The sequence below is a fragment of the Pinus tabuliformis genome, chromosome 2_2 (assembly GCF_031772625.1).
Source record: "Pinus tabuliformis cultivar Carrire ecotype Pingquan chromosome 2_2, CPIR1, whole genome shotgun sequence".
NCBI classification, from domain to species: Eukaryota; Viridiplantae; Streptophyta; class Pinopsida; order Pinales; family Pinaceae; genus Pinus; species Pinus tabuliformis.
Genome location: NC_142300.1, coordinates 1,050,058,211 through 1,050,202,389, shown reverse-complemented (window position 1 = coordinate 1,050,202,389; position 144,179 = coordinate 1,050,058,211). Strand labels below are relative to the sequence as shown.

Here is a 144,179-nt window from a genome sequence, read left to right as displayed (position 1 = left end):
TGGCTGAGTTCAAGCCCTGCGCGATATGATCTTATGTGGTTACATTTCTCAATCACATGTGTAAGAGTAATTAATTTACTAATGCAGCCTTTGACGTAGTGGTATTTTTTGTTTGTGAAAAAATAAAAAGAAATTTGAAAATAATTTACAATTGTCAATTGAATTGCCTTTTTTTTATGCTTTTAATTATAGAAGTGCGACCTAGATGTGTGCCCTTCTAAATGAAATTAAGATCTGCCCTTCAAATTTGATCACTGGAAAGATATATCTTTCACTGCTATAATGTCTAAATAAATATTTCTCTGACAGCGAGCACCACTTCCTGTTTTAAAGTTCCAGCTATACGAGCAGGCCTGGAATTTCAAATTCTTTAAAATTTGACGACGTTTTTGTATTTTTTTTACCTTTCATTTTACGTTTTAACTAGATATGTGAGTGTCACGGAAAACTCTATTTTAATAATTTTTGTAAATTTATTCTACAACACACAATAAGTCATCAAATGGGGGCGGATAATGACTGTTATTTATAATGATTCTTGTTAGATTGAAATTGCAGATTTGTACTCTATCTGGCCTGCATACTGAGCTTCCCTGTTTGTTCTGGTGGGCCGAATTTGACGACGTTTTTGTATTTTTTTTTACCTTTCATTTTACGTTTTAACTAGATATGTGAGTGTCACGGAAAACTCTATTTTAATAATTTTTGTAAATTTATTCTACAACACACAATAAGTCATCAAATGGAGGCGGATAATCACTGTTATTTATAATGATTCTTGTTAGATTGAAATTGCAGATTTGTACTCTATCTGGCCTGCATATTGAGCTTCCCTGTTTGTTCTGGTGGGCCGTCATCTAGTTGTAGACCTGCAGGATTTTAAACTAGGCTGTGGTCTACTAACAGATCTGTGAATGTTTAACACAACTCCTGGGCTGTGGTGTAGCACTAGATCAGGGAAATTGTAACACAATTAATGGTTAGGAATGATAAGCAGTATATCAGCGCATTCTTGTCAAAGGGAGCAGGATGACTAGCCCACAGAATGCATCATTTTTCATGAGGCCTTGCTGCAACTGGACAAGTCAAATTCAGTGCAAATAGCTTGAAAGGTGATTGATATAGGCTGTAGAAGCCCAACACACATGAAAGGAGTTAAATTAGGTGTTATAGATTGATGTAGAAGGCATTGAAAACTCAGCAGTAGGTAATCTCAACAATGAATTTCACCATCCCAGTTATGAAAAATCCAGTTGTATTCCAAAAAAATTGAAAACAAGAAACAGGGGAGAAAGTGCATTCCGTTAGCTTTATCACTGCTTTCATTGGATTTTGCACTGTATCATGTTCAGAATTGGGTTTTTTTCAGGAAAAAAACACTGAGCTTTAACTGTCATATCATCTCCTCTCATTCCGACTTGCAATATTTTAGGGAACCAAGAAACGCTTGAAAACATTTTTTTAAAAAGAAAAAAGTCTCATCCAAAATCATCTGAGTGTGGAATCAACGTAATGTATTTATAGCTCAATTAATATAGGCACTTAAATGCTGTAATGCATTTATAGCTGAATTAATATAGGCACTTCAACGCTGTTATAGCTCGTCAACATCCAGAACACCTGTTTCTATGCTGTTGAATGTAAATTATGTGGTAGATCACTAATCCAGTTCCCATAGTCGAGTGCTGTCAGAAATCACAATCAGTAGAGGTTAAACCTTAGTGCAATTTTTATTTTGTTTAATGCGATTTTACTGTTCACTGCACCTCATATTGACTTGGAGAGTCTGCTACACAGTCACATTAAGGTGCATAAATTTTGACTAATTAAAACAATTTCCAAAAATTATATCCCTGAAAGCTGACACCTAAGTGGCTGGTTTCTCCTAAAGTTCCTGAACTGGTAAACAAGCTTTAACTACCATGGAAAATGCTACTACTAAATTATATAGGTAGGTTCCTTCTTAATAACATGTAATGCTAAAATTGGGTTCAGGAAATGAGCTTAACTATGATGGAAAACAATGCAATTAAATTGTATAGGTGGGTTCCTTCTTAATCATAAAATTTTCAGATCCACCTAATGCTAAAACTGGATACAGAAATTCTTTTTAATTTCTTCGACAGATACAAGAATCTGGATCAATAGAGGTATACGCTTATGAAGAGTCACAGTGCACTGTTCAGGAGAGCCTCTGTCCTTAAACTGTCAAACAATCTTAAACTATCAAATCCACCATAATGACATGGGTGGCTGGCCGAGTGCCGCTGCTCAGAAATGAAGAAAATTACCAAAGTATCCAGTGCAGAGAGATCATACTTGTTAAATACTACACCATCACAACAGCAAAGGCAAAAACAGCCCTTGCAGGTCCACGAAAAGTTCCCCTGACGAAATCTAAACTGCGAGCACTGTTGTGTGATATAGAAAGGATTAATTAATTATGAACAGGGTGAATTCCCTCCAGACACCAGACCATAACAACCTTCAAGTGAGGAAGAAAAACAATGGCAGAGAAAGTACTCAATATCCGGATGCATGTGAGCGTCGTTGAGTGGTCCAGAAATGGATAGTAAAAATACAGCATGAAATATAGATGCATATAACAGTAAGCACCAGAATATGGACAATCTCAGACCACAAAAACCACTCACAGAATTTAAGGAACATTTCCAAAACAAGGCATAAAAACAGTATAGTTGTTAAACAATCGGCAAAACAATTGCTTCCTAGACAAATAAGCAACAACCTTCAAGGGACCTGTGACGTTCGAACATACCACTACCAATAAAAAAAGCCAGTAAATAATTGACATACCTGCAGATAGTGACCGGTAGCAGCTTCTGGGTCGCGTCCAAACAGTAACTATATCGAAACAGCTCATCTAAAATAATAACAACAGAGTAAGGAGCATCAACGCAGTAAGGAGCATCCACAGACCAGTATAATATAGTGTGGGGAAGTTCAAAAACAAACACAAAAATACCATCTGCTGGAAGACATATACCAGTATGGCCGCGGCCCGCAAGTTACAACCCAAACGCAAACCAAGCAATGAAAGTAATGAAAAATTAAAAACATTTTCGAATTTGAGAACACTGTAGATAAGATTAACTCTCACGGCACAACGAAATTAAAGGAATATCTCACAACGTACCCTTGACTTGAAAAGAAATGCAGAATTTTACAGTGATGAAACCTGAGGCACTTAATTTCAGTAAACGTGGCCGAATCGAGGATAAAAGCTGAACGGCGAAAAGAAAAAACAATTGATTTGGAGAACACATCGTATACTCCAGGCTGGTATGCACACAAGGAATTAATTAAGCCATAGGCCGGTATGACTCAACCTAGTACTCACTGACAGTAGTGACAGACTTCAAGAGATAGGCTCAGAGTCATAATACTTATTACAGATATTATAGATTTTTACGTTTTTTTAATGAAATTAAACGTCAAAACGACGGGTTGGGAAGGTATACCACGCGTCTAACCTGACGTGAAAGATTTTCTCCATGCCGTCAAATACGTTCTAAAATCAAAAATACGTCCTGTGGGACGTCAAATTCTAGGCCTGGGGGGGAATGTTAGATGATCCAAAAATACAATTTTATCACACACTAACCTATTAGAATTGTATTTTTGGATTATCTAACATTTTCTTCATAATTTTTTCACACACTAATCTATTAATTTTCATCAAAACTAAAATAATAGCCTCAAAGTCCCAATGCATACAAAATTAAGTTTAAAAAATGGCATGTTCTTCTCAATGTTGTTAAAGGCGCGAGCGGGATTAAATCGGCACCGGGAATAAAGCGGAAAAAAGCGGCAAAAGCGGGAAAAAAGCGTTTGGCACAAAAATATTCATTTTTTTTCATTTTGTTTTCAATTTTTTTAATATCTAAACCATCTACAAGATAAAATAAATACATTGACACATAAATATGATAAAAAAACTAATATATAAGATGTTTAATATCATTTCTAGCGCTAAAATCACACATAACATTGAATCATGTCGTGAATAGTAAGTCCTGAGTCCCAACTCAGCCTCAAAATATCAACAAAAAATATGATAATGTATCTCATCATGTCATAATGTCATATACAATAAAATGAAAGTCTAATCCTATTGATTTCCTCTGCCCCTCTTGCGAGAAAATGTCACAGCTTTCTCTTTCCCTCTAGATGTAGATGCTGGTGCCTGTGCTGGTGGAAATGGCAGTGGAGTCTGACGTGCTCTAGAAGTTGAAGAACTAGTAGTAGCAGCTACAGGAGGTAGACGGAGACCACGTCCTCTACTGGTGGTAGTGGTAGCCCGGGTAGGCGGTGTCACCTCCTCCTCCTGCTCCTCCTCCTCCACCTGCTCCTCCTGCTCCTGCTCCTCCTGCTCCTCCTCCTCCCCCTCATCCTGCACTAACCAATCATCAGTGGGATCCATGAGAGGCCTCTCGGTCTCAACCCTCCATTCAGCAGTGGTGTCAATCCCATCCAATGAGATGGCATCCATAGCAGGTGTCCTCTCTAGTTGCCTCACCCACAATCCAAGATTGTAGTAGACATCGACCATGTCATTAAGTCTATGGGACTCCAACCTGTACAAAGTTCATGAAATAATAATTAATAATTAATATTATAAAAAAAAATTTGTTTAATGAATTCAAAAATTTATTTGGAAATTTGCAATATTTTAAATGTTTAAGTGTTAACCTATTGCGCTTCTTGTTGTGTATTTTTTCAAATACACTCCAATTGCGCTCACATCCTGAGGAGCTGCATGTTTGGCTGAGGATGCGTACGACAAGCTTTTGCAAAAGGGGTACTCTGCCACCATACATCTTCCACCATGCGTCGACAACAAAATTACAAATAAAATTTTAAATAAACATAAGAAAAAAATGGAATTTGAAGAGACAATGAAATTTGAAACAAAGTTACAAAGTACAAATTAAAAAATGCTTGGCATTTTAATCGCCTATCAGTGACAGCCATCTCAAAGCCAAATGTGCCACCTGCCATCTTATATGTCTCAATTTGTTTAGAGATCTCTATACGTTGTTCTGGAGATCTCACCATCTTCTGGACACAGGATAATAATCCATCCATGATCTCAGCATCAAAATCAAACCCACATGCATAAGAAAATGCAGGGTTCAGGAAAAGCCCAGCAGCATGAATGGGATGATGGAGTGTGTTGTTCCATCGCTCATCAATCACTTTCCATAGAAGGAGTTGTTTCTGAAACCCATCATCTCCCTTATCATCATAGTAGGACCGAATGGCTTCTTTGGCTCTGTCCATTGTTTCATACAAATAGCCCATTGCGCGCTTCTCACCATCAACCAATCGAAGAACCTTTACCAAAGGTTCAGTGACGGCGCACACCTCCTGCACTCCCGCCTAGAAGTCTTCCTGGTATGAAACTAGTCTGCATACGGCCTCTCCTTCTGGTTTGCGGCTCATTGACGAAGCACGCCACTCCTCTGAAAGAAACATTCTCTTCAAATCCCACATAGAATTCAAGAGGGATTGAAGAGATATGAAACTCGTCGCAAACCGTGTAATGGCGGGGTGCACCAACTCTTTGTTGTTGGTGCATTTTGTCATCAAGCTAAGCACAGATGTATGATTGTAAATAAATTTTGTGATGTTTTTTGATGAGTCAACAATATCTTTGACAAAGGGAATTTTCCCTATGTCCTATAACATCAAATCAATACAATGGGCAGCACAAGGTTTCCAAAATAAAGTAGGATGCCTGTCCATAAGCATTCTACCAGCAGCAACATAATTTGCAGCATTGCCAGTTATGACTTGGACAACATTTTCTGCACCCACCTCCAAAATAAACACATCCAGCAAATCACATAAAGTTCTTGCATCTTTGATTTGATGAGTTGCATCAATAGATTTGATAAACATAGTCCCCTTGGGACAACTAACCAAGAATTTTATCAGGGTTCTCCCCTTTTGGTCAGTCCAACCATCTGACATAACAGTGCATCCTGTTTGTGCCCATGATGCCCTAAAATCCTCCAATCTTTGGGTGCAGTCACGCTTTTCATCTTAAAGAATCCGGCCTCTGAAATCATGATAAGAAGGGATTTTGTACACCGGGCCAACATTGACAATAACATTAACAACAGGTTGGAAAAATGGATTATTCCTTACAATGCTGAAAGGAATATCACTCCAGAGGAGAAATTTTGCCATCAACCTATCAGCTTGTTCTTTTTCAGTTCTTTTTAGCATTGAACAGATAGTTGGTTGTGAACCAGGTGTGGTTCGAGAAACAAAAAATGATGATGCAGCTACCGGATTGACTGACGCTGCAGTAGAACCAGTGCCACTTGGCCCACTTCCTTCAGCTGACCTTTTTAGTTGCCTTTTGAGTTCTTCTTTGGCCTCTCTAGCGTGCTCTAATTCTCCCAATGCTCTCATGGCTCTTTGGATAAGTTCAAGATTTGTATTTATACAGGGCCCCACATCATGTCGAGGGATTTGTGCAAGGTGATACTTCAACCTGTACACGACCCCGCGTATCTCCTTTCCACACAACTTGCAATACAAGTTTTGTCTATCATTCGGAGCTTTAGGTTCACCATATTCCCAGAAAGGATCCAATTTCCTTGGCATGTTTGTTTTTGAATTTTGAATTTGCAAACCTATGGAAAAATAAGGATTAGGAAATAGGAATTTAGGATTACAAATTACAATTTAGCATTTACAAAATTGCAAAATACAAATTTCCAAAATCCAAAGTTCCAAACCCAAGTTACCCAACCAAATGGCAAATGCCAAAAAACAATGAAAAAACATAAACAATGTTTAAAAAAAAAAAAAAAACTGGTTCCCATACTCATACCAAGTTACCCATCCCAAATCAATGAAAAAATACAAAAAATTTTTTAAAAACAATGAAAACAAAAGGAAAATGGTGCCCATATGAAGTTTCCCAACCAAAAACAATGAAAAACAAAGTTTTTAAACAAGGAAAACAAAAAAAAAATAATCTACATACCGTTTTTATGGAGAAATTGGTGATCTCCTCTTGAAATTCTCCAACAAGCACTTGGATTTGCTCCCAAACCTTTCAGCTCCTCTCTCCAACACTTCTCCTCCTCCAACGCGCGGCCACAGTCAGAAATGACAAAAAAAAAAACGCAATTCGTTGTTATAAACCCGCTGCCGCCGCCCTCGCCGCTTTTTTCCATAAAAATCGCGCTTTTTAAAAAAAACATGCTTTTTTCGGAAAAAAGCGGTATAAAAATGCCACTTTTTACCTATAAAAAGCGGGTTTAAATCGGCGTATGGAAAAAATCGCGCTTTTTTGAAAAAAGCGTGATTTAAACGCGCTTTTAACAACACTGGAAGAACTCATGGATTTTGACATTATGCAACACTCTAGAGATTAGAAAACATATTTCTTTCTTGTCATATTGGCTTCATATGAGCTTAGTCGTGAAAAATAATTGGGAAAAGGAGAGAAAAAAATATCAAGGAAGGAGGAACAAAAAAATGAGGGAATGCGAAATTAGGGGAAAAGTGGTAGCATTTAACCATGAGAATGTTTAGTGTTTCATATTGTAGTCAAGAATGGAAGTATACTAATCACATATCCCAAAACATAATTAAATTTAATAATTTTGAATGCTAAGAGAAAAATCATCAAGTGAGGTAGATAATGGTAATAGGTGAGTGATTTTCCAAAGAGAGGAAAATTTCTAAGTTTGATAGTCAGTAAGCACAATTATCAGCTTTGGAAGATAAGAAACACTCCATGATGGTTGATTTGAATTTTGAGGGTGAACCACTAACATCAAGTAGCAAGAAGATTGACTCAATGGCGTTGATGTAGTACTAGATTACCCAACCAACCATTTACCTTTTATTAGGGAAAATATAAGAAAATAGTAAAGTTTGTAATGTGCATATACTCCTATATGAGCCATAATTCCAACTTTATACAGATTGTATATTTCAAAGTTATTTCAACTTAGCTCATAGTTTCCATAAATTAACAACTTTTATACCATTAATTATACAAATTTCACTTTTCTAGAGGCTCTTACAACTAGATTCTATACTTTAATACCTCAATTTAACATTGTGGTCACTCTACTAGGTATAATTCCTTCATTAGGGTACCCTCGATACCATAATGATTCCATATAATGCAATATGATACATACTATCATTATATTAAACACATAAAATAACAATAGCAACAATATCAACATGCATAAGCACATATAAACCACACACACACAGAAGATGTAACACAACATTAAGCACATGGAACCATATTTCTAACACTTACCTTGTGCAAATGACACTAATTAGCTACCTTCGACATTCCATCTATCCATAAACCTTGTTACTCTAGCTGTATCAATAGTAGGTCACCTGAGAGTTCGGACTATGATAAATGACTATCTAATCCAATCGAGTCTCATAGTCAGTACAATAATGTCTAGGATAAGGTATGAAACTCTAATAACAATTCCAACCACACTCTCATTCCAATCAAACTACATAACTCAAGGAATTGTACACACTTCTCTACTTCAAAGTCCCTCAATTTGTCCAACTTCACATCTAGGGATCTAACATAGACCAACTAAGATGTCTTAGAGTTGTGGTTCTAGGAACTATAACTAGAATAATGGACTCTTAGGTTCCCTCCAAGCCTCACATTTTGGTTGTTCGTATTGACCCAATTCCCCCTCTAGTGATCCAACCTTACCCTAATAAATGGAAGGAGTATTGGCAATAGAAAGCCACCTATGATTCACAAGTTTCATAGGGGAATAGGGCCTCATTCATTTATAAGATACGGCACACCATACCTAGACTATAAAGGAAAAGAATAACAATGAAAATGAATGTATTTTTCACTATTTCCATGCTTTAAATATGTATCTCTCTATTGGAAAGCTCTCATCAAGGATCATATGCCTGTGACTTGGGAACTCATTCATATACTTATGAAATTACGAAATAATATATGAATTATGACACATTTTGGTTATTTGTATTGACCCAATTCCCCCTCGAGTGCTCCAACCTTCCCCTAATAAATGGAAGGAGTATTGGCAATAGGACGTGTCAGGTTATTTCTATCTTAATCTATTTTGAAAAATCAAGATAAATGGTATATGTATTTATTATAATATAGTTTTATAAATAATACAGTTTTATACAAGGTGGGAAAATTTATCATAATTTAGTTGTCAAATCAAAAGCCAAGATAGCTAGGTCTAGCTGCAATTCTCAAAGGACTCATCACAGTTATTTAAGGAAAACCACGCCACCTAAAATAACCCGCTGGGTGTAGGCTTTCACCCTTGCCAGATGCCTCTCGGTCTGGGGTCATTAACCTCTATCCTTAGGTCCAAAGAAAACGAGTTCTTACTCAAACAGGAGCAGTTAACCTCTTTCCTTGCGTCCGAAGAAGACCAGTTCCTACTCAAACAGGAGCAGTTTTACAGCGTACTCCAGACTCATTATTCATCATATTTACTCTTAATTTCTAATTTATTTATTTTTATTTTGGTTCAAGGAGTATTTTAAAATTGGATAAATAAGAAAGAGGTCAATTTATTGTTAGTTTCTTTATTTATGGACAAGAAAAAAAAATCAATAATTTGATTGGTTTTCTAAAAAACTATAATTTAAATAAAAATAACCATTTATTAATAACTTTAACATGTATAATTAAACCTTTTGCCAGCAAAATGTATTTTTCAAAATTACAAATGGTAAAGATAAATAAAATTGTAAAAATAAATAGGATATACATGTGTTGTGCAAACATTATTCCTTATTCCTTTTATATGTACTAGTGGTCTAAAAGCACACAATTATAAGATTGATATACCTAGATAGGAAATTAGAAAAAGTTGGACTAAAGAGATATTAGATTTAAAAAATAAAAATGGTTTATATTTATAAAGATTTGTTCCGAATTTTACGTGAATTTTTTTTAATGGAATGTTACAAATATGTTATTAATATATATTTCTATGTTATTAATATATAATTAATAAAAAATATAAGTTAGAATAAAAATATGTAAATGAGACTAAATGTTTTGTTTAATTTTAGTTTTATTAAATATTGGTTATAAATTAATTATTTTAAAAAATTACAGAGGTTTTTTTTAATTTTGTGAATTTTTTATTTATTTATTTTTTATATGAATATTTGTTATATTATAGAATTAGCTTAATGCCTAATAATATATTGGTGATAATTTTGGACTAAGTTAAGATGAATCTATGATATAATTTTGGACTAGGTTAAGATGAATCTATGATATATTTTTAATGTATTCAAGAGATTTTTTTTATTATTGTAATATTGACATTAAAGGTAGATGAATTTTTTTTGTTTTTCAAGGAAAGTTATAGGGGCCAATGTTTCCAAGTGAGCTAATTTTCCATTGTTTTCTAAAAAAAAAATTACCAATTTTCGTTTATTCTAAAAATGGTTCACCTAAATTTTATACTAATTTAGAGACTATAAAATAATTAAAAATTTTAGTATTCTTACAAGAATATTGCTAAACATTTTTTAGCTTAATATTGAGGATTAGAGACTATAAAATAATTAAAAATTTTAGTATTCTTACAAGAATATTTCTAAACATTTTTTAGCTTAATATTGAGGATTAATAAGATTTTCTAACATTTTTAAACTTGGAAATTATTTTCCATCCTTCAAATTTTCCATGTTCAATTTGAAGAAAATTTTCCATCTTTAAAATTTCCATACTCATTTTAATTTAGACACATAATTCATACATTTAGTTAAAATTCAATTTAAATGCAAAAACACCTCATTCTCCTAGTTGCAATTAAGCTTAATTTATTCAATTTATAAGAATTAATAATAATTTCAAATGAGTGGCCATTAATTTTGCTCATACATTTGTGTTGACTATGAATGTATGCTCCAAAACATAATATCCCAAAATCTAATTGGTGAACGGGGACCAAAGCGATACATCGATTGATTTAATAATAGCGCAATATAAGAGATTTAAAGGGACCAAACATTGAAAGATTATCAATTTCATTAACATTGTATCCCAAATGAATTATGTATCCCAAACTCTAATTCATGAAGCTAGACCAAAGTGATACATAGATTGATTTAATAATAGCACAATATAAAATATTTAAGGGGAACAAAAATTGAAAGATTATCAATTTCATTGCCAATAAAGTTAAGGGTAAAGTGATTTACAATCAATTGTCTCTCATAATAACTTATTTTGAAGATAAAAGTTTAGTTAATGAAATGAACATAGAAGAATAATGAGTAGAAAGAGAATAATAAGATGTAAGTGGAAAGGATTTAACAACAATTTTTTTTGTTTTTTTATTTTTCAATGTCAATCATCTTTTTTACTAAATGTAATATGGATTTCAATTTTATAAATCAAGAAGCAAGAAAATAAATTTTTTTATATCTTTTTAAATTAAACAAAGAAATTTAAAATGCTATATTTTAGAGTAGAAACACAAGTTTTTGGTCATGATATACTCATATGCAGTTTCCGAACTATGATTTTGTCCCTATAGTTGGCAATTGTGGCTGAGTTCAAGCCCTGTGCGATATGATCTTATGTGGTTACATTTCTCAATCACATGTGTAAGAGTAATTAATTTACTAATGCAGCCTTTGACGTAGTGGTATTTTTTGTTTGTGAAAAAATAAAAAGAAATTTGAAAATAATTTACAATTGTCAATTGAATTGCCTTTTTTTTATGCTTTTAATTATAGAAGTGCGACCTAGATGTGTGCCCTTCTAAATGAAATTAAGATCTGCCCTTCAAATTTGATCACTGGAAAGATATATATTTCACTGCTATAATGTCTAAATAAATATTTCTCTGACAGCGAGCACCACTTCCTGTTTTAAAGTTCCAGCTATACGAGCAGGCCTGGAATTTCAAATTCTTTAAAATTTGACGACGTTTTTGTATTTTTTTTACCTTTCATTTTACGTTTTAACTAGATATGTGAGTGTCACGGAAAACTCTATTTTAATAATTTTTGTAAATTTATTCTACAACACACAATAAGTCATCAAATGGGGGCGGATAATGACTGTTATTTATAATGATTCTTGTTAGATTGAAATTGCAGATTTGTACTCTATCTGGCCTGCATACTGAGCTTCCCTGTTTGTTCTGGTGGGCCGAATTTGACGACGTTTTTGTATTTTTTTTACCTTTCATTTTACGTTTTAACTAGATGTGTGAGTGTCACGGAAAACTCTATTTTAATAATTTTTGTAAATTTATTCTACAACACACAATAAGTCATCAAATGGAGGCGGATAATCACTGTTATTTATAATGATTCTTGTTAGATTGAAATTGCAGATTTGTACTCTATCTGGCCTGCATATTGAGCTTCCCTGTTTGTTCTGGTGGGCCGTCATCTAGTTGTAGACCTGCAGGATTTTAAACTAGGCTGTGGTCTACTAACAGATCTGTGAATGTTTAATACAACTCCTGGGCTGTGGTGTAGCACTAGATCAGGGAAATTGTAACACAATTAATGGTTAGGAATGATAAGCAGTATATCAGCGCATTCCTGTCAAAGGGAGCAGGATGACTAGCCCACAGAATGCATCATTTTTCATGAGGCCTTGCTGCAACTGGACAAGTCAAATTCAGTGCAAATAGCTTGAAAGGTGATTGATATAGGCTGTAGAAGCCCAACACACATGAAAGGAGTTAAATTAGGTGTTATAGATTGATGTAGAAGGCATTGAAAACTCAGCAGTAGGTAATCTCAACAATGAATTTCACCATCCCAGTTATGAAAAATCCAGTTGTATTCCAAAAAAATTGAAAACAAGAAACAGGGGAGAAAGTGCATTCCGTTAGCTTTATCACTGCTTTCATTGGATTTTGCACTGTATCATGTTCAGAATTGGGTTTTTTTCAGGAAAAAAACACTGAGCTTTAACTGTCATATCATCTCCTCTCATTCCGACTTGCAATATTTTAGGGAACCAAGAAACGCTTGAAAACATTTTTTTAAAAAGAAAAAAGTCTCATCCAAAATCATCTGAGTGTGGAATCAACGTAATGTATTTATAGCTCAATTAATATAGGCACTTAAATGCTGTAATGCATTTATAGCTGAATTAATATAGGCACTTCAACGCTGTTATAGCTCGTCAACATCCAGAACACCTGTTTCTATGCTGTTGAATGTAAATTATGTGGTAGATCACTAATCCAGTTCCCATAGTCGAGTGCTGTCAGAAATCACAATCAGTAGAGGTTAAACCTTAGTGCAATTTTTATTTTGTTTAATGCGATTTTACTGTTCACTGCACCTCATATTGACTTGGAGAGTCTGCTACACAGTCACATTAAGGTGCATAAATTTTGACTAATTAAAACAATTTCCAAAAATTATATCCCTGAAAGCTGACACCTAAGTGGCTGGTTTCTCCTAAAGTTCCTGAACTGGTAAACAAGCTTTAACTACCATGGAAAATGCTACTACTAAATTATATAGGTAGGTTCCTTCTTAATAACATGTAATGCTAAAATTGGGTTCAGGAAATGAGCTTAACTATGATGGAAAACAATGCAATTAAATTGTATAGGTGGGTTCCTTCTTAATCATAAAATTTTCAGATCCACCTAATGCTAAAACTGGATACAGAAATTCTTTTTAATTTCTTCGACAGATACAAGAATCTGGATCAATAGAGGTATACGCTTATGAAGAGTCACAGTGCACTGTTCAGGAGAGCCTCTGTCCTTAAACTGTCAAACAATCTTAAACTATCAAATCCACCATAATGACATGGGTGGCTGGCCGAGTGCCGCTGCTCAGAAATGAAGAAAATTACCAAAGTATCCAGTGCAGAGAGATCATACTTGTTAAATACTACACCATCACAACAGCAAAGGCAAAAACAGCCCTTGCAGGTCCACGAAAAGTTCCCCTGACGAAATCTAAACTGCGAGCACTGTTGTGTGATATAGAAAGGATTAATTAATTATGAACAGGGTGAATTCCCTCCAGACACCAGACCATAACAACCTTCAAGTGAGGAAGAAAAACAATGGCAGAGAAAGTACTCAATATCCGGATGCATGTGAGCGTCGTTGAGTGGTCCAGAAATGGATAGTAAAAATACAGCATGAAATATAGATGCATATAACAGTAAGCACCAGAATATGGACAATCTCAGACCACAAAAACCACTCACAGAATTTAAGGAACATTTCCAAAACAAGGCATAAAAACAGTATAGTTGTTAAACAATCGGCAAAACAATTGCTTCCTAGACAAATAAGCAACAACCTTCAAGGGACCTGTGACGTTCGAACATACCACTACCAATAAAAAAAGCCAGTAAATAATTGACATACCTGCAGATAGTGACCGGTAGCAGCTTCTGGGTCGCGTCCAAACAGTAACTATATCGAAACAGCTCATCTAAAATAATAACAACAGAGTAAGGAGCATCAACGCAGTAAGGAGCATCCACAGATCAGTATAATATAGTGTGGGGAAGTTCAAAAACAAACACAAAAATACCATCTGCTGGAAGACATATACCAGTATGGCCGCGGCCCGCAAGTTACAACCCAAACGCAAACCAAGCAATGAAAGTAATGAAAAATTAAAAACATTTTCGAATTTGAGAACACTGTAGATAAGATTAACTCTCACGGCACAACGAAATTAAAGGAATATCTCACAACGTACCCTTGACTTGAAAAGAAATGCAGAATTTTACAGTGATGAAACCTGAGGCACTTAATTTCAGTAAACGTGGCCGAATCGAGGATAAAAGCTGAACGGCGAAAAGAAAAAACAATTGATTTGGAGAACACATCGTATACTCCAGGCTGGTATGCACACAAGGAATTAATTAAGCCATAGGCCGGTATGACTCAACCTAGTACTCACTGACAGTAGTGACAGACTTCAAGAGATAGGCTCAGAGTCATAATACTTATTACAGATATTATAGATTTTTACGTTTTTTTAATGAAATTAAACGTCAAAACGACGGGTTGGGAAGGTATACCACGCGTCTAACCTTACGTGAAAGATTTTCTCCATGCCGTCAAATACGTTCTAAAATCAAAAATACGTCCTGTGGGACGTCAAATTCTAGGCCTGGGGGGGAATGTTAGATGATCCAAAAATACAATTTTATCACACACTAACCTATTAGAATTGTATTTTTGGATTATCTAACATTTTCTTCATAATTTTTTCACACACTAATCTATTAATTTTCATCAAAACTAAAATAATAGCCTCAAAGTCCCAATGCATACAAAATTAAGTTTAAAAAATGGCATGTTCTTCTCAATGTTGTTAAAGGCGCGAGCGGGATTAAATCGGCACCGGGAATAAAGCGGAAAAAATCGGCAAAAGCGGGAAAAAAGCGTTTGGCACAAAAATATTCATTTTTTTTCATTTTTTTTCAATTTTTTTAATATCTAAACCATCTACAAGATAAAATAAATACATTGACACATAAATATGATAAAAAAACTAATATATAAGATGTTTAATATCATTTCTAGCGCTAAAATCACACATAACATTGAATCATGTCGTGAATAGTAAGTCCTGAGTCCCAACTCAGCCTCAAAATATCAACAAAAAATATGATAATGTATCTCATCATGTCATAATGTCATATACAATAAAATGAAAGTCTAATCCTATTGATTTCCTCTGCCCCTCTTGCGAGAAAATGTCACAGCTTTCTCTTTCCCTCTAGATGTAGATGCTGGTGCCTGTGCTGGTGGAAATGGCAGTGGAGTCTGACGTGCTCTAGAAGTTGAAGAACTAGTAGTAGCAGCTACAGGAGGTAGACGGAGACCACGTCCTCTACTGGTGGTAGTGGTAGCCCGGGTAGGCGGTGTCACCTCCTCCTCCTGCTCCTCCTCCTCCACCTGCTCCTCCTCCTGCTCCTGCTCCTCCTGCTCCTCCTCCTCCCCCTCATCCTGCACTAACCAATCATCAGTGGGATCCATGAGAGGCCTCTCGGTCTCAACCCTCCATTCAGCAGTGGTGTCAATCCCATCCAATGAGATGGCATCCATAGCAGGTGTCCTCTCTAGTTGCCTCACCCACAATCCAAGATTGTAGTAGACATCGACCATGTCATTAAGTCTATGGGACTCCAACCTGTACAAAGTTCATGAAATAATAATTAATAATTAATATTATAAAAAAAAAATTGTTTAATGAATTCAAAAATTTATTTGGAAATTTGCAATATTTTAAATGTTTAAGTGTTAACCTATTGCGCTTCTTGTTGTGTATTTTTTCAAATACACTCCAATTGCGCTCACATCCTGAGGAGCTGCATGTTTGGCTGAGGATGCGTACGACAAGCTTTTGCAAAAGGGGTACTCTGCCACCATACATCTTCCACCATGCGTCGACAACAAAATTACAAATAAAATTTTAAATAAACATAAGAAAAAAATGGAATTTGAAGATACAATGAAATTTGAAACAAAGTTACAAAGTACAAATTAAAAAATACTTGGCATTTTAATCGCCTATCAGTGACAGCCATCTCAAAGCCAAATGTGCCACCTGCCATCTTATATGTCTCAATTTGTTTAGAGATCTCTATACGTTGTTCTGGAGATCTCACCATCTTCTGGACACAGGATAATAATCCATCCATGATCTCAGCATCAAAATCAAACCCACATGCATAAGAAAATGCAGGGTTCAGGAAAAGCCCAGCAGCATGAATGGGATGATGGAGTGTGTTGTTCCATCGCTCATCAATCACTTTCCATAGAAGGAGTTGTTTCTGAAACCCATCATCTCCCTTATCATCATAGTAGGACCGAATGGCTTCTTTGGCTCTGTCCATGGTTTCATACAAATAGCCCATTGCGGGCTTCTCACCATCAACCAACCGAAGAACCTTTACCAAAGGTTCAGTGACGGCGCACACCTCCTGCACTCCCGCCCAGAAGTCTTCCTGGTATGAAACTAGTCTGCATACGGCCTCTCCTTCTGGTTTGCGGCTCATTGACGAAGCACGCCACTCCTCTGAAAGAAACATTCTCTTCAAATCCCACATAGAATTCAAGAGGGATTGAAGAGATATGAAACTCGTCGCAAACCGTGTAATGGCGGGGTGCACCAACTCTTTGTTGTTGGTGCATTTTGTCATCAAGCTAAGCACAGATGTATGATTGTAAATAAATTTTGTGATGTTTTTTGATGAGTCAACAATATCTTTGACAAAGGGAATTTTCCCTATGTCCTATAACATCAAATCAATACAATGGGCAGCACAAGGTTTCCAAAATAAAGTAGGATGCCTGTCCATAAGCATTCTACCAGCAGCAACATAATTTGCAGCATTGCCAGTTATGACTTGGACAACATTTTCTGCACCCACCTCCAAAATAAACACATCCAGCAAATCACATAAAGTTCTTGCATCTTTGATTTGATGAGTTGCATCAATAGATTTGATAAACATAGTCCCCTTGGGACAACTAACCAATAATTTTATCAGGGTTCTCCCCTTTTGGTCAGTCCAACCATCTGACATAACAGTGCATCCTGTTTGTGCCCATGATGCCCTAAAATCCTCCAATCTTTGGGTGCAGTCACGCTTTTCATCTTAAAGAATCCGGCCTCTGAAATCATGATAAGAAGGGATTTTGTACACCGGGCCAACACTGACAATAACATTAACAACAGGTTGGAAAAATGGATTATTCCTTACAATGCTGAAAGGAATATCACTCCAGAGGAGAAATTTTGCCATCAACCTATCAGCTTGTTCTTTTTCAGTTCTTTTTAGCATTGAACCGATAGTTGGTTGTGAACCAGGTGTGGTTCGAGAAACAAAAAATGATGATGCAGCTACCGGATTGACTGACGCTGCAGTAGAACCAGTGCCACTTGGCCCACTTCCTTCAGCTGACCTTTTTAGTTGCCTTTTGAGTTCTTCTTTGGCCTCTCTAGCGTGCTCTAATTCTCCCAATGCTCTCATGGCTCTTTGGATAAGTTCAAGATTTGTATTTATACAGGGCCCCACATCATGTCGAGGGATTTGTGCAAGGTGATACTTCAACATGTACACGACCCCGCGTATCTCCTTTCCACACAACTTGCAATACAAGTTTTGTCTATCATTCGGAGCTTTAGGTTCACCATATTCCCAGAAAGGATCCAATTTCCTTGGCATGTTTGTTTTTGAATTTTGAATTTGCAAACCTATGGAAAAATAAGGATTAGGAAATAGGAATTTAGGATTACAAATTACAATTTAGCATTTACAAAATTGCAAAATACAAATTTCCAAAATCCAAAGTTCCAAACCCAAGTTACCCAACCAAATGGCAAATGCCAAAAAACAATGAAAAAACATAAACAATGTTTAAAAAAAAATGAAAAAAAAAAAAAAAAAAAAAAACTGGTTCCCATACTCATACCAAGTTACCCATCCCAAATCAATGAAAAAATACAAAAAATTCTTTAAAAACAATGAAAACAAAAGGAAAATGGTGCCCATATGAAGTTTCCCAACCAAAAACAATGAAAAACAAAGTTTTTAAACAAGGAAAACAAAAAAAAAATAATCTACATACCGTTTTTATGGAGAAATTGGTGATCTCCTCTTGAAATTCTCCAACAAGCACTTGGATTTGCTCCCAAACCTTTCAGCTCCTCTCTCCAACACTTCTCCTCCTCCAACGCGCGGCCACAGTCAGAAATGACAAAAAAAAAAAACGCAATTCGTTGTTATAAACCCGCTGCCGCCGCCCTCGCCGCTTTTTTCCATAAAAATCGCGCTTTTTAAAAAAAAACATGCTTTTTTCGGAAAAAAGCGGTATAAAAATGCCACTTTTTACCTATAAAAAGCGGGTTTAAATCGGCGTATGGAAAAAATCGCGCTTTTTTGAAAAAAGCGTGATTTAAACGCGCTTTTAACAACACTGGAAGAACTCATGGATTTTGACATTATGCAACACTCTAGAGATTAGAAAACATATTTCTTTCTTGTCATATTGGCTTCATATGAGCTTAGTCGTGAAAAATAATTGGGAAAAGGAGAGAAAAAAATATCAAGGAAGGAGGAACAAAAAAATGAGGGAATGCGAAATTAGGGGAAAAGTGGTAGCATTTAACCATGAGAATGTTTAGTGTTTCATATTGTAGTCAAGAATGGAAGTATACTAAGCACATATCCCAAAACATAATTAAATTTAATAATTTTGAATGCTAAGAGAAAAATCATCAAGTGAGGTAGATAATGGTAATAGGTGAGTGATTTTCCAAAGAGAGGAAAATTTCTAAGTTTGATAGTCAGTAAGCACAATTATCAGCTTTGGAAGATAAGAAACACTCCATGATGGTTGATTTGAATTTTGAGGGTGAACCACTAACATCAAGTAGCAAGAAGATTGACTCAATGGCATTGATGTAGTACTAGATTACCCAACCAACCATTTACCTTTTATTAGGGAAAATATAAGAAAATAGTAAAGTTTGTAATGTGCATATACTCCTATATGAGCCATAATTCCAACTTTATACAGATTGTATATTTCAAAATTATTTCAACTTAGCTCATAGTTTCCATAAATTAACAACTTTTATACCATTAATTATACAAATTTCACTTTTCTAGAGGCTCTTACAACTAGATTCTATACTTTAATACCTCAATTTCACATTGTGGTCACTCTACTAGGTATAATTCCTTCATTAGGGTACCCTCGATACCATAATGATTCCCTATAATGCAATATGATATATACTATCATTATATTAAACACATAAAATAACAAGAGCAACAATATCAACATGCATAAGCACATATAAACCACACACACACAGAAGATGTAACACAACATTAAGCACATGGAACCATATTTCTAACACTTATCTTGTGCAAATGACACTAATTAGCTATAGACCTTCGACATTCCATCTATCCATAAACCTTGTTACTCTAGCTCTATCAATAGTAGGTCACCTGAGAGTTGGGACTATGATTCCATAATGGAAATGGCTATCTAATCCAACCGAGTCTCATAGTCAGTACAAGTAATGTCTAGGATAAGGTATAAAACTCTAATAACAATTCCAACCACACTCTCATTCCAATCAAACTACATAACTCAAGGAATTGTACCCACTTCTCTACTTCAAAGTCCCTCAATTTGTCCAACTTCACATCTAGGGATCTAACATAGACCAACTAAGATGTCTTAGAGTTGTGGCTCTAGGAACTATAACTAGAATAATGGACTCTTTAGGTTCCCTCCAAGCCTCACATTTTGGTTATTCGTATTGACCCAATTCCCCCTCCAGTGCTCCAACCTTCCCCTAATAAATGGAAGGAGTATTGGCAATAGAATCCCACCTATGATTCACAAGTTTCATAGGGGAATAGGGCCTCATTCATTTATAAGATAAGGCACACCATACCTAGACTATAAAGGAAAAGAATAACAATGAAAATGAATGTATTTTTCACTATTTCCATGCTTTAAATATGTATCTCTCTATTGGAAAGCTCTCATCAAGGATCATATGCCTGTGACTTGGGAACTCATTCATATACTTATGAAATTACGAAATAATATATGAATTATGACACATTTTGGTTATTCGTATTGACCCAATTCCCCCTCGAGTGCTCCAACCTTCCCCTAATAAATGGAAGGAGTATTGGCAATAGAATCCTACCTATGATTCACAAGTTTCATAGGGAAGTAGGGCCTTATTCCTTTATAAGATAAGGCACACCATACCTAGACTATAAAGGAAAAGAATAACAATGAAAATGAATTTATTTTTCACTATTTCCATGCTTTAAATATGTATCTCTCTATTGGAAAGTTGTCATCAAGGATCATATGCCCGTGACTTGGGAACTCATTCCTACACTTGTGAACTTAGGAAATAATATATGAATTATGACATAAGACTTGGGGATATTATATTATTTCTTTTTGTTAGTGATTTCTATTAAAACCTTATCCCCCTTTTTCTCTTGTGGTGTCCTACTACCTTTTCCATACTCTCTATTCTAACTTGATTTGCAACCAAGATGCATTTTATTAATAGAAAATTATGTAAAATTACATAATTAGGCTATTCAACATTTTATTAGTGTAGGATTTTTGGCCCAAAATATTATGGACACTCTATCCCAACATCAAGCTAGGTCACTATCCTATAATTGATATGCACATGAACATATTACAACTTGAGAATCAAGTTTTGGGTAGTACATTCCACTTTCATTATTCTTGAATTGTCCTTGGTACACTATATACAAATATACATAAACTATATGTAAAAACAACTCAACAATTTCATAGTTTAATGACCCTTGTAACAATTCCAACCATTAATCTCTCATTCTCATTAAGTTATAAACCATCTCCTAGTGTTCTTATTTCTGGGTACTCAATTCATTTCTTTATTCTTCATATATTCTCTGGGTACTCAATTCATTACTTTATTCTTCATATATTCTCAAATATGAAATTAATCATGTATTCGAAAATAAATTTGCAATCATAGTGCAACACTTATCTATATGGATTTTCTTTGCTTCACAAAGATTCTATAGGAAATAATTCATCCTTTGGCAAACCCTAATGATTCCAGCCAAGTAAAATGACCTCCTTTGGTCGATATCACCAACTTGATGTATAATATCGGTCCTTTCATTCGAGTCGGTCAGTTGGTTGGTCCAACTTTTGATCACGGGGGCTTCACTGGGGATATAGATTGAGGAAAGAATGACATAATATATTGGCAGATATATACGGGGTAAAGGGCTTTTATACTGGCAAATATAAAAAATGGAGCTTAAAGTTAATGAAAAAAATATAAAGGGGTATAAAAAATGCCAATGGAAAAATGGATACTTACAATCTCTAGGGAAATAGGGGTTTTTTAAATTGGGAAGCTATATTGGGTTCATATTGGTAGGGGGTTAAATAATGTGATTTTTAGATGGATTTTCCAATATGTAATCAAATTGAGGGTATTGTCTAATATGCCACGAATGCACGTGATATGTCAAAGGTTCCCTAAGTGAAACCCCTGTGCTTCTGATTTTTGCTTTATTCGGTCTAGTCTAGTCAATTTCTCTGTAATGATGTTCTCTGAATTCCCTGCAACATTCTTCTCTTCCTTTATGATGATGTCAGTTCCTTTGTTGTGCCTCCTTGTTTAGATAATTTATCAAATATGATCCTTGCCCCATTTCCTTAACAACCTTTTGTTTTGATGGTACAAATATTTTTTTCCCAAGATTTTGTAATAGTATTTCTACTAACTTACTAACTTAATCCATTAAATGACAATATTAAATAGAAATATACTAATATACATTTAAAATGTTAGCTTAGCCTACCAATGTGTTTTTTAGACTAGCCCATGTGACTAGTGCCTCATAGAGGTTTTCACCAGCCACATGCCAATACTTATCAAGAGATATATTTTTTGAGTTGGAAACCATCGAAAAGTGATTTAAATAAGTGCCCTTGTAATTTCTTTTACTGTACAACCCTTGAAGAACACATATCTTCAATAACAAAGGGTCCAAACCATGCAATTTCTAACTTTCTAGGCTCTTCCTTCACCCAACTATCATAAAACATAGCTAAGTCTATGAATTTTAAGTTCTTGGCCTGCAGATTTCTATCATGCCATGTTTTTTGCTGACCCTTGATAACTTGTTGCTAGTGAGTTGCATAGAGTCTATCTTCTTCTAAGCGTTGTATTTAACGAGTTCATCCCTTTTTTGCTTTTTTATTATATTTTAGGATAGTTTACACACTTGCAACATTTGAGGTATAGTGGAGTGGTACATCTGCCTCTTTCCCATAAACAATTTTGAATGATGCAAACCCAGTCGATTGCTTATATGTTGTGCGATATTCCCACAAGACAACTGAGAATTTATCATCCCAATCATCTATATCGAGGTTCCATATCTTGGTTAGCCCTCTATGCAATGTTTTATTAAATGATATTACAATGCCATTTGCCTGGGGATGTTGAGCAATGGTTTTTATGTGACCAATCATGAAAATTTGAATCAAAGTTTGGATTGTAACATTGATAAAATAAGTTCCCCTATCATTGATTATTATTAGGGGATAGCCAAATAGTGTTACTCTATTCTCATAAATGAATTTAGCTATTACTTATTTCGTACATGATTTGACTAGATCTACTTTTACCCACTTCATCATTAGAGAAATTTTGAGGTCTAAAATGGGCCTCCTAAAGAATATTATAAAATAATAGTGGAAAATATAAAATAAATTATATTACAACTTTCTAGCCTATATTTGTTACTGTTTTAAGAGATGCGCTAGGCACTCTTTATTTCGCTATTTGTGCTTTTTTTTTACTCTCCAGTTGCATAGAGTCTATACTTTTCTCTAGTCATGACTGTACATTAAAACAACTTTATTGTCTTTTAGTACAGTTAAGCTTAATGACCACTTAATGTATCACCTTTCAATTGTTTTTGTAGGTCCATTATGAGACCACTGGACCTGAAATTTTGGAAGACACAAAGGGGAAGGTTGGCATTTTGGTCGCTGGGATAGGAACTGGAGGGACAGTTACTGATGTTGGTCAATATTTAAAAGGCAAAGATCCAAATATCAAGGTCTGTTTAGTCCTAAAAACTCCAATTTTATAGAAGTATTTTTTTCCCAAGATCACTGTATTTGATATTTCAGAGTTTGAAATCAAAATATACATTCAGCTGTCTTGTTCAGACTCAAGAGACGTAGCCTCAGAACTAGCATTTCACTGTCTGTACAGTGTAAACGCAGTCCTATGATTACATAAGTACAGTCTTCTTAGTTTCCACAAGGACACCTTGGCAAGCCACTAAACAAAATCAGGACTCAATGACCCTATATTATCACCAGCTAAAACAAAAACAAGGTCTAATTGACACATCCAGCCTTTTCTGTCAGCAACTAAGGATTAATACAACTGTCTTTCTGAGACTGAAAGGAGAGTCTCCTCTCTGAATTCATCTTCAGTTAAGGCACCCTCCTGCAAGAGTAAATCTTCTTAAGACAATTAATTGGCATTAGTATTAAACTCTCTTTATACATGTGAGAAAGAAATGATATCCAAAGTACTTATCACCTCCTGTACCCTGTTCTTAATTGGCATTAGACATAAATTTTCAATTATGCATAACTGATTTGCCCAATCTATCCAGAGTTTGGAGTCTCCAAGTCAGTTTTATAGAAATTACTTCATATTTTGTTTTAATATTTATGAATACACAGAGTGCTGTGATAGGGGTTTATTTCCTCTGTATTTAATATCTATGAATACCTATCCACAGTGCTGTTATAAGGGTTTATTTTAACAGTTAGGCAGATTTTGTTCATTCGACTGATTTACCAATCACACGTATGTCCTAATATAATTGTTACACTTATCTGATATCTTTGGTTTAATTATTTATGAACTAATAAATTGGATTTCTTGCAACCGTACAATTTTCTTATGCAGCTATGGTTCTGAATGACTTAGCACATTTCTATTGCGTAATACTGCAATAACCTCATTGAAGAAATTAATTACCTACAAACAAGTTTGTATGGTGATTGCATTGATTCAGGTCAAATCAATGTTCCACCAAGACTCTGGGACAGGGAGATGCGAGTGTGGGGAGACACACAGGGAGGATGTGGTGGGATACCCTGACATATATATATATATATATATATATATATATATATATATATATATATATATATATATACCCTGACATCTCCCCGTCCCCCCTAAGTTTCCTATACATATTTAAAATATATATTCAATAATGAAAGCATAAATATATTGATCCATACATAATTGAATTAAATAATGAAATACACTGATCCATCTTCATTGTTCATATTGGTACATACATCATTCATCCATACACCACGAGATTCAATGATGAAATAAATTGATCCATATTCATCATTCATCATTCTAGAATCTAATTAGTACTAAGCAAAATAGACCATAGTAGATGCCAATGTTATCAAAACCAAACTGGTGATTAAACTGGAAAACCATCTGAACTGAGAAGTTGAGAACTGATTCGAACTAGACTGGAACTGGTAAAAATACCAGACCAAAAAACTAGTTGACCAAAAACACCTAAAATATTCAAATTTCAAATATATAGATTCATGTGCATCCATATAAATCCAAACCATTTATACATAAATAAGCAAAAGTTTTCATTTATATAGCATGTAAGGGTGCACATAACCAAAATAGCACTGAGTGCAATCCATCTCTGAACCGAAAATACATCAACAAACAGGCTCTAGATGACCTCTAGCATCCAAAAAAATCATGCTACAACAACTACCTACATATCATCAATATCATTACCTATATTGGGATCTTCGTCATCAATATCACCCTCTAAGCATTAAAAATAAGATAGAAAAAACGTAGCATGTCAAGTCAAGATTTTGTTTGAGTGATGGGTACAATTTTAGTAGGGTCATGATAGAGGAGTTCGACAACCAATGCCACTAACATCAATTTACACAAAGGGCTTGGTGCTCTTTATTAAATACTAGTTCTATACCCTCGTACATGACAAAAGCCAAATGGAAATGTTGCAATCCCCCTGATCCTAAAATCCCGAAAAAATGTTAAGTTTGCTGGATTTTGAGTGAAATCTAAAATTAAACTTTCTCCATATGAAATCCAATGAGGTCGAAACCACTCTCAAACATCCCGAGTCATTTCATGGTAATGTTAAAAATTTAAGTAGAAGGACGCACTTTTACTTTAAGAATTTAACATTTCCATGAATTGCATAGCAATAATAGGGCCACAAGCTTAAATATTAGGCTTCCCGATACAAAAATTCTTGAAATTCAAAAGGGGTGCTTGTGGGTGTCCCCCTTTTGAGGGGGGTGCACCCAAAAGCACCTCTTTTGGGGAGATGCGTCCCCTACATTGGGGAAACGTTTCCCTCTGTGTCTTCCCACGAGTGGTCCAAGAATGTGAAGTCGGTTCCAGTATTTGAAAATAAACAACTAAGGTAAGACTGGAAGAATTGTCAGTGGCAGAGAATTGTGAAGTCACAAAAAGTTACAAAAAGTCACAGAAATGCAGTTGCAGATCCAGACAGAAAGGGGCAGGAAAACTTTGTCGCAATATTGAGAGCAGGAAAGAACATTTAAACATTGTGGTAAGGGCATGCCAGAAGCATAACGCAAGCAAAATTGTAGACATAAGTCAGACATATGTGATGAATGTGGACCTATATGCAATGATCAATTGTTACATCATCAAATTTTGTAGTCTGGAGTTGTATTTCTCCATATTTTTTTGTTTTTATTTTTATTTTTATTTTGGTTGGAAGTTGCTTCCAATGATACACCCAAAGGGGCTACCTTGCATAATAAGTCCTTTCAGCTTAGATGCTAAGTCTAAGGGGTCGCTGTTCTATCATATTCACCTGGGAACTACACCCAACCTCATCCCTTTTTTAAAGTGACATTTGGGTTGGTTAGACCACAAGAAGAACAAAACCTTAAGGCATAGTTTTCAGAAGTAGAACTGGAACTGAACTAGTAGAGTAGAAAACCATTAACCAGACCAGAATCAGGAAAAAATTCAGCCAACCAAAATATACATAAATTATTTAAATTTTGATATAAGAAATTCTATTTATGTACATGAATGCAGATCCAAACCATTATAGACAACGAATGCAATTTTTCTCATATATGTAGAATGAAGGTTGTATATAGAAAAATGGCACCAATTGCAATACAATATAAGCTAAAATACATAAACATTGAGGCTCTAAATCACCTCTAGAGTCCAGAGAACTTCATACTAGAGTCTGCAATCAAAGCATACTATGTAAACAAACAATTCTAAATCCTCTTCCTTTACAATCTCTATATAGGTTTGCCATTAGTTGATCTCTAAATCACTAGTTGATGCCCTTGAACGTCCAACACCAATGTTTAGATTCTGTGGCAGTGGAAGTGCCTTGAAGTCCATCTACGGTAAGTCATTGATTGCAAATGCTGTTGGTTGACTGTCCGCAACCCATTTTTAGGAGGGATTAATACCCTATAAGACTTTGGTTTCTAAATTAGGGGTATTTCAAGAATGGGTTGCATCTCGATCAAAGGTTGTATTGAACAAAGACCAAATTATGCAACCATTTTCTGTTCTGAACAAGTTCTCTTCCTAGCTTGTAATATGTGCAATGATACTCTAGTTGCATTCACACCCAGAGGCATTATATGTGTGACTCAAAATTCAAATTGCAAACTTTTGCAATTTAGGGTGCAGACCACCAAATTTTTTCCACCAATAAGCTGCAATAAGAGTCAAGACAAATAAAATTCATGAATTGAGTTTCAAGCTTTCACTAGAATTTGTTTTGAAAAAATGCCTCATATTTGTATTAAGATACAAGAAATTGTTGAAATGATGGTACACTTCACTTGTGGTCATTTATGGCAAAGTGTGCACATTATTGTATCTCTTGGTTATTGCTTAAGATTTGGTCTGGTTGTTAAGTTTAGGTATGTTCTATGCTTAGAGCAATTTATTTCAATTTTCACAGTTAGCTCAATATCTTTTCCAGATTAGCAATCACATCAGGATTAAAGTAAACTGCAGATAGAACATAAACATAAATCATAGAAGACAAGCCAAGACAAGAGGATACAAGATGTGGCACTAGCCAGGGACAAACTCCAATGTGGGGAAACCCTTGATCAATTCTTCTTATATGTTCTTCAATAGTTCAGCACAGAGAGAGAGAGAGAGAGATAGTACATTTACAGCAGAAGTCAACACTTTGACTTATCTAGATAAGAGCATAGATCATCTCTAAAAAGATGATACATGAGATTAGTTGAAGACATGCTGCTTCAGTTGATTCTCCAAGATGACTCCTTCATCCATCATCGTGCTGGATCTCGTCATCATGCTGCACCTCACCGTGCTGCACCATATTGCACCCATCATCACACTGCTGGACCTCATGACTGCTGCACTGTTGTCCCATGTACCATTGTTGAACCATGTTGTCATACAACATGTCTCATGTGCTTGCAGCACCATGCTTGCCACAACTATCCATGTTGTCCACGCTTGCCATGTTGCACGATGCTTGCCATGCTGCCATGCTGCACCATGGTTGCCACAACTATTCATGTTGTGCACGCTTTCCATGCTTGTCATGCTTGCCACGCTGTCCATGCTTGCCACGCTGCACCATGCTTTTGCTGCTGTCATGTCACAGCTGCTGTCCGACTTTGCTGCCATGTCATAGCTGTTGTCATGTCACAGCTGCTGTCCCACTTTGCTGCCATGTCATAGCTGCTGTCCCACTCTGCAGCTACTGCACAATGCCACAGCTGTCCTATGTCATAGGGCTGTCCCATCATAGTTGCTGTCCATAATGACATTGTTGCCCCATCATTGTGCTGTCCCAACATTCTGGGCAGCACCATGTAGCCCAACTGTCCCATATATATTAGCACTGTTCTACTAGTTGCCTTGTTGTCCCATGCATCTATCCACCAGTCCACAAACAACCCTCAATTCTTCTGCATGCTACTGCTGATTTCTGCCTAGGGTTCTGTGCATGTACTAGTCTGGTTAGGGCACACCAAATAGCCTAACGTATAGGGAAAGTACCCCTATTTGCCTTGCTATCATTATAGGTGATTGCGGCTTGGTTAGGAGGTCCATTCTAGGTCTCTCGGCCATCCAAGTTTCATCTCCCAATTGCTGTTAGCAGTTCCTCATTGTGGCCCTATAAATGTGTCACTAAAATTGCCCACAAATCAGTCCTATGACTGCGGCTGCCCTTCCAACAGTCCTTTATTGCTGTGGCATGATAACAAGGGAACTCAACCCCTTCTCCAACACTTCAGACCCCTCCAAACAGGGGCTAAGACTCCTGCTTAATATGCTGTCCACACAGCCCTTCCACACTGTCTAGGGCAGCCTCCTAATGCTGCGGCTAGGGCATGGTAATGTCCTCCTTCACTGCGTTTTGGTAGGGACCAACATATAGGGTTGCAGGCTTCCTTCTAGATAGCATTAGCGCTTCTCTTTCATCACTGCGTCCTCTAGATTAGGGCAGTGTATTCCTTCTTCTTGACTGTGGCTAGGGCGGCCTCTTTTATTCCAGTTTCTAGGGCTTCCACACCTAGATTTCTCTTCCACTAAAACCCAAGACAAGTGGAGGGAAATCAAGATAGAAGTGTGTGTGGAATGACTCTCAAGTCATCTCTTTTTATACTAAAATGTTGAGCACATGTGGGGTTTATTTGGTTGCAGGCCGACCTTGACAAATTGTCTTATAACACAAATAAATTCACAACTCCATGAATGCTTATCGGAATCAGATGATCTTTAGATCAATCCTACAGCTCTCGATGAGAGGGATCCAAGAAAAATATCAGTTGCCATAAGATGACCCACATGGAATTTGGCCCTAGTTGCCAATTTTAACACTGGTCAACTCTATTTTATATCTTTCTGGGATGCTAAGGTTGACATTTATAAATGTGGTGCAATAACCCCCTCATGGGGGAAGGCACTTCACCTTATGAATTGTGTATGCATAGACAATTCATGCCCCATTTGTAAACATATTATTTCATTCGTTGTTCAAGTAATTTTTTTGTGATTGTAGGCAACTTTAACTTTGTTGATGAATGCAAGTGTACTAAACCAATATTTGGGTCAACATGTCTCCATCAATGCTCCCTAGCTTGCCAAGATGCTAAGATGGATATTAATAAAGGTACTAGATCAAAGATCATTAAGGCTTGCTTGGAAGCCACATGGATTGAACTAGAAGGGCCCTGTTGTCACCCAAATTGTACAGGTAGATGTGACAATGACTCAGGACAGGGGTTGTCACTCTGATCCCCGCCCTCTCCTTTCTAGCTATCTCCATATAGTAGGCTACGGGGGTAGTCCCTATGAAATATGCGGATGAAAGACTTGTTGGGAACCAACAAATTCGAGAGACAAAACTGAATGGCCTTGCAACTTGGTTAATGATGAATAACAAGTTCAAATATTAGCACGATTTAATTGGATTATTTGAGAGACCAGTTCCTTATGGAGTCAAATCACTTGCACAATATAAATTAGTTATCAAGTTACTAGATGAACAATTGCTACTTAGAATGCACACTATCCTATATGAGATGCGACACCTAGAACTAAGTGAAATACAAACTCTTGGTTAATTTTAGATTAGATGCCTATCTAAGTGGGTCTTTTCTTTCAACTGTTTTGAAGCTAGTCTCAAGTGTCGGTTGTGGAGAGAAACCTAGGGGAAGATAGCAATGGCTATATTAACGATACCTCCTCTAGAGTTCTAAGTTTCTAACCACTCAAATGCTTCCGGTGTCACAGAGACTATGGCTTTGACCACTGCAAGGTCATCATATTAACCAGAAGTGGGGGTCTAAACTTCGCAAGATGGGTGAGAAAGGTGGTCCTATCGTCTTTCAACCAAGCTTATGGCTGGAGGTAAATTAATTAATGCACTACTATTCCTAAAATGTAAGCGCAAAATGAGTGATTAGCTTTAGGTGAGATTGTTAAATGTCTCAAGTACTTCGAGACAAATTATCCAAATAATATTTGAGTTATAGCAATCAAGGAAAGTACTTAATTGCAAAGACAATCTTCACCAAAAGCAATGCTTAGTGAACTCTTTGAAAATATTATTCAATGACAAGTGGAGAGTGCAAAGCAATTCGAGATTAGAAATCTCACAATGCACAATTACTTGATCAAATAACAATAAATGTAAAATGCACAAGTCCAATTTTCCTCTTAACAATATTAATGTGCCAATTAGACAATGTCAATCCTTCAACAAGATATTAACACAATTAGCAATTCTTGAGATTACTTATATGAATTCAGGATTACTCTTATCACAATATAAATATGGTGATCAATCAAGTGCTTTAAGAGTGAGTTGACTTCAATTATGATTCTTAGATGTGAAGCTCACTTGCAAAAAATGTGTTAGTGCACTTGTTACAAAAAAAGGTAAACTCACAAGAAATGCTAATTATACAATAGCAATGTAGCCACTTATCCAATAGCCAATTTCTTTAGGCAATGATAACAATGACAACCACAAGTATTAGTATTCCTTTTAAAACCAGTGTCACAAGAAATGCTAGCAATCCTCAACACAATGTACTAATGCTTTTCAATGTCAATGAAAAGGAGGAGAGCATAACATTCATTAATTTGATAACCAATGACATGTATGAATACTTGCAATTAGAAACGCTCAATGGTGTTATTCTTTAATTGATGCTTATGTCATTAAGAGAGCAAGAGCAAACTTGAGAGCAGCAAGGTTATCTTATGTAAAAAATGCCAAAATAGTCTAAGGATACCAATTATCTTTTAGAGGATTAATGAGTGCACATATCTCTTGTCAATTAGATGAGATTGCTAACAGTGAACTACGTATGAATGCAATAGATGGCTGCAAGAGACCAATGTTCACAATAGTAAATCAAATCACTTTGCCAAAAACAAGATTATTACCAAAAAATGCAAGGGATGCTAAAAATGAATGCCCAATAATGCAAATGGTTTTCTAATGAGATGATATGACTATTAATTACGTTTTATGCCACTGTTATGTTATATCTTAAGGCTGTAATGAAATAGTGATGAGAATTAGAGGGTTAAGGAGGCAAACCACTAGGCCTAGTGGCCTTGTTGGTGACTAGTTAGGCTTGTAGGAATCCTCCAATGAATATGTCTACTTGCAACCACCAATGTTAGCTCAAAATCATTGCAAAACAAAATGTCAGTCCCAAAATACCAATGCTTATGTTTAAGATGAGGCAAGGAGTGATAGATTAGGGCTGGAAGAGGGGCAGCGGTGATAGGAAAAATGCCACGACTCAAGGAAACAAGGCTTGGAAGGGTCTGTGAAGGCAAGGGGAGAGGCCTGTAGTCAAGGAAGGAAAGGCCTATTGGCCTACGACACTCAAAGAGAAGCCTCCTAGAGGTTGCTGAAAAGGAGATAAGCCTGAAAAGGGGTCACAGTAGGGGAAAAGAGGGTTCGACTCAAGGGTTCAGGGGCCAAAAGGCCTGCGACACACTGAAAAGAGGAAGGAGAGGGGTCTATGGGCCTGTGATACCAAGGAAGAAGGGGAAACATGGCTGCAACTTCACCATATGAGGAGAATAGGGTTGTGGCAAGGGTAGAATATCCCTCAGCTAAGCCTTAGAGGCCTCAAAAAATTTAGACCCTTGCAAAAACACAAGAATGCTACAAAAACTCAAAAAATTTACCATGAAAAACCACCAAACTTACCTTGTAGGGCCTGCAGTCGTCTTTCCATGGCTGAGCATTGAGGTTCTAGGGCCTTAGGAGGCTAGATCTAGGCCTCTAGGGCTTGATTCAACCTTCCTTACTTGAACGCATTGGACAAAAAGGTTGCATGACTTCTCTTGGGTTGAGAAACCCTTAAAACCATAACCATAGGGCTAGCTTCTTCACAAAAGAATTCGATATCCTGTGATGGCTTGAGAAAATCACCTGTACAAATGAAGAAAAATTCTCAAAACCCCATTATATACAAAAAAGACAAAAAGACAAAAATCCCAAAACCCCAAGTGCTACAAAAATAAAAGAAGGGTCAGATTTCAAATTATTTTAGAAATATTCACAATATTTACAAAATTTAAATATTTTCTCTCCTTAGCCGATTAAATCTTTATAGCACAAAATAAATAAAATTTTGAGATTTTAGAGTAGATAATATGGATGAATAATTTTGAAAAATTACTGGCGAAAACCCTCCTGCGAAACAATTCGTCAAAATGAAAGTCCATAGCTAAAACAAGGTTGATCCTTCTCCACAATCTGTGAACTTGGAGTCCAAGGGCTAGTGTATTTGTAGATCTCTATTTAATCTTAAAAATCACTGTTAGATCATGGGGTGAATCAGATCACCTAAGGTAAAGATAACCGTACCAATAGAATGTTCTTATCACTGACAATTGAAATAACAATTATGAATTTTAGCAAAATATAGAGCATAAAAGAATAAAATATTGACACATACCACAGATTAGAAAATAGAAGAACACCATGAACTGAAACCCCAAAGTCTTTTTATTATGCGAAAAATAATTCCAACAGAGAAAGGCTTAGCACATGCATTACAAAATTACGTCATCCAAAGACCATCATCAAATGAGAAATCGGAGCTTGATAGTTTCCTTATAGAGAATGTGAGAGAAATAAACCACTCCAAGTGGAAATAACAACTAGTTGGCTTGATCCTTGTCAAAATAATCTCGTCCGTCGAAAATATCTGATCTTCTTTTGATCTCCACCATTGATTTTTTTACTTTTGAGGAAAAATTCGAATTTCTCTTAAAAACCATTTTTTATTAGTCCAAAAATTAATATTTTGGATTAATTTCCTAAAAAATTTGACTTTGCTTAACCACCGAGGTCCAAGGGGTCAATTTTTTTTTTTTAAATATCCATTTTCCCTTGGTGGAAGACCTCCAAAAATTAATTTCTTTTTGACCCACGAGTTTTTGATTATTTTTTACTTGTAGAGTATTTAATTCTTCTCAAATTATTTTTGACTCAAAGTTAATTAATTTTTTGGCTAAGAATTTTTATTTTTATTTTGCCAGAAAAATTAATTAATTGGTTCTAAAATATTTTTTACATCAAATTATTACAATATCAATCCTTAGAAGGGGAAAACACATTTAGACATAGACCCTCAAGACATTACCCAATTCTGTGACACAATATGATCTAGTATGAAACCAAGTGTGATTATAATAAAATAATTTAGCCATGGTTCTAATTTTTTTTTGTAAGTCAGATGTCTCCTCTTCGAGCGCGTGCTTAGCAGGCCGGTGAGGTTACCATGGTATTGGTGTCTAATTATGAGGGCTATTCATTAAAATTATTTCTAAACACACTTTTAAAATAGACTCGATAAACACGAGGACTCACCTAAGACATTGCCAAAGAATTCCACCCTAGCTTTGGGGTTATAGCTAGAAGAAAAGCTCTGTTGATTATCCGTGTTTACAAGCACACATAATTTGGGGAGATTAAAAAACTTCCTAGGATGAAATCCTTTGAGAAAAATCATAGGCTTACCTAGGTGCAATTACATGACTCGATGGTCATACTAGCATAATTTACAATAAACTTCGCAGAAATTGAGTTTACAATGATATAAATGGAAACTAAATGATGACATTGATTTGAAAAAAAATGATTTGTTGCTTTGTACTTTGCTTCTTGGGTTGTTGACAAAGTGTGGTCAACAGGCCTGTAAACTCCAAAACTTTGTCACTACTTTGACATGTACGTGCACTTCAAAGACAATGTCATCTATACTCTTGGTTATACCAGATTATAGGTACCATATAGCCTAAGGGTCCCTCTAGCCTAGTGTATGGCATGTTCCCATGAGTTACGTATGCCAACTTCTCAAAGGGAGCATCAGAGTAGTGGATTCTTGAAGTCCCCTATCATTATGAAATTTATGGTCATTATAATTGCTTGTTCAAAGACTCTCATGGTTCCTTGAGGATTTTCGCATAGTGCAAAGACTAGAGATCTATCCTCTTACTCCTTTATGAGATGCTTCACCTTTGGGAAAAATCTCTTAGCATTATATCCTCCTACATTGTTAATTACAAGACCTGTTACCCACCAAAAGTGGGTAATCCTATAGGAGAAATTTTGTCTCCTACTTTGGACAACTAGCCAGCCAACAACCCTACATTTACTCCCTATACAATGATATACCACATTCCTCTGCCATTTGCAACAGAGAAACACCTCTCACCATCCAACATTCCTCTTGAAGGAAGGTGGGTCATCACTTGGCAAGTACTTTATGTTGAAAATGTAGCTAGTATCGGTCTTCATGATTGTTGTCTAGCTCATGAAATCATGTAATTCATATGTATTTGTTAAAATAAAATTATTGTAAAAATCAAAAGGAAAATTATTTTTATAAGCATGGGTTTCATGCTCATTTTATTTTGTTTCTAGGTCAAAGCACCCATTGAGTGCTTCTAGGATTTGTGTCATAAGTCACTGTCCTTGACATTAAGTACTAGACCCTTCTTGGGCTTGTTATGTCAAAGAAAGAAAATTTATTTTATGTAAATTGGTCATGTATTACTCCTCCACCAAGTTGGCCTCATAAAGGGAATTCAACCACACAAAAATACTATTTATAAGCAGTGCATTTGACCTATTTGAGTATTCAACCAAGAAAAATCCGATCATCACATTTGAAGTTCTAGCGAAGGTACAAAACTGAGCTGAAGGTAAAAAATTGAGCTAAATGTGTAGATTCGCAAGGATAATGGAGAGTGATTCTCTTTTAGTTTTCGAGTAATTTTTTCAGCTTTATTTATCTTCTGGCTAGAATAAGCATTGGGATAATGTATAGACTCATTGTATGGTTGTGCTAAAATGACCTCGACTACCATATTAGAAGCATCAACATGAGCATGAATTTTTTTATGATAGTCGGGGAATTTTAAGATAGGTGCCTCAACCAACTTCTTCTTTAATAGTTGGAACGATTCCTTGCATTATGTCGTCCATACATATGGAACATTCTTTTTTCAGTAATTCTTCCATTGGAAAAGTAATAATGCCTTATCAAAATCTTGTAGTATCGTGTGTGCCCAAAAAATATTTTGATCTGCTTTTTTATTAATCGGGGGCTTTAAATCGAAAATTACTTTGATCTTTGCCATGTCTACCTTTATTCCATCCGTTTGGATGCTACATAACATAGCAGTATTCCAATTGGTGTAGAAAAAATACATTTTTGATGTTTAAAGATAACTAAATATGTTTGCATCTTTCGAGCTTTAAACATAGCCATTGAATATGATATTTTAATAATGAATAGATTGTCTAATCATCAAAGTATAATTCCATTGTATTATAGATGTATCCTTGAAAGGATTTGAATACAATCCTTGAAAACACTGCAGGTGCATCCCTTAAACCAAAGGGAATTACTGTGAATGCAAAAGGCCCAAATTTAGTAACAAATGTGGTTTTCTCCTAGTATTCCTCCACAATAGGCACTTGATTGTACGTTGAGAATCCATCTGTAAAACAATAACACTCATGGCTCACTACTTCATTTATTATTTCATATGTGAATGGAGTAGGGAATGGATTGGTTATTGTGAGCTTGTTTAGTCCACGAAAATCGACACACATTCCCAATCTTGTAGGGGCGTGCTCTTTTTGTTGCACAACCATGGGAATTTCCTATTCTGACTTATTGAGAGGGTAGATGATGCCAACAACTAGCATCCCTTCTATCTCTTTTTTTACGATGGGTTTATATTTATGTTCAAGTTTGTATGGTATTTTATTTATAGGTTTTGCTCCTGAAATGAGGTCAATTTTCGTTTCCCCCATTTCCTTAACAAGTCCCTTGATTCTTTTATAATTATGGGAAAACAATTCTTGGTACTCTTTTAGTAAGTTGATAAATTTTGTTGTTTGTTTGTCTGACTAGTAGTCACCTATTTGGGCTAGCTTAGGTTGGTTGTCATTTGATATATCAACTTCCTTTGTTTTAATCTCTACATCCATCTATTCAGGGGCCGTTGACTTGTCGAGTCTCTGACATGTCTGACTTTTACCTGTTGATATGTGGGTGGAAAGTCTAATTGATCAAAGCTTTTCATTTTCTTTCTTCTCCGCTTTAAACGTTGATTTATTTTTTCTGAGATTTTCGGAATGTAGTATAATTGATCAAGCTTTTCATTTTCTTTCTTTTCCGCTTTAAACGTTGATTTAATTTTTCTGAGATTTTTGGAATGTTCCTTCTTCCAACAAAAAACTTGACCAGTAGTATGAGTATCTTCCATCTACAAATGACTAGAAATTTTATCATTTGATAAGCATGACACATGATTGCATATAGGATTTGATGAGATGTCAATTTCTACTTCTTATTTCCACTTATTGAAGGATTTTTCTTTCAAAAATTATTTAATATAGTGAGTTTCCTTGACCAATTCCTACTCTTTTGGCTAGAATTCAAAGTCCTTAATAAAATTATCTTTAGTTCTTTCCCTTGTAATGACTGATCACGAGCTTCCTCCAGTTTGTACCATTTATTAGGAAAATTATCCAAAGTGTTGGGAAACATACGAGGCAAAACCTTTTCATCCCTATATCTAATTCTTCACCATTATGACTCACAATTTTGTATATGAAGAACGAGATCTTGTACGGGCTTGAATATTGGGATATTTTCTTGTATTGATAACATATGCCCTCCAGAACTTTCAACAAAATATGTTGTTGTTATTGTCCACGTTTGGATTTGGGTCGAATGAGTATCCCACCAAGGAGCTGCTTGACCAAGGAAAGTATGAAGCAAGCTCTACATTCTCCCTTGATCTCCAATATATTTGGTCACTTGCTCAACGTGATTCATAGGAGAAGCCCATTTCTTGAATCTAAGTATATTACTGGAGTCTTCATTTAAATCGAACTGTAACAATGATGACACTCCTTTGCTTTTCCTTTCTTAGATTATGGGCAATAGATTTTATGGTGAAACATGACCAAACATTCTTCATTGGTATTTCTTCAATTGTCTAACGTTTTTTCACTTTAGATTCATAATTGTCGATTTTACATTCATAGATCTTGGTGTCAGAATTTTGTCCAATAGAAAGTGGGGAGCCGATTAATATCTCTCTGAATACATTAGGCTCCAAATTTCCTTTATCTTCTTGCAGGACTTGATATAGCCTTCTTGTCTCTGATTTTTTTTCCCATGGTTCAACCAAAGGATTTCCTTCGCGAGGGTTTAGGCAAATAATTATCTTATTATTATTACCTTCTAGTTTAATTATGTCTTTTTCTAAAGATATGGTGGCATTCATCCTTCGACCCCATGGTCTCCTGACTAAATTTGGATAAGCCGGAATTCCATCGACTAAGTCCATGGATTCGAAGTCAACAAAGGTCGAAATTCCCATAATTGATGGCTTAAGTTGTCATAGTGTTCCAATTGGCTCATTGAACCTTTGGTAAACTAGTTGAAGATAGTTATTAGTCTTCTGAAGTGATGGTTTCCCAAAATTAATCCATGTTTCTCTTGAAAGTATATTTACTTGAGATCCAAATTTGACCATGACTTGTTTCATCATATATCCATTTACTTGCAGATTTACCCGAGGGTTGTCATCGTCTGAAAATCCACTTTATGAAGATGGCACACGTTTTTGCGTTGATTTCTTCCTACATTGCAATCTTTTAATATATTTACAAGTTCAACAAGGCGACCAAATGATTATTATTCCTTTAATAGTTCCAGAGGATTCGTTGATTCCAAGAAGTATTTTCTTGACTCGTGCTAGACCTAGTAAAGACATGGAGGTTTTTCGGATTTATAATATCTTCCTTTGAAAAGGACTAACAAATTGACGACCCTTTTATTTAATATATTTTGAAGAATTTTAGGGAAATCCTCCACTGAGTGCTCACCCAAACCACACATATTATAAGAACATAAGTTGGTCTTGTCTTTTAGTGGGCATCTAGGTGCCGCGGGACCCTCTTGGTAGCATCTAAAATAATAAATCTTCCTCACTCTCAACCTCTACCATGACCTTGACCATTGTGTCCTCCCCTTCAACCACCATATCCTCCTCTTTCGTTTTCTCTTCCTCCTTGGATAGGTGGCTCATTATATTGATTCGAAGCCTGAGTATGGTAAACAACATGATATTTGGGATTGTTCTCCACATTTGAATGACCTTCTTGCATTGAGGGGCTATTATCCTCATATATGGAACACCATTTAGGCTTAGTATTATGTAAATTATACTAACACTCTTTAGTACTGTGGTTTGACGCAATTCAACATATATCCCAATATGTATCTGACTGAACTCGTTGAACATATTGATCAAAATAATCAACAAATTTACAATTATATTTGTTATTCCCTTCACTTCTACAGTTAATGCACGATTTCTTTTGTTTTTTTGGAGGGATAATGCCAATAAAGAGCGTTATAATTTTTCAATCTTTTCTTCTAGTGTATTGTCAGTCGTCGAGGTGTGTGACTACTCCACATCATTTGTTTCAGTATGTTGAGAAAATTTAAGGGATTTTTCGCGTGTCTATACTTCGTGCATCCTTTAGGGGTCCTAATATCTTTCGGACTATTTGACTAGTCGGTCTTATCAACTTTAACTTCTGGCTAGTGTGGAATGCTTTATTTTTATTTTACTTTGACTTCGACATCATTTATTAGTATTTTGTTGGTTTGAAAACCTTTTTCTATATATTCCATGAACCAACTTACCGACTTGTCCCGAGTCGTGACTCTTCAATGGCTGGGTTTGTATCTTCATATTCCTCGACAGATAATAATTGCGATGGGGTGGGGTATGTTCGCGATATCTCTAATGTGGAGAAGTATGTATTCATTTTCTTGATTATGAATACATGTTTGATTTACAACAAGAATTTCAATTTTTAGTCAATCACTTAAATTATCTTGTTCATCACTCCTATACCCAATGGTGGATGATTTTGAATTAAAATGCAGTCATTGTTGAAGGAATTCTTGAATGCAGAGACTTGGTATTGATGCAACTAGTGATTATGGTAATGTTGGACCAGAGTTGTTCATTTCCATCTTGTCTAATTGCCTTCCAAGACTTATAGATTAATAGTATTTTTTGGAACGGGAAGTGCTACACCGCTTCAACTCATGGATGCTGAGCATGAGAGGAGTCTTGTGCATCTTCGGTTTGACGCTCCTGAGTTTGAATTTTCTTTCTATGGTATTCTTCTCTTATTTATTCTCGTATCTTTTGCCTCTTGTCCTGCTTTTTAATGTTGGTCAACTGTTTATACAATCAAAATCCATCTAAAGTCTTTCATATACTATCTTCATCTTGTCATTTCTTTGCAGCTGACCACTTTCCTCCCATTTTAATATATTAATACTTCTCCTTTTCCTTCTTTTGCTTTTTCTAATTTATTATTCACAGATAATTACCCCCATGCTGAGAAAACTTATTGTCAGTCGACGAGGGAAAAATCAACATCCATTTTTTATTTGCTCAAGAAATAATCACACTTTTTTTGTGCTTTTACAATGAGCGGCCAGAAATTTCTCCCAGTTGATCTGCTTCTAACGATGGTCGTAGTTTAGTGGTTATTGAAGAGGTGGTTGGAATTCTACCATATGGCCGTCTCCTTTGTCTAGGAGAAACATGTGTAATAAGGTCGGTATGGTACAAAAAAATTATTGTAAAAATCATTGAAAAGCCTTGTTTTAATTCGATCAATATAAGTTCATTCTTGTATTGCTTGCTCCTCACAAAATTTGTCCAATATCTTTTCGACCCACTCATGTAGATTGGCTCGACCACCATTTGTAAGTTTTAATGTCAATTTCCCTCATCTTCTTTCCATCGCATTAGTGGTTTGATGAAGGAATTTCTTAATCTTGGTTGGCGTTGCTTCGATGAATAGTTCATGTGCTTTTGTAAAAAAATGTGCCCTAGCCTCTGTAATTAACAATTTATTTCTCCTCACGTAGTTATTTAAATAATTATTAATCTTCTTCTTCCACCATTGGCGTATATCTTGTAAAGTTAAAATTTATGTTTGCATGTTACAAGTACAAGTCCAATACTACCGACAACGAAGCGAATGCTGTAGTCTAGTAGAAAGTGCACGTTAGTTATAAATAGAAAGGAAAACAAAAACTCACATAATCACATGAAATAAAAGTAATGTAAAAGAGACAAGGTAGCAGAGAACCAACAAAGAAATACTTTTTATTATATTCTCTTAATGAGAAAATCAAACCATTCCATTGATGTGCATACATTCATATATATAAATATCATGTGTCGACAGTTACGACAGTGCAGCTGTTGGAATCAAATATCCTTAACCAACTCAAACAGTCAATTCGACTAGCAAGTCGACCGACTCTACAATATGTATTTATTATGTCAACTCGACTGAGCTACCCAACTAAGTTGACTAGCCCCTCCAATAGAAACTATTTGTACTAGGTCAGAAATTGCACATGCAATGGGAGTTTTTAGCATGAATATATCAAAAATAGGAAAGAAGATTTGAACAATTGTAAAGAGGGTTTTTAGATATTTGCATTGACACTATATATTACGGAATTTTCTATCAAGGAAGACCTAAGTAGATAGATTATTAGATGTACATGGATTTGTTAATACATATCGGGTAGGAGATCTATATTGTAGAAGATATACAAGTGATTATATTTTTAACCTATTTGGCAGAGAAATCAGTTTGATGAGAAAGAAATATAACTACAAAATATAAATACATGGAAACCACTCATGCAAGTAAGGAATTTGTATGGTTATAGAGATTGTGTTAAATACATGGAAACCACTCATGCAAGTAAGGAATTTGTATGGTTAGAGATTGTGTTAAAGTATTTTGGCTATATCATAATTTGTAATGTTAGGTTGTGACAATCAAAGCGCAATCTGTCACAAACCAGCTGTCTAACCTATAAAAAATGTGGACATTAACATATTAATGTCTAGGAATCAAATTAGGGGTATTACAATATTTTTGTCATTTTGTCTATCCTAGAAGGAAAACTTCACCCACCTTTAGAATTATGGATGAATTACTCACCCTAGAGTCTTAATGACCTTCATGCCTACCAATTTTACCTCCATGTGGTGAATCATTGGCTTGAGAATCCAACAAGCTTCCCAAGTGAGTGATTTCATATTTTATTTGGATAAACATACATGGGAACTAACTTCATAATCCACATATAAGTTCACACCTTCATTACTTTATTCAAATTACATCTCTAATTGGTTGAAACATTGTATTCCAATGGATGTTCGATGATTGTAATGTTGAGCTAAGACATTGGTAGCCATTGGGAGTCATGAAAGATTTGATGACTTTATTGCTCTTCACTATCTTTTAAGACTTCAAAATTAATTGATGATACCTTAAATTAAAATAAGTGTTCATCAAGACAATTGGTTTTTCACATTAATCGATTCATAAGTTCTTTGTCTTACATCGATTACTAAAATTCTTATTCATAAATTTAATGAACACTCTCCTAGTGACTAATTAAAATTCTTAATTTTCCTTCATATTTCAAATTCAAATGTCTAAATTCATATTTTCATAATGACAAACCTCAAAATTGAATTGTCAACTCTCTTAGACATTCATATTTTCATAATGACAAAGCTCAAAATTGAATTGTCAACTCTCTTAAATCTCTATTTTTAATGCACCATAATCCGTATAGATTCAAAATTGAATTGTCAACTCTCTTAGACATTCATATTTTCATAATGACAAAGCTCAAAATTGAATTGTCAACTCTCTTAAATCTCTATTTTTAATGCACCATAATCCGTATAGATTAGTATAATTTCTCCCAATCCCTATTTCCTGTATTCACTGAGATTTAGCTGAAGTTTTTGTTAGATTATAAAAAAATCATTTTTCATTTTTTATTAAATATTTAATAAATTTAAAACATAAAAAAATAAATATATATTTTTTAAAAATATATCAATTATATTTTTACCAAAATTCGTTAAATACAAGAGTTAAAGCGTTCTTCCTTTCACACAATTAAGAGAATTAACCAGCATTTATTACTTAGATAATTAGGAATCTGATTTCCTAAGCGTTATACTTTATACCTCAATCTAGTAAAAGATAAAAGCTTTGCCAAGGCAAAATAATAGTGCCATTTTGCTCTTTGCACGGGCGAAGACGTCCCTCTTCTAATAATGAAGAGTAGTTACATTAATCCTTTAAAACCTTAATATCGATTAATCAATATTTAACTTGTCAAATTGCTTTTGTGATGCGTTTAAAAGATAATTTTATAATTTTCTACGACCAAAAAAAAGAATTATAATAAATTCAAACCTGAAGATGTTAGAGGATAATACCAGTCTTTTATTTAAAAACAAAATAAAAACTTAGGTTTATACACTAATATTTGAAAATATTAAAATTGGTGTCTATATAATTTCCTTTATATTTCATTCATTTAAAATAAATGTAAAAGTTAATTAAGTACATTTTTTTTTCTATTAAGTTGAAAAATTAATTAATTTGAGGTCTTTGTGAAAGTTGAGTACGATTATTTTTTCTAGTAAATGGAAAAATAAATTAAATTGAGGTCTTTGTGAAAGTTAAGTAGATTTTTTTCATAGTAAATGGACAAATTAACTAATTTGAAGTCTTTGTGAAAGTTAATTAAGTACAATTTTTTTTGTGGTAAATGGAAAAATTAATTAATTCAAGGTCTTTATTTTCTTCTTATTGTAGAGTTTGAAGCCCATATCAGTTGGTCCATGGGGAGGCCAAGGTGGGGACAAGTGGGATGATGGAGTGTATTCAGGCATTCACAGAATAATCGTAGGTTATGGAGATGCCATACATTCCATTAAAATTAAATATGATAAGGATGGAAGTCCTTTTCGGTTCGAGCATGGAGGAAACGGTGGAAAAAAAGTTGGAAAGGTGATGACTGAATAATAATAAATATGTTTTATAAATAATATGCATTGATATTGTTTTAATTTTTATATATTGATTAATTTATAATTTATTTTTTACAGATTGAATTGGATTATCCCAAAGAGATTCTCACTTCAATAAGTGGACATTACGACACTTATTTAAGGTCATTGACTTTTACAAGCAACTTGAAGAAATATGGACCTTATGGTAGAGAAAAAGGGAATTACTTTTCATTCCCCAATAGCTATGGGAAAATAGTGGGCTTTCATGGTCGGAGTGGTTTATATTTGGATTGTATCGGAGTTTATCTCTCAAAGTTACACACTGCGGTGCCTCGAAAGGTATGTTTTCATAGTATGTCAAATTAATTACATTAGAAGCGGTAGAATTTAATTTTTAATTAATAAAAATATGATTTTTCAAAATGTTATTATTTTAGATATGGTTTCATAGTATGTTAAATAATAATATTAATTAAATTATAAGTTTGAAGATTTTTGATTTTAATTTTAATTTTTTATCAGAATTTTTTTTCATCTTAAATATTGTATAAGTAATTATTTTAAAATATTATAAAATTTTAAAGATATTTTAATTTATTTATTAAAAATAAATATATTTTTTCCTTTTAAAAATATTTAGAATTATAGATTTTTAAATAATAAACTATAAAAACATTACAAAAAAATATATTAAAAAAATTAACCTTTCTCAATTACCCAAATTATATCTAATTTATATTAAATTAAACATCTTATTTAATAAGATTTAAATTTTATATTACAATTTTTTTCATAACCCCGTACATATATATAAATGATTTGAATTTGATTAAAAAATATAACAATTTTAAGTATAATTTAAATCAATTATAAGTTCTAAGAATTTTGATTTTTTTATTTCTATTTTGATTTTTTAATTTTTTTGTTATATCACATTTTTTTATCTTATTATAAAATTTTAAATATATTTATTAAAAATAAATATATTTTTTCTCTTTTAAAAATATTTAGAATTATAGATTTTTAAATAATAAATTTTAAAAACATGGCAAAAAAATATATTTAAAAAAATTAACTTTTACCAATTACCCAAATTATATCTAATTTATATTAAACTAAACATCTAATTTAAAAAGATTTAAATTTTATATTACAGTTTTTTTTCTAAACCCCATACATATATATAAATGATTTGAATTTGATAAAAAATTATAACAATTTAAGTATAATTTAAATGATTTAATCATTAAGAAAATATATTTCTTGATAAGATATTGTAAATTTACATTTAATAATAAAATATGTATACAAAATTCCTTAACTTTCTTATAATAGTGTATGAAACGTTAATTTTATATAAACAATTTTTTTTCTTCATATTATGGCATAATAAAATATTTATATATTTAAATTGTTTTCTTAATAGAATTTTAATATTTTATAGAATATATAAAAAATTTCAAAATAAGTTGTAAATATACAAATTAAAATTTCTTATATAACTTCAATTTTGAAAAGTTTATAAATATCCAACGATATACATAAAAATTTTATAAATATCTAACACTATATATTTATACTCTTTATGTGTAAGTTTTTAATTTTAATTTTTTAAATTTTATAAAGATCGAACGGTGTACAATAAAAATTTATAAATATTGAACTCTATACAAGAAAACTCTTTATGTATAAGTTTTTAATTTTATTTAAGAAGACCAATTATTATTATTAAAAAATCAAATATCTAAATTTTTTTGTAGCTTATTTTTCGATATGATAGTGTATACTACACATCCAATTATCTTATACCCACTAACATTGTTATAAAAATTCACACTCACAATTATAAATTTAATTAGAAAATATTAATGATTTTAATCATAATATAAAACGTTTTAATTATTATTGAAAAATTTGTAATATAAAAAGTTATTATTGCCTTGCCCATATATATTCATAAAAAAATTTGCCTCTATTTTTTTTCTATGTAAATTTTTTCAAATATACGATTTCAACATTTTATTACTAATTTATCATATTTTATAAATATGACATAATTTTCATAAATATGTGTGGTTATTTTACTAATATTACTAAGTGGTATGTTAGCATTTACCACTAGTTCATTAGCATGCCGTCCATCTTCCTTACTGATTGTTGATTTGAACAATTAAATTTTTAAACATTATGTTGGCTTTTAATATTAGTTGCAATTTCGAAAGACAATTTTTATGAGAAATGTTGACTTGTTTTTCTTTCCTAGGGGGCTAAGGTCATCAATAGACACCATGTTACTCATATCATCCAATCATTCTCTAAACTTGTAAAAGATGTTGATGCTCATATGTAAATCTTTGTATATGGATTCAACACCCTCAAACCTCCTAGAATGCATATACAACCGTTGTTCATTTCATTTAATACACTGTCTAATAATTTTTTGTTGCGGAACCTGCCTAGCTGGATTTTTATCTTTTAATGATGCGGTACCGGGTCGGCAGAGACAAAATAAACAATGGGACTCTTGCTTACCTACCACAAACTTGTACATTGCCATGTTTTCTATTTAGTTGTTTTTCAGTGACCGTTATGCTTCAAGTTTCACCATCAACATTTTTCATTACTTTCACTTTCATACAACTGGAGAACATTAAACCGCTGAAAGATGTATAAACCCACTGAACAAGCAAGAGAATCAACCACACTCTTTCAAGGGTCACGTTTCCACGCGTTTTAGATGGGTCAATAGAATAAATAGCTTGCACCTTCGACTCTCATGTTTCCACGCATTTTCCACCGTCCAATAGAATAAATTGCGTGCCCTTTCAACGCTCATATTTCTACGCGTTTTCACTGGCACCGAGACGAATCACAATCCCTACCTCTGTGACAGTGAAGTGAATCCACTGTACAACGTGACACATTCGAAGTAAATGAGACGACGTACACCTGGTAGGCCCCCGTATAGCTGGAACTTTAAAACAGGAAGTGGTGCTCGCTGTCAGAGAAATATTTATTTAGACATTATAGCAGTGAAAGATATATCTTTCCAGTGATCAAATTTGAAGGGCGGGTCTTAATTTCATTTAGAAGAGCACACATCTAGGTCGCACTTCTATAATGAAAAGCATAAAAAAAAAGGCAATTCAATTGACAATTGTAAATTATTTTCAAATTTCTTTTTATTTTTTCACAAACAAAAAATACCACTACGTCAAAGGCTGCATTAGTAAATTAATTACTCTTACACATGTGATTGAGAAATGTAACCACATAAGATCATATTGCCCAGGGCTTGAACTCAGCCATAATTGCCAACTATAGGGACAAAATCATAGTTGGGAAACTGCATATGAGTATATCATGACCAAAAACTTGTGTTTCTACTCTAAAATATAGCATTTTAAATTTCTTTGTTTAATTTAAAAAGATATAAAAAAAAACTATTTTCTTGCTTCTTGATTTTTAAAATTGAAATCCATATTACATTTAGTAAAAAAGATGATTGACATATTGAAAAATAAAAAAACAAAAAAAATTGTTGTTCAATCTTTTCCACTTACATCTTATTATTCTCTTTCTACTCATTATTCTTCTATGTTCATTTCATTAACTAAACTTTTATCTTCAAAATAAGTTATTATGAGAGACAATTGATTGTAAATCACTTTACCCTTAACTTTATTGGCAATGAAATTGATAATCTTTCAATTTTTGTTCCCCTTAAATATTTTATATTGTGCTATTATTAAATCAATCTATGTATCACTTTGGTCTAGCTTCATGAATTAGAGTTTGGGATACATAATTCATTTGGGATATTATGTTTTGGAGCATACATTCATAGTCACACAAATGTATGAGCAAAATTAATGGCCACTCATTTGAAATTATTATTAATTCTTATAAATTGAATAAATTAAGCTTAATTGCAACTAGGAGAATGAGGTGTTTTTGCATTTAAATTGAATTAACTAAATGTCTGAATTATGTGTCTAAATTAAAATGAGTATGGAAATTTTATTTAAAGACGGAAAATTTTCTTCAAATTGAACATGGAAAATTTGAAGGATGGAAAAAAATTTCCAAGTTTAAAAATGTTAGAAAACCTTATTAATCCTCAATATTAAGCTAAAAAATGTTTAACAATATTCTTGTAAGAATACTAAAATTTTTAATTATTTTATAGTCTCTAAATTAGTATAAAATTTAGGTGAACCATTTTTAGAATAAACGAAAACTGGTAATTGTTTTTTAGAAAACAATGGTAAATTAGCTCACTTGGAAACATTGGCCCCTATAACTTTCCTTGAAAAACAAAAAAAATTCATGTGCCTTTAATGTCAATATGACAATAATAAAAAAAATCACTTGAATACATTAAAAATATATCATAGATTCATCTTAACCTAGTCCAAAATTATATCATAGATTCATCTTAACTTAGTCCAAAATTATCACCAATATATTATTAGGCATTAAACTAATTTTATAATATAACAAATATTCATATAAAAAATATAAAAAATAAATAAATAAATAAATAAATTCACAAAATTAAAAAAAAAAAACCTCTGTAATTTTTTAAAATAATTAATTTATAACCAATATTTAATAAAACTAAAATTAAACAAAACATTTAGTCTCATTTACATATTTTTATTTTAACTTATATTTTTTATTAATTATATATATTAATAAAGTATTTGTAACATTCCGTTAAAAAAATTCACGTAAAATTCGGAACAAATCTTTATAAATATAAACCATTTTTATTTTTTAAATCTAATATCTCTTTAGTCCAACTTTTTCTAATTTCTTATCTAGGTATATCAATCTTATAATTGTTTGCTTTTAGACTCCTAGTACATATAAAAGGAATAAGGAATAATGTTTGCACAACACATGTATATCCTATTTATTTTTACAATTTTATTTATCTTTACATTTGTAATTTTGAAAAATACATTTTGTTGGCAAGAGGTTTAATTATACATGTTAAAGTTATTAATAAATGGTTATTTTTATTTAAATTATAGTTTTTTAGAAAACCAATCAAATTATTCATTTTTTTTTCTTGTCCATAAAAACCATTTTTATTTTTTAAATCTAATATCTCTTTAGTCCAACTTTTTCTAATTTCTTATCTAGGTATATCAATCTTATAATTGTGTGCTTTTAGACCACTAGTACATATAAAAGGAATAAGGAATAATGTTTGCACAACACATGTATATCCTATTTATTTTTACAATTTTATTTATCTTTACATTTGTAATTTTGAAAAATACATTTTGTTGGCAAAAGGTTTAATTATACATGTTAAAGTTATTAATAAATGGTTATTTTTATTTAAATTATAGTTTTTTAGAAAACCAATCAAATTATTCATTTTTTTTCTTGTCCATAAATAAAGAAACTAACAATAAATTGACCTCTTTCTTATTTATCCAATTTTAAAATACTCCTTGAATCAAAATAAAAATAAATAAATTAGAAATTAAGAGTAAATATGATGAATAATGAGTCTGGAGTATGCCGTAAAACTGCTCCTGTTTGAGTAAGAACTGGTCTTCTTCGGACGTAAGGAAAGAGGTTAACTGCTCCTGTTTGAGTAAGAACTCGTTTTCTTTGGACGTAAGGAAAGAGGTTAATGACCCCAGACCGAGAGGCATCTGGCAAGGGTGAAAGCCTACCCCCAGCGGGTTATTTTAGGTGGTGTGGTTTTCCTTAAATAACTGTGATGAGTCCTTTGAGAATTGCAGCCAGACCTAGCTATCCTGGCTTTTGATTTGACAACTAAATTATGATAAATTTTCCCACCTTGTATAAAACTGTATTATTTATAAAACTATATTATAATAAATACATATACCATTTATCTTGATTTTTCAAAATAGATTAAGATAGAAATAACCTGACATGTCCTCCTCCCTGTTAAAAAGTTTAGATTAATATAGAAATAACATGCTCCCGTTAAAAAATTATGTTGGACCACTTATCAACCCCTTTTTTTGTCTGTAACATAAATGGAAAACCTATGGCATTATGGAAGTTGATTTGGATTGTATCACCAAATATTCCTGCCCTGCTTAAAATCTCTAATCCTAATTCATTATTTTCCTAGCAATAAATCGAGTCCAACTAAATCCCTTGAAACAATTTTGCGCCCTAGCACTGCGCGCTGAATATTGAGACTAAGCTTAAACTCGGGACAAGATCGTTTGAATACCAATGCTTGTGGGACAGTATTTTGGACACGATGCTCAGTTGGGTTACTAATACTTATAGTGGTGGGAGTTGCAAACTATTTGGTCCATAGAAATTGTTCGTCACCGTATGAATACCAATGCTCGTGGGACAGTATTTTGGACAGGATGCTCAGTTGGGTTACTAATACTTAATAGTGGTGGGAGTTGCAAACTATTTGATCCATAGAAATTGTTCGTCACACATGCATCATCATACTTTCACTGTATGTTTGTCATAGCTCTTTTGTTTAGAACTACGACTCTGTAATGCTATTTGTGATGTCTTCTTGTTCTGGTAACTCTCTATTGATATATTGCGAAAATTTTATATAATATTTCTGAGTGAAAGGAGATGAATAAACTAATGGGCATATATCAAACTATGATTTTAACTAAATTCCGTCTCACTATATTGTTACAATCTCAATTTATTAGAACAGATTGAAATCACCCCTATTCAGAGATTTATGCCAGATGCACGATATAGTGATTGTAAATGGCCAGTTACCACGACCAACTATTTTTTAAGCAACAGAGACATGTGGGATTCTACTATTCATTGGTTTGTCTCTGCTCTCATTTTTTGGACATCCCTTAATTGGAATATGGTGATTCAATCTTTGGTGAAGTTAATTTAATTCAAATTCACAATTCAAATTCACCGGGCAGATTTTTGGAGATTCAATTTCTTATATTAATTGCACATTTCTGAAATATTTTATTCAATTTAAATTTACTATTTACCACTATTACAGATTCCTAGAATATCTACTTCAATTAAAATCTACCATCTATTAACTTATACGCATTTAGTTAATATGCATTACAGATTCCTGGAATATGAGATTCAATTCAAATCTACCATCTCTTAAAATCAGAGATATTTATAGTAAAAAAGAATCTAGCCATTTGGGAAGTCCCTATTGCCTTTGATATGCGCAATCTTAGATTATGCATAAATAAGTCTTGCGTATAATTTCAATGAACAAAAATAATTTCAGCAAACAAGAATACTTTATGCTGTATATCCCTTGAAATCGACTTCTTAACCTCTCAGTATTTTAAACTTGTGGAAAAGGGTAATTCGTTGGGATGTTAACCTACCTCTTTGACTATATGAAAGAAATAATGTAAAGCTGAGAGTGATAGATGTTTCAATCATGGCAGGCATGGAATACACCAATTACATACAGGTTGGGCCGATGGACGCGAGTATATTACACAGTGCCCAATTCAACCAGGTGGAAGTTACACATACAGATTCATCAATGTTGATCAGGAAGGAACCTTTTGGTGGCACGCTCATGTCTCATGGCTCCGAGCTAGGGTCCTTGGAGCAATCGTGATCTATCTGAAGAAGGGCAGTTCATATCCTTTTCCTAAACCCAAAGACATACCTACTATCGTTTTAGGTGAGTGCAATAGGTTTATATGGTTCACAAAATCATTTTTGATGCCCTTAATTTTTTTTATGGACATAGTATAAAGTATACGGGTCGGTTTGTGAGGATGCTCCTCATTAGTCTCCCTTCTACATGCAGCAAAAGGAGACCTGTCTACGTAGCAAGAAGAGGATCATTATATGCTAGGAAGAGGAGGCCTTAACCAGCCCTAGACACAGTCAAAGAGGAGTCTATATAAGCTACCTAGCCACAGTCCTCAAGGTTGATGTAATCCGCAATTAAGGGTGACACTTACACGCTATCAAAGGAGCCCTGACGAAGCCTACTAATCTATTGTTTGATGATGCCCTAATCCGCAGTTATGATGAAGCCCTATTCGCAACGAAGGAGAGTTGATCAGTAGTGAACCTATACACTGTAATAAGTGCAGCTTAGAAGGGGCTTCTATTTGTTGTCATCTAGCTGCAGCAAAGTAGCCATCATACAGAATGAAACTGGAATAAGTTAAGGGACGGTTTGAGCCTCCCTCTTGCCACTGTGTGAGGATGGTTCCTTCTTGTAAGGACGCCGAGTTAAAAGAAGCAGTGGATCAACCCTGTTGGGATATCATTGGAAGATCAAGAATAATGTTTATGCTGCTATAGGAAAACTATGTGTTAGGCTATAGGCCATAACACCAAACTCAAATATTTCTTATGGCAATTTGAGGGTTCATATCATTAGCTTAATCTAACAAGGTGTTGTGTATAATGCTATTGAGATATAAGGCTAATTTTGGTGGCTATATGATGTTGCCTAGAGAAAATGGACTAATTGCTAGATGCGGGGTAATAAGAACCACTGGTATTTCAAATCTCATGTTTGTGGATGACCTATTGTTTTCTAGAAAAATAAGTTAAATAAGTTAAGCAAACTACCAGCATTCTGTAACATACTTTCCAGATTTGGGGTGGCATCTAGAATTATTATGAACGAAGATAAATCTGTTCTCTGATTACTAGTATCTTGCCTCCAAGTCACTAGCACATTTACTAACACTGATACAAGTAACTCATTCAAAAATTGGGAATATGAAAACATACCAGGAATTGGGAATCCTCAAACAAATAAAATCCAGTACATTAGGAAGTCTTTGGAATGCGCTCCTCTCCAAGCATAAATTGTGCTTAAACCTTGCTTGATAGGTGTTTGCTGAATCATGAATCTATGATCCTCTCCAGCTTAAATCGTTGTCAAACCTTGCTTTCGGCAGCCTTCAGGTACAACCCAATAATCGTTGTCAAACCTTGCTTTGGGCAGCCTTCACGCACAACCCAGTAAAATTATAGACCCAATACATGACCCATATTGACATCTAGTGGCTCTCAATTGAAACTACCAAATGAAATGGTATCAAAGGGTAATTGTGAAATAATAATTAATAAGAACTTGGATCATATGCACAATTAGAAAAAACAACTCAAAAGAAACTGTTGTTTTTTAAATGAGAGCAACTTATAAACTGCCAAATGTAATGGTATGAAAAGGTAATTTTGACATAATAAGTAATAAGAAATTGCATCATATGCACAATTAGAAAAAACAACCCAAAAAGAAATTGTTGTTTTTGAAATGGGAGTTTCTCAAATGGAATTCAAGTTTTAACATAAAAGGAAATTCACAAATTCAACATTCTTAAAATTTTAATTTCAGAAAAAATGAAATTTAAAAAAATGTTGAAAATTTAACAGCCCTTCTTAAAAAATTTTAAGATATTATTCCAATTTTTTTTTTAAATGACAAAAATCATATTTTAAATTTCTTTTGATGCGTAAAAATTTCTCCTTACTTCTCTGACGTGCCAGAGGCCCTTTGAAGGACTCTGACATGTTCAATTATTTATATTGATACATCGTGAATCAATAAATAAACTAATTCATTTTAACTATAAAATATTTTAATGATAACATGTCAAGTCAATAAAAGTTGTTAATGACATATCTATATTCATAGTTATTGAATAAACAAATCATTATTCCGTATATTGATACATCATTAGTTGTTAAATAAATCATTATTTATTTATGTTTCCTTAATAGATACACTTTTCTCCTATAAAATAATTATTAAATCAATATGTAGTAATTGTTTCTAACTTACCTTGGCTATAACTCCTTAAAATAATTAATAAATTATTTTTGTTTATTAACTTATTAATTTATTTTACCCACTTTTCTTCATTAACTCAATTAATCATTATTCTTTGAGTTATTTCACTAAATAAATATTTTTTACCATATCATTACTCTTTTCCTCTCCTAATTATAATCAAATATGAATCATCAGAGATTACATCATGATTAAGTTGTGGCTTGATAAACTGCTTCTGAGGGGCATCTAAGGCGTCAAAATCACATGGGGATCTCACCACACCAAGCCTTAGCATGTATGGATTTTTTCCCACAAAGTTCCAAACCAGTGAACTTCACATCACAAAGCGACTTAATAGTACACCAAGTCACCATCTATTCCACACCCCATGGGCATAATAATATATCTTATACTGATTCCATTAAAAGTCAAAGTTAACACTCCTAATCATATGGTTCATGTCTTCGCGGTTGTGTGGAGTATTCTTTGCTTCTTTATCCATATCTATCTTTCAAAGGGTTATGTTTGAAAGTTTCTTCCTGAAAATACGATACATAAAGCGGGCCATCTTTCCAAGGGCATGTTTCAACGCGTTTTCCTTGGCATCAAAACCAACCCATCTCTATGCCTCCGGAGGCAGTGACTATGCTGTACAACTTGACACCATCGGAAAATGTGTACACCGGGTGGGGCCCGCATAGCTAAACCATGTGGACAACGACAAATCTGCTTTGGTGAAAATATCCTATAATGTGGCATCAGTACTCCGTGTAAAGGATAATGATATGCATGGGCAACACAGAGCCAACGACGAAAAAGGTGTACTCCGTGTAAAGGATAATGAATTGCATGAGCAACACAGAGCCAACGACGAAAAAGGTGTACTGGTGGACGATTTAAACAACGATGGGTTTCAGCTTCTTGTCCTCACGTATAATTATAGGGGTAGGAATTTTTCCTTTTCATATCAACCCGTAGGATTTCATGGTTTTCACTTTTACGGGCAGGAATTCGTTTTACTTTGGTTGGTTGTCTTTTATGCAACCCCAAATGATAAAAGTGTGTTCATTTCATTTAACATTCAAGGTATGCACCATATAACACCGGTTGTATTTGTAGGATTTCATTGTTTTCATTTGTAGGGGTAGGAATTCTTTCTTTTCATATCAACCCATAGGATTACATGGTTTTCACTTTTAGGGGCGGGAATTTGTTTTTTCTGTGGTTGGTTGAGAGGCCTTTTATGCAAACCCCAAATGATAAAGATGTGTTCATTTCATTTAACATTCAAGGTGTGCATTATCTAACACTAGTTTTGTAAGATTTATTGTTTTCATTTGTAGGAGTTGGATTTTTTCTTTCCATTTGGTTGATTTGAAAACTTGTATTCATTATTTACCATGGTAGATGTAGAAATCCAGTTGTATATGTAGGATTAGTTTTCATTTGTAGATTGATATATTTTTTTTTTCATTTGGTTGATTTGAAAAGCATATTTAGTGGTTTCCTTTTTATGGATGTAGGATTTTTAAATTATCTTTATAATTTGTTCTTTTTTATTTAGAGTTATTGTTTTTTGAAAGGTAAGAATCTGTTTTTTCCATTGGATTGGTTTTTTTTTGAAAGATAGGAATCTGTTTTCTTCCCATTGGAGTGACTTTTGAAGTGTAGGAATCTGTTTTTTTTCTATTGGAGTGACTTTTGAAGAGTAGGAATATACTTTTTTCCATTAGAGTGACCTGAAAATTGTTAGGATGGAAAATATGTATAATTGATTTGAGATGATCATACATTAAACTGAAGTAGAATTGATTAATGCCATTAGTGAAATGAATGTTAACTTAAGGTGCTTTAACCGTGAGAACTGATTGAAAAGGAGTGACTTTACGACATAATTAAAACATGAGAAACATACAAACAAAAGTAATAAGTAGTAAAAACACAGCGATACGAGACATCAATATTGATTACAGAGTTCGTCCCTGATGGACTACGTCTCTGTGTCCGCTTTCAAGATGGGTGTTCGCTTTATTAGGATTGAATCCGAGGAGGTCGATTACACAACAAATTAACCAGACTAATTGTGCACGCGAGCACTTCTGGTCACTGTCACAAGAAAGCTCTCTGAATTAGCTTTCCAACGCTTGTCATGGTTCCCAATTGACTCTAGAGGCTCTCGTTACACTGAAATAAAAAATCAGCCTATGTCCTCTATAATCTCCATACAAAACTCTAAAATCACTCCCTCCTACTCTTCAACGAGCCAAACTATCTTTATAACCCTCAAGATGCATTCTAACTCCTTAGTCTGAGCTTAGGAATGAACAAGCTGACTTTTAGGGTTAATTCAGGGTTTTAGTTAATGAATTAATGTCACATAGTGATATTCAGCACCTAGGTGTAATTAAAATATCCAAAATACAAATAAAAACCCACTTTCGACCTTAGTTTAGCCCGACACTGTTAGGAGTCAGCTATTCGGGCGGAGGGCGCTGACAATGCATGTGAACAAGTTAGATAACCCGCAGTTATGGCTCCAGCAATTTTGCCGACTGTTTTTCACGACGATGATGGTTGGCAGTTAATTCGGCACTCACATACACCTGCTACCCCCCCCTGGACCGTGACTGTCCACCAAACGGCGGAGACAACCCCCGACTGCGTGGTCTCCTGCACTACGTTCACACAACCACAATTAGATACCATTCCCCGCGCGGTCATGCTCCGATGTTAACCCTGACGGTTAATCCCTTGTCCCTTCACATGGCCCGCTACGGCCTGCTCTGATGCAGTTAGGCCAACCGTTAGGGGCTATTTTGTGTGCATTTTGTAATGTTTTAATGTTTTACAAGTTTTGCAATAGCATGAATGGGTTTAGGACTTAGGGTTATGGAATTTTAATGCATGGATTAGGTATAGGTTAGGGTTTAGGTGTATTAGGATACATGACTTATGTTTATGTATTAAATCACTTGGATTTTGATAATAAAACACATGTACACCTCTTCGTCACAAAGCGACATTTGCCACTATCTCATGACGACAAACACATGTTGACAACCAAAGGCCGGGAGAACTGACAACAAACACTTGTCGACAACCAAACCCCGACAGAACTGACGACAAACACATGTCGACAACAAGGTACAAAACCATATCCTTCGAATACCATGAAAACCATATCAACCATTGACATTACTAGACAACCATAACATCATTGTCAAAGATGAAGATACCAGACACTGAATGCTGACGATGAATACTAGCGAACTTGAAAAAGTTCAAGACCTCATCGACTATGATCATTTTAAGACCACTTCGACTTGAATCACTGAAGACTCTGCTCATACTGGACTGACAGGATCCTCCTGAATCAATAATTCAATGTTTAATATGTATATACAATTTAGGTATAATGTTTAAAATATATATTAATTAAAAATTTCAAAGTTTATTATAAAACAAATATTTAATATCCATCTTAAATTATATATATAAAATAAAGTAATTAAAAATATAAAATTGTTAATTTTGTAAATAAATATTTAAAAGTAAGAAATAAAAATATTTGATAAATTGTTTGTTTTGTTATTCTCATTTGGCTGACACGAATAGTATAGCCATTATTTTTCTAAAGTGTGGGAATATATTTTTCTAATTTAATTGACTTGGAAATTGTTAGTGTGAGAAATATGTATAATTTGGTGGTGTTTAATATGTATATATAATTTATATATAATGTTTAAAATGTATATTAATTAAAAAATTCATCCTTAATTATAAATTAAATATTTTTATTTTTATTGAATTTATTTATTTCATAAATAAGTATTTAAAAATAAGAAACAAAAAGAAAAAAAAATAAAAAAATATTTATTATATCAATACCATGTTAAGTATGAAAGGACCTGCATATATCCCTCCATCATATTCAATAACACACAATTGAAATGATTTAACTCTAATGTGGGTAGGGAAATATTGTATTTGAAATACTTTTTTGTTGTTGATAATTTGCTTTTAAGTACAATGAATTCAATTATACATTTCTTTCATATTGGAATCTAGAGAGCACTTATGAGTGTAATGAGAAATTTTCTATTTTAATTGCTCTGTATATATTATACATAATTAATTTTGAAATATTTTTACTTGCTTTAAATATTTTATTTATGACCCATATATAAATATATTTTGTTATTAATATTGTTTTAAATGTTAGGTATCAATTCCAAATTAAACATAAAATTGTCGGCATTATGGCTAGTTTGTTCTCCTTCATGTCAACATGGATTGGTAGCGGAATCTTAGTTGGATGCAGAGGTGTATCCCAGGGTGATGTGTGCCTAACAAAGTGATGATTTTCTCTAGTCTCTATAACGTGGCCTTTTTTCTCAACAACGCACATTGTAACATGGGTCACGGTGATGTGTGCCTAACAAAGTGATCATCTTCTCTAGCCTCTATAAGGTGCCCTTTGTTCTCAGCAACACATATTGTAACATAGGTCACTTACTTTGTAGAACATGTTATAAAGCACTACTTTTGCCTAGGTGACCCTCTATAATACTAGTGTAACCCCAAGATTGTTATTGTTTTCCCCATAGAAACCAACTATTGTTATTGTTGAGCCCTTACATTATTATTGTTTTGTAGGCCCTCATTATATTGTGACCCCTTTGGACTCCATTAAACTAAGCATGAGCATATGATGACATATTTTCTAGTGATGTTTATTTGAAAAAGATTAAATTGTCATAATTTAGCATAGTTAATACAAGTGTTAATTAAAGAATATGTGTTAACATAATCATAATGCATTTTTTTTATAGTCCACCTTTTGTGTGCATCATTCCCCCCTTTTCTTGGACACTTACCCCACTTGTTGTGGACATCATTAGTTAATAATAAGTATTAAGATGATATTTAGTTAGTAATGCTAATCATTTAATCATTTCCTAGACTAATGTTAATAATACATGTGTGTATGTTTATATGTGATCATCATGCTTAGGCTACAATGATTCAAGAGGAGAGTGATTTTGATTTATCTTTAAAAAGGTTAAGGCAGAGATTAAATGTAAAAGGTAGGTTAGGATAATGATTTTTTCTTACGAGAGATAGAATAAGGAAAGTATTAATCAAGATAAATATCTACGTGAGGTAGAATTTAAAGAGGTAGCTCAATTTTAAGGAGGGTCAGAATGGGCTACAACATTCAACTCCTACTAGGGATGGAGCCTCCTTGTGAGGTAGCTAGAATTGTAGAGCATACACCTTTAAACTTTGGGCACAAAGCCTATATGTTTTTGAAAATCTAGAATTCCTAAAGAATATCTACCAACGAACAAGTAAATGCATTACAAATCTGTCTTATCAACAATTTTACCTATAAATGTTCTTTTTTTTAATGAGGTAAGAGTAGGACCTTCTATTAATCTAGTCAATAATACATAATTTACAAGTTGCCGCACCAGCTCCGTGAGAGTTCAACAGGCAGCTATGCAAACAAAGTACCGAAACATGCATCCAAAACCATGCAAAGTCCTAACAAGACAACCAGGGGGTTACATCCGTTTACTCTGGACAATAGGCAAGCAGTACACCATCTGGTCATGCTGTCTAGCACTAAAAGAGTTCGAGCCCTCAATAGAAGTCACAAGCGACGGTTCACCAGACTTCCAAAAAGTATACCAACTAGAACCTTCATTGAGCTTGTACAGTCGCACACCTGCCGAACCGACCTGTCAGTATCCACTAGACACGCACTGATCGCGGGCCCACAACAACCCACACCAAACCTTTCTTACGGACCCGACGTAAACTTTATTCCAGCCCTCTAAACTTTTTTTGGGTTCGAGACACCAAGCTAACTTGCACAATCAAACATACACCATTGATCTCCCGCCGAGGATCCAACGGTTTACGGAGATATCAGGTGGATAAGTCGCATGAGGGATAACCATCCGATAAGAGCAGTATTCTTTCACCTCTCCCTGCTACGTGTCACACGACGAGTGGAATCAGAGCCTTTCTCAAAAAAACCCGATACCACTTAGACCTCACCCGATAAACCTCTTGTGGTTTTAGAAAACAACGCCTCGCAGAATAACTACCGCGCTCTTTCGCCAAATGGTAGCTATTGATCTCATGCATCGGACGATTCTTGTGACGTCCTCCCAAAATCGTTGTCCAGCACAAAACACAATCAAAATTTCCACATAATGTTTTGTTCCATGGACAACCCAACCTGTAGTACTTGCATAGCAGGTCCGAAGGAATACTGAGCTGTGGATAGTGGCCCATACCCAAAGAGGGCTGACAGTTTAGGGTACCCTATCCTCCCTCCTGTCTTCTGTACCATCTCAGTCCTTCCTGTGAATCCATAGCTCTATATCTTTGTCTGCCAAATAGAGACAGTCCTCCAACAGTTTTCCTGGGCGTATTAGATCCCATTCATACCGAGAATCCCTATCCATGTTGGTGACTCCCTCGTTCACCAGGCGATCCACTAACATGTTAGCTTTCCTCTTCACATGGACAAAGCTAACATTGTTTAAGGTTTGGACGTGGGAGTGGATATGGTGAAAGACTTGCAAAAGCCTCTAGTGCTTTGATACTTTATCTGGAGAAGTATCATTACATAATTTATTGGCCGCTCTAATAATCAATTCTAAATCTGCTTCAATGATGACATTATGCAAATTAGAATCTAACAAAATTTCCAAGCCTTGTTCTAATGCCATGAGCTCCACCATGTTGTTAGTAGCCTTGCCCAAGTGTCCATGGAAGATCTTCTTTATCTAACCCTTTTCATCTCTTATATTCCCTCCAAAGCCAGCTAACCCTAGATTGCCTTTAGAAGCTTCGTCTATATTAACCTTTAGAAAGCCATGAGGAGGAGGCTTCCAAATATTAATATTTGCATTAATTTGGCTTACTCCCTTAATTAAGCCCTGTGGGTTTATGGATTGGAGACCCAAATGCGTAATAATGCTCACCTCTTAGGGTAGAGGAGGATCCTTAGGAAGATTCCGCAAAAGGCTTCTTATTGTGTCTTTGAGCTGCCTCAAAATTTTGGCAATTATGTGTTGGGGCTCTCTTGCTCTGTTTTTAAAGATCTGATTGTTGCGTTCTTTCCAAACATTCCAGATAACAAAGCCTGGTACCAGAATCCAAGCTTTATTAATGATTTCATTCCCTGAGAAATTTGCCCGCCAGTTCTTCAAAGTATTGGATATGCTAAGACTATCCCTATCTATTTGCCTAAAGATTAAGGCCACACAGTTCCATACGTTCGATGTGAAAGGACAGAGGTTGAGAAGGTGATCCACCGTCTCCTCTTGAGAGCCATAGAGGTAACATTGGGAGGGTCCAATAAAGCCTTCTTTTCAGACTCTCCCATGTTAAGATTTTCCATTGATACACTAACCAGATTAACAACTTTATCTTCATTCAGTGGGGGCTTTGCCATAGTTTCTTCCAGACTAGATTAGGATTCGGATAGTTAAATTTTGTTACTTCCTGTTTAGCTTCTTTGAGGTTAAAGTTGCCTTCGGTGTTCTTTCCCCATCTTAATTGGTCAGATAAGGAGGATACCAGAGTCCTTCTATGCTCTAACTCCTAGGTGAGTATTCTTGCCAGGACCTTGAAAGGACTGTCATCACTGTGGCCCAGATCCTTCCAATTCCTCCATTTTCCATTATCCCTATCCTGGTCCCACAAATATTTAACCATAATCAGCCCTTTGTTATCTGTGTCTCTCTTGAGACCTGCTAATTCATCCTTATAAAGGTTGGGTTCCTATTTCCAGCTGTCCTCCCACAATCTTGCTAGGTTCCCTGCTCAAATTTCCTAAAAGCTATGTTCCTGAACAATACTTTTATTCTCCCAGTGCAGATTCCAGATATGGGAGCCCTTGATTTGCCCTGACATTCTAATGTGATCCTTCTCCTACCATACTTAGCATATTTTTGTTTCCACAGCTTAGCCCAGGGAGCTACCGATTCCTTAATCCATCTCCACCAAAGTTTGGCCCCCGAAACTCTACTAAGGGTTTTAGGGTCATGAATCCCCAAGCCACCATGGTTTTTGGGCTTGCAAATCTTGTCCCAAGCTACTAAAGCCCACTTCTTTTTCTCTTCACCTCTACCCCACAAAAAATCCCTTTGTATACCCCTGATCTATTGCTTAATGCCTTTAGGAGCAGGAAGAGATGAGAACATGAAAATGGGAATTTCCTGCAAGACTTATTGTGTTAGCACCAGGCACCCTACCAAATTTAGTGACCTGTGTGTCCATTTTCTGACCTTGTCCTGAAGTTTGTTAATTGTTGCCTCCCACACACTCTTGCTAAAAGGTTTATCTGTAAGACGTATGCCTAGATACTTGGAAGGTAGTTATTCCCTTTGAAACCCAAGAATTTTGATAATATTTCTCTAAATAACAATATCGGTGTTAAAGAAAAAAACTTTAGATTTGTTGAGGCTTACCTTTGTGCCTGCTGCCATAGCAAAGTCATTCAATATATGTTTGATCTCTTTGGCTTCCCTGACTCTGGGCATACCCTGTAGCATAGTATCATCCACAAATTTTTGATGTGTATTTTCCGCTCCATCTTCGGTGAGTTTGATACCATGGATTCTTCCTTTAGCATTTGCCACTTTGAACGCTCTACCTAGCCCTTCCATCATGAGAATGAAGAGGAAAGGTGAGAGTGGATCTCCTTGTCTGAGACATCTGGACGGTGTGAAGGTTCTTGATGGAGCTCCATTGAGTAGTATAGAGAAATTGGTCATCGTGACGAGTGTCATAACCCATCTTATCCAAATTTGGTCGAAGCCATAGGCCCTTAGAATTTCTCTTATTTAAGACCAACTTATCTTGTCATAGGCTTTCGTTAAGTCCAACTGAATGGTCATACCAGATTGTTTGTTGCCTTTGAGAGAGTGTACCACCTCATGTACTTAGATGATGTTGTTGAGGATTTGTCTTCCTTCCACATAGCCCGTTTGCTCGTTCGAGATGAGAGATGGTAGAAGGGGCTTGAGTCTATCGGCTATCACTTTGGAAATGATTTTGTATACCACATTACATAAGGCTATGGGTCTGAAACCATCCGAAGTCATGGCATTTTCCTGTTTTGGGATCAGAGTTATGAAGGAAGCATTAAGAGCCTTCAAAACCTTTTTAGATTTTCTTGAGTCTTCCACAACCTCAAGGATATCCTGTCTGACAGTTTCCTAGTAGGCTTTGAAAAAGTCCACATTGAACCCATATAGGCCTGGAGCTTTTTCATTTTGCATTTCATTAATCACTTTGCTGACCTCCTCTTCCGACACTGGCCTGTTAAGATTATGGTTATCTTCTCTAGTGACCAGCTGAGGGATATATTGAGTGAATTGTTCAATGAACCCGGATCTGTCCTCCAAGGGTTCCTCTGCTATACTGAGGAAGTGTTGTACAAGGACTCATTCCATATCGTTGTGAGAGACAAGCTCTATTCCTTAAGAATATTTGAGCTTAGTGATTTTGTTATGTGCCCTGTGAGCCATGGTGGATTTATGAAAAAAAATTGTATTCCTTTCTCCCTCCCTAATCCACTGTATCCTTGATTTCTGCCACCAGAAAATTTCCTCTTGCAAGCATCGCTCTTCCCATTCTTCCCACAAAGAGTCAGTAAGCTTTAGCCGCTCCTCGGTAAATCCATCTGTGATGTTTATCTGATTAATCTCTTGTAGCTTTTGCTCAACTTCTTTTTTGGCTTTGAAGATGTCACCAAATTCCTTTTTGTTCCATTCTTTAAGTTTCGATTTGATGTATTTGAGTCTCTGATGGAGCATGAACATTTTAGTGCCTTGAATGTTCATATCTTCTCTCCACCATTTTTCAATATTACTGATGAATTCAGGGTGAGATAGCTAGGCATTTTCAAACCTGAAAATTTTGTTTCTGGGCATGCCCATAAAAGTGGCTTCCAGCTGTACAGGCTAGTGATCCAATCCTCCAAAGGGTAGAATAAAAGCTGTCATTGTTGGGCCTGTGAGAAGAAGGTCCTCTGAAATAATAAATCTATCAAGTTTGGAGGCAACTTGAGAAGCTCCTACCCTCTTGTTGTTCCAAGTGAAGGTTCCATTTATTGTTTCAGTGTCCACTAGCCCCATGTTCATTATAAAATTTTGGAAGGCCAAGGAATCTCTTCCTAGCTATCTAATACCTCCTTTTTTCTTTGAGAGAGATCTTATCATATTGAAATCTCTTGCAACAATCCAGGGCATATTGGGGTGTCTTGCTCTAAGATCCTCAAGAGAGATGAGAAGCTTGAGTTTGTCGACTTGCTTTTGTGGTCCATAAACATTTGTAATCATGTATACTTCCTTATCATCTATAGGTTGATAAACCATAGAAAGATAGTTAGCATCCAGGATCCCAAATTTCTGTGGATCCCACAGCGTGAGAATCCCCCCAGCCAAGTTGTTTGCTTCAACCTCTATATACTCATATCTGATTAGCCACTTATTATGAATTTCTCTGATCTTCTCCATTGCACATTTTGTCTCCTGAATGAAAATCATATCTGGTTTTTCTTCTTTAATTCTATTACTGAGAGTCCTTTGTTTCCTTTTATTTCCTATGCCTCTGATATTCTAAGTTGTGAGCTTCATTAAGAAAGGTTATTAAAAGAGTAACTTGTAAGATCTTTCATCTTACCTTAGTTAATCAATAGTATCCCACATTCGTTGAGCAACTCATTCTGTCTTTTTCTTCCTCTTTTTCTTCCTGAGTTCTTTGACGATTGTGCCTGTAAATTTTCCATCATTATGAGCCCATTGAGCTCTTGACTTTCATGGTTTCTTTTGACTCTAGCTCCCTTTTCTTGTCATCTCCATAGAAAGAGTTGTTGTACCCTGTCATAGTCCTCTTTTGGCAAGGAGTCCACTCCTATGGTTGTCCCTTGTTCCAAAATTTTTTCTAGATCTAGATTTTCTTTATCTAGAATTTCCTGTAGCTCATAGTCCTCTGTTCCCAATTCACTTGGAGTCATTTCCTAGTCCCTACTTATCTCCATGCAGCTTGGTAGATCATCCTTTTGCTGGTTATCTACCGTGATATCCTCCATGCCATCTTCCTTTTCCTTTTCATTGATTATGTTCTCCATATCTTGGACTGTTTCCTTGTTCCCCTCTTCTTCCTCTAATATTTTGAACCGATTGTGTCTTGAATGTCTATCCCCATTCATCTTCTTTTGTGGACGTTTACCACCTTTCCCTCTGCTCCCAACCTTGGTGAAAACCTCATGATTCTTATCCTCAGCAGTTTTCTCATTTCCTTCCATATTGTTTCCTGGGTAGTCTCTGAATAAATGCCCATGTTCATGGCATTTGCGACACCTAAATGGGATGTGCTCATAGTCCACAGTCTGAACCCATTCTTCATCATACACCTCTAGAATTATTGCTTCTGGAAGAGCTCTAGATAAGTCCATTTCCACACAGATCCGGGCAAAGGAGGTATATTTTCCTTTCAGAGTCACCTCTGAGATATTTAGAAAATGCCCCAGCTTATTGCCTATTGTTTTCAGAGATTCTGGTAGCCAATAATCCAGAGGGAGGGAGTAAATTCTAATCCATACCGGTACTGATGTGAAGGTTTCGTGCTCCAGGACAAAGTTCATCATCCATGGCCGCATGTAGAGTCCTGTCGCAGCATAGAAATATGGACCTCCTTCGAACACTTTATCCTTATCCTCTAGGCTCGTGAACACCACTATGAAGAAGCCCTTAGAGCCTAGATTTAGGTGTATTTCCTCCTTTGGCTTCCAATGGCTCCTTATCCAGATACGTAGCACCCTTTCTGTCTGCCATAACCCCATAAATTTGCATATGATTGCATGTTCCGTCATATGATCCCTATGTGCTTGAAGCGCAGGATCACTCAATATGACCTGTGGAATGGTACTCGACTTGGGTTTGCAGACCCCCGTTGTCCTTATGGAAGGATGTTTTCCATAGCTACCTTCATTCTCCTTCCCCTTATTTACTTCCGGCTTGTCCCCTTCTTGTTCATGAAGTCCATTTCTTTCCAATGTTCCTTTGCCTCTCGCTTCTACTACCTTTTCCAAAGGTTTTTAACGTGTTGCTTTCCTACTTCCTATTTTTTGCATGTAACTACCTAAATATAGGAGGGAGACACATTCCCCCCTTGTGCGTCCCTCCATGGTTCCCGAAGTCAAAACCCTAGCGCCAACTTCAACCCATTCTTCATCATACACCTCTAGAATTGTTGCTTCTGGAAGAGCTCTAGATAAGTCCATTTCCACACAGATCCGGGCAAAGGAGGTATATTTTCCTTTCAGAGTCACCTCTGAGATATTTAGAAAATGCCCCAGCTTATTGCCTATTGTTTTCAGAGATTCTGGTAGCCAATAATCCAGAGGGAGGGAGTAAATTCTAATCCATACCAGTACTGATGTGAAGGTTTCGTGCTCCAGGACAAAGTTCATCATCCATGGCCGCATGTAGAGTCCTGCCGCAGCATAGAAATATGGACCTCCTTCGAACACTTTATCCTTATCCTCTAGGCTCGTGAACACCACTATGAAGAAGCCCTTAGAGCCTAGATTTAGGTGTATTTCCTCCTTTGGCTTCCAATGGCTCCTTATCCAGATACGTAGCACCCTTTCTGTCTGCGATAACCCCATAAATTTGCATATGATTGCATGTTCCGTCATATGATCCCTATGTGCTTGAAGCGCAGGATCACTCAATATGACCTGTGGAATGGTACTCGACTTGGCTTTGCAGACCCCCGTTGTCCTTATGGAAGGATGTTTTCCATAGCTACCTTCATTCTCCTTCCCCTTATTTACTTCCGGCTTGTCCCCTTCTTGTTCATGAAGTCCATTTCTTTCCAATGTTCCTTTGCCTCTCGCTTCTACTACCTTTTCCAAAGGTTTTTAACGTGTTGCTTTCCTACTTCCTAATTTTTGCATGTAACTACCTAAATATAGGAGGGAGACACATTCCCCCCTTGTGCGTCCCTCCATGGTTCCCGAAGTCAAAACCCTAGCGCCAACTTCAACCCTAGCTCAAGTTGCCGACCCCCCTTGTAAGTATCATTATTCCCTACCTATAAATATTCATATGCATGTTATAGAGAAGACTATTATTTGAGTGTAATAATAAGGCTTGGAGATTTACCGATTTCATAACTCAATTTATCTTTTATCCCTGTCTTCGAAATGTACTATGTGTAACCAAATATTTAACTCTAACTATCATGCATGTTGCGATATGATGTGATTCATGATCGTTTGATGGAACCAATGTTATTGATATGATCTCATCAGATGGTTCAAAGGTCATTAACGAGGGCCCACTCAAGGGCAATTTTAAACATGGAAATTTGTCTTAAAGTTTAGAAACCTTGGCAAATCCAACTAGTCCATAATATGAAATCTATAAAATGTTTGGAGATATTTTTGTAAAATATTCAAATTTATAATATCTTTATATAGTTTATATATAATTTTTTGGCAATTTTCGGGGTAAAATAATTTCATTCTATAAAATTTGGGCGAACCATTTTCACAAAAAAATGGAAATTAACGTATCTTTTTTTATGGAAAAAGTATAGCAAATTAGCCCATGGGCGAATATTAGCCCCTAAAATTTTCCCTGGCCCACTCTTCCATTCCATATGACCTAAAGTCATTGTATCAAAATGTCATTAACCATTGGATTGTAGTTATATAATTATGCCATAAGGAATTCCTTCAGTGCAAGCTACCCACTAATTTGACTGATGCATTATCCTAGTCGTTGAATATTATAAAGGACCAACTAACCTGGCTAGGATATCCAATTATTGGATTGAGATCCCCATCCTTTCCCTCCATCACATTGGTACACCAAACCACAGAGACAAAGCTTTATTTATCCATATTGTACAATTCCTTCATTTGAATGGTAGTAGTTAAGGTGATTAACTTCTTTACATGGAGCTACCTTCCACCCTTACAAACAAATAATTTTATCATGGTAAAATGTAATGGCATACCAAACATGAATACCATTATGTTGACGGTGCTGGACCGGCCAACATTCGAGGTACCTCCCTGGTATGAATTCTCAAATAGGCCTCACATCGTTTGGTGTAGGACTCCCATCTGGTATGATGGCCTGATTGCCATTATCTTAAATATTTCCTTAGATCTTTTTTGTCAACACATGAGAGTGGTTTACTTTGTATTTGAACAACGAGGTTAAAAGTGAGTCTCGAGTTGAAAGGGAATAGTCCCAACTCTGCTAAAGACACATAACAAAATAGGACATGCACAGTTTTCGGCAAAGTAGTCCACAGGGATGCGGCAGTCACAAACACAAGGTGAACAGATAACACATACAACACCGAACGAAATAGTCTACACGAATGTGACGGGAGTTAGGGAGTTATAACAAGTTTACAAGAATGAATCTATTGAGTGTCCGGCGGGATAAACCACACGGGCGAAACAAAGTTAGCAACTAATACAACACATTTCCAACAACATATGTACTAAAACAACCGAAATGGTTCAACTATCTTAATGCAAGTTACAGCAACATGCATTACAAGCATCCAAATAATAGTCCTACCAATGAATAAAATACATGTGTGAGAGTTCCAAGACACATCCGTCACACCATTACATCACTAACCCCGATAGTGGGGTGTTGGATCCACTGCTTGCTCCTCAAAGAAGATATTACAGACTCTCAAGGCTATGTGGGAGAAGCCAAGGTGAAAATTCCCTTGCATGTACAACTGAGGGGTATATATAGCAAATGGTGAAACTGACCCTTGTGACTGTTCGACTTCCCTCATGATTGTTTGACTTACATGACTCTTAAACTTTACATGTGGATCTCTTGGACTTCCACATTACATTACATTGATTACAACAATATGACCCACAGTAGCGATGTGGTCGAGATGACTCATGACATGACTCGACACGACAATGCTGGTATGTTCATGCTGATGGTGGTGTCCATGTCGACTTGCAGTGTTTTTGAGTGATGAGCGTGCTCTTGGTGTATCATAGCTTCACCTTTGTATGGAAAGGTGTGCAAATTCTTCGACGGTCTTGGTGTTTGCTTGATAGTTCATCCATGCGCATGTGTCTCCTTTGCTTGCTACTAGGTACGCTTCGTGTGTTGGTCCATTCGCGAACAAGTCTCCTAGCATGTGCTCCTTGTTCATCTCATTCGTCGTCACCTCGTGTCTCACCCATGCACCTGTATCTGCAATCACTCATGACAAGAGGACATCAAATCCATAAATCTCCTAGTCTACCATGATGCATCATCTTTCGCTTTAGGCTGCAGGTGACTGGGAGAGAGGATAAGGTTCTGAGACTACACAGAGCACATTTCAGGTCGGGATGCGGGCTCTAGGGAATTGCAAATGAAAAATGTGCAGAGGTCACTCGGAGGCTGAGATAGGCAATATTGATCAGCAGTGATTGTCTGCAGGATCTAGCTCGAATGGAGGGCAGATCTGCGCATTTTTTCTAGGGAGACAATGTGGGCAATAAGGGGACATTGGGAGTGAACACTACATAGATTCTTCAGGGAGGATCGTAGCGGGCTGCGGGAGGTTGTTGGCCAAAATTGCGCAGAGCTAGGAGGTTGGCCTACAAGACATCCCTGCACAGTTTCTGGGTTGAGTGGGATGTTGGGAAACTTGGCAGAAAACCATGTAAACTTCAAAGTTTTTAGGAGGAGCAGCAGGTTGGGTGACAGAGTGGCTAGCTAAGAAAACTACGCATTCTTTTAGGACAGTGCAGTGACAGGAAGAGGGTTTTTGTCTAGCATGTATATGAAATTTCTTTAGTTAGTGAAAGCGTGCATGTTGGCAGCTTCTGTGTAAGTTTTTGGAGGAGTGAAGTTTGGGGTCTCTGCCTGACCAAACTCTTTGGTTGACCAATGGGAGGCTTGGTAGATTTTCTTGGCAGCAACGTGCTACAGATCCATTTGGGCACATAAAATCCCAACATTCAGATCAGTCTTTTAGGGCTCATCAAACCCTAAATTTAGTTATTTCATGCCCTAAACAAGTCAACCCTTTGAATGCCTCCTTCCCAGATAGTTTCATGACTTGAAGACATCAAAAAATTGCCTCTAAAGGGACCATCACAGGTAAGCCCTTATGAAGGTGTGTTGCAAAGCAATTAAGTCCACTGCCAGGGTGATATATAGAGCACTTAGGCTTCCTTTCACCTGCACTAGGCGAGAATGAGCGAAATTCACATAGGGTTTGCGGAATATTCTTATCTTTTGGAGTCATCTATAAGTTTCCCTATCTTATCAACTCTTATGAGCATGAAAATGGATAAGGAATGAGTTAAGGAGCATCCTATCCTCTCATCCTTTCCTCCATGGAACTAATTCTAAGTATGGAAGGCCATTTAATGTCACCATTAATGATAATCCTATAAATTGACCACTCATCTAAGTGATTTGTGGTTGGATTATGTTGAATTATAAGGAGATAATGCTGCTATGAGACTTGACCTTGGAGCAAATGATGTGATGCCACAAGCTTGTCTTACTTTTGATATGATGTGGATGGGATCCAAGTTGGAGGAATGACTTTGAATCAGACATTAATGGTTGTAATTCCTTCTTCTATCTAATAAAGCGTTTGAACATTTTTCCATATGTTGTGTTCTTTCATAATGCTTATATGTATGAATTGCTTCTAATTCTTTTCATTTATATTCAATGGATCGTATGCTTTGATCGGTTTTTGTCTTCTGTTGTGTTTACAGGATACTTCTCAAGCATATTAGGTACAGGAAGAAGCAACGGAATCGATACAAGGGAGACGAGAGGAAAGCGGAACTACAGGTAGTCCTTCTATTTTCTCATCTTATCTATTGTTTATAGGAAAAGTCTAAAACACTTTAAACTATTGTTCTAGGCACAACTACTTGTCTAGTGAATTAGTGTTTATCCATAGATGCTAAATTCTCCAAAACAAATTGGCGACTCCACTAGGGAAGAATCCTCTTTCCTAGTAGCTTATCCACCTCCTAAGACATCCTTGTAGGCTTTATTTGTGTTCATCGATTGTAATTCAGTTGTTTACATTGAAAAATTGGTCAAAACTGTGTCAAAATGCCTCTTGAAATGGCTTACTGTCACCAGTGCAGGCTTGTGAGGGACACAGTGCACTGCAGAGCATCCCTGGCTTAGGGACAGTGCTCTGAAGCGCACTGTCTCCTACTCTGAGCTGCATTGATCCTCCTAGGATTAGTTTCCCACCTTTGGAAAGAGTTTTTTGCTAAATTTTCTCTGTTTGACTGTTTGTTGATTGATCAATGAACGTTATGTCTTAGAAAATAAGTTTTTATCTCCTGGTCTAGCCCAACTTTGATAGGATTGATTAATGTTTCTTCATGTTTTCTTTGTCATTATCGATCAATAGTCAAAGTTAGGATATAATTGATTAATCTTCATTCGAAAGAAAGTGTTGTAAAGTCTTCTCTTCCTTCGAATTTGAGCTGCAGTAAAAGTCTTCGTTCATATGAAAGATTGATTGATTGTGTGTGCATATTTTCTTTTTGTTCATATTCACATTAAGGGAATAGAAAAGAAATACATGCATGTTGCATTGAAAAAGTTTGAGTGTGCTGATAGGAATAGTGTAGGGAAATTGCATTTAGATTGTGCTCTTTCCTCTTTGATCAAAAGAAATTTGATTTCTGTATCCCTAAGTAGCTAGGATTTTCATTGTTAAATTGAATGGAAAGAATGCTTATCATGATAGTTGCATTCCTAGGAATTTCAGAATACATCACGTGGCGAACTTGAAAGGCAAATTTCTAAGCAAGATCAACTTAAAATTAACATCAATTTAACTAATGGAGCATTGTCATTAATGAGAACATCTAGTGGTTCTAGGTTAGAAACATGTTCCAGCGTCATAAAACAAAGCAGTTGTCGCTAACTTGTCTGCAATACATCCCAAGCATGATACCTCATTCCACGTATGTGAGTATATCGTAGCTCGTCCACGTACCTTCGGGTATATAGGGCAGTGTTACAGTACATAAAGTATATGGGAATGCTCTCATTGTGTGGTTTTCCATTAGACAATGCTTATACAGACTCGACCTCCACGTACCTTCGGGTATATATGGGAGGACAACTATAGGTTGCTATCCATCCTTAAGTAACCGAGTCGGCTGCCTTGTAAACTGTGATACACCAACCACGGCATTCGGGGAGATTGTCTACCCGTACTTCTTGGTTCGCCAAAAGGTATTCTGCAGTTCACAGTTGCTTGGTAAACCTTTTGCCTAGTATACCCCTTTTTTATAATTTCCTTTTTGATAATAAAATTAATCAGCAATCATGGAAGAACATCAACCCCTATCCCATTGTTCGTGGAGAACAACGATAAGACCGCCTTTGCCTCCCGAAGCGACACTAATTCGGACTAAGCGGTCTCGCTCGAATTTGAACATTCAGAAGTTGTTAATTTACTAGAAAATGATCAACCGGTTACCCCTCAGAGATCAGTAACTATTGAAACTTCAACTTTATCAACACCAGAAATCTTTTACGAACCTGACGGTGAAGTTCTCCCACCAGGTTTAATTGCTATAGAGGAGGAATTGGAAGAAGATTCCACCAAGAGGTCGACCCTTACGACCAAGAGGTCAGCCCACCAGCTTCACCGGATCTGGAAGAAGAGAAAGTCCCAAGCGACCAAAGAGATACTAAGATCCTTGGAGATAATCCGGAAGAAGAGATGCACAACATATCATTCGACGAGTCGCAACATAGATTTGTGCAATTGCACAGAGTGCCTACTCTGGATGTCCACACATCTCTTGTGTAGTTTGAGGAATAAGTGATCATATTCGATGTTCACAAGCATCCAACAGGATAGGTTGATGCTACCAGAGCATATGCCAAAGCCACTACCTCGAGTGTTCGCTTCTTAATAGTAGAGAACGAGTGAATAGCTAAGGAGTTATAGACGGCGAAGAAGGGAGGAGAACTTGTTACAGCGTCCGCCAAAGTGGAGATAAAGAAGGCAATACTAGATGAAGTATCGTCCCTTGAGACAGTCATGCGGACGTTGTATTACATATTTGGTACCGTGCATAAGGCAGTTGTCCATCTCAATAGTTTGCAATAGTGTTGTGCTAGGAGAGCATATATCTTGTCAAACTTGCATATTGATGTCAACCGCATGCAAACATGGAAAATTAGATACTAGGGAGCCCCGTTATACTTGTCCAAGATGATGAAGCCCATGGTGGTTGAGTTAAAGGCATGCATCTAGAGTGAGATCCGACACTATGAGGAACTCCCACAACTCATCACTAGTTTGTAGGCTTCTCGTGCACGGTTGTTCAGAAGCTTGGATTTTGTTGTGTGTGCACATGTGATTCCATCTATTGGGACACTCACCAATGCAAAGACAAAGGGTCAAGTCTGATAGGAGTTGAACTTGCACTTTGACGAGTTGATGTGCATAGCAACCAGCGCAGATTTGACGATCAATACATACACCATGCATTAGTATGTCATTGGTCCAGCCGCACTCAAGATAATGATGTGCATGCAATCAAACAAGTTGGACAGAGGAGCCAAGTTAGTGTACCCAGATGCAACAGAGGCAAGAGTTCATTTCCATAAAGATGTCACCTCATAGTACATGGACACCATCGCGGACTACCAAGCTTGGCATGAGTTTGCCACTGTCAACCGTCGTGAGGATTTTGAAGAGTTGGTCTTCCCACACTTGTCTGATTCATAGTGATGTCTTGCATGGCTCGCTGAAGCCTATTTTGTCTCACATGGGTACATGTGCATATTGTATGTAACATCTTGTAAAGTGGAACTTCAAGTGTCGATAGTTGAATGTAACAGTCTTAGAGTAATTGAAGAGTCATGTGTGTAGATGGATAGTCACAAAGGGGAATGTCAAGGGTCACCCTACCCTTTGCTATTTATAGTAACTTATAACTTATTGTACGGATTTTTAGTAAGCCAAGCTTCCGATAGGTGTATCTTAAAGAAATCTTGGAGAGTATTGTGATGAGCCTTGGCTTCTCCACAGTGCAGAGCTAGTACATCTATTTGGAGAAGTAGGTAGCAGTAACTGTAATGTTCCATTATCGGGACTAGTGGTTGGTCATTTTTGTACTGTATGATTGGAACTTTCACTTCTTAATATAACAGAGCCAGCACGTTTCATGAATATGTTGTTATTTTATTTCATTTAACTTGTTGGACTGTTGGTTCTCCTTCCTTCTAGCTTGTGATGCATCTTTTCTCATGTGTTCCGTTCCAAGCTACATGTTAAAACAGGTTTCCAAGGGGAGCACTCATTACACCTCCCATGTGTTAGAACCATTCATGCACCTTCCTTGGCTTGCTGCGCATATCACACCTTTGCTACCAACAAAGACATCTTACTTACCTCTGTGCGCAACCGCGGTCAACGTGATATATGATACCTTTTACAGAGGATTAATTTTTTATTATAAAAAGAAATGATCAAATAATTGAACATACTAACAGTATATAAAAGCTATTTTTAACATTTTATATATTAAAAACACTAAGAAAATAAATCAATAAAATATTTTGGCCCAACACATTTATGATATAAGCTTCATCTACATTCTATATGTTATCAAGTTTAGCGGTATATTTTATATAGTGAAACCATAATTACATGCTTTATACATTAAAATAGTGATGTGTATAACAACACTAATACTGTAAATTTTTAAAACATAAAAGAATCAATATAAAATTGATTAGTCACTTTTTACGCAAAAAAAACAGTACTAAATAACAAAATTACATATAATACTTATTTAAAATCTAATGGTTTTCAATCTTTTATTTATGCCACTCCACAAAATTATATATATAGACACTGTGTTCAATTTATTGACGTGACATAGTCATGGGAATTAAAGCCTGGCCAGCGAGTAAATTGTTAAAAGGATATATACATTGAACATTTACTTTTGGCTTGAAGTGTTTGGTGTGTTTGTTTTTCTTCCTCTCCTTAGAAACATGATACCATCCGGCGAAAAATGAATGAAAATTGGCAAAAATCAATTTTGAATGCTGAATGGTAATTTTTTTACTGCTGAATGGGATTCCCTCTCTTCTTATATTTCAGGATGAAGGTTTTGAAGTGTCAAGGATATTGTAGTATACGAGATAACATAGCTCCTCAAACAATGATTAAGCATAACGTTGACAAGGTATAGCTTAGAAGCTGCTTGTAAATCCTGCAACTGTGGGGGTAGGTTTATACCTGTTCATGGCATGGTATTTGTCATCGCTTCAACTCGTGTAGGAAAACCAACGTCCACCAACATATATAATGAGATTATTAGTTTTTTTAAAATATACTTACATTTTTATAATAATTTATTTTATTTTATATATTTGTAAAAGTGATTTCTGAAAAATGATATGATTGTTGTTTTTTATATTTTTTATATTTTTATTATGGTTAATATTATATAGTTTTTTCGAATATTGCGCAGTTCATTTAAGTATTAGCACGACTTAAATGTATTTGCATTAAAAATATCACAACTATATGTTTTAAAAATATTATAATTATATATATAGTGTACATTAGTGTTTAAATGTGACTAGTATTTTTTTTAATTTTTTATATGTAAATATTAAATAATAATTATTTTATCATCTACATATTAATGATATTTACTTAATTTTTGAAACTATATTAAAAATTTAATTTAATTTTATATATACATATTCAAATAACGTCATAAAAAATAAAAATAATCTTATACAACACCCACAACAATAACACCCCAAGACAATTGCAACAAAGGAAGAAAATGACCTATGTTGTTGAGACTCAATAAGATAAATGTAAACTCAACTAGATAAATATAAACTCACTCATAATATTTATTTGAACTGATTAGAAAAATCCCTATCTCTATCTCGACTTAAATAACACAGTATTGCACTCGACACATTTCCGCTTAAATCGGGAGGATTAAAACATGAAGCTTAAATCTGGAGGATTAAAATATGAAACTTAAAAATTAAAAATTGAGATTTACGAATTTCCTTATAAAACATAATTTACGATAGTATAATAATCAAACTAAAATATTTGAAGTTCTCCGATAAATATAATAAAACTAACATCTTTTTGATTGTATGAATGAGATAATAATTTTTTTGCTTATTTTTATTGTTTTTTGTTGGTATAAATGAATTTTTTTCTCTGCAATATGATCCCTACAATTGGTCGTTTCGGGCTTTTCAGCTATCCGGGATCCTCAATTGCCTTTCATATGGACTTATACATTTTATGTGGTTTCTTATGCTTTTCATGCTCCATAAGAAACCACATAAAATGTATAAGTCCATATGAAAGCCAATTGAGGATCCCGGATAGTTGAAAAGCCCGAAACGACCAATTGGAGGGATCATATTGCAGAGAAAAAAATTGCTCTTCATATGGCAGATATGAAGGAAAAGCGCCTGAGCTTAAACCAAGGGGGGCAAGAAGCCCATTATAGAAGTCAAAATGGAGGCCAAAGGCCTGTCAGAATTCTTGAAAATACTGTCGTTTCTCCACGACCATAGGAACTAGCAGGTAAGAACAAAAAGTGAGCGCCGGGAGGAACATTGGAGTACACTTTGCTTAAACCAACTAGAACTAGGATGGTGATACATCTGATCCAAATTGCAAATCATCAACCGACTATAAATCACACATCTATTTCGAAGAAAAAAACAGAAAAGAGGCTACTTATGTGCCGATTTAATTGTGAAGATTGTTTGAACAATGACGAGACCCAGTATAGCAATTGCCCCCACCGTTGCTAAAGCTTTCCAGTACGATGAGAAATGTTCCCGCCCAAGCTCTGCAAACTGAACCCTCATTTTATCTCTGTAGTGCTTATTCACACTTTCTTTCAATGGGACAAAGAGATCTGCCATATTCGCGATCCCAACATCCTTGCATAAACCGTTGAATAGATCGGCAACCTCTTTGTCACTCCCAATCAGTTTTGTAAGGATTCCCATTGATCTGAGCAATGCCACGTCTTCTCGCGAGTCGATCAAGTCGTCCATGAGATTCACGTAACTACTCACGAAATTGCGTTCTGATGGCTTGCACATCTCCCAAGCGATTAAGTTACGGAATAGTACCTCTGTGCTGTATGTGATATAGACCACAGGAAGATAAATTATGGCCCTCTTTCGGTCGAACGTAATCCCACTTATGCCTCCATTGCATGGTCGAAATTTGATCCCAGCATTGTTTAGTTCTACTGCAGTAGGGATGCTTTCGCAGTGAGCATCCAGTGCTTTATGTTTGCCTTGGAGCATTAGAAGGCAATAGCCAATACAACTTTTAATTGAGAGGGGATGCTCAGCTTGATATGGCTCAACATCGGAAAACTAATATATAATGGCCTCGTGCAAGAAATGTAAAATATGATCAACTTCTCTTTTAATCATCCTATCCATTAGAGAATCTTTATCCTTCCAGAAAATTTTGAACAAACCCGATGTTCCATTCTGCAGCAGATTCATAAGCTCCCACTTGACCGCGTCTTCCCCGACTTCCTCCGATCTGCTTTCCCCCACTTTCTCCAATCTTAGTAACTCTAGGAGAACGATCCAAGGTATCTGATTCTCAAGCATCACAATGTCCTTCAGTATATTGGATGCAAGGAGCTTGTTTTCCAAAATCATAAGGTCATTCCTGTGAGCCGGGTCACACTTGTGCCCACCCAGAGTTCTCAATACTTCTAGAATGCAGAAACCGTCTAAACATAGCATCCAAGCAAGGGTCTTTCCATCGTAGCTGATATTTTTTTCATAGATGGCCCTCATTTTGTACTCCACGGTGAGCGTCGCAGTGGGGAAAGCCATATCATCTCGCTTGATCTTCATCTTGTTCATCATTCTACGCAAGGCTCTTTCTTTGTGATTGTTCATAGGAGCAAGCTCTTCACTTTTGTGATGAAGTGGACCCAAGGAAACTGTTTGAGGGACATATGTTTTCCTTTTTGTGTCTTTCAGGAACTCTGGAACTCTGAATATCGAAACTCTGACATGAGAATTCTTGAAATTTGTGTTGTGCCGCATTCGCGGCCTTTCACCGCCCACTGATTGTCCCCGTAGCCTCTGCTGCCCGTCATCACTCTCGGCATCTGCCTGGATCTCATCACTCTCCTGGATCTCACCACTCTGGGCTGCCAACTCTACAGACACAGGACCCAAGGAAACTGTTTGAGGGACATATGTTTTCCTTTTTGTGTCTTTCAGGAACTCTGGAACTCTGAATATCGAAACTCTGACATGAGAATTCTTGAAATTTGTGTTGTGCCGCATTCGCGGCCTTTCACCGCCCACTGATTGTCCCCGTAGCCTCTGCTGCCCGTCATCACTCTCGGCATCTGCCTGGATCTCATCACTCTCCTGGATCTCACCACTCTGGGCTGCCAACTCTACAGACACAGCGCTTGCATGGCCACTGCTAGACATTTTATTATCACAATTCCGGTGCAGAGAATACTTTGTGTCTCTCTTATTACAACTATGTCTCCGCTCCAGTGGAGTTTCTAAAAACTTTCTCCACCTTATATCTCATTACACACTCAAGCAAAGCTCTAGCAATCAACATAGTTATAAAGAAACAAAGAATACTCCACACAACAACGAACACATGAGTCGTCAAAGGCGAGAAACGAATGGGAGAAACCAAACATTAGAAAGGGATAAAACTGAAAAATTGAAGTAATGAATATGATCTAGATTTCCGGCCATAGGCATGGCGGCGAGGGCGGCGTCGCCTTGGGCAATTCCGTTTTGCAAAAGTTGGATGGTCGAGTCTTCAAGGAAGCGAATTATTTTGTGCTTCAACCGGAAATTCTGTCTACCAGGAGGGGGGGCGTCGAGTTGGGCAGTCAAGATAGGCTCCAGCTCCATGTGAGGTACTTGGGCAAGGAGTTCATTCTGGAGAGAAGGGAAAACATGTTATTCGTGGACGGTAAAATTTGTTATTACATCATTCCCACGGTATGGGAGGAACTGCAGGTCTTGAATTTTATGGAATTGGATGGTGTCGCCGTTGACTTCGCCGCCCTCGCCGAATTCGCCGTCACCGGCGTCGCCGTCGCCGCCACCTTCACCGACGCCGCCACTGCCAACGCCTTCTTCGCCAACTCCTTGGCCGACGGCGCGTACGTCGCCCGCGCCGTCGCCCAAGGCGACGCCGCCCTCGCCGCCGCCCAAGGCAACGCCGCCCTCGCCGCCATATTCATTACTTCAATAAATCCGTGCAACCTGCGGCGAAAGTAATTGATATTGGCTGTATATAAAAGTGGTTTTCTCAGGGCCGTTGGCATGTCCCGGGAAAAAAAGCATCGAAAGAATACCCCATGCTCTGTAAAAAGAAAGTTGAATGGGGCTGGTACTCTCAAGCTGTACATTCTTTACCGTCAAATCCTACACTATGACTCAGGAATATAACTTGTCTTTTGTTCTGTCGGGTAATATTACAATAGTCTACGAAATAGGAGTCGCCTACACCTATAGTTGTAGGACTTAATCTCTCTAGTACTTTGTTAATGATATACGTTTATGTCGTATACTGAAATATCATTGACACTTTTATTGCATTTTTTTAAACCTTCGTCCCGAAATATAAGAGAGAAAATCTCTCTCCTGTTTATACAAGATATAACCGATTACCATTCAGCATTCAAAATTGTTTTTATTTTGCCATTTATTATTCCTTTTTCACAAGTAGGTGTCAAAAGTGAGGAAGAAAAACAATCACTTAGCACCAAGCTTGACTCTTTTTAAGTAAATGTTCAATGTATATAACCTTTCGACAATTTACTCGCTGGTCACTTTTCTACCATAAACCATTACTGTTCAAAAAATAAGTATATAATTGTGTATAACGAGGTAGATTTTAGCCATGGTAATAAACTAGGCAGATTCGCAATTTATTTAGAGAGTTTTTATATTTATTGATAAACTACAGGTACGGTTTTCTTATGGGAGGAAGAATATTTTATTGATAACCAACGTGTAAGTTTTTCCTTGGAGGACCTAAATATTTTTAATTAATAAATTAGTAACGGTAAAGGTTTGGAGCAGTTCTTATGTGCAGGTAAATTTTATATATTTCACGCTATATATTAATTGATCGATGGAAATTGAGAAGGAATATCATTATAAGGGAATAAAGAAATTTCATTATAAACTTAAAAAGGAATATCATTATAATGGAATAAAGTAATTTCATTATAAAGTTAAAAATAGTTGAAAATTTTATTTAGGTTAAAATGGTCTAAAAAATTTTAAAAATGGAATTTTGTGGTTAAATTTCTTACGTGTTAAATGAAATTTTGGTGTTTAGTTTCATTATATTTTAAGAAGATTTTTCTAGGTGGATTTCTCTACTTATTAACTTATTGCTCATTCTAATATTAATGTTGATTGTTCTTCTAGTTTCATTTCAAGTTAACGTTTTTCTTGTCTCTAAAAAAATATATCATGTAGAAATAACTTATAATGCACTTCATGGATAACATTAAGTTGTTAAAGTAAAGTCACAAAGTATGGCATTAGCACTATGTGCTACAGTCATTACTTAAGCAATAGAAGATGGTTTCATATTAATGTCCTCTCATGTTAATTTTGATAAAGGAGGAGATGTCTTTACTTAACTAAAGGATTTGTAAATAAAAAATTATTTTAAAATTTTGAAAAAAATTCCTTATTTTTTTTATCTCATCTACAAAACCTAATATTCGTGATTGAGAAAAGTTTTAATTCTACCATTAATACATTGTAAACCCTCTTTGTCCCACCTTGTGAACTTATTCACAAGTCATCCACCTCAAACTCATGTATCATGCAAAACTAAAGTAATTACTAAAATGGTAAAAAATTAAACCACCCATATATATCTTATTACTAATGTTATAAATTTCATATGTCATAGATCATAATAGTGACAGATATATATATAGATTATTCTAGTGCTGGACAACCCTGAGAGGAGGGAATTCCATTCAAAAGACATGGATTAGATTAAGAATGCAATGAAATATCATGCAACGTTGCAAAGAGAGCATAAAAAGTAGGGGATTATAGTGAAAATCAATTTCTATTAATGAATTTAATTGTGAAAAACATAGTAATATGCTTGAAAATGTGTGTAAAAGCTCATATGAAACTTAAAAATTTTTTATAATTATACTATTTAGTTCTTTTTTTTTTAAATACAATGTTAAAAGTGGGGAATTATAGTGAAAATCAACTTTTATTAATGAATTAAATGGTTGAAAACATAGCAATATGCATGATAATGAAATACTCTTAGTAGAAAGAGACATAGTAACTTTTTTATTAATGAATTAAATGGTTGAAAACATAGAAATATGCATGATAATGAAATACTCTTAGTAAAAAGAGACATAGTAACTTTTTTAATTTGTGAAAGAGCATATGAAGCTTAAATAAAATTTTATAATTATGCCTAAATTATATTTTAGTTCTTTTCTTTATAGGATTTTTTAAGGAAAAAAACATTAAAATGCAAATCCTATCTTTAATATGATTAAATTGAGAAAAAAATAAAAATACATTATAAAAAAATACCTTGATGAGATCACACAGGTTTCTCTCCACTATTTTGGAGCACCAATAACTCTTTAAAAATAACCTAGATATAAAATATAAATATACTAAAAAGAAAAAAAAAAACTCTAGAAATGTACATGAAAAATACATTGAAGAAAAATTATAACTGAAAGGTTATTAATCAAAACAATTTTTAAAGCAATTGCACTATAAATAATCCCAACAAAACATAATATCAATATTACAGAGTGTAATATGTAATATTGTTGAAGAAAAATTATAACTGAAAGATTATTAACCAAAACAATTTTTAAAGCAATCGTATTATAAATGATCTCAACAAAAAACATAGCAATATTATGAAGTGCAATATGCAACATTGTTGTTTAGTACCTACCTCTTATGCAAAGAGTAATTTACCGTAGCCAAGATAAAATGAATATTAAAGCATTTCAAAACACATTTAGGCTATAAATGGAAAAAAATAATATTCTTATTTGGATTTTATCTAACAAGAGAACAAGGCAAAGATATTTGTAGAAACCAAAAACACAAAGATCAAAAGTTAATCCCATGGAAGTGTTAATGAAACTAGTAGACCGATTTCTTGTTTACAAATCAATGCATCATAGATCAAAGTTAAAATAGATTTACATTAATTCTTAGTTTATAAGTATATGCATGCGCAAGTGCATGTGCACACATATCAACTCCTTGTCTAATATAATAAAAATTACACCTCACTCATATTAAGCAACAAATCAATTATATATATATATATATATATATATATATAAAATGATTGCATTGAAATAATTTTTTATATTTAATGTTCTGATTCTATATTAAAGATTTAAAAAATGATATAGCTCCATAGTATTAAGATATAAAACAATTTTGAATGAAATTTAAATAAAAAAGAGTGGTTTTCAATTATTTTCTCTATTTTATTTAGATATATTTGAATTTATAATATTTTATTTAAGATAGATATTAAAATATATTTTTTTAATAAATAAATAAATATTATTTAATTATTATTTCTTTTAATATTATATGTAAATTGTATGTGAGCATAAGATTCACACATCTCTTTAATATTGAATTGTTAAAAATAGATTTTGACAAGAAAAAAAAAAAAACTAATTCATTTTAACTATAAAATAGTTTAATGATAACATGTCAAATCAATAAAAGTTGTTAATAGCATATCTATGTTCATATTTATTAAATAAATAAATAATTATTCCTTATATTGATACATCGTGAATCAATAAATAAACTAATTCATTTTAACTATAAAATATTTTAATGATAACATGTCAAGTCAATAAAAGTTGTTAATGACATATCTATATTCATAGTTATTGAATAAACAAATCATTATTCCGTATATTGATACATCATTAGTTGTTAAATAAATCATTATTTATTTATGTTTCTTTAATAGATACACTTTTCTCCTATAAAATAATTATTAAATCAATATGTCGTAATTGTTTCTAACTTACCTTGGCTATAACTCCTTAAAATAATTAATAAATTAGTTTTATTTATTAAATTATTAATTTATTTTACTCACTTTTCTTCATTAACTCAATTAATCATTATTCTTTGAGTTATTTCACTAAATAAATATTTTTGACCATATCATTACTCTTTTCCTCTCCTAATTATAATCAAATATGAATCATCAGAGATTACATCATGATTAAGTTGTGGCTTGATAAACTGCTTCCGAGGGGCATCTAAGGCGTCAAAATCACATGGGGATCTCACCACACCAAGCCTTAGCATGTATGGCCTTAGCATGTATGGATTTTTTCCCACAAAGTTCCAAACCAGTGAACTTCACATCACAAAGCGACTTAATAGTACACCAAGTCACCATCTATTCCACACCCCATGGGCATAATAATATATCTTATACTGAAATTATTTCGATAAAAATTACATAAGAATTTTGGAGCCTACTCATTTTGAATCATCTAGTGTGTTTCATCATCAAGATAAAGATGGAGAATCTCATCCTAAAAAGAGATTAAATAATGAAAATGATGCAAAGAGAATTTCAACGAATGGAATAAAATAATCATTTTTTTTTATTTAGTAACGTTCAAAAATATATTATTTGATTCAAAATAATAGATTTACATAAAGATTGAAATTAAAAATAAAATAAACAAAGAAAAGAAAAATATTTTTCCATTAAAAGTCAAAGTTAACACTCCTAATCATATGGTTTATGGTTCATGTCTTCGCGGTTGTGTGGAGTATTCTTTGCTTCTTTATAAGTGTGCTTATGTAATCTTCCAACAATTATTATGAAGTAGGTTGTTTTCTGAGTCATGTGATTCCTGATTTTTCAGTTTTATCCCTTTCTAATGTTTGGTTTCTCCCATTCGTTTCTCGCCTTTGACGACTCATGTGTTCGCTGTTGTGTGGAGTATTCTTTGTTTCTTTATAACTGTGTTGATTGCTAGAGCTTTGCTTGAGTGTGTAATGAGATATAAGGTGGAGAAAGTTTTTAGAAACTCCACTGGAGCGGAGACATAGTTGTAATAAGAGAGACACAAAGTATTCTCTGCACCGGAATTGTCATAATAAAATGTCTAGCAGTGGCCATGCAAGCGTTGTGTCTGTAGAGTTGGCAGCCCAGAGTGGTGAGATCCAGGAGAGTGATGAGATCCAGGCAGAGATGCCGAGAGTGATGACGGGCAGCAGAGGCTACGGGGACAATCAGTGGGCGGTGAAAGGCCGCGAATGCGACACAGCACAAATTTCGAGAATTCTCATGTCAGAGTTTCGATATTCAGAGTTCCAGAGTTCCTGAAAGACACAAAAAGGAAAGCATATGTCCCTCAAACAGTTTCCTTGGGTCCACTTCATCACAAAAGTGAAGAGCTTGCTCCTATGAACAATCACAAAGAAAGAGCCCTGCGTAGAATGATGAACAAGATGAAGATCAAGCGAGATGATATGGCTTTCCCCACTGCGACCCTCAGCGTGGAGTACAAAATGAGGGCCATCTACGAAAAAAATATCAGTTACGATGGAAAGACCCTTTCTTGGATGCTATGTTTGGACGGTTTCTGCATTCCAAAAGTATTGAGAACTCTGCGTGGGCACAAGTGTGACCCGGCTCACAGGAATGACCTTATGATTTTGGAAAATAAGCTCCTTGCATCCAATATACTGAAGGACATTGTGATGCTTGAGAATCAGATACCTTGGATCGTTCTCCTAGAGTTACTAAGATTGGAGAAAGTGGGGGAAAGCAGATCGGAGGAAGTCGGGGAAGACCCGGTCAAGTGGGAGCTTATGAATCTGCTGCAGAATGGAACATCGGGTTTGTTCAAAATTTCCTGGAAGGATAAAGATTCTATAATGGATAGGATGACTAAAAGAAAAGTTGATCATATTTTAGATTTCTTGCACGAGGCCATTATATATCAGTTTTCCGATGTTGAGCCATATCAAGCTGAGCATCCCCTCTCAATTAAAAGTTGTATTGGCTATTGCCTTCTAATGCTCCAAGGCAAACATAAAGCACTGGATGCTGACTGCGAAAGCATCCCTACTGCAGTAGAACTAAATAATGCTGGGATCAAATTTCGACCATGCAATGGAGGCATAAGTGGGATTACGTTCGACCAGAAGAGGGCCATAATTTATCTTCCTGTGGTCTATATCACATACGGCACAGAGGTACTATTCCGTAACTTAATCGCTTGGGAGATGTGCAAGCCATCAGAACGCAATTTCGTGAGTAGTTACGTGAATCTCATGGACGACTTGATCGACTCGCGAGAAGACGTGGCATTGCTCAGATCAATGGGAATCCTTACAAAACTGATTGGGAGTGACAAAGAGGTTGCCGACCTATTCAACGGTTTATGCAAGGATGTTGGGATCGCGAATATGGCGGATCTCTTTGTCCCATTGAAAGAAAGTGTGAATAAGCACTACAGAGATGAAATGAGGGTCCAGTTTGCAGAGCTTGTGCGGGACCATTTCTCATCGTACTAGAAAGCTTTAGCAACAGTGGGGGCAATTGCTATACTGGGTCTCGCCATTGTTCAAACAATCTTCACAATTAAATCGGCACATAAGTAGCCTCTTTGCTGTTTTTTTCTTCGAAATATATGTGTGATTTATAGTCGGTTGATGATTTGCAATTTGGATCAGATGTATCACCATCCTAGTTCTAGTTGGTTTAAGCGAAGTGTACTCCAATGTTCCTCCCGGCGCTCCCTTTTTGTTCTTACCTGCTGGTTCCTATGGTCGTGGAGGAACGACAGTGTTTTCAAGAATTCTGACAGGCCTTTGGCCTCCATTTTGACTTCTATAATGGGCTTCTTGGCCCCCTTGGTTTAAGCTCAGGCGCTTTTCCTTCATATCTGCAATATGAAGAGCAATTTTTTTCTCTGCAATATGATCCCTCCAATTGGTCGTTTCGGGCTTTTCAGCTATCCGGGATCCTCAATTGGCTTTCATATCGACTTATACATTTTATGTGCTTTCTTATGGAGCATGAAAAGCATAAGAAACCACATAAAATGTATAAGTCCATATGAAAGCCAATTGAGGATCCCGGATAGCTGAAAAGCCCGAAACGACCAATTGGAGGGATCATATTGCAGAGAAAAAAATTGCTCTTCATATGGCAGATATGAAGGAAAAGCGCCTGAGCTTAAACCAAGGGGGGCAAGAAGCCCATCATAGAAGTCAAAATGGAGGCCAAAGGCCTGTCAAAATTCTTGAAAATACTGTCGTTCCTCCACGACCATAGGAACCAGCAGGTAAGAACAAAAAGGGAGCGCCGGGAGGAACATTGGAGTACACTTCGCTTAAACCAACTAGAACTAGGATGGTGATACATCTGATCCAAATTGCAAATCATCAACCGACTATAAATCACACATATATTTCGAAGAAAAAAACAGCAAAGAGGCTACTTATGTGTCGATTTAATTGTGAAGATTGTTTGAACAATGGCGAGACCCAGTATAGCAATTGCCCCCACTGTTGCTAAAGCTTTCTAGTACGATGAGAAATGGTCCCGCACAAGCTCTGCAAACTGGACCCTCATTTCATCTCTGTAGTGCTTATTCACACTTTCTTTCAATGGGACAAAGAGATCCGCCATATTCGCGATCCCAACATCCTTGCATAAACCGTTGAATAGGTCGGCAACCTCTTTGTCACTCCCAATCAGTTTTGTAAGGATTCCCATTGATCTGAGCAATGCCACGTCTTCTCGCGAGTCGATCAAGTCGTCCATGAGATTCACGTAACTACTCACGAAATTGCGCTCTGATGGCTTGCACATCTCCCAAGCGATTAAGTTACGGAATAGTACCTCTGTGCCGTATGTGATATAGACCACAGGAAGATAAATTATGGCCCTCTTCTGGTCGAACGTAATCCCACTTATGCCTCCATTGCATGGTCGAAATTTGATCCCAGCATTGTTTAGTTCTACTGCGGTAGGGATGCTTTCGCAGTCAGCATCCAGTGCTTTATGTTTGCCTTGGAGCATTAGAAGGCAATAGCCAATACAACTTTTAATTGAGAGGGGATGCTCAGCTTGATATGGCTCAACATTGGAAAACTAATATATAATGGCCTCGTGCAAGAAATGTAAAATATGATCAACTTCTCTTTTAATCATCCTATCCATTAGAGAATATTTATCCTTCCAGGAAATTTTGAACAAACCCGATGTTCCATTCTGCAGCAGATTCATAAGCTCCCACTTGACCGCGTCTTCCCCGACTTCCTCCGATCTGTTTTCCCCCACTTTCTCCAATCTTAGTAACTCTAGGAGAACAATCCAAGGTATCTGATTCTCAAGCATCACAATGTCCTTCAGTATATTGGATGCAAGGAGCTTGTTTTCCAAAATCATAAGGTCATTCCTGTGAGCCGGGTCACACTTGTGCCCACCCAGAGTTCTCAATACTTCTAGAATGCAGAAACCGTCCAAACATAGCATCCAAGCAAGGGTATTTCCATCGTAACCGATAATTTTTTCGTAGATGGCCCTCATTTTGTACTCCACGCTGAGGGTCGCATCCGTTGCATTCGTGGAGAAAGCCATATCATCTCGCTTGATCTTCATCTTGTTCATCATTCTACGCAGGGCTCTTTCTTTGTGATTGTTCATAGGAGCAAGCTCTTCACTTTTGTGATGAAGTGGACCCAAGGAAACTGTTTGAGGGACATATGCTTTCCTTTTTGTGTCTTTCAGGAACTTTGGAACTCTGAATATCGAAACTCGAGAATTCTCGAAATTTGTGCTGAGCCACATTCGCGGCCTTTCACCGCCCACTGATTGTCCCCGTAGCCTCTGCTGCCCGTCATCACTCTCGGCATCTGCCTGGATCTCATCACTCTCCTAGATCTCACCACTCTGGGCTGCCAACTCTACAGACACAGCGCTTGCATGGCCACTGCTAGACATTTTATTATCACAATTCCGGTGCAGAGAATACTTTGTGTCTCTCTTATTACAACTATGTCTCCACTCCAGTGGAGTTTCTAAAAACTTTCTCCACCTTATATCTCATTACACACTCAAGGGCGGCGAGGGCGACGGCGGCGCCATCCAATTCCATAAAATTCAAGACCTGCAGTTCCTCCCATACCGTGGGAATGATGTAATAACACATTTTACCGTCCACGAATAACATGTTTTCCTTTCTCTCCAGAACGAACTCCTTGCCCAAGTACCTCACATGGAGCTGGAGCCTATCTTGACTGCCCAACTCGACGCCCCCCCTCCTGGCAGACGGAATTTTCGGTTGAAGCACAAAACAATTCGCTTCCTTGAAGACTCGATCATCCAACTTTTGCAAAACAGAATTGCCCAATGCGACGCCGCCCTCGCCGCCATGCCTATGGCCGGAAATCTAGATCATATTCATTACTTCAATTTTTCAGTTTTATCCCTTTCTAATGTTTGGTTTCTCCCATTTGTTTCTCGCCTTTGACGACTCATGTGTTCGCTGTTGTGTGGAGTATTCTTTGTTTCTTTATAACTGTGTTGATTGCTAGAGCTTTGCTTGAGTGTGTAATGAGATATAAGGTGGAAAAAGTTTTTAGAAACTCCACTGGAGCGGAGACATAGTTGTAATAAGAGAGACACAAAGTATTCTCTGCACCGGAATTGTGATAATAAAATGTCTAGCAGTGGCCATGCAAGCGTTGTGTCTGTAGAGTTGGCAGCCCAGAGTGGTGAGATCCAGGAGAGTGATGAGATCCAGGCAGATGCCGAGAGTGATGACGAGCAGTAGAGTCTACGGGGACAATCAGTCGGCGGTGAAAGGCCGCGAATGCGGCACAGCACAAATTTCGAGAATTCTCATGTCAGAGTTTCGATATTCAGAGTTCCAGAGTTCCTGAAAGACACAAAAAGGAAAGCATATGTCCCTCAAACAATTTCCTTGGGTCCACTTCATCACAAAAGTGAAGAGCTTGCTCCTATGAACAATCACAAAGAAAGAGCCCTGCGTAGAATGATGAACAAGATGAAGATCAAGCGAGATGATATGGCTTTCCCCACGAATGCAACGGATGCGACCCTCAGCGTGGAGTACAAAATGAGGGCCATCTACGAAAAAAATATCAGTTACGATGGAAAGACCCTTGCTTGGATGCTATGTTTGGACGGTTTCTGCATTCTAGAAGTATTGAGAACTCTGGGTGGGCACAAGTGTGACCCGGCTCACAAAAATGACCTTAAGATTTTGGAAAACAAGCTCCTTGCATCCAATATACTGAAGGACATTGTGATGCTTGAGAATCAGATACCTTGGATCGTTCTCCTAGAGTTACTAAGATTGGAGAAAGTGGGGGAAAGCAGATCGTAGGAAGTTGGGGAAGACGCGGTTAAGTGGGAGCTTATGAATCTGCTGCAGAATGGAACATCGGGTTTGTTCAAAATTTCCTGGAAGGATAAACATTCTCTAATGGATAGGATGATTAAAAGAGAAGTTGATCATATTTTACATTTCTTGCACGAGGCCATTATATATCAGTTTTCTGATGTTGAGCCACAATTAAATCGGCACATAAGTAGCCTCTTTGCTGTTTTTTTCTTCGAAATAGATGTGTGATTTATAGTCGGTTGATGATTTGCAATTTGGATCAAATGTATCACCATCCTAATTCTAGTTGGTTTAAGCAAAGTGTACTCCAATGTTCCTACCGGCACTCCCTTTCTATTCTTACCTGCTGGTTCCTATGGTCGTGGAGGAACGACAGTATTTTCAAGAATTCTGACAGGCCTTTGGCCTCCATTTTGACTTCTATAATGGGCTTCTTGCCCCCCTTGGTTTAAGCTCAGGCGCTTTTCCTTCATATCTGCCATATAAAGAGCAATTTTTTTCTCTGCAATATGATCCCTCCCCAATTGGTCGTTTCGGGTTTTTCAGCTATCCGAGATCCTCAATTGGCTTTCATATGGACTTATACATTTTATGTGGTTTCTTATGGAGCATGAAAAGCATAAGAAACCACATAAAATATATAAGTCCATATGAAAGCCAATTGAGGATCCCGGATAGCTGAAAAGCCCGAAACGACCAATTGGAGGGATCATATTGCAGAGAAAAAAATTTCTCTTCATATGGCAGATATGAAGGAAAAGCACCTGAGCTTAAACCAAGGGCGGCAAGAAGCCCATCATAGAAGTCAAAATGGAGGCCAAAGGCCTGTCAGAATTCTTGAAAATACTGTCGTTCCTCCACGACCATAGGAACCAGCAAGTAAGAACAAAAAGGGAGCGCCGGGAGGAACATTGGAATACACTTCGCTTAAACCAACTAGAACTAGGATGGTGATACATCTGATCCAAATTGCAAATCATCAACCGACTATAAATCACACATCTATTTCGAAGAAAAAAACGGCAAACAGGCTACTTATGTGCCGATTTAATTGTGAAGATTGTTTGAACAATGGCGAGACCCAGTATACCAATTGCCCCCACCGTTGCTAAAGCTTTCCAGTACGATGAGAAATGGTCCCGCACAAGCTCTGCAAACTGGACCCTCATTTTATCTTTGTAGTGCTTATTCACACTTTCTTTCAATGGGACAAAGAGATCCGCCATACTCACGATCCCAACATCCTTGCATAAACCGTTGAATAGGTCGGCAACCTCTTTGTCACTCCCAATCAGTTTTGTAAGGATTCCCATTGATCTGAGCAATCCCACGTCTTCTCGCGAGTCGATCAAGTCGTCCATGAGATTCACGTAACTACTCACGAAATTGCGTTCTGATGGCTTGCACATCTCCCAAGCGATTAAGTTACGAAATAGTACCTCTGTGCCGTATGTGATATACACCACAGGAAGATAAATTATGGCCCTCTTCTGGTCGAACTAATCCCACTTATGCCTCCATTGCATGGTCGAAATTTGATCCCAGCGTTGTTTAGTTCTACTGCAGTAGGGATGCTTTCGCAGTCAGCATCCAGTGCTTTATGTTTGCCTTTGAGCATTAGAAGGCAATAGCCAATACAACTTTTAATTGAGAGGGGATGCTCAACTTGATATGGCTCAACATCGAAAAACTAATATATAATGGCCTCGTGCAAGAAATGTAAAATATGATCAACTTCTCTTTTAATCATCCTATCCATTAGAGAATCTTTATCCTTCCAGGAAATTTTGAACAAACCCGATGTTCCATTCTGCAGCAGATTCATAAGCTCCCACTTGACCGCGTCTTCCCCGACTTCCTCCGATCTGCTTTCCCCCACTTTTTCCAATCTTAGTAACTCTAGGAGAACGATCCAAGGTATCTGATTCTCAAGCATCACAATGTCCTTCAGTATATTGGATGCAAGGAGCTTGTTTTCCAAAATCATAAGGTCATTCCTGTGAGCCGGGTCACACTTGTGCCCACCCAGAGTTCTCAATACTTCTAGAATGCAGAAACCGTCCAAACATAGCATCCAAGCAAGGGTCTTTCCATCGTAACTGATATTTTTTTCGTAGATGGCCCTCATTTTGTACTCCACGCTGAGGGTCGCAGTGGGAAAAGCCATATCATCTCGTTTGATCTTCATCTTGTTCATCATTCTACGCAGGGCTCTTTCTTTGTGATTGTTCATAGGAGCAAGCTCTTCACTTTTGTGATGAAGTGGACCCAAGGAAACTGTTTGAGGGACATATTCTTTCCTTTTTGTGTCTTTCAGGAACTCTAGAACTCTGAATATCGAAACTCTAACATGAGAATTCTCGAAATTTGTGCTGTGCCACATTCGCGGCCTTTCACCGCCCACTAATTGTCCCCGTAGCCTCTGCTGCCCGTCATCACTCTCGGCATCTGCCTGGATCTCATCACTCTCCTGGATCTCACCACTCTGGGCTGCCAACTCTACAGACACAGCGCTTGCATGGCCACTGCTAGACATTTTATTATCACAATTTCGGTGCAGAGAATACTTTGTGTCTCTCTTATTACAACTATGTCTCCGCTCCATTGGAGTTTCTAAAAACTTTCTCCACCTTATATCTCATTACACGCTCAAAGGCGGCGAGGGCGGCGAGGGCGACGGCGGCGCCGTCCAATTCCATAAAATTCAAGAGTTGCAGTTCCTCCCATACCGTGGGAACGATGTAATAACACATTTTACCGTCCACGAATAACATGTTTTCCCTTCTCTCCAGAACGAACTCATTGCCCAAGTACCTCACATGGAGCTGGAGCCTATCTTGACTGCCCAACGCGACGCCCCCCTCCTGGCAGACGGAATTTCTGGTTGAAGCACAAAGCAATTCGCTTCTTTGAAGACTCGATCATCCAACTTTTGCAAAACAGAATTACCCAAGGCGACGCCGCCCTCGCCGCCATCCCTAGGGCCGGAAATCTAGATCATATTCATTACTTCAATTTTTCAGTTTTATCCCTTTCTAATGTTTGGTTTCTCCCATTCGTTTCTCGCCTTTGACGACTCATGTGTTCGCTGTTGTGTGGAGTATTCTTTGTTTCTTTATAACTGTGTTGATTGCTAGAGCTTTGCTTGAGTGTGTAATGAGATATAAGGTGGAGAAAGTTTTTAGAAACTCCACTGGAGCGGAGACATAGTTGTAATAAGAGAGACACAAAGTATTCTCTTCACTGGAATTGTGATAATAAAATGTCTAGCAGTGGCCATGCAAGCGCTGTGTCTGTAGAGTTGGCAGCCCAGAGTGGTGAGATCCAGGAGAGTGATGAGATCCAGGCAGATGCCGAGAGTGATGACGGGCAGCAGAGGCTACGGGGAAAATCAGAGGGCGGTGAAAGGCCACGAATGCGCCACAGCACAAATTTCGAGAATTCTCATGTCAGAGTTTCGATATTCAGAGTTCCAGAGTTCCTGAAAGACACAAAAAGGAAAGCATATGTCCCTCAAACAGTTTCCTTGGGTCCACTTCATCACAAAAGTGAAGAGCTTGCTCCTATGAACAATCACAAAGAAAGAGCCTTGCGTAGAATGATGAACAAGATGAAGATCAAGCGAGATGATATGGCTTTCCCAACTGCGACCCTCAGCGTGGAGTACAAAATGAGGGCCATCTACGAAAAAAATATCAGCTACGATGGAAAGACCCTTGCTTGGATGCTATGTTTGGACGGTTTCTGCATTCTAGAAGTATTGAGAACTCTGGGTGGGCACAAGTGTGACCCGACTCATAGGAATGACCTTATGATTTTGGAAAACAAGCTCCTTGCATCCAATATACTGAAGGACATTGTGATGCTTGAGAATCAGATACCTTGGATCGTTCTCCTAGAGTTACTAAGATTGGAGAAAGTGAGGGAAAGCAGATCGGAGGAAGTCGGGGAAGACGCGGTCAAGTGGGAGCTTATGAATCTGCTGCAGAATGGAACATCGGGTTTGTTCAAAATTTCCTGGAAGGATAAAGATTCTCTAATGGATAGGATGATTAAAAGAGAAGTTGATCATATTTTACATTTCTTGCACGAGGCCATTATATATTAGTTTTCCGATGTTGAGCCATATCAAGCTGAGCATCCCCTCTCAATTAAAAGTTGTATTGGCTATTACCTTCTAATGCTCCAAGGCAAACATAAAGCACTAGATGCTGACTGCGAAAGCATCCCTACTGCAGTAGAACTAAACAATGCTGGGATCAAATTTCGACCATGCAATGGAGGCATAAGTGGGATTACGTTCGACCAGAAGAGGGCCATAATTTATCTTCCTGTGGTCTATATCACATACGGATCAAAGGTACTATTCCGTAACTTCATCGCTTGGGAGATGTGCAAGCCATCAGAACGCAATTTCGTGAGTAGTTACGTGAATCTCATGGACGACTTGATCGACTCGCGAGAAGACGTGGCATTGCTCAGATCAATGGGAATCCTTACAAAACTGATTGGGAGTGGCAAAGAGGTTGCCGACCTATTCAACGGTTTATGCAAGGATGTTGGGATCGCGAATATGGCGGATCTCTTTGTCCCATTGAAAGAAAGTGTGAATAAGCACTACAGAGATAAAATGAGGGTCCAGTTTGCAGAGCTTGGGCGGGACCATTTCTCATCGTACTGGAAAGTTTTAGCAACGGTGGTGGCAATTGCTATACTGGGTCTCGCCATTGTTCAAACAATCTTCACAATTAAATCGGCACATAAGTAGCCTCTTTGCTGTTTTTTTCTTCGAAATAGATGTGTGATTTATAGTCGGTTGATGATTTGCAATTTGGATCAGATGTATCACCATCCTAGTTCTAGTTGGTTTAAGCAAAGTGTACTCCAATGTTCCTCCCGGCGTTCCCTTTTTGTTCTTACCTGCTGGTTCCTATGGTCGTGGAGGAACGACAGTATTTTCAAGAATTCTGACAGGCCTTTGGCCTCCATTTTGACTTCTATAATGGGCTTCTTGCCCCCTTTGGTTTAAGCTCAGGCGCTTTTCCTTCATATCTGCCATATGAAGAGCAATTTTTTTCTCTGCAATATGATCCCTCCAATTGGTCGTTTCGGGCTTTTCAACTATCCGGGATCCTCAATTGGCTTTCATATGGACTTATACATTTTATGTGGTTTCTTATGGAGCATGAAAAGCATAAGAAACCACATAAAATGTATAAGTCCATATGAAAGGCAATTGAGGATCCCGGATAGCTGAAAAACCCGAAACGACCAATTGTAGGGATCATATTGCAGAGAAAAAAATTCATTTATACCAACAAAAAACAATAAAAATAAGCAAAAAAATTATTATCTCATTCATACAATCAAAAAGATGTTAGTTTTATTATATTTATCGGAGAACTTCAAATATTTTAGTTTGATTATTATACTATCGTAAATTATGTTTTATAAGGAAATTCGTAAATCTCAATTTTTAATTTTTAAGTTTCATATTTTAATACTCTAGATTTAAGCTTCATGTTTTAATCCTCCCGATTTAAGCGGAAATGTGTCGAGTGCAATACTGTGTTATTTAAGTCGAGATAGAGATAGGGATTTTTCTAATCAGTTCAAATAAATATTATGAGTGAGTTTATATTTATCTGGTTGAGTTTACATTTATCTTATTGAGTCTCAACAACATAGGTCATTTTCTTCCTTTGTTGCAATTGTCTTGGGGTGTTATTGTTGTGGGTGTTGTATAAGATTATTTTTATTTTTTATGACGTTATTTGAATATGTATATATAAAATTAAATTAAATTTTTAATATAGTTTCAAAAATTAAGTAAATATCATTAATATGTAGATGATAAAATAATTATTATTTAATATTTACATATAAAAAATTAAAAAAAATACTAGTCACATTTAAACACTAATGTACACTATATATATAATTATAATATTTTTAAAACATATAGTTGTGATATTTTTAATGCAAATACATTTAAGTAGTACTAATACTTAAATGAACTGTGCAATATTCAAAAAAATTATATAATATTAACCGTAAGAAAAATATAACAATTTTAAAAAACAATATCCTATAATTTTTCAAAAATCACTTTCATAAATATATAAAATAAAATAAATTATTATAAAAATGTAAGTATATTTTAAAAAAACTAATAATCTCATTATATATGTTGGTGGACGTTGGTTTTCCTACACGAATTGAAGCGATGACAAATACCATGCCATGAACAGGTATAAACTTACCCCACAGTTGCAGGATTTACAAGCAGCTTCTAAGATATACCTTGTCAACGTTATGCTTAATCATTGTTTGAGGAGCTATGTTATCTCGTATACTACAATATCCTTGACACTTCAAAACCTTCATCCTGAAATATAAGAAGAGAGGGAATCCCATTCAGCAGTAAAAAAATTAGCATTCTGCATTCAAAATTGAATTTTGCCAATTTTCCTTCATTTTTCGCCGGATGGTATCATGTTTCTAAGGAGAGGAAGAAAAACAAACACACCAAACACTTCAAGCCAAAAGTAAATGTTCAATGTATATATCCTTTTAACAATTTATTCGTTGGTCAGGCTTTAATTCTCATGACTATGTCACGTCAATAAATTGAACATAGTGTCTATATATATAATTTTGTGGAGTGGCATAAATAAAAGATTGAAAACCATTAGATTTTAAATAAGTATTATATGTAATTTTGTTATTTAGTACTATTTTTTTTGGCGTAAAAAGTGACTAATCAATTTTATATTGATTCTTTTATGTTTTAAAAATTTACAGTATTAGTGTTGTTATACAAATCACTATTTTAATGTATAAAGCATGTAATTATGTTTTCATTATATAAAATATACAGCTAAACTTGATAACATATAGAATGTATATGAAGCTTATATCATAAATGTGTTGGGCCAAAATATTTTATTGATTTATTTTCTTAGTGTTTTTAATATATAAAATGTTAAAAATAGCTTTTATATACTGTTAGTATGTTCAATTATTTGATCATTTCTTTTTATAATAAAAAATTAATCCTCTGTAAAAGGTATCATATATCACGTTGACCGCAGTTGCGTACAGAGGTAAGTAAGATGTCTTTGTTGGTAGCAAAGGTGTGATATGCGCAGCAAGCCAAGGAGGGTGCATGAATGGTTCTAACACGTGGGAAGTGTAATGAGTGCTCCCCTTGGAAACCTGTTTTAACATGTAGCTTGGAACGGAACACATGAGAAAAGATGCATCACAAGCTAGAAGGAAGGAGAACCAACAGTCCAACAAGTTAAATGAAATAAAATAACAACATATTCATGAAACGTGCTGGCTCTGTTATATTAAGAAGTGAAAGTTCCAATCATATAGTACAAAAATGACCAACCACTAGTCCCGATAATGGAACATTACAGTTACTGCTACCTACTTCTCCAAATAGATGTACTAGCTCTGCACTGTGGAGAAGCCAAGGCTCATTACAATACTCTCCAAGATTTCTTTAAGATACACCTATCGGAAGCTTGGCTTACTAAAAATCCGTACAATAAGTTATAAGTTACTATAAATAGCAAAGGGTAGGGTGACCCTTGACATTCCCCTTTGTGACTATCCATCTACACACATGACTCTTCAATTACTCTAAGACTGTTACATTCAATTATCGACACTTGAAGTTCCACTTTACAAGATGTTACATACAATATGCACATGTACCCATGTGAGACAAAATAGGCTTCAGCGAGCCATGCAAGACATCACTATGAATCAGACAAGTGTGGGAAGACCAACTCTTCAAAATCCTCACGACGGTTGACAGTGGCAAACTCATGCCAAGCTTGGTAGTCCGCGATGGTGTCCATGTACTATGAGGTGACATCTTTATGGAAATGAACTCTTGCCTCTATTGCATCTGGGTACACTAACTTGGCTCCTCTCTCCAACTTATTTGATTGCATGCACATCATTATCTTGAGTGCGAGTGGACCAATGACATACTAATGCATGGTGTATGTATTGATCGTCAAATCTGCGCTGGTTGCTATGCACATCAACTCGTCAAAGTGCAAGTTCAACTCCTATCAGACTTGACCCTTTGTCTTTGCATTGGTGAGTGTCCCAATAGATGGAATCACATGTGCACACAACAAAATCCAAGCTTTTGAACAACCGTGCACGGGAAGCCTACAAACTAGTGATGAGTTGTGGGAGTTCCTCATAGTGTCGGATCTAACTCTAGATGCATGCCTTTAACTCAACCACCATGGGCTTCATCATCTTGGGCAAGTATAACGGGGCTCCCTAGTATCTAATTTTCCATGTTTGCATGCGGTTGACATCAATATGCAAGTTTGACAAGATATATGCTCTTCTAGCACAACACTATTGCAAACTATTGAGATGGACATCTGCCTTATGCACGGTACCAAATATGTAATACAACGTCCGCATGACTGTCTCAAGGGACGATACTTCATCCAGTATTGCCTTCTTTATCTCCACTTTGGCGGACGCTGTAACAAGTTCTCCTCCCTTCTTCGCCGTCTATAACTCCTTAGCTATTCACTCGTTCTCTACTATTAAGAAGCGAACACTCGAGCTAGTGGCTTCGGCATATGCTCTGGTAGCATCAACCTATCCTGCTGGATGCTTGTGAACATCGAATATGATCACTTATTCCTCAAACTACACAGGAGATGTGTGGACATCCAGAGTAGACACTCTGTGCAATTGCACAAATCTATGTTGCGACTCGTCGAATGATATGTTGTGCATCTCTTCTTCCGGATTATCTCCAAGGATCTTAGTATCTCCTTGGTTGCTTGGGACTTTCTCTTCTTCCAGATCCGGTGAAGCTGGTGGGCTCCACTTTGGCGGACGCTGTAACAAGTTCTCCTCCCTTCTTCGCCGTCTATAACTCCTTAGTTATTCACTCGTTCTCTACTATTAAGAAGCGAACACTCGAGCTAGTGGCTTCGGCATATTCTCTGGTAGCATCAACCTATCCCGCTGGATGCTTGTGAACATCGAATATGATCACTTATTCCTCAAACTACACAGGAGATGTGTGGACATCCAGAGTAGACACTCTGTGCAATTGCACAAATCTATGTTGCGACTCGTCGAATGATATGTTGTGCATCTCTTCTTCCGGATTATCTCCAAGGATCTTAGTATCTCCTTGGTTGCTTGGGACTTTCTCTTCTTCCAGATCCGGTGAAGCTGGTGGGCTGACCTCTTGGTCGTAAGGGTCGACCTCTTGGTGGAATCTTCTTCCAATTCCTCCTCTATAGCAATTAAACCTGGTGGGAGAACTTCACCGTCAGGTTCGTAAAAGATTTCTGGTGTTGATAAAGTTGAAGTTTCAATAGTTACTGATCTCTGAGGGGTAACCGGTTGATCATTTTCTAGTAAATTAACAACTTCTGAATGTTCAAATTCGAAGTGCAGATGTTTGCGTAAATGAACAACAGTTTCAGAAAGAGGTTCCTAAACAACTCCAGGTTCAGATGTAACTTCTGTTTGAATTGGGATAGATTCTGGATTAACTTCTGGTTGAACTAATTCAAGTTCAAAAGTAATTTCTTGCTGAGCAACTTCAAGTTGAGGATCAACTTGTTGTTGAACAATGTTGGTTACTCTTTCACTAGGATCATTGCTAATGTCCTCAGGTAATTGTGAAACTTTTTCAGAAATAGATGGGCCAGAAATAGTTGGAGTAACTGGAGTCTCGGTACTTTCCGAAATAGATGATTAAGCTAATTCAGATGAAGAACTAGGATTTCTTGATGTACTAGACTCAGTTAAGCGAGACCGCTTAGTCCGAATTAGTGTCGCTTCGGGAGGCAAAGGCGGTCTTATCGTTGTTCTCCACAAACAATGGGATAGGGGTTGATGTTCCTCCATGATTGCTGATTAATTTTATTATCAAAAAGGAAATTAAAAAAAATGGGTATACTAGGCAAAAGGTTTACCAAGCAACTGTGAACTGCAGAATACCTTTTGGCGAACCAAGAAGTATGGGTAGACAATCTCCCCGAATGCTGTGTTTGGTGTATCACAGTTTACAAGGCAGCCGACTCGGTTACTTAAGGATGGATAGCAACCTATAGCTGTCCTCCCATATATACCCGAAGGTACGTGGAGGTCGAGTCTGTATAAGCATTGTCTAATGGAAAACCACACAATGAGAGCATTCCCATATACTTTATGTACTGTAACACTGCCCTATATACCCTAAGGTACGTGGACGAGCTACAATATACTCACATACGTGGAATGAGGTATCACGCTTGGGATGTATTGCAGACAACTTAGCGACAACTGCTTTGTTTTATGACGCTGGAACATGTTTCTAACCTAGAACCACTAAATGTTCTCATTAATGACAATGCTCCATTAGTTAAATTGATGTTAATTTTAAGTTGATCTTGCTTAGAAATTTGCCTTTCAAGTTCGCCACGTGATGTATTCTGAAATTCCTAGGAATGCAACTATCATGATAAGCATTCTTTCCATTCAATTTAACAATGAAAATCCTAGCTACTTAGGGATACAGAAATCAAATTTCTTTTGATCAAAGAGGAAAGAGCACAATCTAAATGCAATTTCCCTACACTATTCCTATCAGCACACTCAAACTTTTTCAATGCAACATGCATGTATTTCTTTTTGATTCCCTTAATGCGTATATGAACAAAATGAAAATATGCACACACAATCAATCAATCTTTCATATGAACGAAGACTTTTACTGCAGCTCAAATTCGAAGGAAGAGAAGACTTTACAACACTTTCTTTCGAATGAAGATTAATCAATTATATCCTAACTTTGACTATTGATCGATAATGACAAAGAAAACATGAAGAAACATTAATCAATCCTATCAAAGTTGGGCTAGACCAGGAGATAAAAACTCATTTTCTAAGACATAACGTTCATTGATCAATCAACAAACAGTCAAACAGAGAAAATTTGGCAAAAAACTCTTTCCAAAGGTGGGAAACTAATCCTAGGAGGATCAACGCAGCTCAAAGTAGGAGACAGTGCGCTTCAGAGCACTGTCCCTAAAGCCAGGGATGCTCTGCAGTGCACTGTGTCCCTCACAAGCCTACGCTGGTGACAGTAAGCCATTTCAAGAGGCATTTCGACACAGTTTTGACCAATTTTTCAATGTAAAAAACCGAATTACAATCGATGAACACAAATAAAGCTTACAAGGATGTCTTAGGAGGTGGATAAGCTACTAGGAAAGAGGATTCTTCCCCAGTGGAGTCGCCAATTTGTTTTGGAGAATTTAGCCTCTACGGATAAACACTAATTCACTAAACAAGTAGTTGTGCCGAGAACAATAGTTTAAAGTGTTTTAGATTTTTCCTATAAACAATAGATAAGATGAGAAAATAGAAGGACTACCTGTAGTTCCGCTTTCCTCTCGTCTCCCTTGTATCGATTCCGTTGCTTCTTCCTGTACCTAATATGCTTGAGAAGTACCCTGTAAACACAACAGAAGACAAAAACCGATCAAAGCATACGATCCATTGAATATAAATGAAAAGAATTAGAAGCAATTCATACATATAAGCATTATGAAAGAACACAACATATGGAAAAAGGTTCAAACGCTTTATTAGATAGAAGAAGGAATTACAACCATTAATGTCTGATTCAAAGTCATTCCTCCAACTTGGATCCCATCCACATCATATCAAAAGTAAGACAAGCTTGTGGCATCACATCATTTGCTCCAAGGTCAAGTCTCATAGCAGCATTATCTCCTTATAATTCAACATAATCCAGCCACTGATCACTTAGATGAGTGGTCAATTTATAGGAAGATGTAGGAGGTTTTATCATTAATGGTGACATTAAATGGCCTTCCATACTTAGAATTAGTTCCATGGAGGAAAGGATGAGAGGATAGGATGCTCCTTAACTCATTCCTTATCCATTTTCGAGCTCATAAGAGTTGATAAGATAGGGAAACTTATAGATGACTCCAAAAGATAAGAATATTCCGCAAACCCTATGTGAATTTCGCTCATTCTCGCCCAGTGCAGGTGAAAGGAAGCCTAAGTGCTCTATATATCACCCTGGCAGTGGAATTAATTGCTTTGCAACGCACCTTCATAAGGGCTTACCTGTGCTGGTCCCTCTAGAGGAAATTTTTGGATGTCTTCAAGTCATGAAACTGTCTGGGAAGGAGGCGTTCAAAGGGTTGACTTGTTTAGGGCATGAAATAACTAAATTTAGGGTTTGATGAGCCCTAAAAGACTGATCTGAATGTTGGGATTTTATGTGCCCAAATGGATCTGTAACACGTTGCTGCCAAGAAAATCTACCAAGCCTCCCATTGGTCAACCAAAGAGTTTGGTCAGGCAGAGACCCCAGACTTCACTCCTCCAAAAACTTGCACAGAAGCTGCCAACATGCACGCTTTCACTAACTAAAGAAATTTCATATACATGCTAGACAAAAACCCTCTTCCTGTCACTGCACTGTCCTAAAAGAATGCGTAGTTTTCTTAGCTAGCCACTTTGTCACCCAACCTGCTGCTCCTCCTAAAAACTTTGAAGTTTACATGGTTTTCTGCCAAGTTTCCCAACATCCCACTCAACCCAGAAACTGTGCAGGGATGTCTTGTAGGCCAACCTCCTAGCTCTGCGCAATTTTGGCCAACAGCCTCCCGCAGCCTGCTACGATCCTCCCTGAAGAATCTATGTAGTGTTCACTCCCAATGTCCCCTTATTGCCCACACTGTCTCCCTAGAAAAAATGCGCAGATCTGCCCTCCAGTCGAGCTAGATGCTGCAGACAATCATTGTTGATCTATACTGCCTATCTTAGCCTCTGAGTGACCTCTGCACAATTTTCATTGGCAATGCCCTAGAGCCCGCATCCCGACCTGAAATGTGCTCTGCGTAGTCTCAGAACCTTATCCTCTCTCCCAGTCACCTACAACCTAAAGCGAAAGATGATGCATCATGGTAGACTAGGAGATTTATGGATTTGATGTCCTCTCGTCATGAGTGATTGCAGATACAAGTGCATGGGTGAGACACGAGGTGACAACGAATGAGATGAACAAGGAGCACATGCTAGGAGACTTGTTCGCGAATGGACCAACACACGAAGCGTACCTAGTAGCAAGCAAAGGAGACACATGCGCATGGATGAACTATCAAGCGAACACCAAGACCGTCGAAGAATTTGCACACCTTTCCATACAAAGGTGAAGCTATGATACACCAAGAGCACGCTCATCACTCAAAAACACTGCAAGTCGACATGGACACCACCATCAGCATGAACATACCAGCATTGTCGTGTCGAGTCATGTCATGAGTCATCTCGACCACATCGCTACTGTGGGTCATATTGTTGTAATCAATGTAATGTAATGTGGAAGTCCAAGAGATCCACATGTAAAGTTTAAGAGTCATGTAAGTCAAACAATCATGAGGGAAGTCGAACAGTCACAAGGGTCAGTTTCACCATTTGCTATATATACCCCTCAGTTGTACATGCAAGGGAATTTTCACCTTGGCTCCTCCCACATAGCCTTGAGAGTCTGTAATATCTTCTTTGAGGAGCAAGCAGTGGATCCAACACCCCACTATCGGGGTTAGTGATGTAATGGTGTGACAGATGTGTCTTGGAACTTTCACACATGTATTTTATTCATTGGTAGGACTATTATTTGGATGCTTGTAATGCATGTTGCTGTAACTTGCATTAAGATAGTTGAACCATTTCGGTTGTTTTAGTACATATGTTGTTGGAAATGTGTTGTATTAGTTGCTAACGTTGTTTCGCCCGTGTGGTTTATCCCGCCGGACACTCAATAGATTCATTCTTGTAAACTTGTTATAACGCCCGTCACATTCGTGTAGACTATTTCGTTCGGTGTTGTATGTGTTATCTGTTCACCTTGTGTTTGTGACTGCCGCATCCCTGTGGACTACTCTGCCGAAAACTGTGCATGTCCTATTTTGTTATGTGTCTTTAGCAGAGTTGGGACTATTCCCTTTCAACTCGAGACTCACTTTTAACCTCGTTGTTCAAATACAAAGTAAACCACTCTCATGTGTTGACAAAAAAGATCTAAGGAAATATTTAAGATAATGGCAATCAGGCCATCATACCAGATGGGAGTCCTACACCAAACGATGTGAGGCCTATTTGAGAATTCATACCAGGGAGGTACCCCGAATGTTGGCCGGTCCAGCACCGTCAACATAATGGTATTCATGTTTGGTATGCCATTACATTTTACCATGATAAAATTATTTGTTTGTAAGGGTGGAAGGTAGCTCCATGTAAAGAAGTTAATCACCTTAACTACTACCATTCAAATGAAGGAATTGTACAATATGGATAAATAAAGCTTTGTCTCTGTGGTTTGGTGTACCAATGTGATGGAGGGAAAGGATGGGGATCTCAATCCAATAAGTGGATATCCTAGCCAGGTTAGTTGGTCCTTTATAATATTCAACGACTAGGATAATGCATCAGTCAAATTAGTGGGTAGATTGCACTGAAGGAATTCCTTATGGCATAATTATATAACTACAATCCAATGGTTAATGACATTTTGATACAATGACTTTAGGTCATATGGAATGGCAGAGTGGGCCAGGGAAAATTTTAGGGGCTAATATTCGCCCATGGGCTAATTTTCTATACTTTTTCCATAAAAAAAGATACGTTAATTTCCCTTTTTTTGTGAAAATGGTTCGCCCAAATTTTATAGAATGAAATTATTTTACCCCGAAAATTGCCAAAAAATTATATATAAACTATATAAAGATATTATAAATTTGAATATTTTACAAAAATATCTCCAAACATTTTATAGATTTCATATTATGGACTAGTGGGATATGCCAAGGTTTCTAAACTTTAAGATAAATTTCCATACTTAAAATTCCCCTTGAGTGGGCCCTCGTTAATGACCTTTGAACCATCTGATGAGATCATATCAATAACATTGGTTCCATCAAACGATCATGAATCACATCATATCGCAACATGCATGATAGTTAGAGTTAAATATTTGGTTACACATAGTACATTTCGAAGACAGGGATAAAAGATAAATTGAGTTATGAAATCGGTAAATCTCCAAGCCTTATTATTACACTCAAATAATAGTCTTTGATAGTATTTAAGAAATTTTATAATAGAAATGATCTCTATAACATGCATATGAATATTTATAGGTAGGGAATAATGATACTTACAAGGGGGGTCTGCAACTGGAGCTAGGGTTGAAGTTGGCGCTAGGGTTTTGACTTCGGGAACCATGGAGGGACGCACAAGGGGGGAGTGTGTCTCCCTCCTATATTTAGGTAGTTACATGCAAAAATTAGGAAGTAGGAAAGCAACACGTTAAAAACCTTTGGAAAAGGTAGTAGAAGCGAGAGGCAAAGGAACATTGGAAAGAAATGGACTTCATGAACAAGAAGGGGACAAGCCGGAAGTAAATAAGGGGAAGGAGAATGAAGGTAGCTATGGAAAACATCCTTCCATAAGGACAACGGGGGTCTGCAAACCCAAGTCGAGTACCATTCCACAGGTCATATTGAGTGATCCTGCGCTTCAAGCACATAGGGATCATATGACGGAACATGCAATCATATGCAAATTTATGGGGTTATGGCAGACAGAAAGGGTGCTACGTATCTGGATAAGGAGCCATTGGAAGCCAAAGGAGGAAATACACCTAAATCTAGGCTCTAAGGGCTTCTTCATAGTGGTGTTCACGAGCCTAGAGGATAAGGATAGAGTGTTCGAAGGAGGTCCATATTTCTATGCTGCGGCAGGACTCTACATGCGGCCATGGATGATGAACTTTGTCCTGGAGCACGAAACCTTCACATCAGTACCGGTATGGATTAGAATTTACTCCCTCCCTCTGGATTATTGGCTACCAGAATCTCTGAAAACAATAGGCAATAAGCTGGGGCATTTTCTAAATATCTCAGAGGTGACTCTGAAAGGAAAATATACCTCCTTTGCCCGGATCTGTGTGGAAATGGACTTATCTAGAGCTCTTCCGGAAGCAATAATTCTAGAGGTGTATGATGAAGAATGGGTTCAGACTGTGGACTATGAGCACATCCCATTTAGGTGTCGCAAATGCCATGAACATGGGCATTTATTCAGAGACTACCCAGCAAACAATATGGAAGGAAATGAGAAAACTGCTGAGGATAAGAATCATGAGGTTTTCACCAAGGTTGGGAGCAAAGGGAAAGGTGGTAAACGTCCACAAAAGAAGATGAATGGGGATAGACATTCAAGACACAATCGGTTCAAAATCTTAGAGGAAGAAGAGGGGAACAAGGAAACAGTCCAAGATATGGAGAACATAATCAATGAAAAGGAAAAGGAAGATGGCATGGAGGATATCACGGTAGATAACCAGCAAAAGGATGATCTACCAAGCTGCATGGAGATAAGTAGGGACCAGGAAATGACTCCAAGTGAAGTGGGAACGGAGGACTATGAGCTACAGGAAATTCTAGATAAAGAAAATCTAGATCTAGAAAAAATTTTGGAACAAGGGACAACCATAGGAGTGGACTCCTTGCCAAAAGAGGACTATGACAGGGTACAACAGCTCTTTCTATGGAGATGACAAGAAAAGGGAGCTAGAGTCAAAAGAAACCATGAAAGTCAAGAGCTCAATGGGGTCATAATGATGGAAAATGCACAGGCACAATTGTCAAAAAACTCAGGAAGGAAAAGAGGAAGAAAAAGACAGAATGAGTTGCTCAACGAATGTGGGATACTATTGATTAACTAAGGTAAGATGAAAGATCTTACAAGTTACTCTTTTAATAACCTTTCTTAATGAAGCTCACAACTTGGAATATCAGAGGCATAGGAAATAAAAGGAAACAAAGGACTCTCAGTAATAGAATTAAAGAAGAAAAACCAGATATGATTTTCATTCAGGAGACAAAATGTGCAATGGAGAAGATCAGAGAAATTCATAATAAGTGGCTAATCAGATATGAGTATATAGAGGTTGAAGCAAACAACTTGGCTGGGGGGATTCTCACGCTGTGGGATCCACAGAAATTTGGGATCCTGGATGCTAAAGCATCCAGGAACTATCTTTCTATGGTTTATCAACCTATAGATGATAAGGAAGTATACATGATTACAAATGTTTATGGACCACAAAAGCAAGTCGACAAACTCAAGCTTCTCATCTCCCTTGAGGATCTTAGAGCAAGACACCCCAATATGCCCTGGATTGTTGCAAGAGATTTCAATATGATAAGATCTCTCTCAAAGAAAAAAGGAGGTATTAGATAGCTAGGAAGAGATTCCTTGGCCTTCCAAAATTTTATAATGAACATGGGGCTAGTGGACACTGAAACAATAAATGGAACCTTCACTTGGAACAACAAGAGGGTAGGAGCTTCTCAAGTTGCCTCCAAACTTGATAGATTTATTATTTCAGAGGACCTTCTTCTCACAGGCCCAACAATGACAGCTTTTATTCTACCCTTTGGAGGATTGGATCACTAGCCTGTACAGCTGGAAGCCACTTTTATGGGCATGCCCAGAAACAAAATTTTCAGGTTTGAAAATGCCTAGCTATCTCACCCTGAATTCATCAGTAATATTGAAAAATGGTGGAGAGAAGATATGAACATTCAAGGCACTAAAATGTTCATGCTCCATCAGAGACTCAAATACATCAAATCGAAACTTAAAGAATGGAACAAAAAGGAATTTGGTGACATCTTCAAAGCCAAAAAAGAAGTTGAGCAAAAGCTACAAGAGATTAATCAGATAAACATCACAGATGGATTTACCGAGGAGCGGCTAAAGCTTACTGACTCTTTGTGGGAAGAATGGGAAGAGCGATGCTTGCAAGAGGAAATTTTCTGGTGGCAGAAATCAAGGATACAGTGGATTAGGGAGGGAGAAAGGAATACAAATTTTTTTCATAAATCCACCATGGCTCACAGGGCACATAACAAAATCACTAAGCTCAAATATTCTTAAGGAATAGAGCTTGTCTCTCACAACGATATGGAATGAGTCCTTGTACAACACTTCCTCAGTATAGCAGAGGAACCCTTGGAGGACAGATCCAGGTTCATTGAACAATTCACTCAATATATCCCTCAGCTGGTCACTAGAGAAGATAACCATAATCTTAACAGGCCAGTGTCGGAAGAGGAGGTCAGCGGAGTGATTAATGAAATGCAAAATGGAAAAGCCCCAGGCCTAGATGGGTTCAATGTGGACTTTTTCAAAGCCTACTAGGAAACTGTCAGACAGGATATCCTTGAGGTTGTGGAAGACTCAAGAAAATCTAAAAAGGTTTTGAAGGCTCTTAATGCTTCCTTCATAACTCTGATCCCAAAACAGGAAAATGCCATGACTCCGGATGGTTTCAGACCCATAGCCTTATGTAATGTGGTGTACAAAATCATTTCCAAAGTGATAGCCAATAGACTCAAGCCCCTTCTACCATCTCTCATCTCGAAGGAGCAAACGGGCTATGTGGAAGGAAGACAAATCCTCAACAACATCATCCAAGCACATGAGGTGGTACACTCTCTCAAAGGCAACAAACAATCTGGTATGATCATTCAGTTGGACCTAGCGAAAGCCTATGACAAGATAAGTTGGTCTTAAATAAGAGAAATTCTAAGGGCCTATGGCTTCGACCAAAATTGGATAAGATGGGTTATGGCACTCGTCACGATGACCAATTTCTCTATACTACTCAATGGAGCTCCATCAAGAACCTTCACACCATCCAGATGTCTCAGACAGGGAGATCCACTCTCACCTTTCCTCTTCATTCTCATGATGGAAGGGCTAGGTAGAGCGTTCAAAGTGGCAAATGCTAAAGGAAGAATCCATGGTATCAAACTCACCGAAGATGGAGCGGAAAATACACATCAAAAATTTGTGGATGATACTATGCTACAGGGTATACCCACAGTCAGGGAAGCCAAAGAGATCAAACATATATTGAATGACTTTGCTATGGCAGCAGGCACAAAGGTAAGCCTCAACAAATCCAAAGTTTTTTTCTTTAACACCGATATTGTTATTTAGAGAAATATTATCAGAATTCTTGGGTTTCAAAGGGAATAACTACCTTCCAAGTATCTAGGCATACCTCTTACAGATAAACCTTTGAGCAAGAGTGTGTGGGAGGCAACAATTAACAAACTTCAGGACAAGGTCAGAAAATGGACACACAGGTCACTAAATTTGGCAGGGTGCCTGGTGCTCACACAAGAAGTCTTGCAGGAAATTCCCATTTTCATGTTCTCATCTCTTCCTGCTCCTAAAGGCATTAAGCAATAGATCAGGAGTATACAAAGGGATTTTTTGTGGGGTAGAGGTGAAGAGAAAAAGAAGTGGGCTTTAGTAGCTTGGGACAAGATTTGCAAGCCCAAAAACCATGGTGGCTTGGGGATTCATGACCCTAAAACCCTTAGTAGAGTTTCGGGGGCCAAACTTTGGTGGAGATGGATTAAGGAATCGGTAGCTCCCTGGGCTAAGCTGTGGAAACAAAAATATGCTAAGTATGGTAGGAGAAGGATCACATTAGAATGTCAGGGCAAATCAAGGGCTCCCATATCTGGAATCTGGACTGGGAGAATAAAAGTATTGTTCAGGAACATAGCTTTTAGGAAATTCGAGCAGGGAACCTAGCAAGATTGTGGGAGGACAGCTGGAAATAGGAACCCAACCTTTATAAGGATGAATTAGCAGGTCTCAAGAGAGACACAGATAACAAAGGGCTGATTATGGTTAAATATTTGTGGGACCAGGATAGGGATAATGGAAAATGGAGGAATTGGAAGGATCTGGGCCACAGTGATGACAGTCCTTTCAAGGTCCTGGCAAGAATACTCACCTAGGAGTTAGAGCATAGAAGGATTTTGGTATCCTCTTTACCTGACCAATTAAGATGGGGAAAGAACACCGAAGGCAACTTTAACCTCAAAGAAGCTAAACAGGAAGTAACAAAATTTAACTATCCGAATCCTAATCTAGTCTGGAAGAAACTATGGCAAAGCCCCCACTGAATGAAGATAAAGTTGTTCATCTGGTTAGTGTATCAATGGAAAATCTTAACATGGGAGAATCTTAAAAGAAGGCTTTATTGGCCCCTCCCAATGTTACCTCTATGGCTCTCAAGAGGAGACGATGGATCACCTTCTCAACCTCTGTCCTTTCACATCGAACGTATGGAACTCTGTGGCCTTAATCTTTAGGCAAATAGATAGGGATAGTCTTAGCATATCCAATACTTTGAAGAACTGGCAGGCAAATTTCTCAGGGAATGAAATCATTAATAAAGCTTGGATTCTGGTACCAGGCTTTGTTATCTGGAATGTTTGGAAAGAACGCAACAATCAGATCTTTAAAAACAGAGCAAGAGAGCCCCAACACATAATTGCCAAAATTTTGAGGCAGCTCAAAGACACAATAAGAAGCCTTTTGCGGAATCTTCCTAAGGATCCTCCTCTACCCTAAGAGGTGAGCATTATTACGCATTTGGGTCTCCAATCCATAAACCCACAGGGCTTAATCAAGGGAGTAAGCCAAATTAATGCAAATATTAATATTTGGAAGCCTCCTCCTCATGGCTTTCTAAAGGTTAATATAGACGGAGCTTCTAAAGGCAATCTAGGGTTAGCTGGCTTTGGAGGGAATATAAGAGATGAAAAGGGTTAGATAAAGAAGATCTTCCATGGACACTTGGGCAAGGCTACTAACAACATGGTGGAGCTCATGGCACTAGAACAAGGCTTGGAAATTTTGTTAGATTCTAATTTGCATAATGTCATCATTGAAGCAGATTCAGAATTGATTATTAGAGCGGCCAATAAAATATGTAATGGTACTTCTCCAGATAAAGTATCAAAGCACTGGAGGCTTTTGCAAGTCTTTCACCATATCCACTCCCACGTGCAAACCTTAAACACTGTTAGCTTTGTCCATGTGAAGAGGAAAGCTAACATGTTAGTGGATCGCCTGGTGAACGAGGGAGTCACCAACATGGATAGGGATTCTCGGTATGAATGGGATCTAGTACCCCCAGGCAAACTGTTGGAGGACTGTCTCTATTTGGCAGACAAAGATATAGAGCTATGGATTCACAGGAAGGACTGAGATGGTACAGAAGACAGGAGGGAGGATAGGGTACCCTAAACTGTCAGCCCTCTTTGGGTATGGGCCACTATCCACAGCTCAGTATTCCTTCGGACCTGCTATGCAAGTACTACAGGTTGGGTTGTCCATGGAACAAAACATTATGTGGAAATTTTGATTGTGTTTTGTGCTGGACAACGATTTTGGGAGGACGGCACAAGAACCGTCCGATGCATGAGATCAATGGCTACCATTTGGCGAAAGAGCGCGGTAGTTATTCTGCGAGGCGTTGTTTTCTAAAACCACAAGAGGTTTATCGGGCGAGGTCTAAGTGGTATCGGGTTTTTTTGAGAAAGGCTCTGATTCCACTCGTCGTGTGACACGTAGCAGGGAGAGGTGAAAGAATACTGCTCTTATCGGATGGTTATCCCTCATGCGACTTATCCACCTGATATCTCCGTAAACCGTTGGATCCTCGGCGGGAGATCAATGGTGTCTCGAACCCAAAAAAAGTTTAGAGGGCTGGAATAAAGTTTATGTCGGGTCCGTAAGAAAGGTTTGGTGTGGGTTGTTGTGGGCCCGCGATCAGTGCGTGTCTAGTGGATACTGACAGGTCGGTTCGGCAGGTGTGCGACTGTACAAGCTCAATGAAGGTTCTAGTTGGTATACTTTTTGGAAGTCTGGTGAACCCTCGCTTGTGACTTCTATTGAGGGCTCGAACTCTTTTAGTGCTAGACAGCATGACCAGATGGTCTACTGCTTGCCTATTGTCCAGAGTAAACGGATGTAACCCCCTGGTTGTCTTGTTAGGACTTTGCATGGTTTTGGATGCGTGTTTCGGTACTTTGTTTGCACAGCTGCCTGTTGAACTCTCACGGAGCTGGTGCGGCAACTTGTAAATTATGTATTATTGACTAGATTAATAGAAGGTCCTACTCTTACCTGATTAAAAAAAAGAACATTTATAGGTAAAATTGTTGATAAGACAGATTTGTAATGCATTTACTTGTTCGTTGGTAGATATTCTTTAGGAATTCTAGATTTTCAAAAACATACAGACTTTGTGCCCAAAGTTTAAAGGTGTATGCTCTACAATTCTAGCTACCTCACAAGGAGGCTCCATCCCTAGTAGGAGTTGAATGTTGTAGCCCATTCTGACCCTCCTTAAAATTGAGCTACCTCTTTAAATTCTACCTCACATAGATATTTATCTTGATTATCTCTCGTAAGAAAAAATCATTATCCTAACCTACCTTTTACATTTAATCTCTGCCTTAACCTTTTTAAAGATAAATCAAAATCACTCTCCTCTTGAATCATTGTAGCCTAAGCATGATGACCACATATAAACATACACACATGTATTATTAACATTAGTCTAGGAAATGATTAAATGATTAGCATTACTAACTAAATATCATCTTAATACTTATTATTAACTAATGATGTCCACAACAAGTGGGGTAAGTGTCCAAGAAAAGGGGGGAATGATGCACACAAAAGGTGGACTATAAAAAAAAATGCATTATGACAATTTAATCTTATTCAGATAAACATCACTAGAAAATATGTCATCATATGCTCATGCTTAGTTTAATGGAGTCCAAGAGTCCAAAGGGGTCACAATATAATGAGGGCCTACAAAACAATAATAATGTAAGGGCTCAACAATAACAATAGTTGGTTTCTATGGGGAAAACAATAACAATCTTGGGGTTACACTAGTATTATAGAGGGTCACCTAGGCAAAAGTAGTGCTTTATAACATGTTCTACAAAGTAAGTGACCTATGTTACAATATGTGTTGCTGAGAACAAAGGGCACCTTATAGAGGCTAGAGAAGATGATCACTTTGTTAGGCACACATCACCGTGACCCATGTTACAATGTGTGTTGTTGAGAAAAAAGGCCACGTTATAGAGACTAGAGAAAATCATCACTTTGTTAGGCACACATCACCCTGGGATACACCTCTGCATCCAACTAAGATTCCGCTACCAATCCATGTTGACATGAAGGAGAACAAACTAGCCATAATGCCGACAATTTGATGTTTAATTTGGAATTGATACCTAACATTTAAAACAATATTAATAACAAAATATATTTATATATGGGTCATAAATAAAATATTTAAAGCAAGTAAAAATATTTCAAAATTAATTATGTATAATATATACAGAGCAATTGAAATAGAAAATTTCTCATTACACTCATAAGTGCTCTCTAGATTCCAATATGAAAGAAATGTATAATTGAATTCATTGTACTTAAAAGCAAATTATCAACAACAAAAAAGTATTTCAAATACAATATTTCCCTACCCACATTAGAGTTAAATCATTTCAATTGTGTGTTATTGAATATGATGGAGGGATATATGCAAGTCCTTTCATACTTAACATGGTATTGATATAATAAATATTTTTTTCTTTTTTTCTTTTTGTTTCTTATTTTTAAATACTTATTTATTAAATAAATAAATTCAATATAAATGAAAATATTTAATTTATAATTAAGGATGAATTTTTTAATTAATATACATTTTAAACATTATATATAAATTATATATACATATTAAACACCACCAAATTATACATATTTCTCACACTAACAATTTCCAAGTCAATTAAATTAGAAAAATATATTCCCACACTTTAGAAAAATAATGGCTATACTATTCGTGTCAGCCAAATGAGAATAACAAAACAAACAATTTATCAAATATTTTTATTTCTTACTTTTAAATATTTATTTACAAAATTAACAATTTTATATTTTTAATTACTTTATTTTATATATATAATTTAAGATGGATATTAAATATTCGTTTTATAATTAACTTTGAAATTTTTAATTAATATATCTTTTAAACATTTTACCTAAATTGTATATACATATTAAACATTGAATTATTGATTCAGGAGGATCCTGTCAGTCCAGTATGAGCAGAGTCTTCAGTGATTCAAGTCGAAGTGGTCTTAAAATGATCATAGTCGATGAGGTCTTGAACTTTTTCAAGTTCGCTAGTATTCATCGTCAGCATTCAGTGTCTGGTATCTTCATCTTTGACAGTGATGTTATGGTTGTCTGGTAATGTCAATGGTTGATATGGTTTTCATGGTATTCGAAGGATATGGTTTTGTACCTTGTTGTCGACATGTGTTTGTCGTCAGTTCTGTCGGGGTTTGGTTGTCGACATGTGTTTGTTGTCAGTTCTGCCGGCCTTTGGTTGTCAACATGTGTTTGTCGTCATGAGATAGTGGCAAATGTCGCTTTGTGACGAAGAGGTGTACATGTGTTTTATTATCAAAATCCAAGTGATTTAATACATAAACATAAGTCATGTATCCTAATACACCTAAACCCTAACCTATACCTAATCCATGCATTAAAATTCCATAACCCTAAGTCCTAAACCCATTCATGCTATTGCAAAACTTGTAAAACATTAAAACATTACAAAATGCACACAAAATAGCCCCTAACGGTTGGCCTAACTGCATCAGAGCAGAGCGTAGCGGGCCATGTGAAGGGACAAGGGATTAACCGTCAGGGTTAACATCGGAGCATGACGGCGCGGGGAATGGTATCTAATTGTGGTTGTGTGAACGTAGTGCAGGAGACCACGCAGTCGGGGGTTGTCTCCGCCGTTTGGTGGACAGTCACGGTCCAGGGGGGGGGTAGCAGGTGTATGTGAGTGCCGAATTAACCGCCAACCATCATCGTCGTGAAAAACAGTCGGCAAAATTGTTGGAGCCATAACTGCGGGTTATCTAACTTGTTCACATGCATTGTCAGCGCCCTCCGCCCGGATAGCTGACTCCTAACAGTGTCGGGCTAAACTAAGGTCGAAAGTGGGTTTTTATTTGTATTTTGGATATTTTAATTACACCTAGGTGCTGAATATCACTATGTGACATTAATTCATTAACTAAAACCCTGAATTAACCCTAAAAGTCAGCTTGTTCATTCCTAAGCTCAGACTAAGGAGTTAGAATGCATCTGGAGGGTTATAAAGATAGTTTGGCTCGTTGAAGAGTAGGAGGGAGTGATTTTAGAGTTTTGTATGGAGATTATAGAGGACATAGGCTGATTTTTTATTTCAGTGTAACGAGAGCCTCTAGAGTCAATTGGGAACCATGACAGGCGTTGGAAAGCTAATTTAGAGAGCTTTCTTGTGACAGTGACCAGAAGTGCTTGCGTGCACAATTAGTCTGGTTAATTTGTTGTGTAATCGACCTCCTCGGATTCAATACTAATAAAGCGGACACCCATCTTGAAAGCAGACACAGAGACGTAGTCCATCAGGGACGAACTCTGTAATCAATATTGATGTCTCGTATCGCTGTGTTTTTACTACTTATTACTTTTGTTTGTATGTTTCTCATGTTTTAATTATGTCGTAAAGTCACTCCTTTTCAATCAGTTCTCACGGTTAAAGCACCTTAAGTTAACATTCATTTCACTAATGGCATTAATCAATTCTACTTCAGTTTAATGTATGATCATCTCAAATCAATTATACATATTTTCCATACTAACAATTTTCAGGTCACTCCAATGGAAAAAAGTATATTCCTACTCTTCAAAAGTCACTCCAATAGAAAAAAACATATTCCTACACTTCAAAAGTCACTCCAATGGGAACAAAACAGATTCCTATCTTTCAAAAAAAAAAAAAACCAATCCAATGGAAAAAACAGATTCTTACCTTTCAAAAAACAATAACTCTAAATAAAAAAGAACAAATTATAAAGATAATTTAAAAATCCTACATCCATAAAAAGGAAACCACTAAATATGCTTTTCAAATCAACCAAATGAAAATATATATATATATATACATATATATCATAAAAAAAATATATCGATCTACAAATGAAAACTAATCCTACATATACAAGTGGATTTCTACATCTACCATGGTAAATAATGAATACAAGTTTTCAAATCAACCAAATGGAAAGAAAAAATCCAACTCCTACAAATGAAAACAATATATCTTACAAAACTAGTGTTAGATAATGCACACCTTGAATGTTAAATGAAATGAACACATCTTTATCATTTGGGGTTTGCATAAAAGGCCTCTCAACCAACCAAAGAAAAAACAAATTCCTGCCCCTAAAAGTGAAAACCATGTAATCCTATGGGTTGATATGAAAAGAAAGAATTCCTACCCCTACAAATGAAAACAATGAAATCCTACAAATACAACTGGTGTTATATGGTGCATACCTTGAATGTTAAATGAAATGAACACACTTTTATCATTTGGGGTTGCATAAAAGACAACCAACCAAAGAAAAACGAATTCCTGCCCGTAAAAGTGAAAACCATGAAATCCTACAGGTTGATATGAAAAGGAAAAATTCCTACCCCTACAATTATACGTGAGGACAAGAAGCCAGAACCCATCGTTGTTTAAATCGTCCACCAGTACACCTTTTTCGTCGTTGGCTCTGTGTTGCCCATGCAATTCATTATCCTTTACACGGAGTACACCTTTTTCGTCGTTGGCTCTGTGTTGCCCATGCAATTCATTATCCTTTACACGGAGTATTGATGCCACATTATAGGATACTTTCACCAAAGCAGATTTGTCGTTGTCCACATGGTTCAGCTATGCGGGCCCCACCCAGTGTACACTTTTTCCGATGGTGTCAAGTTGTACAGCATAGTCACTGCCTCCGGAGGCACAGAGATGGGTTGGTTTTGATGCCAAGGAAAACGCGTTGAAACATGCCCTTGGAAAGATGGCCCGCTTTATGTATCGTATTTTCAGGAAGAAACTTTCAAACATAACCCTTCGAAAGATAGATATGGATAAAGAAGCAAAGAATACTCCACACAACCGTGAAGACATGAACCATATGATTAGGAGTGTTAACTTTGACTTTTAATGGAAAAATATTTTTCTTTTCTTTGTTTATTTTATTTTTAATTTCAATCTTTATGTAAATCTATTATTTATTTTGAATCAAATAATATATTTTTGAACGTTACTAAATAATAAAAAAATGATTATTTTATTCCATTCATTGAAATTCTCTTTGCATCATTTTCATTATTTAATCTCTTTTTAGGATGAGATTCTCCATCTTTATCCTAATAATGAAACACACTAGATGATTCAAAATGAGTAGGCTCCAAAATTCTCATGTAATTTTTATCGAAATAATTTCAGTATAAGATATATTATTATGCCTATGGGGTGTGGAATAGATGGTGACTTGGTGTACTATTAAGTCGCTTTGTGATGTGAAGTTCACTGGTTTGGAACTTTGTGGGAAAAAATCCATACATGCTAAGGCCATACATGCTAAGGCTTGGTGTGGTGAGATCCCCATGTGATTTTGACGCCTTAAATGCCCCTCAGAAGCAGTTTATCAAGCCACAACTTAATCATGATGTAATCTCTGATGATTCATATTTGATTATAATTAGGAGAGGAAAAGAGTAATGATATGGTCAAAAATATTTATTTAGTGAAATAACTCAAAGAATAATGATTAATTGAGTTAATGAAAAAAAGTGGGTAAAATAAATTAATAGTTTAATAAACAAAAAAAATTTATTAATTATTTTAAGGAGTTATAGCCAAGGTAAGTTAGAAACAATTACTACATATTGATTTAATAATTATTTTATAGGATAAAAGTGTATCTATTAAGGAAACATAAATAAATAATGATTTATTTAACAACTAATGATGTATCAATATACGGAATAATGATTTGTTTATTCAATAACTATGAATATAGATATGTCATTAACAACTTTTATTGACTTGACATGTTATCATTAAAATATTTTATAGTTAAAATGAATTAGTTTATTTATTGATTCACGATGTATCAATATAAATAATTGAACATGTCAGAGTCCTTCAAAGGGCCTCTGGCACGTCATAGAAGTAAGGAGAAATTTTTACGCATCAAAAGAAATTTAAAATATGATTTTTGTCATTTAAAAAAAAAAATTGGAATAATATCTTAAAATTTTTTAAGAAGGGCTGTTAAATTTTCAACATTTTTTTAAATTTCATTTTTTCTGAAATTAAAATTTTAAGAATGTTGAATTTGTGAATTTCCTTTTATGTTAAAACTTAAATTCCATTTGAGAAACTCCCATTTCAAAAACAACAATTTCTTTTTGGGTTGTTTTTTCTAATTGTGCATATGATGCAATTTCTTATTACTTATTATGTCAAAATTACATTTTCATACCATTACATTTGGCAGTTTCTAAGTTGCTCTCATTTAAAAAACAGCAGTTTCTTTTTGAGTTGTTTTTTCTAATTGTGCATATGATCCAAGTTCTTATTAATTATTATTTCACAATTACCCTTTGATACCATTTCATTTGGTAGTTTCAATTGAGAGCCACTAGATGTCAATATGGGTCATGTATTGGGTCTGTAATTTTACTGGGTTGTGCCTGAAGGCTGCCCAAAGCAAGGTTTGACAACGATTACTGGGTTGTACCTGAAGGCTGCCCAAAGCAAAGTTTGACAACGATTTAAGCTGGAGAGGAGCATAGATTCATGACTCAGCAAACACCTATCAAGCAAGGTTTAAGCACAATTTATGCTTGGAGAGGAGCGCATTCCAAAGGCTTCCTAACGTACTGGATTTTATTTGTTTGAGGATTCCCAATTCCTGGTATGTTTTCATATTCCCAATTTCTGAATGAGTTACTTGTATGAGTGTTAGTAAATGTGCTAGTGACTTGGAGGCAAGATACTAGTAATCAGAGAACAGATTTATCTTTGTTCATAATAATTCTAGATGCCACCCCAAATCTGGAAAGTATGTTACAGAATGCTTGTAGTTTACTTAACTTATTTAACTTATTTTTCTAGAAAACAACAGGTCATCCACAAACATGAGATTTGAAATACGAGTGGTTCTTATTACCCCGCATCTAGCAATTAGTCCATTTTCTCTAGGCAACATCATATAGCCACCAAAATTAGCCTTATATCTCAATAGCATTATACACAACACCTTGTTAGATTAAGCTAATGATATGAACCCTCAAATTGCCACAAGAAATATTTGAGTTTGGTTTTATGGCCTATAGCCTAACACATAGTTTTCCTATAGCAGCATAAACATTATTCTTGATCTTCCAATGATATCTCAACAGGGTTGATCCACTGCTTCTTTTAACTCGGCATCCTTACAAGAAGGAAACATCCTCACACAGTTGCAAGAGGGAAGCTCAAACCGTCCCTTAACTTATTCCAGTTTCATTCTGTATGATGGCTACTTTGCTGCAGCTAGATGACAACAAATAGAAGCCCTTCTAAGCTGCACTTATTACAGTGTATAGGTTCACTACTGATCAACTCTCCTTCGTTGCGAATAGGGCTTCATCATAACTGCGGATTAGGGCATCATCAAACAATAGATTAGTAGGCTTCGTTAGGGCTCCTTTAATAGCGTGTAAGTGTCACCCTTAATTGCGGATTACATCAACCTTGAGGACTGTGGCTAGGGTAGCTTATATAGACTCCTCTTTGACTGTGTCTAGGGCTGGTTAAGGCCTCCTCTTCATAGCATATAATGATCCTCTTCTTGCTACGTAGACATGTCTCCTTTTGCTGCATGTAGAAGGGAGACTAATGAGGAGTATCCCCACAAACCGACCCGTATACTTTATACTATGTCCATAAAAAAAATTAAGGGCATCAAAAATGATTTTGTGAACCATATAAACCTATTGCACTCACCTAAAACGATTGTAGGTTTGTCTTTGGGTTTAGGAAAAGGATATGAACTGCCCTTCTTCAGATAGATCACGATTGCTCCAAGGACCCTAGCTCAGAGCAATGAGACATGAGCGTGCCACCACAAGGTTCCTTCCTGATCAACATTGATGAATCTGTATGTGTAACTTCCACCCGGTTGAATTGGGCACTGTGTAATATACTCGCGTCCATCGGCCCAACCTGTATGTAATTGGTGTATTCCATGCCTGCCATGATTGAAACATCTATCAGTCTCAGCTTTACATTATTTCTTTCATATAGTCAAAGAGGTAGGTTAACATCCCAACGAATTACCCTTTTCCACAAGTTTAAAATACTGAGAGGTTAAGAAGTCGATTTCAAGGGATATACAGCATAAAGTATTCTTGTTTGCTGAAATTATTTTTGTTCATTGAAATTATACGCAAGACTTATTTATGCATAATCTAAGATTGCACATATCAAAGGCAATAGGGACTTCCCAAATGGCTAGATTCTTTTTTACTATAAATATCTCTGATTTTAAGAGATGGTAGATTTGAATTGAATCTCATATTCCAGGAATCTGTAATGCATATAAGTTAATAGATGGTAGATTTTAATTGAAGTGGATATTCCAGGAATCTGTAATAGTGGTAAATAGTAAATTTAAATTGAATAAAATATTTCAGAAATGTGCAATTAATATAAGAAATTGAATCTCCAAAAATCTGCTCGATGAATTTGAATTGTGAATTTGAATTGTGAATTTGAATTAAATTAACTTCACCAAAGATTGAATCACCATATTCCAATTAAGGGATGTCCAAAAAATGAGAGCAGAGACAAACCAGTGAATAGTGGAATCCCACATGTCTCTGTTGCTTAAAAAATAGTTGGTCCTGGTAACTGGCCATTTACAATGACTATATCGTGCATCCAGCATAATCTCTGAATAGGGGTGATTTCAATCTGTTCTAATAAATTGAGATTGTAACAATATAGTGAGACGGAATTTAGTTAAAACCATAGTTTGATATATGCCCATTAGTTTATTCATCTCCTTTCACTCAGAAATATTATATAAAATTTTCGCAATATATCAATAGAGAGTTACCAGAACAAGAAGACATCACAAATAGCATTACAGAGTCATAATTCTAAACAGAAGAGCTATGACAAACATACGGTGAAAGTATGATGATGCATGTGTGACGAACAATTTCTATGGACCAAATAGTTTGCAACTCCCACCACTATAAGTATTAGTAACCCAACTAAGCATCCTGTCCAAAATACTGTCCCACAAGCATTGGTATTCATACGATCTTGTCCTGAGTTTAAGCTTAGTCTTAATATTCAGCGCGCAGTGCTAGGGCGCAAAATTGTTTCAAGGGATTTAGTTGGACTCGATTTATTGCTAGGAAAATAATGAATTAGGATTAGAGATTTTAAGCAGGGCAAGAATATTTGGTGATACAATCCAAATCAACTTCCATAATGCCATAGGTTTTCCATTTATGTTACAGACAAAAAAAGGGGTTTATAAGTGGTCCAACATAATTTTTTAACGAGAGCACGTTATTTCTATATTAATCTAAACTTTTTAACAGGGAGGAGGACATGTCACGTTATTTCTATCTTAATCTATTTTGAAAAATCAAGATAAATGGTATATGTATTTATTATAATATAGTTTTATAAATAATACAGTTTTATACAAGGTGGGAAAATTTATCATAATTTAGTTGTCAAATCAAAAGCCAAGATAGCTAGGTCTGGCTGCAATTCTCAAAGGACTCATCACAGTTATTTAAGGAAAACCACACCACCTAAAATAACTCGTTGGGGGTAGGCTTTCACCCTTGCCAGATGCCTCTCGGTCTCGGGTCATTAACCTCTTTCCTTAGGTCCAAAGAAAACGAGTTCTTACTCAAACAAGAGCAGTTAACCTCTTTCCTTACGTCCGAAGAAGACCAATTCTTACTCAAACAGGAGCAGTGTTACGGCATACTCCAGACTCATTATTCATCATATTTACTCTTAATTTCTAATTTATTTATTTTTATTTTGATTCAAGGAGTATTTTAAAATTGGATAAATAAGAAAGAGGTCAATTTATTGTTAGTTTCTTTATTTATGGACAAGAAAAAAAAAATGAATAATTTGATTGGTTTTCTAAAAAACTATAATTTAAATAAAAATAACCATTTATTAATAACTTTAACATGTATAATTAAACCTTTTGCCAACAAAATGTATTTTTCAAAATTACAAATGGTAAAGATAAATAAAATTGTAAAAATAAATAGGATATACATTTGTTGTGCAAACATTATTCCTTATTCCTTTTATATGTACTAGTGGTCTAAAAGCACACAATTATAGGATTGATATACCTAGATAAGAAATTATTTATTTTGATTCAAGGAGTATTTTAAAATTGGATAAATAAGAAAGAGGTCAATTTATTGTTAGTTTCTTTATTTATGGACAAGAAAAAAAAAAATGAATAATTTGATTGGTTTTCTAAAAAACTATAATTTAAATAAAAATAACCATTTATTAATAACTTTAACATGTATAATTAAACCTTTTGCCAACAAAATGTATTTTTCAAAATTACAAATGGTAAAGATAAATAAAATTGTAAAAATAAATAGGATATACATTTGTTGTGCAAACATTATTCCTTATTCCTTTTATATGTACTAGTGGTCTAAAAGCACACAATTATAGGATTGATATACCTAGATAGGAAATTAGAAAAAGTTGGACTAAAGAGATATTAGATTTAAAAAATAAAATTGGTTTATATTTATAAAGATTTGTTCCGAATTTTACGTGAATTTTTTTTAATGGAATGTTACAAATACTTTATTAATATATATTTCTATGTTATTAATATATATAATTAATAAAAAATACAAGTTAAAATAAAAATATGTAAATGAGACTAAATGTTTTGTTTAATTTTAGTTTTATTAAATATTGGTTATAAATTAATTATTTTAAAAAATTACAGAGGTTTTTTTTATTTTGTGAAATTTTTTTATTTTTTTATTTTTTATATGAATATTTGTTATATTATAAAATTAGCTTAATGCCTAATAATATATTGGTGATAATTTTGGACTAAGTTAAGATGAATCTATGATATAATTTTGGACTAGGTTAAGATGAATCTATGATATATTTTTAATGTATTCAAGTGATTTTTTTTATTATTGTAATATTGACATTAAAGGCAGATGAATTTTTTTTGTTTTTCAAGGAAAGTTATAGGGGCCAATGTTTCCAAGTGAGCTAATTTTCCATTGTTTTCTAAAAAAAAAATTACCAATTTTCGTTTATTCTAAAAATGGTTCACCTAAATTTTATACTAATTTAGAGACTATAAAATAATTAAAAATTTTAGTATTCTTACAAGAATATTGCTAAACATTTTTTAGCTTAATATTGAGGATTAATAAGATTTTCTAACATTTTTAAACTTGGAAATTTTTTTCCATCCTTCAAATTTTCCATGTTCAATTTGAAGAAAATTTTCCGTATTTAAAATTTCCATACTCATTTTAATTTAGACACATAATTCATACATTTAGTTAATACAATTTAAATGCAAAAACACCTCATTCTCCTAGTTGCAATTAAGCTTAATTTATTCAATTTATAAGAATTAATAATAATTTCAAATCAGTGGCCATTAATTTGCTCATACATTTGTGTGACTATGAATGTATGCTCCAAAACATAATATCCCAAAGTCTAATTGGTGAACGGGGACCAAAGCGATACATTGATTGATTTAATAATAGCGCAATATAAGAGATTTAAAGGGACCAAACATTGAAAGATTATCAATTTCATTAACATTGTATCCCAAATGAATTATGTATCCCAAACTCTAATTCATGAAGCTAGACCAAAGTGATACATAGATTGATTTAATAATAGCACAATATAAAATATTTAAGGGGAACAAAAATTGAAAGATTATCAATTTCATTGCCAATAAAGTTAAGGGTAAAGTGATTTACAATCAATTGTCTCTCATAATAACTTATTTTGAAGATAAAAGTTTAGTTAATGAAATGAACATAGAAGAATAATGAGTAGAAAGAGAATAATAAGATGTAAGTGGAAAAGATTTAACAACAATTTTAGGGGTGGAAATTTAAGTTTAAATGCATAGCAATGTAAATAAAGCTTACATAAACAATCCTTTTTTAACTAAATGGCTAAAGAGAACCGAGTTTCACTGGCAACTTCAAAATGGCTTCTCTATCCAACACATAGGAAAGGTCACAAAATCCGCTAGCTGACAACCTTTCAAAAAAAGGCTTGTTCAAAGATATAGGTAAATGGTACATGGAAATATTTTGGGAAAACAATATCTATATCATGGGAAAACAATATCTGGGAAAACAATATCTATATCATGGGGGACCTTCTTCTTCCTGCGTAGTTTTGTATATCTATATCTATATGAAGCTCCTTTAACTAGTGTATGAAACTAGTAGATATGCGAGATTGAGGCAGGTGGAAAAAAATATAAGGAAAAAAGAAAATGCTTGTGAAAAACTGGCCAGTTCAACTAACTCCATTGAAGCAGTGCACGAAGCCACTAAACAGGCAGGGTCATATAAGTCAGGTCAAACTGCACATATAACTGGGCACATAATGGGCATAAAACTGGACATAAACTGGGCATAAAAAGGAATATTGCGGAGGAGCATAAACTGGGCAGGTCGAAAACAGACATTTGACGTAGGAGTCAAACCGATAAATGAGCTAGTTTAGTGAGCCTCTTGAACCAACGTAAGAAAACAGTGAAAAAAACGCCCTTCTAGAAAGCACTTAATAAGGAAGTTTACAATTTTTTTCCAGTGGCAAAAACCTGGTTGAAAGGACAAAGGTGAGAATATAACCTGGAGGGTCGTCTGTGTTTTGTGTCGCGTGTTCGCCGAAACCCTCCCTGCAAACAAAGCAATCAAAAGTTGGAATTAGAACTCGAAGGACAATTGTTGAACAACCACAGAATCCATTGAGCTTACCTACCTATCCGAAAATGTTTTGCTGTGTCTTCTCCCGCCCCAGAATGTGCATCGGACAAGTAAACTTCCCTTCAATATGCTTAAAACCCTCCCACATTGGTGGTTGTGCCGAGCAAAGCCTTGGAGAAGAAAGCAGAGACAGGAAATGGTGTGAGAGCTTGCTGGCCTTTCGCGGACGGTTTTATGTGGCAGGTTTATGACAGTGGCAAGGAGCGGTGATGAAGGGCCTGCGACTGGGGAAAAAAACCATGGCATGGACTAAAAAATGGTGAGCAGGAAGTTAAATGCAGAGCAGGTGGGTGGAAGGGTTTCGTGGCCAAAAAGAGGCGCAGGGCAGCTGGGTGGGAGTGTTTCCCAGACGAAAAAATGGCGGGCAAGAATTTAAACGCAGAGCAGCTGGGTGGAAGTTAAACGTGGAGCAGCTGGGTGGAATTTAGACGCAGAGCGACGGGAGTGAGTGCCCTTTGGGGTTTCGTATGGGTGGCAACCCCTTCGCTGCAAACCGGCAAAGGGAAAAACGATGGAAGTGGAGAACGTCAATACAGAAATTGTTAAATTGTAACCCTAACCCTCTTTCGAAGAATGGCGCCCGTCGGATGTGCTTTGCAGAGATGGACAGCGTTGAGGGAAACAGCGATCCAGCAGTTCTGACATCGGCTTTCTAGAATCCTCTTTCGGGGCAAGTCTTGGCACGAGGTCACATGGGTGAGTTTCGAGGGCTAGGGCTGGGGCTAGGAAGAAATCGAGCTGGGCGGAAGGTATAATATTATTAATAGTAATAATACTTCCATCCTTTCTGTTGCGCATAGAACTATCAAATTTCCCAAAATGGCAATCTCAACATGAAATTTAGATAATATAACAAATTGTATACAAAAGGAGGAAAGTATTTGGAAATGTGATAAATTTTACATTTACTTAGAAACCCGTGTCGATGAGATCCGGGACCTTGCTTTTAAGATTCATCTTGTAGGTGGATGGCATCATTTTCACATTTTAAGGGATTTAACGATGGCGGAAAAATCATTCCTCGTCAAATTTTTCCGTGACAGTGTGTGAATTTGGGATTTGAGTTTACAGCAAATTGAAGTTCGAAGTGTGCTTGGGCTTTCTGTAAAGTCCAGATGTACGCCGTTGAGCCGTTGGAAAATTATGATACTGAAAGTGACATCCATTTGATATTTGTAGTTCACACTGACGCTTGAGCCGTTGGAAAATTATGTTACTGAAGGTGACATCCATTTGATATTTGTACTTGACACTCAGGCTGAATTTGAAATTCCAGGCCTGCTTGGGCTCTTTCTGTTGGAAAATTATGGCGCTAGCACTGACATCGATGGGGTGTCTGGAAATTTGCAAAGCGGAAACATATGCAATGAATGTATCACGTGCAATTGGAGTGCAAGAAAGATGCAAGAGCATTGGTAGATTTAAGGTGAAGGTGGTTTGGTTTTCTTTGAATCACCTTAAACCAGACCATTTATAAACTACAAACAATTTTACATTTTTTTATAAACAATAATAACGTTTATCCGTAAATCAACTAAGTAACTAAAAAATCCTTTAACACTAAAAAAAATATCACCATTTATAAACTACAAACAACTTTACATTTTTTTTATAAACAATAATAACGGTTTTTTTAATAAACTAAAAGATTTTTTATTAAACAATAATAACCTAAAAGCATTCTCGAACATTGGGCGACTCCGCTAAAAGAAATTACTTAAAAATCGAATTACGCCGTCTGTGGGAATCGAACCCACGACCACGTGGTTAAAAGCCACGCGCTCTACCAGCTGAGCTAAGACGGCGACGTTAAATTTTTTTATGTGGGTAGTTTAATCATCTTTCCTTCCTATCGTACAGAAGTCTTGTGGCTCCAAGTTATGAAATATAATTTGCATTGGGATTATTTTATCTGCGTGGCACCCACAGGTTTTATTTATTAGGTTGTTGAGGATACCTCCGCGGTAAGACCTTGATTTCCGAAATATTATATTTAAAATTACTAATAAAAAAAAATTAATTACAATTTTTTTTAAGAATAGCCCTAAATTTTATATGGATAATTTTTCTATTCAAAATTATTAATAGAAGATGTTTAAATTAAAAATAAGTTTTTAGATTAATGTAAAATTTCGCCATAATTCAAAATCATTACTCTATACATTTATTTATTAGGAAAGGAAATAAAAAGATTGATTTTAAAAAAGTTTGTGGATAAGGTGTCAAACATCTTTTTATAAAATTTTGAATGTGAGGTTTTTTCATCAGAAAGGAGCTTTTAGAAGAGTTCTAATGAAAGGTGATAATTGCTCCTCAAAAACAGCTAGTTAAGATATTAACAAAGGCATTAAGTAGTTTTAGGTTCTTAACTTTTTATCATTATTTTGTTGGTTAAAATGTTGTCATTGATATCATATGTTGTCATTGATGTCAAATGTTGTCATTGATGTCAAATGTTGTCATTGATGTCAAATGGGAGAATTCTGGGCAAAATGTTGTCATTGATGTCAAAGAAGCAAGCTACATGGAGAGTGCCAAGGAGTTTCAAGTTGAGGGGGAGTCCTCTAGTAGTTGTTGTGTTTAGAAGAGAACCATTATAGTAGCAGGTTAAGTGACAGGTTAAGTGAGGAAGTTAAAAATATTATAATTATGATGGTTGGGTGGCCCGGTCTTTAAAGGAACTTTCATATCAAGTGATCTGCTCAGTTGCCTTTGTAATGTGCTCAGATGGATAGACCTTGGAAAGACCTTTCCAATGGTATAAGGTAGCTTTAAAAACTCTAGAGGATGATGGAGTTATGGTCAGTTGAAGTTTGTCAGTGTTCTAGGCTTCAAGGTTCCGCATTAATCTTGTGTTTTGTAATAAATTTCTTTGTTAAAATAAATTCCAGACTTAAGTAGATTTGTGAAGAAGTCGGATCGGTCAATAAGGTCAGGCCATGGGACTAGTCAGAAGGTTGGCTTAGTTGGAAGGTTTTTCATCAAAAGGTTTCGGCATGCATACAAAGGACCAACCACCAACCCCCAACCCCTAACCTAAGTAGGACCCGAGTAAGATAAGTCGTAGATGTATATTGACGATGAATGGTGTCAAGGAAACATATAGTCGAAGATGGTTCATTTTCCATTTACCTCCCTTTAGGTGTCCCGATGGATTAAGCGACCAACTCTCGAACTGTGTGGGACCTAGCACAAAAAGACTCTCAATGCATGTTTAGTTGGGCCAGTCAACAATCTACCAAACAATCTATCTTCCCACTAAATGATCTCCCAACAATCGAGTGCTAATATGAAGCTCTTAGCAGTTGTGCAGTTGGTTCTTGCCTTGTATGCATATGATGCCAAATCTCTAAGTACATAATGTCATGTTTGGCAAAAGTCATTGAATCTAAAAGTTAGTTAATTCTATAGGTTTAGCTATAGACTCTGCTAAAAACCAATGAAACCCTGGATTTGCTAAACTAAGCAGGATGATCAGAATTCAATGTTGGGAACATCAAACACAACACGAAATCGGATTGCTCTAATTGAAGGCAACAAATCACAGTTAATGTGATGGGTATAGCACATATGTTTCAACAATGGGATTTCTATGATATTGGATAGATAATATTGGATGTCAAGTATGAGGCAGTTCAAAATGTGAATGTAGTCTTTGTTGGAAAGAATATGAACTGGTATTGTGGTCATTTAATTGACAAGGGAAACCACACTCAAAATTTAAGGGTTAATTGTACTGTGTAAGAAATGTGCTCTGTATGTTTATGATTACTTGTTTAATGCTCCAACATTTACTTTCCTACAAGCTCTATTTCATTTAATGTGGCTCTTGAACTACGTGACCAAGTGCAAGGAAACTCTTTGTATAGTGTTTTAATGAAAAATTATATGTGGGATTGGTGAGTGTGTGTGAGTTGTGTATGAGACGAAATGGGGTGGAATAACATAATAAGTTATGAAGAGGATTTTGTATGGTTATGTGCTAATGTTATGTGTGTTGAATGAAGCACAGAGAGTGGAGTAGACCAAAAGCAGTGGATGAAGAGACAATTGAGTGTGTGTGGTTGCGGAGCAAGGGAGGAGTTGTAGAAATATAATAGAGTCAGAATTTAATTGTAATATTGAGGTAGGTCATTTTTCTTAGTTTGAAAATTGTATGATATAGCGGAACACCTGACTGAAGCAAGTTGGGGTCTGCATTTATAAGAGGTTGGAGCCTCTAGGAAAGTTTTGGCTTGTTGATCTAAGGGTGCTTGAGGCCTCTTGTGAGTGGGTGCTCACAAACATATGATGTAATTAGAGCCAGTTTGTTGATTATCATCATAATACAAGACAAGCTTTGGTGTTTTTTCTCCCATAAGGGTTTCCATGTAAATCATTGTGTCAAATTTATGTGAATGTTAGTCTTTCATGTGTTTTTTATTGCATTACATTGAAAGTTTAAGTGCTCAACACTAAAATAAAGAAAAAAGATTAATTATTGATTCACCCCCTCTCAGTAATACTTGATTCCCAACAATTGCTACTAGAGCTTGGTTCCTTTAAGAACAATTTAACCATTCGAAGGTAGATCAATAGGGAATCATGGCCAGAAAAGAAAGTCAAGATTCTTATTCATGTATGATACCAGTCTTTGATGGTACAAATTATGTATTTTAGAAGGTCAAGATGGAATCCTATCTCATGTCCCTAAGTGTAGATGTTTTGAGTTTTGTATTAGTTGACTATTTTGTTCTAGATACTCCTCCTTTAGATGTGGATGGTAAAAAGGTTTATGATAACAATACAAAGGCCAATAATACCATTCTCTTTGGTCTTAACCAATATAAAGTAGTAGAAGTAATGCACTACAAGTCAACCAAGGAAGTATGGGACAAGATTAAGAATAGTTATGAAAGAGATGAGAAGGTTCAACAAGCTCTGCTTCAAGCATTTAGAATGAGGTTCAACAGCTTAAGAATGAATGAAGAAGAAAATATAGTTGAATATTTTCTTAGAGTTGTGTTGATGGTGCTGGACCCGCCAACATGTCAGGGGATCTCCCCGGTAAGAAGTCCCGACTAGACCTCATATCGTTTGGATTAGGAGTCCCAATAGTGGGTAGTAGGATATCGCCTTGACTGTAGTTGCACGCAGAGGTAAGTAAGATGTCCTTATTGGAGGCAAGGGTGTGACCTTGCAGCAAGTCAAGGAAGGTGCATGAAAGGCTAACACATGAAAGGGGATAGGAGTGCGCCCCTTAGAAACATGTGATAACACGCAGCTTGAAAGAGAACACACGAGAAGAAACACATCATGAGATGGAAAGCAGGATAGTCAACGATCCAAAGTGATGGGTTATACCAACAACATAGTTCGATAATATTCATACAAACACATACATAGTAGTCCATACATACATGTGTAAATTACAACTACATATATCATTAGAGTAACTAGGATAACCAAACTAAACTAACAACATATGCATGAAACGTGTTGTCTCTGTTATATTAAAAGAGTGAAAGATCCAATCATACATACAACCATGACAACCACTAGCCTCGATAGCAGAACATTACAGTCACTGCCACCTGCTCCTCCAAAGAGATGTACTAGCTTTGCACTGTGGAGAAGCCAAGGATCGTTACAATAAAATCGAAGATTTCTCTAAGTTATACCTATAGGATGCTTGGCTCCCAAAAGCCCATACAATGAGTTATGAGTTTCTATAAATAGAAAAGGGTGGGGTCACCCTTGACATTCCCCTTTGTGACTCTACAACTACCCTCATGACTTTTCAACTTACACATGACTGTTACGTATTCTACTATTGAAACTTGGTCTTTCACTTTTACAACATGTTTAAAATACATTATGCAAATGTACCCATGTGAGACAAAAATGGGCTTGAGTATGTGATGTAAGACATCACTAAGACTCGGACAATTGTGGGAAGACTAACTCTTTGACATCCTCTCGATGATCGACGGTGGCGAACCGATGCAAAACTTGGTAGTCTGTTATGGTGTCCATGTACTCTATGGTGACATCTTTCTGAAAGCGAACTCTTGCCTCCGTTGCATCCAAGTACATTGATTTTGCACCTCCGTCCAACTCGTCGGATAGCATACGCATCATTGTCTTGAATGCAACTTTACTAGCGACATGCTGATGCATAGTGTCTATGCTCATCTGCAAGTATGTGCTAGTGGCTATGTGCATCAACTGATCAAAGTACATGTCCAACTCTAGTCAGACTTGGTTCTTTGTCTTTACCTCGGTGAGTGTGCTAATGGATGGGATCGCATGCATGCACACAATGACATCCATGCTCTTGAACACTCGTGCATGTGAAGCCTGTAAGCTGGTGATGAGTTGCGGGAGTTCCTCATAGTTCTAGATCTGACTCCAGATGTGTGCCTTCAACTCCACTACCTTTGGCTTCATCATATTTGGAAAGTGAAATGGGGCTCCCTTGTACCTCATTGTCCATATCTACATGTGATTGACAATAGTGTGTATGTCTGACAAGATGCATGCTCTCCTAGCACAACGTTGCTACCAATCGTTAAGATGTAAAACTGACTTATGCATAGTGACAAACCTAAAGTAGAACTTTCGGATGACTATCTAGAGAGATGATACTTCATCAAGTGTCACTCTCCTCAACTTTGCTCTAGCGGATTCTGTAACTTGCTCTTCTCCCTGCTTGACCGCTTGTAGCTCCTTTGTCATTCGCTCGTTCTCAGCTATCAAGAATCTAACACTTGAGCTAGTGGCTTCGACATATGCCTTTGTAGCATCGGCCAATGCAGCTGGATGTCTGCGCACATTGAAAACGATCACTCGTTCTTCAAACTACGCAGGAGATACATGGACATCTGGAGTGGGCACTCTGCATGACTTTACAACTCTATGTTGTGACTCGTCGAAAGATATGTTTTGCACATCCTCTTCCGGATTATCCTCAATGATTTCAGTGTCTCCTTGATCGCTTGGGACTTGCTCTGCTCTTGGACCTGGTGAAGCCGGTGGGGTGACCTCTTGGTTTCTAGGCATGAGGTCAATGTCCTGATCTAACTTTGGCTGAACCACATCCATGTCCATATACTTTAGCATCTTTTCAATCTCTTGAGTAAAGTCCTGCTCCTGCAACTGCCCACCTTGTCTACTATGTGCCAGCTGCTCGAATGAATCAATAAGCTGTATGGGAGCAGTTTCATCAATGTTTGCATGTTGTGCCTCCTGTTGTTCCTGTTCCTACTGTGTTCCCTTCTCTCTTCTGCGCAGCTCTTGTTCATCCTTGAGTTGTTGCTTCAACTCCTGCAACACCTTTTTTGCCTCCTTCAGCTTCTACTTCTCCATCTATATTTGCGTGATCCTTTTGTTGCAATGTCGTCTCTTCGCCTCAATCTCCAAATCTACTCTTAACACAAGTGGGTATGCTTTGAACTTGCATCTTTGCTTCGCCTCTACACTGTCAGCAACCTTACTCTTGCCTTTGTCAAGCACAGGTCTGCTGCCCTCTGCTGCTGTTGCTGATGCTGCTCTCTAAGATGCTGCTGCCTTCTGCGCTACTAACCATTCTACAGTCATTGTGATCGGTTCATTGATCCTTGAGAAGTTAAATCAACTTCTCCATGGGTCTTCCTCAAGTCAATGACATGCCCTGTGGATCTGAGGATGATACACTCTCACACAGTGGTCTTCTACTAAGCGATGCGGGTCATATGGATTGAAACATCTGGTGCCGAAGGTGAATCTCTTGAATTCCTTCATCTCGGCCTTAGCATGCTTGAGATTTTGGATCTCATACAACTTGGTCCACAAAGGAAGAGCGGGCCAAGGTATCTTTTTCTTCCTATGCAGTCTTGTTGAAAACCCTGTCGAGATGTGGTGTGAAACCTCTTGCATGACCAGTTTATCCATGGAAAACTTCGGTAAAACATGCGGAGCCTTCTTCGCATTGTACATCCGAATGAAGGTGCCAAGGAGTGAGGCATACCAATCTGCTATGTCAACCAATGCCTCCATCGCTTCCTGGGACATGCAAGGCAGATCCTGCTCAAAGATCATCTTGTACACCAGGGTGACGAAGTGGTTTGGTAGCTGTATTATAACATCACTGAAGTTGCATTCGGAGAACAACCTACAATAGGTGTGTACAGAGGTTTATAAAGGTTTCCATGCCCAACCTAAGCCTGGGAACTTCTAGTGGGTACATATTGCATCAAGTATGTAAGTGGACATGAAAACATTTGCTTGCTGACCCTTGGGCGGATGCCGAGCTTTTGTTACTTGTTCCTTCAGCCGAAGAGCCACCATTTTAGACCAATTGAAAGATATTCCTTCATTTTCCAGCTGATCCAACACAATCACCCAACTCTACGGGAATGTTCCTGTGCTCTCTTGGTTGTATAAGTGGCATGTGAGGATGACCAAGAGATGATATGCCTTCCGCAGTATCGTTGTCTTGTAAACCTGGTTGGGTGTTCTCCTGAACTTAGACGACTCTTTCACCCCTCTCTTCAAGATGTCTCTTGAGTTTACACTGTTGTTGGGTCTAGTGAAGGATGCATCCATTGTGATCACCGGCTATGGCAAGTGATACATCTCTTGAAAGTCCTTTGCCTTGAATGTAGCAAGTTTTGTTCCATTGACACTGCTCAACACCATTGTATCTGGATCAGTATGTTAGACAATCCAGTGGATCATGTATGTGCATGGAAACACATAGACTCTGGTATAAGCTAGACTTGTGTAAGTTGACATAGACTCTGCGGTCCTCCAAATTCTCCTCAAAGGTGCCTTAAAATATTTCATTGATGTCCTACAATTTAATCTTGATCTCCTTGTCTATGAACAACTTAGTGTCTTCATAGATGGGAAAGCTCATAGACATTTGCTCGACCACATCTCTAGTTTCACTCTCAACGGTGTCCTTTGACCCTGCTCTCTTGGAAGCCATTGTACATGTACTACTGAGAGATGGACGAAGACCTACGATACCTAGAGATAGAGCGACACTCATGGCAAGAAAACTGTCAGTTGAAAACTAAAACAACTTGAGGGCTCACATGCAACACACTTGGGTAACTGACTGGAATATTTGCACAATTTTCACTGGGAAGTTGGGAGACTGACTGCTAGAACTGTGCAGAACACAGTCCGAACTATCAGTGAGCTGACTGATTGTTGAAACTGTGCAAAGAATAGTCCAACTTGGCCTGCTGAGAACTGAAACTATGCAATGTGCAGTTTCAGTCAGCATGACTGCAACCCAGTAAAAATGCATTGCGCAATTCTGGGGTTCAACGGAGTGCTGACTCTCAGAATTGCATAGAGAAAACCTGGGAGGCCAGTGTGAGGCAAGCTTTATGTAATTCCTGGGAACAAGGCAAGGCCTTATCTCTCAGAAATGCGTAGTGCAAGTCTGGCGAGGCAAGGTCCGGGCCAAGGTAGCCTAGACCCTCCGATGGGTGACTGAAAACAGTAAAGACTGAATACATGTGTGAATCTGGGTGTAGACATGAGTGAATGAACATGCATGCAATTAGTGAGTGTGGGGTTCAATAAACGGGAAAACAACTAAGTGTGTGAAGCAAGTCGCTGCAACGACAACTGTTAGTGTAGAAACAATGTCATACATGCTACAACAAGGAGATGCAATGGAAAACTTGAAACAATGCTTCTACAAGCTAACATGCATTAAAATGATAGCAAGCATTCAAAAAAACCAAGAAAACAACACTCACACAAACTGAAATACAAAAAGCGACAGAAAAGCAGCAAAAGACATGAAAAGTAGACTTACACAAAAAAAGTTGAGTTGAGTGTGCCGAATATTTCTAGATGCGATGGGGAATGCAATAGCTCCAAGATCAAAGTGAAGAATGAGCTTTGAAGCGTCGAATAAATAGTTTTTACAAGATCGAGGCTTATGACACGCATGCCACAAATCTAGGAAAAAGCGACACTTGGCAGGGGGTTTCTAAAACAACTTTTGCATGCAACCTCCAACTACTAAAAATGGATCCCTAAATCTAGGGATGCTTTTTTTCTTTTTCCTTTTTTTCTTTTTCGTGAAAAAGTAGCCCATGCATGCAAAGCAAGATTGCTCAGTCCTAGAGGGAACCAGTCAACTTGGGAGCACATGCACTGGACAACAAGCCTCTGGATGAATTCTATGTTGTTTCTAGGCTGAGTAGCTCTGGCTGCCCCTCATGCTCTGCGCAATTTATGGACTGAAGCCAAGGCTGTTAGCCAGATCTATGCAAATTTTGAGAGCAAGCCCAGTGATGGACTGCTCTGCGTAATTTTCAAAGGGAAGGTAGTTTGCTTGCTCTGCGCATTTCTAGAGAGCAGCAAGAGAGAAAGGCTAGTTTCCCTCCAGTTCTGCGCAATTTTCCAGGTGAGCACAATAGTTAGTTGATGACCAAGTCATAGAATGTCAGCTTGCGGGTGGAAGGAAAACAAGCTAGTAAACAGAAGCTGATAAGCCGAAAAAATTCAATTGAAGCATAAGTACCAGTAATTGCAAGACATGGTGCTAAGGATGGTTGGTAGGGAGGCTCTAAAATGAAGAAAAGATAAAATTTTGGAGGATGGTTGTAGCCGCCACAACATTGGCGACACACTAGTAGAACTCCAGCTCTCTGAATGGAACTTGTTTCGTAAAACGCAAGTCTATCTCCTCCGGAAGTATTGTTTGATTCTTTGATCACCGTGGTTTCCACACTAGCTTGAGTGAAAGATGTAGCACCTGCCATGGTATTTATCGGTCAGCACACATTCCAAAGCCAATTCAACTTAGTTTTTTCGATTGGGGATGAGGGGTATATTGGTGCACAAGTAATATAATTGTCATATTTTAAGTTTCATCCCTGGTGTTGCTCCACTACCAGTAGGCCTGGACAGTACCTCAATGGATTCACATGGGAACACAAGCATCACTTCGCTGCTAGTGAGCCTAGTCATTACCCCAGTGGAGTTACTTGCATCACCTCTCTGTGCAAGAAGCCTTTCTCTTCTTACGCCTTATTCATTTTTTCAATTTTTTTCACATTTTCATTTTTTCAAGAACTGTGCATAGGCACTTATTTATTTTAGAGGCGTAAGAGGGATCTTGACTTATTGAGAGAAGAAGAGGTTTTTCCTTTAGAGAAGTATGTTATATATACCTCTGACATACTTGTTAAGGTTTCCCCCTTCACCTTACTCTACTTGATTGAGTTGACAAGGGTTAACCCAAAAACAACTGACTAGAGTAGGTGGTACTAGTTAGAGCGCAAGTGTTGTGTTTTCACCAGGATTCACTTCGAATAGAATGTATTTTCCATTGGTGTATCATTGACTGAAGACAACAAGTTCTGCATAAAGAGAGAGGACAACAGATAAACAAGTGTTGGTAGCTATACAAGTCCTCTTGTACTTTACTCTACTTGTTTGTATTGAAAATGCAACAAGATGATGGAGCTTAGTGGAAAGGAGTCGCCTTCACTAAGTGGGCCCGCAGGCTATTTTTGGCGCAAAGTCTATTTTTAGACATATGGATCATGGTTTATGAGTTGCAGGATGCTATTTATGGATGATTGGTCATGTTGGTAAAAATAGATGGACTTCTATTTTTAGACATATGGGCGAAGTCTATTTTTAGACTGCCAGGCTAAAAATAGAACAGTCGAATATTATTAGCTCATAATAATATTTGGACTATAAACATTATCTTATCCTCTTGGAGCACTTCAGTTTGAGCTACAGATGTGGCACATGCAGCTGTCAAAAGGAAATACGCTTTTCTTGTGGGTCAATTGAGCTATTGCATGGTGGACTTCAGTTAGAACTCAAGTGGTTGAGTTTTGGTGGAGTTGATTGAGGAGTTGATGGAGTTGTGTTCAGTTTGACTTGGTTGAACTAGTTGTATTTAGTTTAACTGCAAATACACTAGTGATGAGTGATGTGAATTAATTGTTAAATTAATTCACTAATTATTAACTCATAAAGCAACTAAAGAATACATCAGTTAACTCAGTGCATGGACATTTCAGTGGAGACAAGTGTTAGAGGTGAGTGAAAGGGCAAGACCGCTGTCAGTTGTGACTATAGTTGTGCATGAGATTTGCACAATTAGTGGATTGAGTATTTCAAATGAGGATTGCATGGTTCAGCCAAGGAAATATGAGTTTGCTTCAGCCATTCTCATCCATATGAACTAGTATTCGTGCATGCGCATGCCCATGCAGGTAATGACGACAAAAATATAAAGTTGCAATCACTCTACCGCGTAGGTAAAAGAAGAAGACCATAAAACATATATAAATAAGGTAACATATGAATTTACATTAAATATACATGAAACTTATATAATTAACTATTTTTGTTAATTAATTGTAAGTTAGTTTTATATTTGATAACAAAAGTTAATAAAAATTAAAATCCTATATTGGGTTAATATTGTTATATTTATAACCACTGATTGTTGTTACATCGATCTTATTATTAATAAAATTTCGAAGCTTTCTATTTCGATAAAACATGCAGCGAGGCATAATCTGCATTGTTATGCCCTGGATTCTCTCCTCCACTGAACGACAGCAATCCAAAAGAAGGAACGTACACAAACATGACATGGCACTACACGGTCAATCGCAGTCCCGTCGTATTGATGTTACTGTCAATATATTCACATGGCATGTCAACAAAAGAAAAAGAAAAAGAAAAAACGATACAACGGGAAACAGTTACAACTCGTAATAAAGAGAAACAAAACGTCGTATTCCATTTTTCATTTTTATTTTAGAGCTATTTGTTAATCATTTTTATTGAAGATTAAAAAATTTAGTATTTCATTTTATAATATTTTATTTAATGAAATTTAAAAAATTAAATTAACATGATATTCTATTAATTTTCTTAATTAATTTTAATATTTCGATTTTATGTAAGATTAGTTTTAAAATAAGTCAAATTAGATATAAATTTACTTATGCTTTGTTTTATTTAAATTAAAGTAATTTTATTTAATTCATAAGTTAAAATAAAATATTTTTATTTAACTTATAAATTAAAATTTAATGAAATTCCAATTTTTATATAAAAATAAATTTTCAATATAAACTTGTACTAACTTCAATATTAAAAAAATTGAGATATTTAAAAAATATTAATATAAATAAAAAAATAATCAATTTATTTTATTATAGAAGTAATATATAAATACACATTATTTTAGTTCTAAAAATTACTAAAATCCATTAAGTTTCTTATGTAGTTCGCAGTGTGTTTAAAAATAAAAATAATATTTAATAGGAATTTATATTAATTTGAATATATATATATATATAATTTTAATCTAATAACAAATGATTAATTAAGATAATACTTTTGGTAATAGGTTTTTGGAACTATCTAGTGTGATTCATTGTGAGGACAATATGAAAACCTAGATCATGGTGTGATTCATTGTGAGGACAAGATGAAGAGGTAGATAGTAGCACACATTAAAGAGAGAGCAATGTAGAGACTTTTAATAAAGTTCAAGACTATAATAAAAAACTAGTTTTGAAAAATAATATTTTAATATATAACATCAATTACTAAGATCAAATTATATTAAATAAAATCTAATATTAAGATATGGTTGAATATATAGTTAAATAAATATATTAAAAAGGAATTAAAATTTAAAGCCACACTTAAAATAAGAAGCTAAGGCCCTAAATATAATTAATGGAGTCAAGACCCCAGTAATAAATAACAATATTATTTCAAAAAATCAATCACATAATCAAAATTCAAAGAATGTAAATAACATTAAAAATAAAAATAATCAAAATTAGTAAAAATGTTTGGATTAAAAATTCAAAGTCAAACATAAAAGCACTTAAGGCCATAAAAATAATTAAAGTAGGCAAGAAAAATCAATGAAATAATCAACATAATAAAAAGAATCATGAAAAAAAGAAAAATAGTAAAAAACTTTGAATAAGAAATATATATGTGTGTGTGTGTGAGATAAAATGTAATAAACATATAAAAATACGCAATCAAAATATTAGAAAATAAAATAAAATAAAGAGGAATATAAATTCAATTAAGTTAAAATTAAATTAAAATAACAAGACAAGACAATGACCCAACATCTGCTAATTTTCCAACGATCATCTCTATTGAAATTATTGAGCCTTCTTTCGATTTCTAGGGCTTCCCTGAATTTTCGATGATGGAAATGACTAATCGTGGCAATGACCTAAGCCTCCTCAATGCAGATGTGATGCTTAGTTTTTTCTACATGTTCCACCAAAGTTTAGGAGCAAGTCCTACCATGCTTGATGTCAGCGAATTTCTCATGAATGCTTTGATTAATTGAGCGACCCATCTCACCTATGTAGGGAGTCCCACAAGAGCAAGGGATAACGTAAGCACCTCTCATATTTTTGGGGTCCACTGAGCCTTTTACATATCTTAGGGAGCTCTAGATGGTATCTAGAGGCCTAAAGGTTAAAGGAAACTTATGCTTCCTTAAGATCTGCACAATCTTGTATGTGGTCCCTTGGATAAATGGGAGATGCAGCCCTGAAAATTGATCCTTGGGTTCTTTTTTAATCTTAGGATCCTTTTAGGCTTTGAGGGAAGCCTTAGTACATTGCTGCCTACTATATCCATTGCTATAGAAAACATTCAAGAGATGAAATGTCTCATCATTAAGATGGTTTTCATCAGAAACTCTTAAAGATGTAGTCACTAAAGTATTGAGAAAACCAAGATTTTGAGTAGGAAGTGATGAAATTTAGCATGAAGATATTGCTCCGTGTGAGTTTTCTTCCAAAAAATTGATGAGAAAAAGATTCATCATCTTTCCTTGAAAGGAGGATGTCAAGGAATGAAACACTACCATTTCTTTCATATTCCATGGTGAACTTTATGGAACTAGACTGATTGTTAAGATGATGGAAAAAAAATTCCAACTTTTCCTTACCATGGGACCAGATGACACAAGTGTCATCCACAAACCTCTTCCACATCTTAGGAAGAAGTCGAGGAGAGGCCAAGGCCTTTGATTCAAAGTCCTCCATAAATATATTAGCCACCACAGGGGAGATGGGCGAACCCATGGAAACCCCACAAGTATTTTCATAGAATTCCCCATCAAAAGAGAAGAAAGTAGAGGTGAGACAAATACTAACTAATCTAGTCATAATATGCTTGATGACTTCAATGGCTTCATTAATAGGGATATTATTATAGAGGGAGACCACATCGAAACTCACAAGTTTGTCATGAGGATCTAATTTTATACCCTTTAACTCATTGATGAACAATAAGGAGTCCTTGACAAAGGATTATGTAAGGCCAATAAGGGGTTTAAGCTTTTGGGCTAAATATTTAGCAAGAATATAGGTCATCTCTCCTATAGTGTTGATAATGGGTCTCAAGGGAGCCCATTTCTTATGAATCTTTGGAAGGCCATATATTCAGGGGATAAGAGGGCTACTATCATTAAGCTTATGACTAAAAGAGCTAATTGAGCTACTGGATTTTACAACAAGAGCCACACTTTTGGAGAACTTCTTCAAAGGGTCCTCATTAAGTATCCTGTAGCTCTCGCTACTACAAAGGTGATGCAACATTTTCTTTTGGTAATCCTCTTTATCTAGAATAACCACATCACCAACCTTGTAGGCTTTCATAACAACAATGTCCTTATTATTGTTTAACGACTTGAGAGTGTCAAACTCAAGTTTGCTAATGTTGATCTTGGGGGTTTTTTCTTTCTAAGGATAACATCACAGTCATGTCTGATGATATATTTAGTGATGTTCAGTGAGTCTTTAATACCATAGTCAATGTCACAAATAATATCATTAATCAAGATCATTCTAGGAGCAAGGGAAAAATTTAAGCCTTTCTCCAGAAGACTATAGACCAGCTTATTATATATCAACCTTCCAGTCATGCTAAGCTCATAGATCAAGGTGAGTATATCATCTCCATTAAAAGATGTATTGGAAAATTCCTTCTAATGCTCCAAGATAAAAACAAAGCCATCATGACTTCAAAACCATCCCACCTGTAGTAGACCTAAAAAATGGTGGGCTCAAATTTCGACCATGCAATAGAGGCATAAGTAAGATTACGTTTGATCGAAAGAGGGCCATAATCTATCTTCCTCTCGTCTCTACCACATATAGCACAAGTTACTATTTTGTAACTTAATCGATTTCGAGATGTGAAGGCCATTAGAAATCAATTATGTGAGTAGTTACATGAATCTCTTGTAAAATTTAATCAATTGACAAAAAGATGTGGCTTTGCTAAGATCAATGGGAATCCTTACAAAACTACGTGGGAGTGACAAAGAGGTTTACGACCTTTTCAATGGTCTATGAAAGGATGTTGGGGCAGTGAGTATGGAAAATGTCTTTGATGGACTGAGAAAAGATGTAAATGTAGACTACAAAAATAAAATTAGGGTCAATCTTGAAGAGCTCGTCTAATATCATTTCTCACCGTCGTGGAAAGCTTCAGCTTTGGGGGTGGAAATTGTTATAGTTCTTCTCGCCTTGATTCAAATAGTGTGCACAACTATATCGCTTATATATAAGAAGTAGTGCCCTAGCTATTTTTTTCTCCGAAACAGATAAGTGATTTCTACACGATTGATGATTTGCAGTTTTAATCATATGTAGCACCATCTCTCTAGTTGGTTTAGGTGATGTGTACTTAATGAGTATAAGATAGTGAAATTTGTCGATAGAGTAAATAATTTGAACTTGGTTCAAGTTGGCCATAGAGAGTATCAACCTTGTAAGATGATGTATTTCCCTTAATATCATTCACATAATCTCGTAGTGTTTATCTAGTATTCTCCACTTTTAGACCTTCTCAGTGAAAACTAATTTTTCATGGAAGCATTAATACAATATAAGTACATATATTCATGTATATTCGGTATAAATTTTCTAGATCTTTTTTTTTTTTTTTTTATATAATTTAGATTTATCTTTCTCCTATTAACACTTAATTTTAAAAAATTAAGTACACATTCTAAAGATAAAAAAAAATAATAAAAAATTAAAATATGAAAAAAAAAATTAAAAAAAAATCATCTCATTCATATAAATATGATGAAAATAAACAAATAAATTATTATCTCATTCATAAAAAAGCATTTAAATAAATTATTATCTCATTCCTACGAACAAAAAAACATTGGTTTTATTATATTTATTGTATCATAGATTAATGTTTTATAAATAAATCAATGAATCTCAACTTTTAAGTTTCTTGTTTTAATGTTCTAATTTAAGTGGGAATGTGTAGAGTTTCCATGGAGATGTGATTTTTTTCAACCAGTTCAAAGACCAATTATGAGTGAGTCTATACTTATCATGGAATATCAACAACATGGGTTATTTTGTTCTTATTATGCAATATTATCTTGGGGCGTTATTATTGTCCGTATTGCATAAGATCATTCCCCTTTTCTATTATATATAGATGGTTATACTTTTAACTCATTCTTTAAATTTATGGTTTCAAAAATTTAATATATAGTGCCACTAATATGTAAATGGTAAAGTGATTAGTATTTTCTATTTACCTATAGAAAAAATAAGAATACACTCATCAAATTTAAATCCTAATTTACATTTTATATATGATTATAATATTTTAATTTTAGTTTTTGCAAATACATTTTAATTATGTTGATAAACTTAAATGGAATGTGTAATCTTCAAAAGATTACACATTATAAACTTATAATAAATTTTAAAAAAGAGTGTAATTATACCATTTTTTGAAATTCATTTTAATAGTATATAAAATAAGTTATAATCAAAATGTAATCATAATAATCTTATAATGGTTTCTTATAACTTCAAAAAAAATATACAAATATTATAATAATTAAATTTTTATATTATAATTAATATAATATAATATTTAAAATAGGTTAATCATTGAAACTCTAATATTTTATATTAAATAATTTTTTCCCTTAACAAATATATATATATATAAAATTTAGTTTTAAATATTTAAATAAATTATTTTTTAAAATCCAATAACTAATATATAATTTTAAAAATATTTAAAAAATAAAAATAAAAATTTATTCCATGAATATATTAACCCAGAGGTGAGAGGGGCGAACCCATAGCAACCTCACAGGTTTTTTCATAGAAGTCCCCATCAAAAGAGAAGAAAGTAGAGGTGAGACAAATACCAACTAATCTAGCCATAATATGCTTGAGATTTCAATGGCCTCATTAACAGGGATATTGGTGTAGAGGGAGACAACATCGAAACTCACAAGTTTGTCATCAAGATCCAATTTTACGCCCTTTAATTCATTGATAAATGATGAGGAGTCATTGACAAAGGATTGTGTAAGGCCAACAAGGGGTTTAAGCTTTTGGGCTAAATGTTTAGCAAGAATATAGGGCTAAAGATTTCTTATGAATCTTTGGAAAGTGATAGATTATGGGGGTAAGAGAGCTACTTTCATAAGCTTATGACTAAAAGGGATAATTGAGCTACTGGATTTTATCACAAGAGCCACACTTTTGGAGATCTTCTTTAAAGGATCGTTATTAAGTTTTTATCACAAGAGCCACACTTTTGGAGATCTTCTTTAAAGGATCCTTATTAAGTTTTCTATAGCCCTCGCTATTACAAAGTTGGTGTAACATTTTGTTTCGATAATCCTCTTTATCTAGAATAACCACAACACCAACCTTGTAAGCTTTCATAACAACAATGTCCTTGCTATTGTTTAACGACTTGAGAGTGTCAAACTCAAGTGTGCTAATATTGTTCTTCGGGGTTTTTTTCTTTCTCACAATAACATGACACTCATGTCTGATGATATATTTAGTAAAGTCCGATAAGTCTAATACGATATTCAATATTGATTCGGATCATTATAAGATCACTCATGTCTGATGATATATTTAGTAAAGTCCGATAAGTCTAATACGATATTCAATATTGATTCGGATCATTATAAGATCAAAGTTAAAATTTAAACCTTTCTCGAGAATATTATAGACCAGGTCATTTCAGATCAACCTTCCAATCATGCTAAGCTTGTAGATCAAGGTGATTATATCATCTCAATTAAAAGATGTATTGGCGAGTGCCTTCTCATGCTCCAAACAAAAACAAAGCACTTAATCATGACTTCGAAACCATCCCTCCTGCAGTAGACCTAAAAATGTTGGAATCAAATTTCGACCATGCAATAGAGGCATAAGTGGGATTACCATTGACCGGAAGAGGGCCATAATCTATCTTCCTCTAGTATGTAGCACATACGGCACACAGGTACTATTCCATAAATTAATCTCTTTCGAGATGTGCAGGTCATCAGAAATCAATTACGTGAGTAGTTACGTGAATCTCGTGGAAGAGTTGATCGACTCGAAAAAAAAGATATGGCTTTGCTAAGATCAATGGGAATACTTACAAAACTTCTGGGGAGTGACAAAGAGGTTGCCAACCTTTTCAATAGTCTATGCACGAATGTTCGGGTCGTGATTATGGAAAATGTCTTTGATTGACTGAGAAAGGATGTGAATGCACACTACAAAATTAAAATTAGGGTCCAGCTTGAAGAGTTTATGCGAGATCATTTCTCATCGTCGTGGAAAGGTTCAGCTTTGGGGGCGGCAAATGTTATAGTTCTTCTCTCCCTGGTTCAAACAATGTGCACGGTTATATAACTTATATATAAGAAGGAGCGCCTTAGCTTTTTTTTTCTCCGAAATAGATAAGTGATTTGTACTCGGTTGATGATTTGCAGTTTTGTTCAGATGTAGCACCATCTCTCTAGTTGGTTTGGGTGATGTGCTCTTACTGAATACAATATAGCGAGCATTGTAGATAGAGTAAGCAATTTTAACTTGGTTCAGGTTTGCCATAGCAAGTACGTATCAACCTTTTAAGATGATGTATTTCGTGAAATCATTAGCATAATTTTGTAGTCTTTGTCTAGTATTCTCCACTTTTAGACATTCTGAGTGAAAATTGGTTTTTCGTGGAAGCATTAATACAATATAAGTATACATTATCAATATTCATGTATATTGGCTATAAATTTGCTGAAAATTATTAAAAAAATATTTATATAATTTACATTTATTGTCCTCTTAATGACACTTAATTTTAAAA

The 144,179-nt window shown here is 36.0% G+C and overlaps 3 protein-coding genes and 1 non-coding gene across 6 annotated transcripts; 2 read left to right on the top strand and 2 right to left on the bottom strand.

The window, feature by feature from the left end:
* The first annotated feature begins 23,477 nt into the window (after positions 1 to 23,477).
* Positions 23,478 to 44,067, top strand: LOC149196980 (jacalin-related lectin 19-like). The gene is made up of 4 exons (XM_089408518.1): positions 23,478 to 23,483; positions 23,567 to 23,704; positions 43,499 to 43,693; positions 43,792 to 44,067. The coding sequence occupies exons 1-4, from the start codon at positions 23,478 to 23,480 to the stop codon at positions 44,059 to 44,061; spliced, it is 609 nt and encodes a 202-aa protein (XP_089264644.1). The 3' UTR covers positions 44,062 to 44,067.
* A 2,223-nt stretch (positions 44,068 to 46,290) lies between these two features.
* On the bottom strand, positions 46,291 to 124,740 carry LOC149196978 (uncharacterized). Of its 3 annotated transcripts, none has more exons than XM_089403816.1 (3): positions 124,018 to 124,739; positions 123,888 to 123,934; positions 46,291 to 46,693 (listed from the first exon to the last, which is right to left on the bottom strand). In XM_089403816.1, exons 1-3 carry the CDS (start codon positions 124,266 to 124,268, stop codon positions 46,536 to 46,538), a joined length of 456 nt encoding a protein of 151 aa, XP_089259942.1. In that variant the 5' UTR covers positions 124,269 to 124,739; the 3' UTR covers positions 46,291 to 46,535. The 3 variants fall into 3 exon arrangements, with proteins under 3 accessions (XP_089259942.1, XP_089259943.1, XP_089259941.1); XM_089403817.1 differs by lacking the exon at positions 46,291 to 46,693 and adding an exon at positions 111,864 to 112,291 and having other exon boundaries at positions 124,018 to 124,727; XM_089403815.1 differs by lacking the exon at positions 46,291 to 46,693 and adding an exon at positions 119,011 to 119,204 and having other exon boundaries at positions 124,018 to 124,740.
* LOC149196979 (putative UPF0481 protein At3g02645) lies at positions 84,115 to 85,306 on the top strand. Its single transcript, XM_089406190.1, has one exon. The coding sequence runs from the start codon at positions 84,115 to 84,117 to the stop codon at positions 85,195 to 85,197; it is 1,083 nt and encodes a 360-aa protein (XP_089262316.1). The 3' UTR covers positions 85,198 to 85,306.
* Positions 124,741 to 125,754: 1,014 nt separating the features above from the next.
* TRNAK-UUU (transfer RNA lysine (anticodon UUU)) lies at positions 125,755 to 125,827 on the bottom strand. Its single transcript has one exon. It is a non-coding gene; the product is annotated as a tRNA-Lys (tRNA).
* Positions 125,828 to 144,179: the final 18,352 nt, after the last annotated feature.

Coding starts and splice junctions, on each gene's coding strand:
- LOC149196980 (XM_089408518.1), top strand. Junction 23,705..43,498: donor GCAAAGATCCAAATATCAAG/GTCTGTTTAGTC, acceptor TTCTTATTGTAG/AGTTTGAAGCCCATATCAGT. Junction 43,694..43,791: donor GTGGAAAAAAAGTTGGAAAG/GTGATGACTGAA, acceptor TATTTTTTACAG/ATTGAATTGGATTATCCCAA.
- LOC149196978 (XM_089403815.1), bottom strand. CDS start 124,268: ATGCCATGGTTTTTTTCCCCAGTCGCAGGCCCTTCATCACCGCTCCTT. Junction 123,935..124,017: donor AGCAAAACATTTTCGGATAG/GTAGGTAAGCTC, acceptor CTTTGTTTGCAG/GGAGGGTTTCGGCGAACACG. Junction 119,205..123,887: donor AAACACAGACGACCCTCCAG/GTTATATTCTCA, acceptor CAATCATGGCAG/GCATGGAATACACCAATTAC.
- LOC149196979 (XM_089406190.1), top strand. CDS start 84,115: ATGATGAACAAGATGAAGATCAAGCGAGATGATATGGCTTTCCCCACT.